The sequence below is a fragment of the Coregonus lavaretus genome, assembly GCF_964263955.1.
Source record: "Coregonus lavaretus genome assembly, chromosome: 25".
Lineage (NCBI taxonomy): Eukaryota > Metazoa > Chordata > Actinopteri > Salmoniformes > Salmonidae > Coregonus > Coregonus lavaretus.
In genome coordinates this window covers 8772872-8903692 of record NC_140012.1, presented here as the reverse complement: position 1 = coordinate 8903692, position 130821 = coordinate 8772872, and the positions used below count along the sequence as shown (strand labels likewise).

The following is a 130821-nucleotide window of genomic DNA, read 5'->3' as shown; positions in this document are numbered from 1 at the left end:
ATACTCTGAATAAATAAATACAATGTAAAAAAAAAGTTGCATACAGTTAAGTTAAGCGGAAGTAGAGAGGTGCGGGGGGCTGCCTTAATCGACATCCATGTCATCAGCGCCCGGGGAACAGTGGGTGAACTCGTAACTGCCTTGCTCAGGGGCAGTACGACAGATTTTTACATTGTCAGCTCAGGGATTCGATCCAGCAATCTTTCGGTTACTGGTCCAACGCTCCTACCCGCCAGGCTACCTGCCGCCCCCATTGTAATGATTGCTCCATGTTTGACCTACAGATAAGTGTGTGCTAATAGAGTGGCAGGAGGAGCCACCCAAATTTGATATTGTACCTTACAAAAAAAGACTCATAGAGGAGTTCCACCTGGGGGAAATAGTGGATGTTGTGTGAGAGGACGAGTATTCTCCTGCCAAAGTGATTGAAACAAGTGGTAGGTTTCGTTCTGTCTGTAACTTATGTGACATCAGTTCTCTCTCACATGTCTGTCTGGCTGGTTGTCCTTCTATGTCTGTCTCTAATGTTTGCATGGATATGTTAAACTGGTGTCTCTTATACACTGCTCAAAAAAATAAAGGCAACACAGACTACAAAAGGAAGCACAGCCGCGAGCTGCCCAGTGACACAAGCCTACCAGACGAGCTAAACCACTTCTATGCTCGCTTCGAGGCAAGCAACACTGAAGCATGCATGAGAGCACCAGCTGTTCCGGATGACTATGTGATCACGCTCTCCGTAGCCGATGTGAGTAAGACTTTTAAGCAGGTCAACATTCACAAGGCCGCAGGGCCAGACGGATTACCAGGACGTGTACTCCGAGCATGTGCTGACCAACTGGCAAGTGTCTTCATTGACATATTCAACATGTCCCTGACTGAGTCTGTAATACCAACATGTTTCAAGCAGACCACCATAGTCCCCGTGCCCAAGGACTCTAAGATAACCTGCCTAAATGACTACCGACCCGTAGCACTGATGTCTGTAGCCATGAAGTGCTTTGAAAGGCTGGTCATGGCTCACATCAACAGCATTATCCCTGAAACCCTAGACCCACTCCAAGTTGCATACCGCCCCAACAGATCCACAGATGATGCAATCTCTATTGCACTCCACACTGCCCTTTCCCACCTGGACAAGAGGAACACCTACGTGAGAATGCTATTCATTGACTACAGCTCAGCATTCAACACCATAGTGCCATCTAAGCTCATCACTAAGCTAAGGATCCTGGGACTAAACACCTCCCTCTGCAACTGGATCCTGGACTTCCTGACGGGCCGCCCCCAGGTGGTAAGGGTAGGTAACAACACATCTGCCACACTGATCCTCAACACGGGGGCCCCTCAGGGGTGCGTGCTCAGTCCCCTCCTGTACTCTCTGTTCACCCATGACTGCATGTCCAGGCACGACTCCAACACCATCATTAAGTTTGCCGACGACACAACAGTGGTAGGCCTGATCACAGACAACGATGAGACAGCCTATAGGGAGGAGGTCAGAGACCTGGCCGTGTGGTGCCAGGACAACAACCTCTCCCTCAACGTGACCAAGACAAAGGAGATGATTGTGGACTACAGGAAAAAAAAGAGGACTGAGCACGCCCCCATTCTCATCGATGGGGCTGTAGTGGAACAGGTTGAGAGCTTCAAGTTCCTTGGTGTCCACATCACCAACGAACTATCATGGTCCAAACACACCAAGACAGTCGTGAAGAGGGCACGACAAAGCCTATTCCCCCTCAGGAGACTGAAAAGATTTGGCATGGGTCCTCAGATCCTAATTTTTTTTACAGCTGCACCATCGAGAGCATCCTGACTGGTTGCATCACCGCCTGGTATGGCAACTGCTTGGCCTCCGACCGCAAGGCACTACAGAGGGTAGTGCGTACGGCCCAGTACATCACTGGGGCCAAGCTTCCTGCCATCCAGGACCTCTATACCAGGCGGTGTCAGAGGAAGGCCCTCAAAATTGTCAAAGACTCCAGCCACCCTAGTCATAGACTGTTCTCTCTGCTACCGCACGGCAAGCGGTACCGGAGTGCCAAGTCTAGGTCCAAAAGACTTCTCAACAGCTTCTACCCCCAAGCCATAAGACTCCTGAACAGCTAATCATGGCTACCCGGACTATTTTCACTGCCCCCCCACCCCATCTTTTTACACTGCTGCTACTCTGTTAATTATTTATGCATAGTCACTTTAACTCTACCCACATGTACATATTACCTCAACTAGCCGGTGCCCCAGCACATTGACTCTGCAACGGTACCCCCCTGTATATATAGCCTCCCTACTGTTACTTTATTTTACTTCTGCTCTTTTTTTTCTCGACACTTTTTTTGTTGTTGGTTTATTTTTTACTTTTTTTGTTAAAAATAAATGCACTGTTGGTTAAGGGCTGTAAGTAAGCATTTCACTGTAATGTCTGCACCTGTTGTATTCGGCGCATGTGACCAATACAATTTGATTTGATTTAAACAACACATCCTAGATCTGAATGAATGAAATAATCTTATTAAATACTTTTTTCTTTACATAGTTGAATGGGCTGTCAACAAAATCACACAAAAATGATCAATGGAAATCAAATGTATCAACCCATGGAGGTCTGGATTTGGAGTCACCCTCAAAATTAAAGTGGAAAACCACACTACAGGCTGATCCAACTTTGATGTAATGTCCTTAAAACAAGTCAAAATGAGGCTCGGTAGTGTGTGTGGCCTCCACGTGCCTGTATGACCTCCCTACAATGCCTGGGCATGCTCCTGATGAGGTGGCGGATGGTCTCCTGAGGGATCTCCTCCCAGACCTGGACTAAAGCATCCGCCAACTCCTGGACAGTCTGTGGTGCAACGTGGCGTTGGTGGATGGAGCGAGACATGATGTCCCAGATGTGCTCAATTGGATTCAGGTCTGGGGAACGGGCGGGCCAGTCCATAGCATCAATGCCTTCCTCTTGCAGGAACTGCTGACACACTCCAGCCACATGAGGTCTAGCATTGTCTTGCATTAGGAGGAACCCAGGGCCAACCGCACCAGCATATGGTCTCACAAGGGGTCTGAGGATCTCATCTCGGTACCTAATGGCAGTCAGGCTACCTCTGGCGAGCACATGGAGGGCTGTACGGCCCCCCAAAGAAATGCCAACCCACACCATGACTGACCCACCGCCAAACCGGTCATGCTGGAGGATGTTGCAGGCAGCAGAACGTTCTCCACGGTGTCTCCAGACTCTGTCACGTCTGTCACATGTGCTCAGTGTGAACCTGCTTTCATCTGTGAAGAGCACAGGGCGCCAGTGGCGAATTTGCCAATCTTGGTGTTCTCTGGCAAATGCCAAACGTCCTGCACGGTGTTGGGCTGTAAGCACAACCCCCACGTGTGGACGTCGGACCCTCATACCACCCTCATGGAGTCTGTTTCTGACCGTTTGAGCAGACACATGCACATTTGTGGCCTGCTGGAGGTCATTTTGCAGGGCTCTGGCAGTGCTCCTCCTGCTCCTCCTTGCACAAAGGCGGAGGTAGCGGTCCTGCTGCTGGGTTGTTGCCCTCCTACGGCCTCCTCCACGTCTCCTGATGTACTGGCCTGTCTCCTGGTAGCGCCTCCATGCTCTGGACACTACGCTGACAGACACAGCAAACCTTCTTGCCACAGCTCGCATTGATGTGCCATCCTGGATGAGCTGCATTACCTGAGCCACTTGTGTGGGTTGTAGACTCCGTCTCATGCTACCACTAGAGTGAAAGCACCGCCAGCATTCAAAAGTGACCAAAACATCAGCCAGGAAGCATAGGAACTGAGAAGTTGTCTGTGGTCACCACCTGCAGAACCACTTCTTTATTGGGGGTGTCTTGCTAATTGCCTATAATTTCCACCTGTTGTCTATTCCATTTGCACAACAGCATGTGAAATGTATTGTCAATCAGTGTTGCTTCCTAAGTGGACAGTTTGATTTCACAGAAGTGTGATTGACTTGGAGTTACATTGTGTTGTTTAAGTGTTTTTTTGAGCAGTGTATTATTGCCATGCTTAGGTAATGTTTGCCTAATTGTTGCTGTCTATCAACTCACACTTTTATAGAGCACAAAGACAAATTGATGAGGAAATTACTCAAACTAGAGGCACCTAAGAGGACAAGGATCCCAAACGCAAAAGACAAACGCAGACCAAGCGCCCATACACTCCCCCCAGCACTGAAACCAATCCAGCAAAGAAGACGAGAAAGGTAGGCCCAATAGTTTTTATTCTTATGCAGACACATAAATGTATTCATTCAATTGCTCTCTCAATTTCTAGGAGCTCCTATTTTCTCACATTAAACTTTTGACTGATTAGGTTGCTGACTGGACAAAGGATCTTCTCCTTATGGAGAAGATCACAGAAGGGGGGAAATAATGCTAAGGAAGAGGAGAAAGAGGAGATTAAGGCTCTTAAAGAGGTGAAACAGTTGAAGGTCCAAAACCAGGAACTGACAACCCTGCACGTCTCTGCAGAGAGGTATGTATTGCTATAGGCATGTTTGTATTGTTATTAAGGAATCCTCTGAATGTCTCTCTCTTCGGTCTGTCTCTCACTCTTTTCAAACGATTGAATTGAAAACAGGTTTATTTGTTTCTGTTTTTCAATCTCATGAATAGCCTTGCTTCTAAAACTTGAAGCTGTGCCCCAGCCTCTCGGGTCACTGCCCAAAGGTAAGTGCTTCATTAGCCATTCAAAAAGTGTATTTGTCTTTTTTTTTTACGTTGCACAGTGCTAAGATATTAGTGTATGATTTTGTTAACATTTATACAGCCAGGACCATCGGCAGAGGGGATTACCCCTTTGGGCATAAGTAATGCGACGCTGCAAGCCTGCGGTAGAGTTGGCACCTCCAGCACAGCCATGGTTAAAGACCTGGCTGTGGCTGTGTTTGGGAGGGAGGTGATTGCTACCCATGGATTATCTGGAAAAACTGGAAATGCCAATAAAGGGACTTCAGCAAAGCCGGGCCCTTGATGAGGGAAAAGACAAACTAATAATTGGTAAGGGAAACATTTAGATCCTAATGCAGCACTAAAAAGTTATTTCCAGTGGCAAAACCCATTTATTAACTCATACAATGTTTTACTTTGACCCGATTTGGATTTGTAGAAACTGTGCAAGACAAGTTTCCAGATATACCCCCCAAAGTTGTTTTTTTGTAACATGTTTAATAGTACAACATTACATAGGCTAATCATTACCCATGTGACTGAGTTGACAGCCTATTAGTAATACCGCATATATGGGCTTAATAACGATGTTTAACAACGATCAAGTTTGTTTCTGTTCCAAGTACGACCCCTTTCATTGAGTTGGATTTATGATAGTAAGTATGACCTGTTACTTGTTATTTCCTTTACCACTGTTCCTCATGTAACAAACACACACACACACACACACACAGAGTAGTTTCTGCTGTGACATCCTGTGAACTCTGCCCCTCTCATCTCTCTCCTGTCCTCCCAGTTAAGACAGGGCCTGTAAACAACAGTGAGCCTGACTACCACAGAAGGCAGAACTGGACAGCCATGCAGGCGAAGGTAACACCACACAGTTTCAGCCTCTCATTTCTCCCTTTAAAACAGAGCCTAACACGCATGCATACTCACAGATGTTATTGGTGTACCAGCCATATTAAAACCAACTATCACCAAGTTGACCTTTGCAGACATTCATTTCCCTTCACACCAATACACATAAGCTGTTCATGTGATGTCACCATTACTCTCACTCTTGTTACAAAATATGCTTTCACCATATTTATTCAATCTCATTTTTTGTTCCCCCTAGGAATCATATTTTATGCAGTGCTGGTGAAATGGACAATCAAACATGTCAGCGGTTGCTTCATTGGATAATAAAATGTCCATGCATTCTTATATCTTGTGCAATCTGTCCATTCTTTTGAAAGAATGTGGATTGTCCTACATGACATTCTCTGAAGGATGAGGAAGGGATCCAGCAGGTTGTCCTAGAGGAAAATGGCCCTGGAAATCTTGTGGAATTACCTGCAGGACTCTTACCTACAGGATATCCCACAGGATTGTGGGGCCATTTTGGTGTAGGACAATTTCTACAGGTAGTCCTTCAGGAAACAATCCTGCAGGATTTATTTGAGGACTATCTGCAGGATTCCTGCAGGATTGTTTTTCCTGAAGGACTACCTGCATGATTCCTACAGGAAAGTGGCCCCGAAAATCCTGTGGGATATCCTGCAGGACTTCCTATTCCTGCAGTATATACAGTATATTCTGCAGGATTCCTGCAGGAATTGTCTTACAGGAAATTGCCCCCGAAAATCCTGTGGGAAATCCTGCAGGACTTCCTGTAGAATCTTTCATGCAGGATTCCTGTAGGACTTTTTTTGTAAGGGGCTGCACATTCTATTAGAGCAATTTAAAAGTAAATGCTGCCTACAGCCCACACTTCTATGCAAAAGACAAATTGTTGTTTAATATTTGTTTAATCAATATCCTACATTATTGTGTTTCTATCTCCTGCCTTGGTATAGGCTCCGAGATTAAATAGGTATGATGTCGCGCTCCTATCGCACAGCAATACTGTAGCCTACCCATACTGTCAAATATTTGTAATATCTACAGGTCTATTTACTTTCGAGCATGGTTGGCAATTGAATGTTAAGACAGTATGCATTTTTCCCTGGTTTTTTAGTCCGGCCCCCCATTAAATCAAGTTAAGGAGGAAACCGATGCCTTTGCAGCCTGAATGGAGGATGTTTTTATGTACGAACTGGACGCGGGGGGTTAGGAGTGTATTGCCGGCTACGCACAAGGCCAGACGACGTAAATCTTGACGGAACCGTTGGGTTTGGCGGAACCGTTGGGGCTAGTAGACAGCTGTACAAAACACAAGTTACACACACATTTTAAAACACAGAGACACATTTTATGATTAAAAACCAGACAGGATTTAGTTAAAAATGTTACATTTAAAGAAACTGCGTTGGTAGACAAAATTCCAAAATATAAAATAAATAAAAAGCAAAAGGACAATCAGACAAAAAGTTGTTTCAGTTTCCAAAGTTCTCCAGTCTCCATTGACAATAATCACATTTGACATTAATACTGTTGATAAATTAATACATTTAAAATAACTGTTAATAGTTGACATTTTCAGTACGTCTAAATGTGGGTAGCCTACACGTGTGTATGTTTATAAATGCATGCAGGTGTTACAGATTAACTATTCAAATGATCCGCTCTTCATTTTGCATGTAGAGTTTTAGTTTGAGTTGATACTAAATCCAAGGTTGGTGTCTGCAGTTTTGTTCAGTTTTCATTAGAGACTTAGAGTGTATGTTAATTTGAGGTTAACTTTAAGCTAGTCATTTTTTTTGCTAGGCCTACTGTTAAATTGACATGACAGGATACAAAAACATAAAAACTAAACATGATTAGAGAATACTTCTAGTTGCAGACCCACTGTTCCACACAATAAATCTACAGCTAACACAGAGCCATGACTTCCCTCTGCTCTCCAACCATATACACATTGCACTAACACAGAGGTCAGACAAATTCCAGTACACAACATAATCTCTAGTACAATGCATGCTCTCATATTTTTACGTGCCAGAATGAGAGTATTATTTTGCAGATTTTTTAAAAATTGCACAAATATCTGAATAGTGCAGTGATAGGAGAACACTTTCTTTTTTTGCAATGATCGTTTTTATCTGAATAAAAAGTTCATTTTCAAAATCAGATGAATCAAGTATAAACAAATAAATGTCAAAATGAGACATTTGGGTTCACTGAAAGTAAAAATAAGTGCTTCAAAAGTGAATGCAAACAATACAATAAAACAACTGTCAGTATAATTATCATGGGATCAAAATACACAGCATCAATTGCCTTAAACATGCAATTCAAGAGAGAAAGCCAAATAAACGTGGCTTATGCAGTCTTGCCGTTTTTCCAAAAGAAAAGTGCACTGCTGGTTTTTACTAAGATATACTGGGTCACTGCTTTGACTACAATTACTGTCTCCTTTTTTTCTGCATCGGTTGTGGGATAAACTTACAAAGCCAACCACACCCACAGTCTACACACATTTCAGGAAAGAAAACCGGAGGAATGCAGCGACAAACAAGCAGGCAAAGGTTCAGGAGCTACAGGGGTCAATAAGGGAGGCTTGGTTCAAAAGTATTGCACTACACATGAACAAACAGGCCCTAGTCTTGATGACAGAATAGACTCGGGTAAGGTCTATTCCAGGGGGCTTTTTCCTCTCACTGACTAATAATGGGAGATTGAACCAACCGAGGACCACACAACACGGGTCCCTCTGTGTCTCGTAGCTTTTCGTTTCCGATACGAGCCTCATAAGCCACAGGGGGAGGGGGGGGGGGGGGGACAACTGTGCACAACACAGGTCAAAGGCACAACACTGGACACGACAAAGGGAAATAGAACAACCTCTGGGAGCTTGAAAAAGGCCCAAAGAGGAGAAAAAGTGTCTATCAGACAGTCAAGTCAGGCATTCTTCTAGCAGCACAGTCTGTGCACTACTGCACTTTTGTCCCAGTTTAGTAGTAGAATTGCACAACATACACTCCAAGAGGAAAAAGAAAAGTCACCGCAACATAGTCAGAGCTCTAGTGCATGATAAAACAGTCATGGAGCATGACAACAGCACAGTAATTATTTGTGTGTGTTTTTAAGCCGAAAGCATTCTTAATCATGCTGATATAACAAATATTCATTATACACAGGAAAAGGTGTATAGATTTTGTGACGCCAGTGAAATAAAAATTGTGTGATATTGGTTACCTATGGGTTACTTATTTTAAGTACACAGTCAGATTGACAGAATAAATTGAACTTTTCAGAAGTATTACAAATGGGGTAATACCAGGATTTACTCCTGGGACAATGATATGTGTATAATAAGAGAAGTATACTCCAGACAAGCTCGTACCCATCACTGTTGGTTGGCACAAAGAGATGTGAAACTGTGAGAAACAAAGTATAATTTCCTTATTTTCCCCCAAATGTTAAAGTCAAAAAGCTGAAGTCACATCCATGCGGCACTTTCAATACCCAATGTTCCTGTGGTTATGTCTACTCTATAAAAAGATCAAAAGTATGTATTTAAAATATTCATTTCAGCAAAGCTGTTACCTGAACATACACCAAGGTATGTAGCAGGCAAATGCAGAGTGAGTGACAATTGGTATGAAAATGAAAGGACGCCAGAGGGAAAAGGGGCTCTAGGCAACATACAGATGGATACAGGTCCAACAGTGTCACAGGACCACTGCAGTGGACACATACCATATTTTGATGTCAAATAAAAGCTTTTTCAATAACCCGTCTCTTTTATCTCTGATTACAATTCTAAGATATGCAAGAGAACATAATAGTATATCTGCGAGAGGGATCATTTGAAAGGGTTATAAGTAACAAAAAATATACTTAGAAGTTGTGTCATTGAAAAACTGGGTCGCTGATCATAATTTCAATCATTGATGAATAGCAGAGGCCCTACATACACGAACTTACACCTTTGTCATTGGAGGAAACACCTCAGTAAAACTGGATTAGAGGAGTGATATTTCCTCCCCCAATGGAATAGAACTCACCATACTACACAAATATATGACAACTATGAAACATAAATTAATAACTACATCATTTGCATTCATTTTGTTCTCCATATAATTTCATTATATATAGATTTATATTCCTCACATGCCTGACAATTGTGTACGTGTGTGTGGTTTAGTCTTTTAAGTTGTGTGTTTTCTTTTGCACTGAAACATCCTTAGTACGGCTGTAAGAAAAGATGTGCCCTCCTGGTGACAAAGGACTTTGGCCCAAGCCAAAAAGAAAACGTGTGTGATGGATGCTCAGCAGTGGAAGTCACTGATGAACTATGGTGGGGTGGAGCCTCTGTTAGACAAGGGTCTGTCTCTTCCCACTATCGTCTGGTCTTATTAGGCAAGAGTTGCTGTGAGAGCAGGACTGACTGCACAAGAAGACCAAAAGAGAGATGCTATAGAACAGGGGTATTCAAATTTTACCCAACGAGGTCCGGACTACTGCTGGCTTTCTGTTCTACCTGATAATTAATTGCACCCACCTGGTGTCCCAGGTTTAAAATCAGTCCCTGATTAGAGGGGAATAATTTATTTTAAAAGCAGTGGAACTGGCTTTGAGGTCCAGATTTGAATTTGAGGGCTGTAGAAGATTCCTGTGACTTCTCTGTCCTTAGCCCCACCTCTCAGCTTTCAGCCTCCCAAGCGACTATGAACTGCCTTAGCGCTCCAGCTGTGGAGATGTAAGGACTAGGAGTGGAGGTCAGAGGGTGGGCTATGTTGCTAACAGCATCCTCTCACCCCATAGGTGAATTTTCAGGGTTGTAGGAGGGGCAGGTCACAGTCAGTAGATTTTTCTGCATTCTTTTTTTGTCCTTTGAAAGTCCTGAGGAGATGATCACAGATTTCTGCCGAGTCGTCATAGCCAGAAAAGGAAACGGCTCCCCATTAACTGTGTGATCACCTGAATGAGGACGGTGACAATGATTTAGCTCTGTGTAAAGGTACTATGGGCAAGATGAGGGCTAAGATCAGGGACAAAACCTGAATCTTCAAAATCCAACTTATGACAACAGGTATTACATTTCCTAATACTCTATTGTCATCTCTTCAGAATCCCTCAAATGTTCACGAATATAACTGAGAATAAGAAATGACGATGGGGTTATGTTGCAGCACTGTAGGTGAGGAGGATGGAAGCCCCCCACTGTGGAAAGGCACACCCAGAGGAGGGGGAGGTGAAGGGGGATGTGGGGTTGGTGGTGGAAGGGGTGAAGATATGGACCATGGCTGAGGTGGTGCAGGAGACATCAGGAAATGTTCACATGAGCTGAGAAGGGTGAGCTCAGGCCTGGGAGTCTCTTCACATCCGTGAACCTCTCTCCTGGAGGATCTGGAGGGAGAGAAAATGTGTCAGTCTAGATCCAGCAACAGTATATGCCTCAATCCAAAATGAGTGGGAGAGATAGGCACTGGCTAATCTCTCGTGGGCAGACGTACGTAATATAAATGGTATCGTAGCATCTGTCAACAGACTGTGGGATGCGACGACTAACGAGGAACTTTGTTCCGGTGCTCAGGTGTTTGTCACTGATCATTTGGACAAATCACAATTTCGCAGGTGTTTGCATCTTTCTAATTTAGAAAGGAGACGTGCTCATAGACTTGCAGAGGGGGGTGGAGCTACGGGTCTGCTTCCATTCCTTGTTCTTGTATATTTTTCTAACACATCTGCCCCCAGAACCTAATCGAGCATCTGACATAATTACGCAAGACTTTAGTTCTGGGTTTCCGAGATTAAGCACCGGCTAATTTCATGATTTTATTCAGGGCCTACCTTTCCCATTCATTTAAAGTTGAAGGAAACAGTAAAGCTCAACCTACACATTAGACCACTTTTGAAGTCTGAAATGCCTGACAAACTTTGATGTTGCAGTAAACTATCCCTACAAGCGAGAATCTTCTGACTTCATGCCTAGCACATGAGTGACAGACACTCTCAACTGCTGATCTCACCTTGGCCTTCTCAGTGGGCTCGATAACAATGCCGTTAGTGGAGTTGTTGAGCTCCCGGGAAACCACACACAGGAATTCAGCCTGGTCCTCGTTGCCATAGTTATAGGATGAGCCAATGCTTATGAGCTGTGAGGGGAAATGGGAAAAGGTAGGTGGGATTGTAAATGAGCTTAAAAGTAATCTTCACATGAAATTTTAGGCATAGTTTGAAATTTCAAAATAACATTTTAAGGCATTGGAAAAAGGGAGGCACATTACCAGATTTACCACCAATGACCTATGGATTTCAAGACAAGTGTGACATGAGGACTATTAGGCCCACCTGCTCAAACTTCCAGCCGTCTGACATGGTGGACACCATCTGGGTGAGCTCCTCCTCCTGGCACTGCAGCACCCGGTACACATGCTTCACTGGGCCCTGAGAGAAAAACAGATACTACAATAAAAGCCCCTGTACACATTTGGGTTAACTTGCCAGTAAATGTTTTGCTTTTGAACAGTGCCATGTGTTCCAGTATACACACTAACAGACTTGTAAACACACTCATCCTCTGACATTGTAGTGTTTGGTTTAGCATGTGTTATTTCACAACATCAATGTCATCATCCATCCCGGTCCAAGGCCCTTCCATTCATCATGTCTGCGTTTCCCTGACATACCTGAGATGTCCTGTTCTCGTTGTCCCGTATCCTCTCCTTGACCAGCCTTACTAGTGACACAATATTGTAGAACTCCGCCTCTTCAAGGACACCTGAGAGAGCCAACCAATAGTTTAGTCACATGATACTAACCATAGGGCAACGGCCTGTATCACACATCTGCAGAATCCCATTGCTTCTAAATAAAGCATGATGTGTGATAGGGGTTGTATTTTACACTTTGGGGACCATTTGTACAGTCTTACCTTCCTCTGCCAGGTTCTTGTCCATGATCAGTTTCCCATGCCGCAGGTAATTCAGAATGGGGCCAAAGTATGTGGGGTCCCTGTCGATCAGGTAAGCGCCTGTCTCATCCTAGGAGATTTATAAAAGTGTGAAAATGCAAATCGCATGTCTGCTATTTGAGTGTCAGATAAAGGTTTCTCTGGTGCTTCATAAAATAATGCATTACTCTAAAATGGCTGAGCATTAAGCTTTGATGAGTGTTACAATTTTCTAACATTTTAGCTAGGCATTTTAAAGTGTTTGGGTGTCATCTCGTGCATGATGACAGTGGCAGTGCATTATGAATGTTACATTGATGCACCCTTGATTGATGGTAGAACGTTATACCAAAAATTATTATAGATTATGTTACCTTATCAGAGTCCAAATCTGGATCTTCTTGACACAATCGGTACAGGAACGATTTGGGGTCCCTGCACAATGTCTGTTTGGTTGTGACAAAGTAGGTTCCACCAACATTTAGGCAAACCCAGCGGGATTCTGGCTTCTCGGCTGGCTCTGACGGGGAACTGAGGTTGCTCTTCATTGGAAAGCCAAACACTGCTCTGCTAGTACTCGATACCCCAGGACTGATGGGCAAGCTACTCCGCGGTGAAACCATGATAGTCGGCGAAGCAGCCAGCCGAACAGAGCCTCGGACATCACGGTGCTCGGTTTGTTCTATAGTGCTAGTACCACTCTGCTCCACAACGTGCAATTCAGCCATATTTTCTTCGTCAAAAACCACCACTAGTATTACACTGCAGGGTAACAATAATGCTTACCGATTTGTAAACACAAAGGGGCTCTTTTTCCCAACAAGGTGGCTGACATTAGGGCGTTGCTACACACACTCGATCATTTCCACACCTAAACGCTCTAAACAAGACATCGATATTTCTTAGTTTAAATATACTATATTTTTTTGACACATCGCTTGCAATCTTTTCCTAAAACAAATTGGTCATTCTTGTTTATTCAAACGTTAATCAGAAGAGGGCAATCCTTCCGGGTTGTAACGTCATTACTGTATACTTCCGCTGTCGTTTTCCCCTCCAAAATAAGAGTTAATGACTAAATATAATTGTTATTCTGTTTGCTGTCGGTCATACAATAGAGATTTAAAATGAAAAATGTGTTCTCTGTTAGTTATGTTGTAAATCTCCTTATATGAAGTACTTTTTATTAAAGGATTTTATATCTAAACTTTTATTGTGAAAAATCTGAGTACATGTTGTGTTGTTAGTTGGCGTGGCAGTAACTGCTTGTAGTCAACAGAGTCTTCAGGTAATGTGCTACACAGCTAGCTAGCGATCAATGTTGCATGCTTTTAATCATGCTGCCTTTGCTAAGATTCCGTGTATTAGCTAACCATGGAGCTAGATAGTTAACAGCTCTATTTTCAGACCCTACTTTAACTTAGCTAGCTAGCTAACGTTAGCTTGCTTGCTAACATTGGCTGGCTAGTTAACTAGCTCTGCCAAATTGTGCCAATTTGAAGACCAGCAATAAACTAGATTCATAGCTAGTTATGGAAATTGCCATTATTCCCGAGAGCATTATAAAGCTAACTAGCAATGTGGCCTAGACAGTGTTTCCCAACCTTTTTCGGTTTCTGTACCACCAACTGAATTTTTCTCAGCCCGGCCGTAGTACCCCTGAAGTACCCCAACATGTGCATTTTACCAGTATTCCTGTGGTCTCATGAGTCTTCTCAAGTGCCCCCTGCGGTTAGGCCACGTACCCACAGGGGTCCTAGTACCCCTAGTTGGGAACCACTGTACTAGGGCACCCACTAGAACCTGAAACAACACCAGTTTTTGACCCTCTTGTCCCTATGCAGCCAGAGAAGTTGCAACATCAGGACCATAGTGGTAGATAGCAATTTACATTTGCATGCTTTAACTTTGAACTGCCCATTATGACATTATTAAACTGATTGGCTATTAGAGAGTTGGTTAACTTGAGAGGTTTGATTATTGACTATCACCACCTTTCTCATTTCAGCTGCCTGAGCCATGAGTGAGTTTCGGATACACCATGATGTCAACGAGCTGCTCAGTCTGCTTCATGTGCGAGGAGGTGATGGCGCAGAAGTGTTTATTGATCTGCTGCAGAAGAACAGGACACCTTACGTCACCACAACAGTGTCTGCACACAGTGCAAAGGTGTTTAATGGGGAAGTTATTGGCAAATGTTTTATAGGTTTATGTTCTTCCTATGCGTTTCCTACAGATAACATTGATTAATTAAACTTTCATTCCCAGGTCAAAATAGCAGAGTATTCAAAGACGCCAGAGGACTTCCTAAGGAAATATGATGAGCTCAAGTCAAAAAATGTCCGCAACCTGGACCCACTGGTCTACCTCCTATCAAAGCTTAGTGAGGATAAAGAGGTAATCACTTACATTTCATATCTAATGTTGTTCAGATGCTGACAATAACTGCACTGTTCAAATGTCAAGTACAGTAGAGTATTGTGTTATGTCCCAATAACATTGTGTTGTGTGTTGATCTTCTCCAGATGCTCCAATGTCTGCAACAGAATGCCAAAGAAAGGTCTGAAGCATCTGCTAATGCGACAACAAGTACAACCTTTGCTATCCCTCCAACCAGCACCAAGATATCAATGCAGGAACTCGAAGAGCTGCGCAAGAAGCTGGGGAACGTCACTGCCAGCTCCAGTGTGCCCCAGGTGTGTACTCGCGTCATTTTAAGGTTACTTTTGATTAGGTTCAGGATATTTTCTTCCTGACCAGGAAAGGCCTGATGCCCTATTATAGTCTATTACATATGTTTTACTATTGCTCGAGTCTGGAGTTTTTCCTGGTCAAGTCATGTATTTAGGAAAACTCCTGGCCCGCGTATGACTACCTCAAGTGGGCCGGACCAAATTGTTTTGAAAAGGCTAGAGTTGAATACATCTCTAAGTAATACTACTTTTCCCCCATGTTTGCAGTCTGCTGAAGTCACACGAAAGATGCTGAGGGATAGACACAACAAAAAGAACCCCACTCAGCCCAACCCGGTGTTTCCCAACTGGGTGTATGACCGGCCTGCTCTGATTGGGGACTTCATCACCGGTGCCACACCAGCAGGAGGAGACCCAGCAGTGGCCATTGGTATGAATGCTCCTCATATCTCACTTTGACACATTTTGATAAACTTAATGAAATTCCTGCATAGTTTCACAGACTGAGTGGCTGCTCATTTTTATTTAATAACAAAATGTGTGAAAATGTACCTGGTATGTTTAGTGGTTATGAGGATGAGCATCCCTCAAATAATCTCTATGGTGTTTTATGATCAGGTACAATGCCCCTGCCAGCCCAGGAGCAGGCGTTGGTTGATGATCTGCTGTTTGTGCTGGTCGGTGTGGATGGCAGAGACATCACGGCCCAGCCTGTCCTCGGGAGGCAGAATCGCTCCTTCATCGTTGACCCCACCCTTGACATCTCCATCAAGGAGCTGGTCAATAGGATACTACCAGTCGCCTCATACTACTCTACTATAACACGGTGAGTGAACTTTAAAAGGGGAATATTTGGTATTTTTATATTTTATTAGTATCCCCATTAGCTGTTGCTAAAGCAGCAGCTACTCTTCCTGGGATCCACACAAAACACGAAACATGACATAATACAGAACATTAGACAAGAGCAGCTCAAGGACAGAACTACATACTTTTTTCTTTTAAAGGCACACATAGCCTACTTAACAATACATACACACAAACTATCTAGGTCAAATAGGGGAGAGGTGTTGTGCCGTGAGGTGTTGCTTTATCTGTTTTTTTAAACCAGGTTTGCTGTTTATTTGAGCAATATGAGATGAAACGGAGTTCCATGCAATATTGGCTATATATAATACTATACATTTTCTTGAATTTGTTCTGGATTTGGGGACTGTGAAAAGACCCCTGGTGGCATGTTTCCTATAAAAATAAGAAGTGATGCAGTCAATCTCTCCTCAACTCTTAGCCAAGAGAGACTGGCATGCATAGTATTTATATCAGCCCTCTGATTACAATGAAGAGCAAGATGTGCCGCTCTGTTCTGGGCCAGCTGTAGCTTAACTAGGTCTTTCCTTGTAGCACTCGACCACACGACTGGACAATAATCAAGATTAGACAAAACTAGAGCCTGCAGAACTTGCTTTTTGGAGTGTGGTGTCAAAAAAGCAGACAGACCTCTCCCCATCTTTACAACCATTGAATCTATGTTTTGACCATGACAGTTTACAATCAAAGGTAACGGCAAGTAATTTAGTCTCCTCAACTTGTTCAATAGCCACACCATTCATTACCAGATTCAGCTGAGGTCTAGAACTTAGGGAATGATTTGTACCAAATACAATGCTCTTAGTTTTAGAGGTGTTCAGGACCAGTTTATAACTGGCCACCCATTCCAAAACAGACTGCAACTCTTTGTTAAGGGTTTCAGTGACTTCATTAGCTGTGGTTGCTGATGCGTATATGGTTGAATCATCAGTATACATGGACACACATGCTTTGTTTAATGCCAGTGGCAGGTCATTGGTAAAAATAGAAAAGAGTAGAGGGCCTAGAGAGCTGCCCTGCGGTACACCACACTTTACATGTTTGACATTAGAGAAGCTTCCATTAAAGAAAACCCTTTGAGTTCTATTAGATAGATAGCTCTGAATCCACGATATGGCAGAGGTTGAAAGGCCATAACACATAAATTTTTTCAACAACAGGTTATGGTCAATAATATCAAAGGCTGCACTGAAATCTAACAGTACAGCTCCCACAATCTTCTTATTATAAATTTATTTCAACCAATCAACAGTCATTTGTGTCAGTGCAGTACATGTTGAGTGCCCTTCTCTATAAGCATGCTGAAAGTCTGTTAATTTGTTTACAGAGAAATAGCATTGTATTTGGTCAAACAATTTTTTTCCCAACAGTTTGCTAAGAGCTGGCAGCAAGCTTATAGGTCTGCTGTTAGAACCAGTAAAGGCCGCTTTACCACTCTTGGGTAGCGGAATTACTTTGGCTTCCCTCCAGGCCTGAGGACCAAGACCTTCCTCTAGGCTCAGATTAAAGATGTGACAGATAGGAGTGGCTAAAGAGTCAGCTACCATCCTCAGTAGCTTTCCATCTAAGTTGTCAATGCCAGGAGGTTTGTCATTATTGATTGATAACAATAATTTTCCCACCTCTCCCACACTAACTTTACAAAATTCAAACTTGAAATGTTTTTCTTTGATTATTCGTTTTTTTTATGCATGAATACGATGACTCACTGTTCGTTGTTGCCATTTCCTGCCTATGTTTGCCCACTTTGCCAAAGAAGTAATCATTAAAATAATTGGCAACATCAAATGGTTTAGTGATGAATAAGCCATCTGATTCAATGAAAGATGGAGTTGAATTAGTCTTTCTGCCCATAATTTCATTTAAAGTACTCCAAACTTTATATCATTGATCTTGGCTTCATAATACAGTTTCTTCTTCTTTTTGTTGAGTTTAGTCATAATTTCTCAATTTGCAGTAAGTCAGCCAGTCAGATGTGCAGCCAGATTTATTAGCCACTCCCTTTGCCCCATCTCTTTCAAGCATACAGTTTTTCAATTCCTCATCAATCCATGGAGCCTTAACAGTTCTAACAGTCAGTTTCTTAACAGGTGCATGTTTATCAATAATTGGAAGAAGCAATTTCATAAATTCATCAAGTGCAGCATCTGGATGCTCCTTATTAATCACATCAGACCAACAAATATTTGTAACATCATTCACATAAGTCACAGCAAAATCTTTTGTATGATCTCTTATATACTAAGAGATCATACAAAGAGCTCAGTTGGTAGAACATGGCGCTTGCAACGCCAGGGTTGTGGGTTCGTTTCCCACGGGGGGCCAGTATGAGAATGTATGCACTCACTAACTGTAAGTCGCTCTGGATAAGAGCGTCTGCTAAATGACTTAAAATGTAAAAAGAAAAATACTATTTTAGGCCCAGCTGTTGGAACTTTGGCTTTCCTGGATATAGCCACTATATTGTGATCACTGCATCCAATGGGTACAGATACAGCTTTAGAACAAAGTTCTACAGTATTAGTAGAAATGTGATTGATACATGTGGATGATTTTGTTCCTGTAGTGTTTGTAAACACCCTGGTAGGTTGATTACACCATTGAACCAGATTACAGGCACTGGTTACAGTAAGAAGCTTCCTCTTGAGAGGACAGCTTGATGAAAACCAATCAATATTCAGCTCCCCAAGAAACTAGACCTCTCTGTTTACATCACATACACTATCAAGCATTTCACACATATTATTTAGATACTGACTGTTCGCACTTGGTGGCCTATAGCAACACCTCAAAAGAAAAGGCTGAGATGTGCCAAGTGAACCTGCAACCACAAGACTTCAATAACACTTGAAATAAGATATGCTCTAAGCATTACAGGGATTTGGCTCTGAATATATATATATATATATATATATATATATATATATATATATATATATATATATATATATATATATATATATATATATATATAGTTTACATAGTTGAATGTGCTGACAACAAAATCACACAAAAATGATCAATGGAAATCAAATGTATCAACCCATGGAGGTCTGGATTTGGAGTCACCCTCAAAATTAAAGTGGAAAACCACACTACAGGCTGATCCAACTTTGATGTAATGTCCTTAAAACAAGTCAAAATGAGGCTCAGTACTGTGTGTAGCCTCCACGTGCCTGTATGACCTCCCTACAACGCCTGGGCATGCTCCTGATGAGGTGGCGGATGGTCTCCTGAGGGATCTCCTCCCAGACCTGGACTAAAGCATCCGCCAACTCCTGGACAGTCTGTGGTGCAACGTGGCGTTGGTGGATGGAGCGAGACATGATGTCCCAGATGTGCTCAATTGGATTCAGGTCTGGGGAACGGGCGGTCCATAGCATCAATGCCTTCCTCTTGCAGGAACTGCTGACACACTCCAGCCACATGAGGTCTAGCATTGTCTTGCATTAGGAGGAACCCAGGGCCAACGCACCAGCATACGGTCTCACAAGGGGTCTGAGGATCTCATCTCGGTACCTAATGGCAGTCAGGCTACCTCTGGCGAGCACATGGAGGGCTGTGCGGCCCCCCAAAGAAATGCCAACCCACACCATGACTGACCCACCACCAAACCGGTCATGCTGGAGGATGTTGCAGGCAGCAGAACGTTCTCCACGGCGTCTCCAGACTCTGTCACGTCTGTCACATGTGCTCAGTGTGAACCTGCTTTCATCTGTGAAGAGCACAGGGCGCCAGTGGCGAATTTGCCAATCTTGGTGTTTTCTGGCAAATGCCAAACGTCCTGCACGGTGTTGGGCTGTAAGCACAACCCCCACCTGTGGACATCGGGCCCTCATACCACCCTCATGGAGTCTGTTTCTGACCGTTTGAGCAGACACATGCACATTTGTGGCCTGCTGGAGGTCATTTTGCAGGGCTCTGGCAGTGCTCCTCCTGCTCCTCCTTGCACAAAGGCGGTGGTAGCGGTCCTGCTGCTGGGTTGTTGCCCTCCTACGGCCTCCTCCACGTCTCCTGATGTACTGGCCTGTCTCCTGGTAGCGCCTCCATGCTCTGGACACTACGCTGACAGACACAGCAAACCTTCTTGCCACAGCTCGCATTGATGTGCCATCCTGGATGAGCTGCACTACCTAAGCCACTTGTGTGGGTTGTAGACTCCGTCTCATGCTACCACTAGAGTGAAAGCACCGCCAGCATTCAAAAGTGACCAAAACATCAGCCAGGAAGCATAGGAACTGAGAAGTGGTCTGTGGTCACCACCTGCAAAACCCCTCCTTTATTGGGGGTGTCCATTTGCACAACAGCATGTGAAATTTATTGTCAATCAGTGTTGCTTCCTAAGTGGACAGTTTGATTTCACAGAAGTGTGATTGACTTGGAGTTACATTGTGTTGTTTAAGTGTTCCCTTTATTTTTTTGAGCAGTGTATATTAATATGGGCTATTTTCAGCCCTTTCCTGGGTAGCTTACCAGAGATAGACATAATACTGATAAGAGCAAACAAAGCAAGAGAAAAAAATGTACATTCAGCAGTCCATTAATCAGTTGGTGTGTGTGCGCTGCGGGGTTGAAGCTACTAACCCATAGGCTTTGCCCTCTCATCCCTTCCAAGCTTCTGGGAGTGAGGATAGACAATGAGCCTGTCATAGCGGATGTAAGCAATGTCCCCACGCGCTCTGGTAGCTTTCATGGCTGGGATAAGTTCTTTCCTCTTCTGGCGCACAGCTTCAGTATAGTCCTTGTTGAGGAAGATGTATGTTCCTCTCAAGTTCTTGGCTCTTTCCAGAACAGCTACCTTGTCCTTGAACCTCAGGAACTTGACCACTATTGGCCTGGGCCTGTCACCTGGGCTGGTGGTGGGTTTTCCAGTCCTGTGGGCTTGCTCCACCTCAATCTTCCTGTGGTCCATCTTACATTTCTCAGATCTTTTCCCTCACTTTGTCCTCAGACTCCTTCCAGGTCTCATGTGGAGATTCTGCAATTCCGTCCACAACCATGTTGTTCCGTCTTGATTGTCCCTCTGATTTATCCGTCATTGTTATCATGGATTCACACACACAACTGATGTCCTCTCTCAATGACTTACAGATTGCGTTCATCTTGCCGTTCTCCTGTTTCAACTCATCGAGCTGACCCTGGGAGAACTGCAAACTATTCTTCAGGTCCTGGACCTCTCTGGTCAGATCGTCCATTCTTTTATTAGTTGAATCCACCAGTATTTGGACAAAACATTTGAAGCTATTTTCTTGATGTTGTAGCAACTGCTTGTAGAACAATTTTTTTGTTAGTTTTAAAATCCTTCACGTGTGGTAGAGAGACACCACTGTCCTCAATGGTACTCCCACCGGCTTTGGTCTTTGTCATGGTAGCTAGGAACGTAGGTTATGCTGTTACTCCTCGCAGTTCCAGACAGGGCAGGCCACAGGGAAGATTGAAAACATCAAACAACAGGGATCTAGACAGCTGCTTAACTTAGTTTTTTCTCATTCGCTAGACTCAAATGTAGATCCTTACACCATCTGGAGATGTATCAAAGGAAAATGTGCATTGTGTTGTCAAATATTTTGGTTTGTGTTTTGTCTGGCATAACAGTTTGGCTGTGTTATGTCTGGCAGCTTCACTGAGGAGAAGTCGTCTTTTGAGTACGGCCAGGTGAACCACGCCCTGACGGCAGCCATGAGGACCCTGATGAAGGAGTACCTGATCCTGGTGACCCAGCTGGAGCACCTCCACAGGCAGGGCATGCTCTCCCTGCAGAAGCTCTGGTTCTACATCCAGCCCACCATGAGGACCATGGAGATCCTAGCCTCCATTGGTAAAGCCTTCATGATCATACAATAAAACATCTATATATGATCCATATGCATCATATATTCGATCATACAATATACTGTGGTTGGTAGATATATATATATGCATTGGACATTGTACTTTTTGCACTTTTGGACACACTTGGACATTCAATTGAATTATGCTTAGACTGACCTGTCAGTGGTGTTATGCCGGTCTTGTCTTGTGGTCTATGATGATTTGATGATGATGTGTGTGGTATGGTCATTAAGGTATGTTGTCGTTGTTGCAGACTGCCCAAAGTTAAAAGTACTCATAGTATATAAAAAAAAATCTAAAGGTTATTGATGTCTATTTAATCAGTGGGTTGCATGTTCTGTTTTCAAAGCCTCCTCTGTGGACAAAGGAGACTGCATGGGTGGGTCGACATTGAGCCTCCTTCACGATCGTACCTTCAACTACACTGGAGACAGTCAGGCCCAGGAACTGTGCCTCTACCTCACGAAAGCAGCTAGTGTCCCTTACTTTGAGATACTGGAGAAATGGATCTATAGAGGCATCATCAAGGACCCTTACAGGTACAGTATTTTGTCGCTCAACTCATTTACCACATTTCTTACTTTGAATCACATCAGTACTTTTCTATTGGGTCACAGGCTTGGACATGACTTATGACACAATTTAGATTTTCAGACAATGAGTTAGTTGAGCAAATATTTTGTTAATTATTTTGTCTTCATAGTGAATTCATGGTTGAAGAGCATGAGTTACAGAAAGAGAAGATCCAGGAGGACTACAACGACAAGTATTGGGATCAGCGGTACACAATCGTACAGCACAGAATTCCATCCTTTCTTCAGAAAATGGCAGACAAAATTTTGAGTACAGGTAAGACACATCATACTATTTGGATCAGATTTGTTCAGATCACTTTTTTTGTGCATCCTGACAATGGCCAGTGCAAGTCACTGTGTTCCATATAGTGTAGAAAACCAATAGTATCAATGTCCTGATCATTTGCTGTGGAGTTTTTGTTTTTGAATAATTTTTTCTTCTCATCCTGTTCTATAGGTAAATATCTCAACGTGGTGAGAGAGTGTGGGCGGGACGTGACTTGTCCCGACGCTAAGGAGGTCCTTTACACTCTCAAGGAGAGAGCCTACGTGGAGCAGATAGAAAAATCCTACTACTATGCCAGTAAGGTCCTTCTGGACTTCCTGATGGAGGAGAAGGAGCTGGTCGCACGCCTTAGGTAAATAACAACAAAACTATAAATAGGTCAATAATGTCTGATGGGGTATTTCGAATTTGGTATGTTCTGTTGTATGCTAAGAGATGTATTCTTCCTAGGTCAATCAAGCACTACTTCTTGATGGACAAGGGAGATTTCTTTGTCCATTTCATGGACCTGACGGAAGAGGAGCTCAAAAAGCCAGTGGATGACATTGTCCCTCCCAGACTGGAGGCCTTGCTAGAGCTGGCTCTGAGGATGAGTACTGCTAACACAGACCCATTCAAAGATGACCTGAAGGTAAATATGCTAGAGAACCAGTCTGTAATTAATGCTATTTTGAATACAACACCACCATCTAGTGGTTATAAAGGAGAGGAGCCTAATTCCTTATTCGTTCAGATGTATAAATGGTTTAGTACAAATACTATGTTTTGTACACAGTATGTTTTGAAATATTATTTCATGCATGCATTATGATGAATGAATAGGCTCAAGTAACCTTTGCAAAATAAGTACTTGAAGAAAGTTCTCTTTGTCTGAGCATGTAGCTTACAGTACTTGAAGAAAGTTTGAGAGACTGACGGTCTGGGTTTGGTAGCGCTCTAGTTCGCCCTGTCATAATAAGCAACAGAGGACATGGAAATCGTATTACAGTATATCCCAGAGAAATATAAGTGCAGTCAATGTAAGTAACCTAATGTATGTTTCTTTAACTGTTAACTCGGAGTGTATTGTCAGCAATAATCACATGCCCATAGAATTGATTTCTACTGTTTGCACTGAAACTGTCTGCCTTAGGAAGAAGCAGTGGCGGTTCTAGACACATTTTACTAGGGGGGCCAAGGAGGGGCCAGTGTTTAATCAGGGGGGCACACATAAAAAAACTGGCAACACATGATATTCAAAGATTATAAACTTTATTTTACTTTAAAATCATATGACATTTATTATAACACGTATTTTGTACAAGAGTGCAGATGCAAGAGAGATAGTGCCATAAAAATGAAAAAATCAATAAAAAAATAAAATAAAAAAAGTACAGGGTACAAATACAGGGTTCATATTCAATGTGAACAAAACTCCAGGATACAACAAAGGGTACAACAATGTGCCATTTCCTATTTATGGAAGCCCCACTACTGTGGACAGTTGATTCCACATTTTGTTTTAAGAAAGAAAACTTTCTGAGTGATTTATAAACAAAACACACTACCCTGTATCCATTTAGGTAAAATAAACCAAATCAGAAAAGAAATTCAATTCAAAGAGGCTTTACTAGCATGACCATATTGACATACAGTATTGCTAAAGCACATAAACAGGGAAACGTGTTACACATTAACATCCAGTAGTCCAATAGGATGCAGACAATAAACATTAAGTTAACATTCGTTTAAAAGCAACAATCATGTCAACACAATGTAGCAATATGAACAACACTGATGGATATCAGCAACAACATGAAAACAAGAATATTACAGGTGTCTGTGTGTGTGTGTCTGTGTCTTTGTGTACTTCACTGTCAGTTGATGAGCAAGTGTACAAAAAAAGGCTTTACAACATATATGGGCAAGTCCATTTAGGACAGCACATTTCCACCATAGTTCACATTAGGAAAAAATGACAGCATGAATGCTCACTAAACAAACATATACTACATATACCTTTTTATACACATTTTTTTTCAGTAATTTTTTAAGAGTGAAAGGGAAGTAAGCAATCGCTCATCATAGGATCATACATATTTCAGTTACAATATTAGTTACAATATTAGTGTTAGTTAGATCATCATGTCAAAGCTGGACCTGCAAAGTCTGAACGACACAAGTGTGCAATGATTGGAGTGATTTTGTTTCTTTTTTTTCTTGCTTTGCTTGTTTTCAAAAGGAAAAATCATAGTTGGTAAAAAATTAAATAAACTTTCGTTGAAAGGTATCACACTGTATAATTTACAAATATCTAAAGAGGTTTAGTGGATGCCATAAAACATCTGTGGAGCTTGAAGATTTGTAGTACATAGATGTTTGGCAGAGATAATTCAAAAGAATAAAATCATAAACTCTATCTATAGAGAGAGAGAGAGAGAGCGAGAGAGCGAGAGAGCGAGAGAGCGAGAGAGCGAGAGAGCGAGAGAGAGAGAGAGAGAAGTGTTTCCTTAGAGCAGTACATGCAGCAATCACTTAATGGAGTGATGTCATAATGGGCCACAAAACTTTGGGGATGTGGATGGAAAGTTACAGGCAGGAGAGGGGAACCAACAGAAGCAGGTCTTGAGACATGAGTTTGCCCCTTTTTGAAAACCTCTTGAGAGAGGATTGGTGGGATATATATACATACATACAAACATACATACACTCTAGTAGTGTGTGGAACTACTGGTACTGTGAGGAAAAAAAGATAGATGATGTAAAATGAAAAATAAAACAAGCTTCAGCTTCTTAAGACACGGTGGGTTCATCTAAGTAGACACATGTAACTTCATGTGGACACCAGACTGTCTTTGTCTACACATCTAACTTCATATGGACCCCAGACCGTCTCTGTTTACACATGTAACTTCATATGGACACCAGACTCTTTGTCTACACATGTAACTTCATATGGGCACCAGACTGTCTCTGTCTACACATGTAACTTCATATGGACACCAGACTGTCTTTGTTTACACATTTAACTTCATATGGGCACCAGACTGTCTCTGTCTACACATGTAACTTCATATGGACACCAGACTGTCTTTGTTTACACATTTAACTTCATATGGGCACCAGACTGTCTCTGTCTACACATGTAACTTCATATGGACACCAGACTGTCTCTGTCTACACATGTAACTTCATATGGACACCAGACTCTTTGTCTACACACGTAACTTCATGTGGACACCAGACTAACTCCATTCATTTTACCGGTGGTATTGAGAACAGATAAACCCACCGTGTCTTAAGAAGCTCAAGCTTGTTGTTTTATTGTTCATTATATCTCTTTTTCCTCACAGCGGCACTCATACGCTACTAGCGTATATATCATATAGATACACTACAGCAACAGGATACGGCGGTTGTGCTGTCTGGCAAAACGGTCCACAAATACATCAAGATCCAGAGGCTTGGCCCTTCTGGACTCTATGCTCAGGACACCAAGATCACTGAGTCTCTCATCACTAGTGGTGGACCGCAGGAAGGTTTTTATCAGTTTCAGTGTGGAGAAACTGCGTTCGCAAGAGGCTGAGCTTACAGGAAGGGTTACAGCAATCTTGCACAGTCTAAAGAGCTCAAAGAAAACTTCCCTGTATGGCTCAATAAAACAAACCAGCTCAACTGTACTGCATGGCTTTTTGACTTCACCACTCTGTATTTTTCTGTCCAAAACTCTCTTAAATTGATGGAGCTCATGCCCTAAATCATCAATGTCTGCATTATACAAACGGCCAAATGAAAAAACATTGCTCTCCTTTAAAAAGGTATCACTCTGGGGACTGAGAGACTGTATGCTTCTCATGAGCTCACAGTTTGTATTGGAGAAACGTCTGTTCAACTCATTGAGCATGCTGTCAATTACAGGATAGAAAAATGATGTGAGAAACATATCTTTGTCACGTTCTACCTCCCTCTGACCAACAGTGCTTAGCGTGCAGTAGCCACTGAGTCTAGAGCTCAGCATTTTCTGACGTTTCGCCACTGACCTTGTTGCAGAATCACACTGCTCACAAATATTCAATGCTTCATCCCACAACTCATCAAAGAAAGACTCCTGCCTGTGGTCTTTCAATGTCAGGACTAAAGCATTTACTAAGTCAACAGCACTTGACAGATCAACAGTTTGTGACTGTAACATGTCAGACAATAGCTTTGTCTCCCCAAACAACTTACGCAGAGTAACAAGATGCACAACAAATTCTAGGTCAATTTGAGCAAGAAGACCTCGGGCCTCAACAGTTCTTTCACCATGACGTTCTTGAGCAATCTCTTGCAGTAGTCGTTTAAGGGCAGGTAGAGTGTCCATGATATTACGTAGGGCTAGAAATCGGCATGACCAACGTGTGTCGCTTAAACGTTGCAGCTCTCTGGTTCTGCCATACATTTCTCTTTGGAGAGACAGCCATTTTGGGTGCACATATGAGGAAGAAGTAAACATATAAAGACTCTGTAACAAAGAAAAAAACTCCTCCGTTTCTGGGACACTTTTGACTACATCAACTAACACTAAATTCAGACAATGAGCACTACAATGGACGTAGAAGGCAAATTTAGCCTGTTCTTTGATCCTTGCCTGAACCCCTGAATGCTTACCGCTCATAACGGCAGCGCCATCGTACGCTTGGCCTACGAGGTTATTTTTGTAGTCCAGGCCATAACGTTCCAGTAAGTGTACTATTTTACCAGTAAGCCCTGCTGCATCTAACCTCTCTGCAGATTCAAAATGGAGAAAACTCTCCTTAATGGCCCCATTGTAATAGTACCTGAGTGTGAAGGACATCTGTTCTTTTTTTGAAATATCCTTTGTTTCATCTGCCATGACGCTAAAAACCTCACTTTTCTTCACTTCTTCTATGATTTCAGACCGAACCATTTCTGCCAAACAACCCAAAACCTCATTCTGGATGATCTTGCTTGTGTACTTTGCATTGTGAATGGAAGTTAATCTTCTCTTAACAAGTTGGTCGTGGTTAGCAACTGTGTTAAGAATTTCCCTAAAGTTTCCTTTGTTAGTGGACCCTTCAGATTCATCATGTCCTCTTTGTGCTATGTTTTGTGTAGCTGTAAGCAACAGCACTTCCCCAACTGTTTTAATGTATGCAATCAATCAATCAATCAATCAATTTTATTTTATATAGCCCTTCTTACATCAGCTAATATCTCGAAGTGCTGTACAGAAACCCAGCCTAAAACCCCAAACAGCTAGTAATGCAGGTGTAGAAGCACGGTGGCTAGGAAAAACTCCCTAGAAAGGCGAAAACCTAGGAAGAAACCTAGAGAGGAACCAGGCTATGAGGGGTGGCCAGTCCTCTTCTGGCTGTGCCGGGTGGAGATTATGACAGAACCATGCCAAGATGTTCAAAAATGTTCATAAGTGACAAGCATGGTCAAATAATAATCAGGAATAAATCTCAGTTGGCTTTTCATAGCCGATCATTAAGAGTTTGAAAACAGCAGGTCTGGGACAGGTAGGGGTTCCATAACCGCAGGCAGAACAGTTTAAACTGGAATAGCAGCAAGGCCAGGCGGACTGGGGACAGCAAGGAGTCACCACGGCCGGTAGTCCCGACGTATGGTCCTAGGGCTCAGGTCTCTCAGTTGGCTTTTCATAGCCGATCATTAAGAGTTGAAAACAGCAGGTCTGGGACAGGTAGGGGTTTCGTAGCCGCAGGCAGAACAGTTGAAACTGGAATAGCAGCAAGGCCAGGCGGACTGGGGACAGCAAGGTGTCATCATGCCCGGTAGTCCTGACGTATGGTCCTAGGGCTCAGGTTCTCAGAGAGAAAGAGAGAACGAGAGAATTAGAGAGAGCATACTTAAATTCACACAGGACACTGGATAAGACAGGAGAAGTACTCCAGGTATAACCAACTAACCCCAGCCCCCCGACACATAAACTACTGCAGCATAAATACTGGAGGCTGAGACAGGAGCGGTCCGGAGACACTGTGGCCCCATCCGAAGAAACCCCCGGACAGGGCCAAACAGGAAGGATATAACCCCACCCACTCCGCCAAAGCACAGCCCCCGCACCACTAGAGGGATATCCCCAACCACCAACTTACAATCCTGAGACAAGGCCGAGTATAGCCCACAGAGGTCTCCACCACAGCACAAACCAAGGGGGGGGGCGCCAACCCAGACAGGAAGATCACGTCAGTAACTCAACCCACTCAAGTGACGCACCCCTCCCAGGGACGGCATGAAAGAGCACCAGCAAGCCAGTGACTCAGCCCCTGCAACAGGGTTAGAGGCAGAGAACCCCAGCGGAGAGGGGAACCGGCCTGGCAGAGACAGCAAGGGCTGTTCGTTGCTCCAGCCTTTCCGTTCACCTTCACACTCCTGGGCCAGACTACACTCAATCATATGACCTACTGAAGAGATAAGTCTTCAGTAAAGACTTAAAGGTTGAGACTGAGTCTGCGTCTCTCACATGGGTAGGCAGACTGTTCCATAAAAATGGAGATCTATAGGAGAAAGCCCTGCCTCCCGCTGTTTGCTTAGAAATTCTAGGGACAATTAGGAGGCCTGCGTCTTGTGACCGTAGCGTACGTATTGGTATGTACGGCAGGACCAACTCGGAAAGATAGGTAGGAGCAAGCCCATGTAACGCTTTATAGGTTAACAGTAAAACCTTGAAATCAGCCCTTGCCTTAACAGGAAGCCAGTGTAGGGAAGCTAGCACTGGAGTAATATGATCAAATTTCTTGGTTCTAGTCAGGATTCTAGCAGCCGTATTTAGCACTAACTGAAGTTTATTTAGTGCTTTATCCGGGTAGCCGGAAAATAGAGCATTGCAGTAGTCTAACCTAGAAGTAACAAATGCATGGATTAATTTTTCTGCATCATTTTTGGACAGAAAATGTCTGATTTTTGCAATGTTACGTAGATGGAAAAAAGCTGTCCTTGAAACAGTCTTGATATGTTCGTCAAAAGAGAGATCAGGGTCAAGAGTATGCCTGATTTTCTTGTACTTGTTTAGTGTGTTCTTTGTCAAGGAGATCTGTTAGTGTTGCGTCAGTTCTAACAGCTCTTTGATAATCCCTCCATGCGATCATTGCACACTTGTGTCGTTCAGACTTTGCATGTAGTGAAAACCCTGCATTTCTCATAGTTGCCTTTTTCCAGTTTGTAAAACCAGGTGTTGAAACAAAAACGGTGTCTGGGGCATTTGGTGTGCTAAAATGTCTACATGCATAGCAACATGTAGAGTCCGTCATTACAGAATACTCAAGCCATGGATGAGTAGTGTACCAGTTTGGTCTGAAGCTTCGTCTTCTGTCCCCCATCAGTGTGGTTGGGAATATCTTCAAGTTCGGCTGTACTGGTACGTTATACTTAGACTTGCTGATATCTGAAGAAGATGGACAGTAAACATAGGGCACAACTACAACATTTATTTACTGTATATCTGCATGTATTTCAAAATGTAGGCAAAGTATTTACTTAAAAAAAAAAACAGAGCCATATTGACACAAAAAAGAATTAACAGCAGAAAGCAGCATTTTAAGGACACCCAGCAGGCCTACCATTACATTGTAATTGCATTGCTTTGCAAATAGTAAGAAACTTCCTCATCACAAACCTGATGGTGCAGTACTTGATCCACATGGATCCACTTGCTGTCCCTCTGGCTGTTCATCTCTCTGTCCCTGTATGCTTTCTTCTTCATGCTTCTCACCCTCTTCTTCATTCTCCTCGCCCTCTTCTTCATTCTCCTCACCCTCTTCTTCATCCTCCTCACCCTCTTCTTCATCCTCCTCACCCTCTGGAATTTCCCTCTCTTTGTCAGACCCCTCACTTTCATCACATGCTGGCTCTCCCTCTTCCTCAACTTTCTCAAAACCTCGATTTGTTTCTCTCACTTTTTTGTTTGCTGGGGCAAAAAATGACTATGTCCCTTCCTCGTTTCATGATAACTATTAGAAGAAGAAAAAACGTAGGGGCATGCATTACATTTTGTTACCTAACCATCCCTCCCTACTTAACACTGGCAGATAACCTGTTGATTACTTTACTAAAAATGTATTTGTTATCGCGATGCAACAGCCAAGACGGATGAAGTTACGTGGTTAACATCACAACATTGTGTAGACCTAGCAAGGATAGCCTACTAACATTTGGATATTTGCTTCTGCTTCGATGAGTTTGCTTAGATATGATTACATTTCTAAACAAATCGAGACCAGACATTTAAAAACTTGATTTGATTTATGTGTGAGGAACAAAAGGAACATGTAGGCTATGTGCAAGAACAACAAGTCACTTATGATATTAAATCTTTTTCTTACCTTCGACTCCTGCAAATCGTAGCTCCTCTCGCAAATAGTAGTTGCTGAGCTCTCATTCACCGAAGCAGCACCACATGTGGCAGGCAGGCAGATGGCAGGATACAGTTTTTGGGTGCGCCACTCTAATTTACCCGTGTAGAACGTTGCCGTGTAGAGCGTTGCATTAGTTCCGCTTTTGGCGCTCGCGTGTAAAATAGTTATAAATTCATAATTTTTTATTTGGTCAGCACGGGGGGGCCACAGGGGTGGCCAGGGACATTTCCAGGGAGGCACGGGCCTCCCCCGGCCTCCGTGTAAAACCGCCACTGGGAAGAAGCCCACTGTGGGCAGCCCACTCAGCACGATTGGCTCAAATGTGAATGTCACTGACATGTCTACCTCGGATCTGCCTCTCAGAATAACACTAAAAACAAACAAGCAACCTACCTACATGTGCATATTACCTCAATTACCTCTACTAACCTGTACCCCCACCCATTGACTCGCTACCGGTACCACCTGTATATAGCCTCGTTATTGTTTTTTTATTGTATTAATGTCTTTAGCAAATATTTTCTTACTTTTAAAAAACCCTGCATTGTTGGTTAAGGGCTTGTAAGTAAGCATTTCACGGTAAGGTCCACACCTGTTGTATTTGGCGCATGTGACAAATCAAATTTGATTTGATTTGAAAAGGACAAAAAATTGCCCATGTTAACATATGTTTTGATGACAGCTTTGCACACTCTTGGCATTCTCTCAACCAGCTTCACCTGGAATGCTTTTGCAACAATCTTGAAGGAGTTCCCACATATGCTGAGCACTTGTTGGCTGCTTTTCCTTCACTCTGCCATCCGACTCATCCCAAGCCATCTCAATTGGGTTGAGGTCGGGGGATTGTGGAGGCCAGGTCATCTGATGCAGCACTCCATCACTCTCCTTCTTGGTAAAATAGCCCTTACACAGCCTGTAGGTGTGTTGGGTCATTGTCCTGTTGAAAAACAAATGATAGTCCCACTAAGCCCAAACCAGATGGGATGGCGTATCGCTGCAGAATGCTGTGGTAGCCATGCTGGTTAAGTGTGCCTTGAATTCTAAATAAATCACAGACAATGTCACCAGCAAAGCACCCCCACACCATAACACCTCGTCCTCCATGCTTTACGGTGGGAACTACACATGCGGAGATCATCCGTTCACCCACACCGCGTCTCACAAAGACACGGCGGTTGGAACCAAAAATCTTCCATTTGGACTCCAGACCAAAGGACACATTTCCACCGGTCTAATGTCCATTGCTAATGTTTCTTGGCCCAAGCAGGTCTCTTCTTCTCATTGGTGTCCTTTAGTAGTGGTTTATTTGCACTGAACAGTTGATGTTGAGATGCGTCTGTGACTTGAACTCTGTGAAGCATTTATTTGGGCTGCAATTTCTGAGGCTGGTAACTAATGAACTTATCGTCTGCAGCAGAGGTAACTCTGGGTCTTCCATTCCTGTGGCGGTCCTCATGAGAGCCAGTTTCATCATAGTGCTTGAAGTAATGATGGACTGTCGTTTCTCTTTGCTTATTTGAGCTGTTCTTGCCATAATATGGACTTGGTCTTTTTCCAAATAGGGCTATTACATTTTAGTCATTTAGCAGACGCTCTTATCCAGAGCGACTTACAGTTAGTGAATGCATACATTTTCATACTGGCCCCACGTGAGAAACGAACCCACAACCCTGGCTTTGCAAGCGCCATGCCCTACCAACTGAGCTACAGGGGACTACAGGGGCTATCTTCTATATACCCCCTCTACCTTGTCACAACACAACTGATTGGCTCAAACGCATTAAGACAACCAGTCTTAACTTTTAGAAAGCGCACCTGTTGATTGAAATGCATTCCAGGTTACTTACCTCATGAAGCTGGTTGAGAGAATTCCAAGAGTGTGCAAAGCTGTCATCAAGGCAAAGGGTGGCTATTTGTAGAATCTCAAATATAAAATACATTTTTATTTCTTTAATACTTTTTTGGTTACTACATGATTCCACGTGTTATTTCATAGTTTCATCTCTTCACTATTATTCTACAATGTAAAAAATAGTACAAATAAAGAAAAACCCTTGAATGAGTAGGTGTGTACAAACTTTTGACTGGTAGTGTATGTCCAGAGTCATATGTGACCCGTTTCAGGAAACTAGGCGTATGTCGCAAGTCACGACTTCACAGGAGAGCCATTTGAATTTTTTTTATCAAAATGCTTTTTTTGACAGAAATGCCTTCTGGAACATATTAACTTTCATGTGCCTTAATAACAAACTTGTATGCCATCTGTAAATACGAATACAATTGTTAAATTACGAGCCTTGTTGGTTAAGCCACAGAAAAAGACAGCAACCTTCCCTCTAGCCATGATTGGCTGAGATAATGAGTGGGCTGGACATGCCGAGAGAAGCCTTCTGTCTATTTGAGCCGGTCAATCTGTGGTTGTAATCCTGTCGAACGTGGCTTTTTGAAAATTGTATCGTGTAGTGGAGCTGCATACAGTGCTGTGAAAAAGTATTTGCCCCCTTTCTAATTTTCTCTACTTTTGCATATTTGTGATACTGAATGTTATCAGATCTTCAACCAAAACATAATATTAGATAAAGGGAACATAAGTGAACAAATAACACAACAATTACATATTTCATTTATTTCATAAACAAAGTTATGCAACACCCAATTCCCCTGTTTGAAAAAGTAATTGCCCCCTTACACTCAATAACTGGTTGTGCCACCTTTAGCTGCAATGACTCCAACCAAATGCTTCCTGTAGTTGTTGATCAGTCTCTCACATCACTGTGGAGGAATTTTGGCCCACTCTTCCATGCAGAACTGCTTTAACTCTGTGACGTGTGGGTTTTCAAGCATGAACTGCTCGTTTCAAGTCCTGCCACAACATCTCAATTGGGATTAGGTCTGGACTTTGACTAGGCCATTCCAAAACTTCCAATTTGTTGCTTTTTAGCAATTTTCATGTAGACTTGATTGTGTGTTTTGGATCATTGTCTTGCTGCATGACCCAGCTGCGCTTCAGCTTCAGCTCACAGACAGATGGTCTGACATTCTCCTGTAGAATTCTCTGATACAGAGCAGAATTCATGGTTCCTTCTATTAAGGCAAGTCGTCCAGGTCCTGAGGCAGCAAAGCATTCCCAAACCATCACACCACCATGCTTGACCTTTGGTATGATGTTCTTACTGTGGAATGCAGAGTTTGGTTTTTGCCAGACATTACTGGAACCATGTCGTCTAGCTAGCTACATTTTCAGATATTACAGGTTTCTAATCTTGACAGAAAGTGGTTTCATTTCAAGCTAAAGTGTACTGTTAGCTAGCTATCTAATGTTAGCTGGCTGGCTCCCTAGCTAACGTTACGTGTATGACATTATTATTCATTGTTGTTTAACTAGCTAACGTTAGTTGGCTGGCTCCTTAGCTAACGTTACGTGACGGGTGTGATTTTACACGTTGTTTACCTAGCTAGGTTCATTGTTTACCTAGCTAGCTACATGTCTTAAGCTAAAGTGTACTGTTAGCTAGCTAGCTAACGTTGGCTGGCTGGCTCCCTAGCTAACATTACGTGTATGACGTTATTATTCGTATCGCAGATTGTTAGAAATTGCGTAATTCAAATCTGGTATTGGAATAAGAATCAAGAGCTCTTCAATCCAAGCTAAATTTATTATATGCAAAATGTATGTATGATAAGTATGAAGGTTCGTATATACGGGTCCACTGAAATACCTCGCAGGGCACTCAGAGAACTGAATCCATTGTTACCGGTTCTTCCTCAAATACTCTGACAGAGAGAGAGAGAGAGTTCCCACCTCTCTGCTGACCAATCAGAGTAGACTGAGCATGGTTTAGACTTACTCAGCCAATCCGTTGGCGCACGGGTTGGTCCCAACCCCTCGGCGCTCCATTTGTTGCACACTGTTGCCAGGCATAAGTTTATCATAACAACCTGTGGAGTTAGCACTTTTTTTGCAGTACCCATGTCCTTGGAAGGTTCACAGATCACAAAGAAGCAGTGTTCGTATCTGTGAGAAATACAAGTCTTATCTATAAGAAATACAAGTTCTATCTCATCCTAGCCCCTAACGTTCCTCACATGAATCACAGCCTGTTATGTGAAACAATTTATATCAGTATAGTTCAAACCTATGCTCCTCATTAATGCATTCCTTCTAAGCTATTCATCACTTCAATCCAATTATTAGAAAATAGAACCTCACAAGATCCATTTGATTTGCTAGTTAGAGCCTAATGTTAGCTAGCTAACATTGAACCTGGCTGGTTAGCTCCCAGCAGATTCACGCAGGGTAGTAACGACATGATTTGGCACTATGTTCATTGTTGTTTAACTAGCTAACATTAGCTGGCTGGCTCGTTAGCTAACGTTATGTGTGTGATCTTACACGTTGTTTACCTAGCTAGCTACATGTCTTAAGCTAATGTGTACAACACCCGTTGAATATGGCTGGTGTCAGTAAACGTCGGCAAAAAAGTTTAATGAAATTGTTGCCAGCAGATCTGGTTAGGCTGTTTTCATGTGATCCAGAGGTAAACAAATCATTGGCCAGAGCGTCAAGTGTGCTCTCTGAACGCTCTGAGAGCGAAACTTGATGGGTGGGGCTAAAGCTTAAGAGGGTGTAAACGATGCTGAATGGGTGTAGACAAAGAGGAGCTCTTCACTAGATACCAAAACATTCAAATGCCATTTTATCAAAAGTGAGTTTACAAGTTTATCAACTTTCAAAGCAGAATTACTTTCCCATTGTTCCTAAAAAGTGTTTTGCAGTGTATGATATACCATTTTGTAGCTCTGAGTCTGTACTTTTATCCAATGTAAAAAAAAAAAACAGCATTTCAAATTTTGCTACACAAGACCAAATCCAGGTGGTGAGTCACATATTCCTGTTAGGCTGAGAGAGGAGCACATGTCAGATGATGTAGAAGTAATATGGCTACAGGTTCATCTGCCTCCTATTCTCATAGGAAGTTGCTATAGACCACAGAGTACAAAAAAGTCAGTATTTAAACTATATGTTTAAAATGCTCGATAATATATGTGAAATCAACAGGTATATTTTCTGGGTGACCTAAATATTGACTGGTTGTCTTCAAGCTGTCAACTCAAAAAGAAGCTTCAAGCTGTAACCAATGCTAGAAATCTGGTTCAGTTTATCAGTCAACCTACCAGGGTATTTACAAACAGAATAGGAACTAAATCATCCACTGATAGATTAATTATTAATGACTAATTATTACACCCTGAAACTGTGTATAATGTGTTAGAAATGTGTGAGTGTAGGACCAGTAAAGGCTATGGCATTGAGCCACTATTTAGCAATGTGAGTAAGAGTTAGGCCAGACAACAAAGACAACTGAGAAACTAAGATAAAGAGGCCTCCCAATTTAGGGAGGGGAGAAACTGTTATGAAAACATGGTGCAGAATATTGTGAGAACGGCAATAACTGAGTAATGCAGGGCGTAGGATATGTGTGTGTGTGTGTGTGTATGTATGTGTGTATGCATGTGTGTATATGTGTGTGTGAACTGAAGGTCACTAGAGCAGTTTTAGAGTGGAAAACTACAGCCCGCCTACAGAGGGGAGGGATTTCTTTTTGTATGACGTATGAGTATAAAAGATGGACTCTGAAATTGTGATGGCAGAATTCTCAATGAATAAATATCTCTGACTATGCAGACCGGGACTCTGGCCGTTACTTAAATCCCAAAAGACTTACAACCTTTTGGGAGACGCACAGAGACACTAAAATAGTTTGTTAAATAATTCACTTAACATCCACGTGTATTGATCAGATCTTTACTAATGCTGCAGAAATCTGCTCTAAAGCAGTATCCACACCCATCAGATGTAGTGATCATAATAGAATAGCCATATCTATAAAAACCAAAGTTCCAAAAACTGAACCTAAAATTGTATAAGCGATCATACTAGAGGTTTTGCAATGATTCCTATGTCGAAGATGTGAAAAAGATTTGTTGGTATGATGCCACACAGGCATGCGCCCATCAAGAAACTGTTAGAACTGCCAAATCCACATTCATACCGTGCATTCGGAAAGTGTTCAGACCCCTTGACTTTTCCTACATTTTGTTACGTTACAGCGTTATTCTAAAATAGATTAAATTGTTTTTTCCCCTCATCAATCTACACACAATACCCAATAATGACAAAGCTAAAACAGGTTTTAGACATTTTTGCAAAAATAAAAAACGGAAATATTACATTTACATAAGTATTCAGACCCTTTACTCAGTACTTTGTTGAAGCACCTTTGGCAGCGATTACAGCCTCGAGTCTTCTTGGGTATGACACTACAAGCTTGGCACACCTGTATTTGGGGAGTTTCTCCCATTCTTCTTTGCAGATCCTTTCTAGCTCTGTCAGGTTGGATGGGGAGCGTCGCTGCACAGCTATTTTCAGGTCTCTCCAGAGATGTTCGATCAGGTTCAAGTCCGGGCTCTGGGTGGGTCAGTCAAGGACATTCAGAGACTTGTCCCGATGCCACTCCTGCGTTGTCTTGGCTGTGTGCTTAGGGTCGTTGTCCTGTTGGAAGGTGAACCTTCACCCAAGTCTGAGGTCCTGAGCGCTCTGGAGCAGGTTTTCATCAAGGATCTCTCTGTACTTTGCTCCGTTCATCTTGCCCTCGATCCTGACTAGTCTCCCAGTCCCTGCCACTGAAAAACATCCCCACAGCATGATGCTGCCACCACCATGCTTCACCGTAGGGATGGTGCCAGGTTTCCTCCAGACGTGATGCTTGGCATTCAGGCCAAAGAGTTCAATCTTGGTTTCATCTAACCAGTGAATCTTGTAGTCCTTTAGGTGCCTTTTGGCAAACTCCAAGCGGGCTGTCATGTGCATTTTACTGAGAAGTGGCTTCCATCTGGCCACTCTACCATAAAGGCCTGATTTGGTGGTGATGCAGAGATGGTTGTCCTTCTGGTCACCTCCCTGACCAAGGCCCTTCTCACCACTTCTCATTTTTTGGTACCCTTCCCCAGATCTGTGCCTCAACACAATCCTGTCTCGGAGCTCTACGGACAACTCCTTCAACCTCATTGCTTGGTTTTTGCTCTGACATGCACTCTCAACTATGGGACGTTATATAGACAGGTGTGTGCCTTTCCAATCAATTGAATTTACCACAGGTGGACTCCAATCAAGTTGTAGAAACATCTCAAGGATGATCAATGGAAACAAACTCAATTTCGAGTCTCATATCAAAGGGTCTAAATACTTATGTAAATGTGATATTTCAGTTTTTTATTTTTAAAACATTTGCGAAAATAGTTTTTTTTGTGACATTTTTGCATTGTCATTATAGGGTATTGTGGGTAGATTGATGAGGGGGGGGGGGGGAATAATAAAATCAATTTTAGGATAAGGCTGTAACGTAACAATGTGGAAAAAGTCAATGGGTCTGAATACTTTCCGAATGCACTGTAGATGATGAATTGAAAAACTGTATAGCTGAGAGGGATGAGGCAAAGGGAATAGCAAATAAGTCTGACAACACAGCAGACTGGCAAACATACAGTAAATTGAGAAATCACTTAACTAAACAAAAATAAGAAACTATACTATGGATCAAATATACGTTTTTTACATTTACAGTTTAGTCATTTAGCAGACGCTCTTATCCAGAGCGACTTAGAGTTAGTGAGTGCACACATTATTCATACTGGCCCTCGTGGGAATCGAACCTACAACCCTGGCGTTGCAAGCACCTTGCTCTACCAACTGAGCTACAGGAGGCCTGTAAATGATATAAAGAATGATAGTAAAAAGCTCTGGAGTACCTTAAATGAAATTCTAGGTAAAAAAGCAAACTCTGCTCCATCATTCATCAGGCAGGCGCCTTCATTGAGGCAGATGGCTTGTTCATAACAAAACCATATGATATTGCCAACCTTTTTAATAATGTTTTTGTTGAGAAGATTAGCAAACTTAGGTATGACATGCAAATATCAAACGCTGAGCCTTCATATTCATACATAATGGACCAAATAATGAAAGACAAGCACTGTAGTTTTGAGTTCCGCAAAGTGGGAGTGGAAGAGGTGAAAAAATTGTTGCTATCTATAAATAAGGACAAGCCACCTGGTACCAACATCCTGGATGGTAAATTGCTGAGGTTGGTAGCGGAATACATTGCGACTCCTGTTTGCCTCATCTTCACTGTAAGCTTAGAAGATGGTGTGTGCCCTCAGGCCTGGAGGGAGGCAAACGTCATTCCGCTGCCCAAGAATAGCAGAGCACCGGATCAAACAGCCGACCAATCAGCCTGTTACCGACACATAGCAAACGTTTGAAAAAAATTATGTTTGACCAAATACAAAGTTATTTTAACAACAGACATTCAGCATGCTTATAGGGAAGGGCACTCAACATGCTCAGGACTGACACAAATAATTGGCTGAAAGAAATTGATAGATTGTGGGAGCTGTTTTGTTAGACTTCAGTGCAGCTTTTGAGATCATTGATCATAACCTATTGCTGAAAAAACGTAGGTGTTATGGATTTGTATCCTTTCACTTATCATGGATTGAGAGTTACCTATCTAATAGGACACATTCGGTTGAGTGTGGTGTACCGCAGGGCAGCCGGCTTGGGCCATTATTGTTTTCCGTTTTTACTAATGACCTTCCACTGACCTTGAATAAAGTCTGTGTGTCAGTCTATGTACGCTGACGACTCAACGGTATATATGTCGGCTATTACACTAAAATAAATCAATGAACCCTTAACATCCAGTCAGTTTTAAATGGGTAACTAGCAATAGGCTGGTGCTGAATATTAAAAAAAAAACTAAAGGCATCGTTTTTGGGACAAATCACTCGTTCAACCCTAAACCTCATCTAGCTCTATTATTGAATAATGTGGCGATTGAGCAAGTTCAGGAGACTAAACTGCTGGGTGTAACCCTAGATAGCAAGCGGTCATGGTCAAAACATATAGACTCAATGGTTGCTAAAATCGGAAGAGGTCTGTCCATGATAAGGCGTTGCTCTGCTTTCTTGACATCTCAGTCGACCAGACAGGTCATACAGGCCCTAGTTTTGTTGCACCTGGACTACTGCCCAGTTGTGTGGTCATGTGGCAAAGAGAGACATAGGTAAATTGCAGTTGGTCCAGAACAGAGTAGCACATACTGCACTTAATGTACAGGGAGGGTGAATGTCAGTAACATGCATGTCAATCTCTCCTGGCTCAAAGTTGAGGAGAGATTGACAGCATCGCTATTGGTCTTTGTGTGAGGTGTTGATGTGTTGAAGGTACCGAACTGTCTGTTCAAGCAGTTGGCGCAGTGTTATGTGTATATAATGTTATTCTATTATGTATTTTATTTGTTGTGTTGGCTAATTGGGGATCCCAATGAAGAATACTAAATAATACAGCAGCTGGGGGCACTGTTGACTACTTTAAAGTGAACCTAAAGTAATTTCTGATCTTCTTATTCAAATGGTGTCATTGCTGTTTACTGCATTAGACCATTTCTTATAGCTGCACTTTAGCACAGTAATATAAAATTGCTGAAGGGCAGAATCACAATTGTCTATAGGCTATACATATAAAAGACTAAGTTAAACAACCAGTATGTAATGTGACTGTTTTGGGAGGGGCTTTACACTGAACTCATCCACCCACCCTCTGTTCCTGTTTCCCAGATTGACCTAATGCCTCATGACGTGATCACCCAGCTGCTGCGGGTGCTGGCCATCGAGACCAAGCAGGAGAAGGCCATCATCAATGCCGACCCCACTGAGGTGGCCCTCAGCGGCCTGGAGGCCTTCTCCTTCGACTACATCGTCAAGTGGCCGCTGTCGCTCATCATCAACAGGTAGGTATACTGGCTATATCCAAGGACAGGTCTCCCTTGGGAAAGAGGTCTTCTGACCTCAGTATGACCTGGTTAAAGGAAGGCTAAAGGCTCTTTTTTTTTTTTTTTTTTTTTTTTTTTTTTTTCTTCTTCTTCAGAAAAGCGCTGACGAGATACCAGATGCTCTTCCGACACATATTTTACTGCAAACATGTCGAGAGGCTGTTGTGCAACGTCTGGATCAGCAACAAAACAGCCAAGCAGTACGCCTTGCACAGGGCCAAGTGGTGAGTTGACAAAACTCCTTCAGTTAACTTCCTTGTTTGTTTCTCTAGTACCAGCTTCCTAATATCAAGTTCTGATATGAGCTATCTGGTTTCCTCCTCCCTCTAGGTTTGCAACAGCGTTTGCCTTGAGACAGCGCATGCTGAACTTTGTTCAGAACATCCAGTACTACATGATGTTTGAAGTCATGGAGCCCACCTGGCACATCATGGAGAAGAACTTGAAATCTGTAAGTGGAATGTAACCAAGGCTGCTTTTCACCTTGATAGCATTCAGTGCTATCTTGTATTAGCCTATAGCTGCTTCTAACATAATTGTTCTGTGCATATTGTAGTAGTGGCATTCATTACAAATGTCAGCCATGAGGCTTTACTTTGCTTTGACCCAAGATTGTTGTGGTCAAACAGTTTTTCCAGTCCCAATTAAATGTACTTTCATGTACATTACTAATTACTGCATGCTGCGGTTTAGTGCACACTGTCGTAACAGTCCCAAGCCCTGCATTGATCAGGAATGTCATAATAGAGTCCATATTGTCTTCCTCAGGCCTCCAACATAGACGACGTGCTGTGTCATCACACCAGCTTCCTGGACAACTGCCTGAAGGACTGCATGCTGACCAACCCAGAGCTGCTCAAGATCTTCTCCAAGCTCATGTCCGTGTGTGTCATGTTCACCAACTGCATGCAGGTTAGTGGATGTGGAACGCAAACTACAAAACCGGGACTGTCATGGCAGCTTGTTGTAGCTTACATGTAACGTTTATTGACATGCAACTCGTGCACATTAGATAATCTGACTGCAGTATTATGATATGTAGGCTTCTTTCCCCCCCAGTGTGCCGTGTATGACTGACTATACAGTGTCTCTCACTGCTGATCCTTATTAAATGTGTCTACAGTGCATTCGGAAAGTATTCAGACCCCTTGACTTTTTCCACATTTTGTTACGTTACAGCCTTATTCTAAAATTGATTAAATTAATTGTTTTCCTCATCAATCTACACACAATACCCCATAATGACAAAGCGAAAACAGGTTTTTAGAAATGTTTGCTAATTTATAAAAAATAAAAAATAAATACCTTGTTTACATAAGTATTCAGACCCTTTGCTATGAGATTCGAAATTGAGCTCAAGTGCATCCTGTTTCCATTGATCATCCTTGATGTATCTACAACTTGATTGGAAGCCACCTGTGGTAAATTCAATTGATTGGACATGATTTGGAAAGGCACACACCTGTCTATATAAGGTCCGACAGTTGACAGTGCATGTCAGAGCAAAAACCAAGCCATGAGGTTGAAGGAATTGTCCGTAAAGCTCCGACATAGGATTGTGTCGAGGCACAGATCTGGGGAATTTTACCAAAAAATGTATGCAGCATTGAAAGTCCCCAAGGACACAGTGGCCTCCATCATTCTTAAATGGAAGAAGTTTGGAACCTCCAAGACTCTTCCTAGAGCTGGCCGCCCGGCCAAAGCAATCGGTGGAGAAGGGCCTTGGTCAGGGAGGTGACCAAGAAACCGATGGTCACTGACAGAGCTCCAGAGTTCCTCTGTGGAGATGGGAGAACCTTCCAGAAGGACAACCATCTCTGCAGCACTCCACCAATCAGTCCTTTATGGTAGAGTGGCCAGATGGAAGCCACTTCTCAGTAAAAGGTACATGACAGCCTGCTTGGAGTTTTCCAAGAGGCACCTAAAGGACTCTCAGACCATGAGAAACCAGATGATCTTGTCTGATGTAACTAAGATTGAACTCTTTGGCCTGAATCCCAAGCATCACGTCTGGAGGAAACCTGGAACCATCCCTACGGTGAAGCATGGTGGTGGCAGCATCATGCTGTGGGTATGTTTTTCTGCGGCAGGGACTGGGAGACTAGTCAGGATCGAGGGAAAGATTTAACGGAGCAAAGTACAGAGAGATCCTTGATGAAAACCTGCTCCAGAGCGCTCAGGACCTAAGACTGGGGTGAAGGTTCACCTTCCAACAGGACAACGACCCTAAGCACACAGCCAAGACAACGCAGGAGTGGCTTCGGTACAAGTATCTGAATGTCCTTGAGTGGCCCAGCCAGAGCCCGGACTTGAACCCAATCGAACATCTCTGGAGAGACCTGAAAATAGCTGTGCAGCGACGCTCCCCATCCAACCTGACAGAGCTTGAGAGGATCTGCAGAGAAGAATGGGAGAAACTCCCCAAATACAGGTGTGCCAAGCTTGTAGCGTTATACCCAAGAAGACTCGGGCTGTAATGGCTGCCAAAGGTGCTTCAACAAAGTACTGAGTAAAGGGTCTGAATACTTATGTAAATGTGATATTTCAGTTTTATATTGTTAGTAAATTGGCAAACATTTAAAAAAAACTGTTTTTGCTTTGTCATTATGGGGTATTGTGTGTAGATTTATGAGGGAAAAATTAATAATTGAATCCATTTTAGAATAAGGCTGTAACAAAATGTGGAAAAGGTCAAGGGGTCTGAATACTTTCCGAATGCACTGTATTTCCTGGTGTAGCGCTTCACCCAGAGCATGAAGCTGGACCGGGAGATGAACCGTCTGTCTCTGGAGCATGGCACCATGGAGGGTCCTCCCACCCAGAGCGAACGCACCGAGGAGCAAGAGAAGAAGAGGCTCACCTCCAAGGTAACTATACACATACTCACTCATATACAGAAGATACTCACTACTCTAAACAACTTGTAGCAGTGCTTTCAAAGGTAAAAACCTGTATTACAATAGGTGTTTTACCTGAGTATGTTATATAGAACAACAACCAAATACAGTGGAATTGTAATGATGGCAATTAGCATTTGTATTCTGTCTCAAATACTATCTATCAAATATAGCATGATTGATGATGTGATATGCTATTCCCCAATCAGCAAGTGTCTTACCTATGTCGTTTCCCACGTCGTCAGTTCCTAGCGGAGCACGTGGATGCCCTGCAGTCAGACGCAGGCTTCGAAGCCACCATCAGCAAGTTCGACAGCAACTTCAGTACACTGCTACTGGACCTTCTTGACAAGCTCAGCATCTACAGCACCAATGACTGTGAGCACAGCATGATTAACATAATCTACAGGTGGGTGTACTACTGCACAGGGCCCGGTTTCCCGATAGCGATGGAACTTAGACTTACAAGTATTTTAGCATTGCATCGTCCCTACAACGGCCGAAGAGGTAACGTGTGTTTCCCAAAAACACCACGCAGAAAGAACTTTCACTAAGTGCGTCGTTGGAGCATGTGTCGATACTGGTGGGATCGAAAGAAAGGCAGCGCTGCGCTCAGATCAGCTTTCTCCATTCACATCTTACCTTAACATTGTAATTATTCCACGCTGCTGACGACGGATCAGCTCCTAGAGATATGTTATCACCCATATGGCTGCAAATATTGAGGAAGCTTATTCGAATGCTTAGCCTACCCTATAATAATGCACTGAATCGTAGATTTGGCACATCATTGTGGACATGTTACACATCATGAAATACATTAAGGCAAAAATGACAGGCAGTAGCCTACAATTATGAATATGAAAATGATTTAAATATATAGGCCTATATAGCCTACTGTATTTATCTTTAAATGCAGTCATCTGTTTTCATTTTGAAGCATAATGTTATCCTTTGCTTGTTTGTAACAATTACAAAGACATTGGCAACTTCGTTCTGAAGTTGTCACAGAGAGACAGATTAATGACTTTCTGTGTATAAAGTGACGTGGAAGGGCAAAAAATTATCTAACGACAATTGCTGTTCTACGAGTGGTCTGAGGCAGTCGGTAAATAACGAGCGTTTTCAAGTGCAACTTTAGTAACGATGGTTTTGGGAAACACCTTGGAGATTTAACAATGCTCCTACAAAGGTTCTTACGATGAACTTAACCTTAAGATGCTTTTGGGAAACCGGGACAAGGTTTATCTCCAACTCTGGTACTGGAGAGATGATTCAACTGATCAAGGTCCAGACTGAAGACCGTAATAAGTTGGTTATTTGAAAAGGATGTGTTAGTGCTGGGCTGGAAAGAAATCCTGCAAACCCCATACCTCTTCAGGGCCTGGTTTCCTGATATTAATGGAACTTAGGCTTACGAGGGTTTTTAACAATGCATCTTTCCTACAACGGTTAAAGATGTAACATGCCCTTCCTAAAACACCATGCAGAGAGAACGGTCGCTAAGTGTGTTGTTGGAGCATGTGTCGATACTGATAGGATCGGAAAAAAAGGAAGTGCTGCTCTCGGATCAGCTTTCTCCATACAAATATTTCCTTAACATTATAATTATTTCACAATACTGACGACGGATCAGCTCCTAGAGAGATATTACCACCTACGGCTCCAAACATTCAGGCTGCTTATTCTAATGCTTACCCAATAAATATCACAGATTTGGCACATAATTGCGCACGTTAGGCTACACATCATGAAATATGTAGCCTACAAGTAGCACCATAGAACTCAATTGATTGAACATAGGCCTATAGCTTACTGTTTATATTTTAATGCAGTCATCTCAGTTTTCATTTCAAAATATACGTTGCTTGTTTGTATCAATTGCAAAGACGTTGGCAACTTTGTATTTGTAGTCAACTTTGTTCGGAAGTTATCAAGGTCACAGAGAGACTGATAAACCATGTGATTCTATGTTTAGTGGAGATCTTCTATGTGTAAAGTAACGTGGGAGGGCAAAAAAGCAACTAAGGACGCACTTAGCTGTTCTACGAGTGATCTGAAGTAGCCGTTAGATTACGAGCGTTTTCAAGTACAACAACTGCTATATGGTTTTGGGAAATAGCTCTGAGATTTAACGATGCTCATATGAAGGTTCTAACGATGAACCTAGCCTTAAAGGGACATTTCTAAATGTTTCAACTTCATATTCATCATCTCCAGCACCACCCCAACATCAGCATATGTGAAAATTGCAGGTTTCTAATTATGTTTTGTGGTTAAAAAAAAAGGTAGAGGAAGATAAGTGTTTCCAATGACCTCATCGGTGTGCATTGTGTGATTTTAACCAATTATGAGTAGGCATTGCCTACTAATTGTCTAATAATTGGTTGATGTCATTGGAAACACTTATTTTCACATATGTTGATGTTGGGGTGGTGCTGGGGATGATGAATATGAAGTGAAACATTTAGAAATCTCCCTTTAAGATGCTCTTGGGGAAAAAGGGCCCAGGACCTGAGTTGGGAACCCCTGGTCTATAGATCCTAGTTAGTTGCTTAAATGGATAGGCTAAGCTACAGTTACAATCCTAGTAAAAACTGCTTTGAACTTGATTCCATAGGTTGGATTTCAACGGGTTCTACACAGAGCGTCTTGAGAGGATGGCTATAGAGAGAAGTCAGAAGGCTGCTGCGTAGCATTTTTTTATGCGAGTGTGCATGATGGTCACCCACACTATATAAGTATTTATTTATCCTACTTGTGTCAATATAAAAATCAACTTCAAAGACGACATTCTTCTCCACATCAAACATAAAGCTGTCAGACATAAAGCTGTTTAGTGTTTGATTCAAGAAACTATCACCATAGATGTTGTTTTTAAAACGGCTATATGGTGTTTTCCCCTTTACCTTTTATAGGGGCATAGGATTAAATTACCATGAACTGTATGCATTTTTCTCAGAATAAGTAAAAAAAACCTGGACCTCTATATGGGTAACTTATGTTTTACCTCATTAAAAATGTTTTGGTGTTTTATTGTACAATAAAAAAAATATACGAAATGTCCCCCAAGCATTCTCTTTGTGAACTTTGCTTACATAATTTAACCATTCCTAGGTGACCGTAAACAGTATTAATAATCTGGACCGGTTTTCCGGTAATATGTGATGTCATGATTGCTACGCGGAACGTCTGCCCCTTGCTGATAACGTAGGCTACATAACTGAGAGGCGGGACTGGTAGTTTACAGAGCTGCTTAATTTCTGTGTTCAGTATCTGTGCAATACAGCACACTTGAGAAACTCAGGGATATTACGCTCCAGCCATGCGATACACTCTATATACATTCCTGTTATGCATCACGTATTGTGGTAAGTTAAACATATATAATTATGGTTTAATATTTACTATCTGAAGTTATTTATTATGAACAATTGAATGAAATACAAAAATGTGTATTTTGCTGTACATTACTGTATTTATAAGGACAGTTAGGCTACCTAATTAGCCCATCTGTTAGGCTAATAACGCATTTAGACATAACATTGCAATGTTTATAACTCGTATGATGCTCGTCGTATGATCAATGTCTAGACTTTAAATGAATAACAATTACTAAGAAATAGATTAGTGTTAAAATAGGTCTGGATGTCTGTTATTTTAGTTGTACTGGTCAAGGGCGCACGGACATTAGATCACGTGGAGCGCTACGATGTGGTCCGACCTCAGAGACTGACTGGTCGGGTCAAAAGAAACATTTTCTCAAACCAGGTGCTTACATCCCGTTATCTTTTCTCTATAAATATTTAATAGTGGTTCCTGTAAATTAGGGAAATACAGTATTTCAAATCCCCAATGAAGAGGGGGATGTTATAAAAAGCAGAACAGCTTTTCATTGTTGACAACTAATAAAATCTTCCCTAGGTTTATCCTGATGAGCTACAATATGTATTAACCATTTCTGGAGAGAACCACACAATTCATCTTGACAAAAATAGGTACATTATTTTTAACCATCCATTAATTAATATATGTGTTTTGGTAGCAAGTTTAGTAGCAGTTATATGACTTGTTCTGTTGTTCTTTTTATAGGCAATTAATTGGGAAGCATTACACTGAAACACACTATTCAGAAGATGGAAACCGGGTGACAACATTTCCAAATTATGAGGTATCTAAGCCTTTAAATATAATAGCCTAAATTTGTCACTTTGTGCAGATTTGTGTACAGTATTTCAAGATAAGCTCTAAACCAATACTTTTACTAATTTCAACTTCCTTTAGGACCACTGCTATTATCATGGTCATATTAAAGGCATTGAGGATTCATCCGTTAGTGTTGGAATCTGTTCTGGCATTAGGTAAGTGAGATTTCAGCATATTCCTGTTTTCTATCAGCAGTTTCTGAACTTTCTGAACTAGTTGGCAATCAATACATTTCTCAGGAAATCCAACTTCTCATTTGAGAAATTCAACATTGCTACATTTCAACAGATGTGTAATACGAATAACTGAGAAATTTGTGGTTGAAATCATTTTGAAAGCGGTCTTACATATTTAGAAATGTACCTGTCTTTTAATGGCATAGCCTCTGGTGACATTTCACCTACAAGACAATGATTAGAGTTGCTATACTGAATAGCTTACTGCCTTTTGATGTTGATTATTCATACTATATCATATAATTGGAGGAACAATGCTATTTTAATTGGGGAGAAACTAATTGTCCGTGCTTTGCAATGCAACACTCAGAAAACCGCTCGCTGATGTGTTTTTCCAGTGGCTTTGTGAGGGCTGAGCAGAAGGTCTACCTGATCGAGCCTTTAGGAGACTCTGCCGATGGGGAGCATGCTCTGTACAGGCAGGAGCACCTCAGAGCCAACAAGACCAGCTGTGGTCACTCCAACGACAGCACTGTCTATGACCACGACCAGGACCCGGCCCCCAGACTCTCAGGCCTCTTCAAGTCCAAAGGCTGGGTATGCAGTTTCTTACTACTGCTTCCTTTTATTACTTAGTTGCAACAATACACATCCAAAGATAGGGTTAATGTTTTCTACCAGTTGTATTTATCGTGTAAGGAGAGTCCAATGTTTTCTTATCTCACTTTTTTTCTTTTTTTAGAAAAGTAAACCCATCACTGGGCCTCAAAGATTTGTGGAGATGTATCTGGTGGCTGACTACACAGAGGTATGTTATGTATCAACATATACATTTTATAGTGTCTTTCTTATGTATCAACAGATTTATGGTTTATTATTTGTTTCAATGTATCAACAGATTTATGGTTTATTATTTCCTTAGATGAGCTGTAACTCAGTGAAATTGTTGCATGTTGCATTTATATTTTTGTTCAGTATATGTGTGTTGTTTTTTCAGTACAAAACATATGGAAGCGAAACCAAAGCTCGGATGCTGGAAATTGCCAATCATGTTGATAAGGTACCTTTTCAAGGAAGTAATCTACTTGTGTGTCATGTTGTATGTGAATGGCTGTATAAGCATAGTTAGGGCCAGGAGATTTTCCTGACCAGGTCCAGGCTTTAGTTATAGGTTCTTAAGATGCTATATTGAATCGCTTACTGTTATAATCAGGGCTTAGGGCCAGGAGTTTTCTCCCCTAGCTCTAGTACGTATATCTTATATTCATGAAGGAGTTATTGAAAAGACCTCTGTCTCTGCTTCCTAGTTGTATCGGCCATTGAACATCCGGATCATGCTGGTGGGGTTGGAGATGTGGACTACTAGGGATCACATTGACGTCACAGCCAGTCCTGAGAATACCCTGGATAGGTTTCTCAAGTGGCGTCAAGACGACCTTCTAAAGAGGGGAAAGCATGACAATGCCCAGTTCGTCACGTGAGTAATTAGCCTTATCTTTATTGTTCGTGTTGAGATGAAAGGAACTGGATTGCAATGAATCAAAACATTTCCATTACATTATTGTTTGGTATTACGTGCTGTAAAATGTTTCAATATAAAATGTTGTTTTTAATGCATAATATTGGAATGATGGACAAATGTCTACTTTTGTGTGGTTTGCAAAGCTAATCACGGTTCTAAAGCTTTTCCCAAACATTTTGTTGTTGTTTTCAACAGTGGTAAAGATTTCTTGGGCGATACTGTCGGACTGGCAAATAAACTTGCCATGTGCACTGGAAGTTCAGGTGCAGTCAACCAGGACCACAACAGGAACCCAATTGGCATTGCCTCGACCATCGCTCATGAAATGGGCCACAACCTGGGCATGTCCCATGATATTTCAGGCTGCACCTGTGGGACATCGCTGTACAACGACAACTGTGTCATGGCAGATCGGCTCAGGTAAATACAAAAATACATTACACATTCACTCACACATTGAGGCATTTCCTATGTTATTATGTTAGTCATTCTAAAGTGAGCCAACATTCCCACACTTTCAGGTCAGTGTACCCAGAGCTGTTCAGTGGCTGCAGTCAGGAGCAGCTGAGTGACTTCCTGGAGAGAGCCAATCCCAGCTGTCTGCTGGACACACCTGGCTCTGACAGGCTGTATGTGGGGCCTGCCTGTGGCAATGCCTTCCTGGACCCTGGAGAGGAGTGCGACTGTGGAACTGTGGAGGTAAGTCAGGCTCCGCATAGGTGCACTGGCATTGATTATATTGTCTTACAATATTCCTCTGACTCAATCAAAAGTTTGGCTTTGTTATAAGGATGACAAAACTTTGCAAAAGCTTATGAAAGGGAGACAAAATATACACATGCATGAATGCTTTGCACCGTAAATGAAATTTTATGGATGACTGACTTTTATACATTTTTCATTTGACTGGTAAGATGGAATAGTTATTTTATATTTTGTCTCGGACTGGTGTGTCTTTTGTCCCTCCCAGGAGTGTAAGAATCCCTGCTGTGACCCCTCTACCTGTCGCCTCACTGAGGGATCAAGCTGTGCTCATGGAAAATGCTGCGAAAACTGCCAAGTGCGTGCATTTTTAAATCTGGGTGCTTTATTAAACGTATGATTGAATGAGTCAGACCAGCTGGTAACATCCATCTCTGATCTCTCTCAGCTCACCAACACTCAGACAGACACACCCAACCAACTGCAACTAATAACCACCAGCAATAAATAATAACATAGCCAAAAGAGAAGTAGGGCTTGGCTCCATAAAGAACAGATGGGTGGATTGAGAAACCAGGGTTTGGATACTAGCAATAAAACCAGGAAACAGACTGATGCTCTTGTGTTTCCCTGTACTGTACTGTCCATATCTTTCCTCAATATGACAGTCGGGACTGTAAGAAGCGGGCCTAGTCAGTCATCAAATAAAATATGTACTGTATGAACCAAACTTGGCATCTAACCAATAATCATACACTTTGCTATAGTAGTAGTATCAGATTTCTAGCATACATTTTAGTTAGCGCTTTGAGCATAATGTTTGAAAAAGCACTGTACAAATAATGTAATTATTCTGATTTATTAGTTATTCATCTGTTATGAAGTTACTTACTCAACAACTGAACTATTTGTTCTCCATTCAACTTTCAGCTTAAACAGGCAGCCAGTTTGTGTAGAACAGCTTCCAGTGATTGTGATCTGGCAGAGTATTGCACTGGAACTTCAGAGCATTGCCCAGAAGATACCTTTAAGATGAACGGGAAACCTTGCAACTCTGGTCAGGGCTACTGCTACAATGGGCAATGCCCAACACTTCAGCAACACTGCAAGAGACTGTGGGGACCAGGTACTTTACTGTTTTAAATACATAGCCAATTATGTTTCTTACACTCATAGAATGAAAAACTGGATCTGTAAATTATGTATTAATTTACACTACACTAGTTATGACACAGCGTAACCATCCATAACCGTATGACGTTATTTCATTAACACAAAGCAGAACCCTTCCAGAAAATAACTACATTTACATTTTAGTCATTTAGCAGACGCTCTTATCCAGAGCAACTTACAGTTAGTGAGTGCATACATTTTTTTTCTTTTCATACTAGGCCTAGATATAATCTCATTCAGTTAGTGGAGGTTGAATGTCATATTGTGAATTGTGCAATGATGACAATCTGCAGTAAGGATCCCTGTCATATCCTGTGGAACCCAAAAGTAATATCTAATCTCTTTCTTATCTTCTAGCGGCACAAGTAGGCACGGATTCCTGCTTTAATCTAAACCTGGATGGCATTGAAGGAGCCCACTGCGGAAGGACCAAATACGGCTTTGCGCGCTGCACACCACAGTATGTCCACTCCCATCTGTCACACTGACTTCCTGTGTTTTTGACGTTTCCATTTCCTGACATTTCCCATCACAATATGACCACAATGTCCCTCCCAAGGCAATTTACAAATAATAGAAAACAGCTATTACAAGACTTCCATAAGTTTGTGTTAAGAAACACGTTGCCATAGTTTGACGTCAAATACTAAGTCATTTTATTTTCTTCTCCTAGGAATATAAAATGTGGAACGCTATTTTGCTCGGGAGGAGATGAGTATCCCATCACTGGGCAGAAGGCCATCTATACAATGAGGGGAACATGCAACATAGCAGTGGACCAGGATAAGATAAGAGCCCTCGACATGGTCCCAACAGGAACCAAATGTGGAATGAATAAGGTAAGACTGTTTCTGAATTCCAAATCATCCCTCAGGAGGGCCTATAGGAATTCATGGAATTCATATGAGTGGGCGAATGAAGTGAACAGTTCCTCTTTGTTTCCACAGGTTTGCTATGATCACAAATGCCAAGATGTCAAAGTCTATGGTCAAATGGAGGACTGTTCATCAAAATGCCACGACAATGGGGTGAGTGCATTGATTGTCGATTTTGAGTTGTTAGTAAACTTCCGCTAGAATTGTATGGACTTAGTCATCACAATCATCACTCTCTTTTGTTAGGTGTGCAACAACAAGGGACAGTGCCACTGTAGCTCAGGTTGGGCTCCACCTTACTGTGACGTCAAGTATTCAGACTTTCCTCAAGGTATGCCTCATTCACTCTGTTGTGACATGCATTGTTGTTTATGTATTTCATATGATATGTGTTACATTTTGTAAAGGTAAACCTGAACAGTTTCTAAAAATGAACATGTTAATGATTGGTTCTGTTTTGGTTTTGCAGACCAGTTTGGGGTGTTAGCTGGTGTCTCAGCAGCAATAGCTGTATTGTTGCTGCTCACTTTCCTGGTTGCAGGACTGATGTGCCGCAAGAAGGACAAGAGAGAGAACTACATTTCCAAAAGGTGAGTTTTTTTTCACCAACATTGTTTTGTGAATGCCTCTTCAGTTGTCATTTGGAATGATTTGGTACACAATCAACATATTGATGTGTTATGTATGATCTGTATTTTGAAGGAAAGTCCATTCTACCCCGGGACAGTTGAACCCAATGTTCCGGGAGAGGAGTGTGAAGGGCAATCCTCTCAGCAAGCCCCTCCAAATCAGCCAACCTACCTTCATTGAGTCATCTGCAACACAAGCCTGCACCCCTCTGTTTGTCACTGTGGTCCCTTCCAGGCCCCCTCCACAGGTGAGCTACATTACCACAACATTATCTCAACATTACCACTACTCCAGGCTGATTGATAAAGGCCTATTATGTGAAGTTACTAGTAGTATCATGCATGTTGTATGTAGTTACTATGTTACACATAACATACATACAGTTGAAGTCGGAAGTTTACATACACTTAGGTTGGAGTCATTAAAACTATTTTTTCAACCACTCCACAAATTTCTTGTTAACAAACTATCGTTTTTGCAAGTCGGTTAGGACCTCTACTTTGTGCATGACACAAGTAATTTTTCCAACAATTGTTTACAGACAGATTATTTCACTTATAATTCACTGTATCACAATTCCAGTCAGTCAGAAGTTTACATACACTAAGTTGACTGTGCCTTTAAACAGCTTGGAAAATTCCAGAAAATTATGTAATGTCTTTAGGAGCTTCTGATAGGCTAATTGACATCATTTGTGTCAATTGGGGATGTAGCTGTGGATATATTTCAAGGCCTACCTTCAAACTCAGTGCCTCTTTGCTTGACATCATGGGAAAATCAAAAGAAATCAGCCAAGACCTCAGAATAAATTTGTTAGACCTCCACAAGTCTGGTTCATCCTTGGGAACAAAATGCCTGAAAATACCACATTCATCTGTACAAACAATAGTACGCAAGTATAAACACCATGGGACCATGCAGCCACCATACCGCTCATGAAGGAGACGCGTTCTGTCTCCTAGAGATGAACGTACTTTGGTGCAAAAAGTGCAAATCAATCCCAGAACAACAGCAAAGGACCTTGTGAAGATGCTGGAAGAAACGGGTACAAAAGTATCTATATCCACAGTAAAACGAGTCCTATATCGACATAACCTGAATGGCCGCTCAGCAAGGAAGAAGCCACTGCTCCAAAACTGCCATAAAAAAGCCAGACTACGGTTTGCAACTGCACATGGAGACAAAGATTGTACTTTTTGGAGAAATATCCTCTGGTATGATGAAACAACAATAGAACTGTTTGGCCATAATGACCATCGTTATGTCAAGGAAAAAGGGGTTGGCTTGCAAGCCGAAGAACACCAATCCCAACCGTGAAGCACGGGGGTGGCAGCATCATGCTGTGGGGGTGCTTTGCTGCAGGAGAGACTGGTGCACTTCACAAAATAGATGGCATCATGAGGAAGGAAATTATGTGGATATATTGAAGCAACATCTCAAGACATCAGTCAGGAAGTTAAAGCTTGGTCGCAAATGGGTCTTCCAAATGGACAATGACCCCAAGCATACTTCCAAAGTTGTGGAAAAATGGCTTAAGGACAACAAAGTCAAGGTATTGGAGTGCCCATCACAAAGCCCTGACGTCAATCCTATAGAAAATGTGTGGGCAGAACTGAAAAGGCATGTGCGAGCAAGGAGGCCTACAAACCTGACTCAGTTACACCAGCTCCGTCAGGAGGAATGGGCCAAAATTCACCCAACTTATTGTGGGAAGCTTGTGGAAGGCTACCTGAAACGTTTGACCCAAGTTAAACAATTTAAAGGCAATGCTACCAAATACTAATTGAGTGTATGTAAACTTCTGACCCACTGGGAATGTGATGAAAGAAATAAAAGCTGAAATAAATAATTCTCTCTACTATTATTCTGACATTTCACATTCTCAAAATACATTTGTGATCCTAACTCAAATCAAATTTTATTTGCCACATGCGCCGAATACAACAGGTGTAGACATTACCGTGAAATGCTTACTTACAGCCCTTAACCAACAATGCATTTATTTTTTAATAAAAAAGTAAAATAAAACAACAACAAAAAAGTGTTTAGAAAAAAAGTAAAAGAAAATAACAGTAGGGAGGCTATATACAGGGACCTAAGACAGGTAATTTTTACTAGGTTAAATGTCAGGAATTGTGAAAAACTGAGTTTAAATGTATTTGGCTAAGGTGTATGTAAACTTCCGACTTCAACTGTATATAGTTCCTATGTGATATATATATATATATAATAATAACATGTGTGAAACGGCTGCTGAACTTGTAGAGATAGCCTGCCTAAAGTAAAATGGGTATGTTTTGGATAGACTAAGAATATTTGGAAAGAAAAATAAATGGCAACTAAATGGAGAGCAATATTTTGTCTTACAGACACCAAAGAGCTTGCCTGCAGTGCTGCCACAGTCTCGCATTGAACTGGTGAGCTATGCCAATTGAAATACTGAAACATATCATGTTACTAAACTCAGGAATCTTAGAAACGTACCTAACTTATACAAACATCTTCTTTATGCGATTTTTCATCAGACTAAACCTCTACCTCCATCAAAGCCTTTGCCGACTCTGAGTAGCAAACCGGTGAGTCATTCCAGCCATTACAATTAATAACATGTTGACATGGTATAACAACTGTAAAACAATTAACTACATGGTCACTAACAGAGTCTAATCATGAACTCATTATCAATTGGTTTATATTGTTCTGTTAGAAAATCAGGCATGTTGTTCCAGTGCCACCAGTGAAGCCCAATCCTCCCTCAGTGCCTCCAGTCAAGGCCAAAGCACCAAATGTACCCATCAAATACCCACAAGTAAGTGTTCATTTAACACACTTATTGTAGTCATGACTTGCAAATTCTTCATAGCGGTAAGATGTACTTTTTTGTCTCGTGAAAACATTGCATAGCAGGAAAGTAAAAGTAACAACAACAAAACTTTGTGTTGGTAATTCCTTAAGAAACCAGAATTGAAGGGCATGTTTCAAGATGGCCGTCTAACTGATCCCTGTGTGTTCAGCAGACCTCAGGAGGAGCAAGCCATAAGATTGCACTAAAGCCTCCCCCCATGCCACGTCGATGATGGCTGATGCATGGAGCAGTATGGTGACTCATAGGAAGACAGGCCTTTGAGGAGCCCAGTCCTTGTTTCAGACTCTAGGAGGTCCTGGATGACCGAGCCTAAAGTAAACTGTGGAGAATGTCTTTGAAGACTCAACATCAACTTGGTGATGTCTCAGAATGTGCTTCTCAACCACTGTGGAAAAGTGGTTTGGAAAATGCTGGCACATAATTGCAGATGTATTTATCATGCAGTGTTATTTTTTTCTTCAATTATTGTATGTAAAAAAAATATGTTACAGTAGACCATTCCCTTTGACATGAACCTAGCAGTTGCACTTGTTTTTATAGGTTGCCTCTGTTTGCACTTTTTATGAAGGGGAGAGCCTAAATTCTGCCTTGGAATTCTTGTACTTATGAATGTTAATTGAATGTTTCATGATCTCAAGCCAGTGTGCCTTTAAAAAAAATTGATATAAATTCTTTTTTAAAGCTATTACAAATGAATGGTACAAGTGAGAGGTACAGTGCCTTCAGAAAGTATTCACACCCCTTGACTTTTTCCACATATTGTTGTTACAAAATGTGATAAAATTTGATTTAATTTTCATTTTGTCAACAATCTACACAAATATTTTGTCAAAGTGGAAGATAAATTCTTTTTTTTTAAATTAATTTTTTATCTTGATTAGATAAGTATTCAACCTCTTGAGTCAATACATGTTAGAATCACCTTTTGCAGCGATTACATCTGTGAGTCTTTCTGGGTAATTCTAAGGGCCAGATTCCGACCAGAGTTAAGCACGTAAATAGAACGTAATTCTTTTTTCTGCACTTTTCTCTATGCGTATTCTGACCTTGAACATAAGCATGAGAATAGTGTGCTATTCATTTTGGGTAGAGATCGAGTAAATGAAGGTGTGGCAGAGGTGTGTCTACAGATATGCCGTATTCTGACCTTGACTTAATTCTCTAATAATGCCACCATCTTTACGTGCGAGGAAACATGAATAAGGTCTAGCAAACCTACCGGTTCCAAGTGGAAAAAGTATCTACTTTATTTTTTCAGATGGAAATAACACTATTCTCCATGCACTGTAATTTACAACTTGATAAGAGCTATTGATAAGCGCTAGGTAAATGAGTCATCTGTTTGGATAAGAGAATTGTAAAAACAAAAATATAAATGCAACATGCAACAATTTCAAAGATTTTACTGAGTTACAGTTCATATAAGGAAATCAGTCAATTGAAATAAATTCATTAGGCCTTAATCTATGGAACTGGAACACGCTGTTGTACACATCGATCCAGAGCATCCGAAACATGCTCAATGGGTGATATGTCTGGTGAGTATGCAGGCCATGGAAGAACTGGGACATTTTCAGCTTCCAGGAATTGTGTACAGATCCTTGCGACATGGGGCCGTGCATTATCATGCTGAAACATGAGGTGATGGCGGCAGATGAATGGCACGACAATGGGCCTCAGGATCTCATCCCGGTTCTCTGTGCATTCAAATTTCCATTGATAAAATGCAATTGTGTTCATTGTCCTTAGCTTATGCCTTCCCATACCATAACCCCAATGTCACCAAGGGGCACTCTGTTTACAATGTTGAAATCAGCAAACCGCTCACCCACACGATTTTGGGATATTTTTTTTCAGCTCATGAAACATGGGACCAACACTTTACATGTTGAGTTTATATTACACCCTACTATTTATTGTACACTGTTCTCCCTATTAATTTTATGTACACTAATCTTCCAACATTACCATGGGTTAAAGAAATGAAGTGGCAATTTTCAGAATCAAACCATCGTTTTCTTTTTTTGTGTGTGTAAAGGCTCTCCAATAGTTTTTTTTTATGATGCATACATAATTTCCTAACCCTAAATAAACTAGAATATCAGAGTATTAATTCTACCAATTGGTGCTGAAACGGAGACCAATATGCATAGATTTAGATGGCTTTCTTTCATTGATCCCTAATATTCTGAACCTGGTGTCTATATATATATATATATATATTCTATTGAGTCTGTCAACAAAATTCAAACTAAAAGGAACACCTTATTTAAAGGGATAGCTTAAGATAAATGTACTGACAACCCTACTGAATGAAAACTCCACAAGAAAATATGTTGGCCAGCAAGTGGGAGGGATTTCAGCGGTTGAATTACATTTATTCAGAGCCCGCAATGGACCAGGCCTGCAAAGCCGTTACGCACTTTCATAAGGTAAGTCTGAATACCAACTCCTGAGAAGTGCATAGGAAAGGCGTGCGTAAGAAAGGCTTAATATCCTAATACGGAATCGGGCCCGAAGAACCTTGCACACCTGGATTGTATAATATCTGCCCATTATTCTTTTTAAAAAATCTTCAAGCTGTGTCAAGTTGGTTGTTGGTCATTCCTTGACAGCCATTTTCAAGTCTTGCCATAGATTTTCAAGCCGATTTAAGTCAAAACTGTAACTAGGCCACTGAGGAACATTCAATGTCATTTTGGTAAGCAACTCTAGTGTATATTGTCCTTTTGAAAGGTGAATTTGTCTCCCAGTGTCTGTTGGAAAGCAGACTGAACCAAATTTTCCTCTAGGATTTAGCCTGTGCTTAGCTCTATTCTGTTTATTTTATCCTAAATAAAACTCCCTAGTCCTTGCTGATGACAATAATACCCATAACATGATGCAGCCACCACCATGCTTGAAAATATGAAGACTAGTACTCAGTGATGTTGCCCCAAACAACGCTTTGTATTCAGGACATAAAGTTCAATTCTTTGCCAAATTTCTTGCATTACTTTAGTGCCTTATTGCAAACAGGATGCATGTTTTGGAATATTTTTTATTCTGTACAGGCTTCCTTTTCGCTCTGTCATTTATGTTAGTATTGTGGAGTAACTACAATATCTACTATCACAGCAAAGGAGGTTGGTTGCACCTTAATTAGGTAGGATGGGCTCGTGGTAACGGCTGGAGCAGAATAAGTGGAATGGTATCAAATACAGTGGCTTGCAAAAGTATTCACTCCCCTTGGCATTTTACCTATTTAGTTGCCTTACTACCTGGAATTAAAATGGATTTTGGGGGGGTTTGTATAATTTGATTTACACAACATGCCTACCACTTTGAAGAAATAAGACAAAACAGAAAACTAGAGCGTGCATAACTATTCACCCCCCCCCCCCCCCCTCGCCAAAGTCAATACTTTGTAGAGCCAGCTTTTGCAGCAATTACAGCTGCAAGTCTTTTGGGGTATGTCTCTATAAGCTTGGCATATCTAGCCACTGGGATTTTTGCCCATTCTTCAAGGCAAAACTGCTCCAGCTCCTTCAAGTTGGATGGGTTCCGCTGGTGTACAGCAATCTTTTAGTCATACCACAGATTCTCAATTGGATTGAGGTCTGGGCCATTCCAAGACATTTAAATGTTTCCCCTTAAACCACTCGAGTGTTGCTTTAGCAGTATGCTTAGGGTCATTGTCCTGCTGGAAGGTGAACCTCCGTCCCAGTCTCAAATCTCTGGAAGAGTGAAACAGGTTTCCCTCAAGAATTTCCTTGTATTTAGCGCCATCCATCATTCCTTCAATTCTGACCAGTTTCCCAGTCCCTGCCGATGAAGAACATGATGGGATGGTGTCCTTGGGGTGAGGAGAGGTGTTGGGTTTACGCCAGACATAGCGTTTTCCTTGATGGCCAAAAAGCTCAATTTTAGTCTCATCTGACCAGAGTAACTTCTTCTATATGTTTGGGGAGTCTCTCACATGCCTTTTGGCAAACACCAAATGTGTTTGCTTATTTTGTTCTTTAAGCAATGGCTTTTTTCTGGCCACTCTTCCGTAAAGCCCAGTTCTGTGGCGTGTACGGCTTAAAGTGGTCCTCCAATCTCCGCTGTGGAGCTTTGCAGCACCTTCAGGGTTATCTTTGGTATTTTTGTTGCCTCTCTAATTAATGCCCTCCTTGCCTGGTCTGTGAGTTTTGGTGGGCACGGCCCTCTCTTGGCAGGTTTGTTGTGGTGCCATATTCTTTCCATTTAATTTAATAATGGATTTAATGATGCTCCGTGGGATGTTCTAAGTTTCTGATAATTTTTTATAACCCAACCCTGATCTGTACTTCTCCACAACTTTGTCCCTGACCTGTTTGGAGAGCTCCTTGGTCTTCATGGTGCCGCTTGCTTGGTGGTGCCCCTTGCTTAGTGGTGTTGCAGACTATGGGGCCTTTCAGAACAGGTGTATATATACTGAGATCATGTGACACTTAGATTGCACACAGGTGGACTTTATTTACATTTTACATTTTAGTCATTTAGCAGACGCTCTTATCCAGAGCGACTTACAGTTAGTGCATACATTATTCTTTTTTTTTTTTTTCATACTGGCCCCCCGTGGGAATCGAACCCACAACCCTGGCGTTGCAAACGCCATGCTCTACCAACTGAGCTACATCCCTGCCGGCCATTCCCTCCCCTACCCTGGACCAATTGTGCGCCGCCCCATGGGTCTCCCGGTCGGCTACGACAGAGCCTGGATTCAAACCAGGATCTCTAGTGGCACAGCTAGCACTGCAATGCAGTGCCTTAGACCACTGCGCCACTCGGGAGTTATACAAAATAGTCCAGTTTTTAACTAATTATGTGACTTCTGAAGGTAATTGGTTGTACCAGATCTTTATTTAGGGGCTTCATAGCAAAGGGGGTGAATAGATATGCATGCACCACCTTTCCATTATTTATTTTTTAGAATTCTTTGAAACAAGTATTTTTTTTAATTTCACTTCACCAATTTGGACTATTTTGTGTATGTCCATTACATGAATACAAATACAAATCCAGTTGTAATGCAACAAAATAGGAAAAACGCCAAGGGGGATGAATACTTTTGCAAGGCACTGTACATCAAACACATGGTTTCCATGTGTTTGATGCCATTCCATTTGCTCCGTTCCAACCATTATTATTAGCCGTCCTCTCCTCAGCAGCCTCCAATGTATCTTTTACCCATCTACCAATATGTGCCCTTCTTTGCGAACCATTGGAAAACATCACTGGTCTTTGTGGTTGAAACTGCTTGAAATTCACTGTTCAACTGAGGGACCTTACAGATAATTGTATGTGTGGGGTACAGAGCTGGGGTAGTCATTTAAAAATCATGCTAACCTCATAAGGATCAGACCCTTTTTTTCAATTTTCGCCTAAAATGACATACCCAAATCTAACTGCCTGTAGCTCGGGACCTGAAGCAAGGGTATGCATATTATTGATACCATTTGAAAGGAAACACTTTGAAGTTTGTGGACATATGAAATTAATGTAGAAGAATATAACACATTAGATCTGGTAAAAGATAATACAAACAAAAAAACGTGTTTTCTATTTATTATTTTTTTCCATCTTTGAAATGCAAGAGAAAGGCCACAATATAATATTGCAGTTTAGGCGCACTAGATGGAAGCAGTGTGTGTGCAGAGTTTCAGATTGATCCAGCGAAGCATTGCAATACTGGACTATTTTGTATCAAGTCTGCCCAAATGTGCCGAATTGGTCAATTGATACACTTTCAAGTACATAACTATAGAGAACATACAAAAATTATATGGTAATACAAAATGTAAGTTTACACACTCCCAGGAATGTCATACATGATGGATCATTAGCTTATACACTAACTTTCACACATCTAGATCGCCGGGCGGGGTGGGTGTGGAGCCAGAGACAGCAAGGGTTCAAACTGTAGAACCCAGTTCCTACATTTGAATATAAAAATGGGGATTTTATCAAACAAAACTATGCTACATTTTATCTCTGGGACCCTCAGGATGACAAATCAGAGCAAGATTACTGAATGTACGGAGGACGCACGGCTCTCAACCTTCGCCTCTCCCGAGTCCGTACGGGAGTTGCAGCGATGGGACAAGACTTTGGATACCACGAAATTGGGGAGAAAAAGCCCCCCCCCAAAAAAAATAAAATAGGTTACTGAATGTAAGTACATTATTTACCTTCAGAGGTGAATGTATCAAACCAGTTGCCGTGATAAGTTTGTTGTTGTTGTGCACTCTCCTCAAACAATAGCATGGTATTTTTTCACTGTAATAGCTGCTGTAAATTGGACAGTGCAGTTAGATTAACAAGAATGTAAGCTTTCTGCCCATATAAGACATGTCTATGTCCTGGAAAGTTTGTACTTACAACAGTCATGCTAATCACATTAGCGCACGTTAGCTCAACTGTCCCGTATATGGGACACCGATCCCGTAGAGGTTAAACACTTATTGCACATAGAGCGTAGAAAATGCTCTCATTTTCTCACACTTTTTAGTTAACAAAAAAGGGAAATTAAAAGGGAAAGTTAACTGTTCCTTTAATTGCTTAGCTGTAGAGATGTATAGAGATCCCAACATATCAGTCTTCAATGGCGCTGCCCATGTTAGACAGGCTTTTGGGTACTAGAGATCTCTATACATCTCTATGCTCTGAGCGCACCTGCAACCCATTCACTTGTTAAATACCTGAGTTCCTTTGTTTTTCAGTTCAGTACCAAACAATCCAGGCAGTTGTAAAGAACCTCTCCAGTATTATCCATTTTATTTCTGTTATCTGTGCATGTGTAACACAAACTATTTTTAACATTCTACTTTCTTTTTCGTGTGTGTATAGATGCACATTTTAAGATGTACTGTGTATAGTTAGTGGTATAAGGTTTGACAAGTGATATATTTATGATCCAAGATAAGATAATGTGAATTCTTTATGTAACATTTCCTAATGCAGATATATTTTACTTTCTATTTCCTGTTTATCATTTAGCACACATACACAAGTCAATGGAAATTACGATGGAATATGTTTGATTGGAGAAAATCAACGGGAGCATAGACCCTCTAAAACGCAACCTCAAGTCTCTCTCCCTATCCTTGTCCTCTAACTGGGACACCTGCACCTGTATCAGCTCCTATCTCACCCAGTGCATTCAAAATAGGAAACCTCCCGCCGGATATGGAGCGGAACACCGGCGTTCCCATGGATGGGGACCTCAATTCCTCCACCCTCAATGGCCAACCTGGGCCTGGCACATGTGAGATGCAAGCAAATGGAACCTTCACTGTCTCAGGAGGGGCTTACAGGAGTAGGCAAAGCACCACAACCTGTCATGTTGTTATTCTCCTCTGCCAGTGAGTCAGAGGGGGAGTCACAGGTTCAAGATCCGGATCAGGAGGAGATGCCGGTTCAAGATGAGGAGTCAGAGAAGTGTGAGGTTCAAGATCCAGCTGGATCACATGATCAGTTACCATCACCCCGACCTCATTCACCATCACTTTATCGGCCTCTTCCTACACCCGGCCCAAAACCACCTCCTCGTCCACAGACTAGTGGGGTTCAAACACCACCCTCTCCTGCGCCACGCCCGGCTCCAAAACCTCCTCAGCCACCGCAGACCATTGGGGTCCAAAGTCAAACCCCACCTCTACCATTACCTCCCAGCAAATTTCCGAACCAACCTCAGCCGACTAGCCGTGGGGTCCAAACCCCACCTCAACCGGTGCTTCCAAGCAGGGTTCTGGACTCACTTCCAATGATAAATTGGTGAGCTACCCCAGCCTTCCCTGCTTTCCTGGGTTCCAAACCCACCTAAACCTTCTGGGCCACGCCCACCAGAAGAATGCCAGGGGGCCCAGTCTGGCCTTGGCTCTGATCCACCAGCACAGCTATCCTCCCGGCCTTCCACTCAGCAACTGACAGGGGTGGAGCACCCTAGCCCCTTTCTCTCACTATCGCTACCACAGCCAGACAATGGGGCCAACATGATGGAGCTCCTTGTGGTATACCCAGACCTAAGCTGCCTTACTTCAAACATTGGAAAGGGAGTGCTTTCATCCTCTTGAAGATGGCGCTAGACAGGCTCCTAGGTAACCATGGTCACCTCTCAAAGCAGTACAAGTTTCAAGTGCTCCTGGATCGTCTGAAACTTCCTAGTGCACAGAAACGTTGAGAACTGCTTGACTTGTGGTATCTTAAGAGATGGAGTAGGCCAAACCTATACCCTCCAGAACCTGTCTGACTGGTTGCAGGTGAAAGCAAGGGCCAAAAGACGATCCCAGACAGCTTCTGTTCTCTACCAGGACAAGAGGGAGGTTAACTGGAAATAACCACGGCCCCCTGGGTACCACCAACATGTTCCTGACCAGTGAACGTGACAAATAAGCCAGTTACAGCTCTCCTTGTGGTAAGCAGCATCAATCAAACCAGAACAAGCCCAATAATTAAATTATATTGTCCTTACTGTGAAGGGGAAGAACACTTCCTAGACTCATGTCCTGAGTTCAAGCAGCTCTCGAGGGAGAAGGTCAGGGATTGGTCTCAGTTAAAGGCCTCTGCTGGAGGTGTGCCCCCCCCCCCCACCCCACCCCCATGTAACACCTGCAAGGAGTTACACCTCACCTTGCTACATGAGGTCATACCTCTTACCGCAAGAGCACAGGAGCGTCCTTATGGTCAGCACCAACAAAGCGGAGTCAGGGGTCTTCAACCTTGACCACCCAAACCGCTCACCACGAGTGACGTTAAAAGTGGTCACTCATCCTACATGGTGAGGAGGCGATGGAGACATATGCCATTCTTGATGATAGCTCTGAACGTTCCATTCTCCCTGCTGCTGCCTATTGCCTTGGGTTACAGTAGAGGGTGAACCAGAGGTACTGAGCCTTCGAACTATACATCAAGATGTATGCCAAGTAAGCAGAACTTCTGTGGCAGTCACCATATCCCCTGAAAGAGACAGCGGCACCCGGTATCAAGTCCAAAATGCTTTCACAGTGGACAGTCTCAGCCTAGCTGAGCACACCTCCCCCTCTGACATGCTTCAGAGGAGGTACCCACACCTGAAGGCCTTGCCACTTCCACAGGGAACAGTCTCTATTGCTCATAGGTTCTGACCATCCACACCTGCTGGTCCCCATCAAGCCAGTCCATATTGGCCCTCTGGGAGGCCCTGTCGCTGTCCACCTTGCTTGGTTTGGTTGTGCAGGGCCCGGTAAGCATGATGCCACACACAGAAGTCCAGCAATGCCTATTCACTACCATTGCTTCCCCAGCCACTGAACTCCTGAAGAATGTAGAGAAGCTATGGCAAGTGGACACATTCCTCCATCAAGATGAAAAGGAAGTCATACGTTCCAAACAAGATCAGTGTACCTTGAATCTCCTGGAGGAAAAGACCACAAGAATCTTGGTGGATGGGATCCAGAGATATGCAACGCCTCTACTCAGGGCCCCCAAGAGCCCACAGCTTCATACTACAAAACGAGCAGTGATGCCTTCCCTTCGTGGCATTGCGCGTTGGTTGCTAAAGAACCCAAGGCTGGCCGACGTCCACAATCAGGAGATCTAGAAGCTCCTGATTGCTGAGGAAGGATCCCTGGAATCCTGGTACCTGCCACACCACCTTGTTGACCAACACAGTGGCAAATGCAGACTAGTGTTCAACTGCTCCTATCAGCACAACGGTAAGATCCTGAACGAATGCCAACCACCAGGACCAACACTTGGCTGTTCCCTGCTCGGAGTGCTCCTCAGGTTTGGGCAACACACAGTGGCTATAAGTGGCGATGTCAAAGGCATGTTGCACCAGGTGCGCCTTCTCCCCTCTGACAAGTCACTCCTCAGGTTCATTTGGAGGGATTTGGACTGAAAAGCAGAGCCCAGCACCTATGAATGGCAGGTCCAACCCTTCGGAACGGCATGTAGTCCTTGCTGTGCCATCTATGCCCTCCAGAAACATGCTCGGGACCACCATGATGGCAACACTGATGTTCAGGAGTTGGTCGAGCAGGCCTTCTATGTTGACAACTGTCTCAAGTCTACCCACAGAGACAGAGGGAAAGTCGTTGGCGGACAGGCTGCTGCCTCTTAGTCGGGGGCGTTTCGAGTTCAGGCAATGGGCCAGTAATATACCCTCTTTTGTGGAACCCCTTCCTCCAGAAGCGAGGTCTGAGAGCAGTGAGCTATGGCTCTCCTAGACCACCATCGATCCACAAGAACCAACTCTGGGACTGCGCTGGAGCTGTCAGCCAGACACCCTCGGCTACAAACATCAACCTGTCAGAGGAGAAGAGGAACCAACCCTGAGGGTCATTTACACAATGCTGGCCAGCCAATATGATCCCTGAGGCTACATCCTCTTTCACAACCCAGGGGAAGGTTCTTGTACAGGACCTCTGGTGCAGCAAGAGGGGCTGGGACGACCCCATACAGCCTGACTTCCTGATGGACAGATGGAAGACATGGGAAAGTGAGCTCTCAGACCTCTCCAACATAACCATGCCCTGATGCTATGTGCCCCCAAGGGCAGACAACGAGATGGTAGAATGTGAACTGCACACTTTCTGTGACTCATCAGAGCGAGTGTATGGGACTGTAACTTCTCTCCGTACCCAGGACTCCCAAGGCCACATCCGTCTCCAAACAGTCATCTCACTCTCTCACCTGAGTTCAACCTGGCTCCTGGTGAAGAGGACCCTCCAAGGCCCCTTCCTGTGGTGTGCAGGCCAACTCCACCTTATCCTCCAGTGACGGGGGTCAGATCCTCAGTGTTCCGATAGATGGAAAACCATACCTCCTTCCTCCAATTGCCATTCAGGCACGCCGCCCTCCTCCAGAACCACCACCTATGGTGCTCCATGGGGCGACAGTACCACTCCCCTTCATCATCCTCCTGCCTGATCAGACCCAGTCACTCCCAACTTGCTCCTCTTGAGGCGGCACAACAGTTCTCTGCCTCAAGCTATCTATCCTGACAGTAGCCAAGTCCTGGCTGAACACTTCTGGGAAAATATCAAAATGTACCTCAGACCGGTGGCCCATATGATTCCCTTGCCTGAGGTCAAGGATGACCCAGATTAAAGCAGGCTGCTTGGAGAGCGTTTCAGCAGCAAGAGCAAAACCAGTAGAGACCGTTTTTGGGGGCGGCTGTAGAAAAGGCTCTTATTTTTCTCACTTTTTAGTTAACTGCCCATTTGAATTTCACTTTTTGGTTAAATGTTCCTTTTAATTGCTGGCGCCTCTGAGCCATGGAGATCTATAGAGATCCCAATGTATCATTCTAACATGGCGCTGCCCATGTTATACAGGCTTTTGGGCACTAGAGATCTCTATGCTCTGAGCACACCTGCAACCTATTCACTTGTTAAATACTTGAGGTTTATTAGTTCAGTGCCAAACAATCCGAGAGAGGTCCAGTTGCGACATCATCTCTCAGAGCAGTCATCTCTCAGGGTCTCTATGCTGTCACCTACTGATATGTCATCTCTCAGTGTAGTGCATCTCTCAGGAAAAGTAGAGGGTTTTGAAGGGTGCCACTCAAGACGTCGTTTGGGTTATCGGACGTTAGTCATGGTCTGCAGAGATGACAATAAGGAATTTCAGTTACGTAAAAAAAAAAATCCCTCACTGTGGGCTGTGCCTTTGTACATTACCTACCGGTAGCCATATATGTAACGTTCAGTTTTTCGTAAATGCTAGCTAACGTTAGCTACCTTAACTTATAAAAAATGCATTAATTTTACAATGTATTATTGAATATTTGAAATAATAATAATTGAAATATCAAGTCACAGCGGTTCTAGTAGCTATGGAATTCCAGCGCTACTAGTGTTGACTCCTTTCGAAATCCCCACTTCTCCTTATGTGGTTCCTTTCGAAACGCCCACTCCTTTCAACACCCCGCACTTTCCCTGAGGGATGACTGCACTGAGAGATGACATCAGTACGTGGCAGCATAGAGACCCTGAGGGATGACTGCTCTGATAGATGACATCAGTAAGTGGCAGCATAGAGACCCTGAGAGATGACATCAGTAAGTGGCAGCATAGAGACCCTGAGGGATGACTGCTCTGAGAGATGACATCAGTAAGTGGCAGCATAGAGACCCTGAGGGATGACTGCTCTGAGAGATGACATCAGTAAGTGGCAGCATAGAGACCCTGAGGGATGACTGCTCTGAGAGATGACATCAGTACGTGGCAGCATAGAGACCCTGAGGGATGACTGCTCTGAGAGATGACATCAGTAAGTGGCAGCATAGAGGCCCTGAGGGATGACTGCTCTGAGAGATGACATCAGTAAGTGGCAGCATAGAGACCCTGAGGGATGACTGCTCTGAGAGATGACATCAGTACGTGGCAGCATAGAGACCCTGAGGGATGACTGCTCTGAGAGATGACATCAGCAAGTGGCAGCATAGAGACCCTGAGGGATGACTGCTCTGAGAGATGACATCAGTACGTGGCAGCATAGAGACCCTGAGGGATGACTGCTCTGAGAGATGACACCAGTACGTGGCAGCATAGAGACCCTGAGGGATGACTGCTCTGAGAGATGACACCAGTACGTGGCAGCATAGAGACCCTGAGGGATGACTGCTCTGAGAGATGACATCAGTAAGTGGCAGCATAGAGACCCTGAGGGATGACTGCTCTGAGAGATGACATCAGTACGTGGCAGCATAGAGACCCTGAGGGATGACTGCTCTGAGAGATGACATCAGTACGTGGCAGCATAGAGACCCTGAGGGATGACTGCTCTGAGAGATGACATCAGTACGTGGCAGCATAGAGACCCTGAGGGATGACTGCTCTGAGAGCTGACATCAGTAAGTGGCAGCATAGAGACCCTGAGAGATGACTGCTCTGAGAGATGACACTCTATTGAACAATCCAGGCAGTTGTAAATAACCTCCAGCATTATCCATTTGATTTTGGTTATCTGTGTCCAATACCCAAACGTGAGTGACCCAAAGTTTGTATAGATGCACATGTTAAGATGCGCTGTGTATAATTAGTGGTGAAAAGTTATATGTTTATGATCCAAGATATGATCATGTGAATTCTTTATGTAACATTTCCTAATGCAGATATGTTTTGCTTTCTATTTATCATTTAGCATGGACACACACCTCAATGGAAATTAGGATGGAATGTTTGATTTGAGAAAATAAATGGGAGGGTAGACTCCACATCGTCTCTCCCTCTATTCTTATTTTAGTACTTTTTATCCCCAAGTCTTGTCCCATCGCTGTAACTTCCCTACGGACTCGGGAGAGGTGAAGGTCGAGAGCCATGCGTCCTCCGAAACACGACCCTACCATGCCACACTGCTTCTTGACACATTGCTCGCTTAACCCGGTAGCCAGCCGCATCAATGTGTCAGAGGAAACACCGTCCAGCTGGCGACCGAAGTCAGCTTGCAGGCGCCCGGCCCGCTAGAGCGCGGTGGGATAAGGAAATCCCGGCTGGCCAAACCCTCCCCTAACCCGGACGACGCTGGACCAATTGTGCGCCGCCTCATTGGTCTCCCGGTCACAGCCTGGGATCGAACCCGGTTCTGTAGTGACGCCTCAAGCACTGCGATGCAATGCCTTAGACCACTGCGCCACTCGGGAGGCCCCTCTCGCCCTATTGTTGAACTCTAACTGGGACACCTGCACCTATATCATTCCTACCTCACCCAGTGCATTCAAAATAGGCAACCTCACTTAACATAGAGTCCATGCAACTTATTATGTGACTTGTTAAGCACATTTTTACTCCTGAACTTATTTAGGCTTGCCATAACAAAAGGGTTAAAGTTGCAATATGCAGAAATCGCTCTGCCTTTGCCTAAATTCTAATTTCAGTTTCTGACAAAACAAGCAATGTATAGACTCATTGTACCATCTAAACCGCTGTGAAATATATTTTCAATAACCAAAAATATTGTATTTTCAGCTGTTTGAAGCTGGCGTACAAAACCGAAAGTAATGAGAATGACAGATCTATAACTCACATTTCTATGTGAATTTGGTCAGGTCACCCCAAAAGTTACATATTGCAGCCCTAAATACTTTGAGTCAAGACATTTCAGCTTTTCATATTACCTTAATATGTAAACACTTCTAAAAAACATTCCACTTCGACATGACTCCGAGTGGCGCAGTGGTCTAAGGAACTGCATCACAGCGCTAGCTGTGCCACTAGAGATCCTGGTTCGTATCCAGTCTCTGTCGTAGCCAGCTGCGACCGGGAGACCCATGGGGCGGCGCACAATTGGCCCAGCGTCCTCCAGGGTAGGGGAGGGAATGGCCGGCAGGGATGTAGCTCAGTTGGTAGAGCATGGCGTTTGCAACGCCAGGGTTGTGGTTTCGATTCCCACGGGGGGCCAGTATATAAAAATTAAATAACGTATGCACTCACTAACTGTAAGTCGCTCTGGATAAGAGCGTCTGCAAAAAAAATGACAAAAAAAATAAATAAATGGGGTATTGCTGTGTAGATCAGGCTGTAACAACAATGTGGAAAAAGTCCAGGGGTGTGAATACTTTCTGAAGGCACTATAGGCGTAATACTGTACTGTATTCTATGTGCTTATTTTGATGTGTGCAATGCAATGCATCTTTGCTCTTTAAATAGCCTAGGAAACTGTTGGTTGTAATACAAATAAAATGTGCCTAAATGAATCCATAGTTGTTTCTTAGCTTTATCAGACACCGTGGTCCAACTAAACAACTCATCTCAGCCCAGCAGTATTACAGAGAAAAAGAGGAGCATACTCTTTGTATTAAAGCAAATAGATGTTTACATAAACTCAGCAAAAAAAGAAACGTCCCTTTTTCAAGGCCCTTTCTTTCAAAGATAATTAGTACAAATCCAAATAACCTCACATATCTTCATTGTAAAGGGTTTAAACACTGTTTCCCATGCTTTTCAACCAACCATAAACAATTAATGAACATGCACCTGTGGAACGGTCGTTAAGACACTAACAGCTTAAGGACGGTAGGCAATTAAGGTCACAGTTATGAAAACTTAGTACACCAAAGAGGCCTTTCTACTGACTCTGAAAAACACAAAAATAAAGTTGCCCAGGGTCCCTGCTCATCTGCATGAACGTGCCTTAGGCATGCTGCAAGGAGGCATGAAGACTGCAGATGTGGCCAGGGCAATAAATTGCAATGTCCGTACTGTGAGACTTATAAGACAGCGCTACAGGGAGACAGGACGGACAGCTGATCGTCCTCGCAGTGGCAGACCACGTGCAATCCAATTGAGCACATCTGGGACCTGTTGGATCGGAGGGTGAGGGCAAGGGCCATTCTCCCCAGAAATGTCCGGGAACTTGCAGGTGCCTTGGTGGAAGAGTGGGGTAACATCTCACAGCAAGAACTGGCAAATCTGGTGCAGTCCATAAGGAGGAGATGCACTGCAGTACTTAATGCAACTGGTGGCCACACCAGATACTGACTGTTACTTTTGATTTTGACCCCCCCCCCCCTTTGTTCAGGGACACATTATTCAATTTATGTTAGTCACGTCTGTGAAACTTGTTCAGTTTATGTCTCAGTTGTTGAATCTTGTTATGTTCATACAAATATTTACACATGTTAAGTTTGCTGAAAATAAACGCAGTTGACAGTGAGAGGACGTTTCTTTTTTTGCTGAGTTTATTCTGTGCAGTACTTCTAACAGAAGTGCATTTTAATGATAGGCTAATGCTGGACTGGAACTGAAGTTCACTGCATGATAAGACAAAAGCATAAAGGCTCAATAGCTAAGAGCCTTAGCTCCATAGTACTTCATGGTCTCATTATATATCTCTTGCCGTCAGGTCCTTGGGGCTGATGTTTTTGTTAACATGCTGCACCACCAATCTGTGTCAAGCGCGGCAGTCATGGGGTGCACTCGTCTGTGGGGAAACAAGCTGAGGAGCACAGAGGATTTCATAATATGCTCAATGAATAGTGAATCAGTCATGTCAAAGTGGTCTGGAGGTTGACAATATAGTATGTATCTCACTAGTACAATAAGGTATTCACTAACCAGTTGTGTTTGTTGCAACCAACAGGACAAAATCTGTCCTCAGTTGCCCCAGGAGGAAGCTAGACCAAAGTATGATTAAATCTCTACACAGTGTATTCAGACCCCTTGACCTTTTCCACATTTTGTTACGTTACAGCCTTATTCTAAAATGGATTAAATAACATTTTTCCCTCAATCTACACACTACCCCATAATGACAAAGAAAAAACAGGTTTTAAGAAATTTTTGCAAATGTATTAAAAATAGAAAACAGAAATACCTTATTTACATATGTCTTCAGACCATTTGCTATGAGACTCGAAATTGAGCTCAGGTGCATCCTGTTTCTACAACTTGATTGGAGTCCACCTGTGGTAAATTCAATTGATTGGACATGATTTGGAAAGGCACACATGTCTATATAAGGTCCCACAGTTGACAGTACATGTCAGAGCAAAAACCAAGCCATGAGGTCGAAGAAATTGTCCGTAGAGCTCTGAGACAGGATTGTGTTGAGGCACAGCTCTGGGGAAGAGTACTGTTATGTAGGGTACGATGTGCTGTACATCGTACTGTACGTTGTTATGGTTTACGACAGTGTGCTGCTTTACATATGAATGGGTTGTCAGAATGAGTGGCACGTGATGTACAGTGTGAAACCGTGCAGATGTGCGTTCTTCTACAGCTAAGATAGATATTACATTGGAGACGAAGATGGCTGAATTCAACTTACCACCGCCAGCACCATTCCTCGCTGTGCCTGGTGAACCTCCAGTCCTGTGGAATAACTGGCTTAAAAGTTTTAACACATCTCGAAGCTATGGACTTTTCGACAATCTCCGTCACTGCCTCGGTACAGAGGGACAGAGGATTTTCAGAGTGCTTGGATCGGCTCCTACATTCACCGCTGCAGTCAGCCTCCTACGGAACTACTTTGCCAGGAAAGAGTGACGCTACCGGCTACGGAAAAGACACCAACGGCCTGGCTATGTGGCAAATCTGGGGGATTTGGCTAGCTCTTGTAACTACGGGACACTTCAGGACGAGATCAGCTGATAGAGGGGACGTTAAGTGAAAAGACAAGGGAGAAACTGCTTTTGGAATTTGATAATTTACAACTTGATGGAGCTATTTAAATAGCACTCCAGGTTTGAGCGGCTTTGGAATGCTCTACTATGCTAACAGACAGCTCTGCAGCATACACTCGGCCCCCAGCCATTCTCACACAGCAGCTTCAGCCCGAGCAGGCGCACTACAACTATCACCCACTGCGCAAGCCCTCCCACGTCGATAGCTGCATAGACACAGACACCAGCATGCCGGTGCAGCAGGCACACAGACAAACAAACAGAAGTAGCTGTGGCAACTGTGGGGCTAGCTCTCACAATTCAAGGGCTGCCCAGCCCGTGGAAAAATATGCAAGAACTGTTCAAAATACAATCACTTTGCAAAAGTGTGTTGTTCTGCCCCAGCTACTAGCTCCACCCAGAACAGGCCCTTATTTTCATCTCGAAATCCGAACCGTCTCCACCAACCATGTGTCATTCAAGACATGCACTGTGCAGCTGGGCGAGGTAGGTTTGCCTTTGCTACTGGATACTGGCGCTGCGGTGTTGTTGCTCAACCTTGCCACTTACTACAAGTTTTTCAGTCACCTACCGCTCCAACAGCCCTCCACTGCCCTGTGTGGGTATGGTAGCTCCAAGATAGACATTGCAGGCACCCTCCAGGTCCCAGTGCACTACAGCGCCAAGCATCTGCCATCATTCACATTTCACGTTGGAAAGCGGGGTGCCAACCTCCTGGGCCTCGACCTCTTCACAGGCTTTGGGTTCACACTGAGAGATGACAGTGGGTCAGCTATCCACCAGGTTACTGGCCAGCTCTGTTTGATGGACTGGGCTGCCTCACTTCCTTGCAGGCCTTTAGTGAACCCGGATGTGCAGCCCCCCTGCGGCGCATTCCCATTGCACTGCGTGATGTCACAAAAGATTTCCAGTCACAGTTGGAGGCAGACATCATTGAGCCAGTCAACGCTGTCCCCTGGTTTTCAACCTTGGTCATTGCAACCAAAAAGTCAGGTGGAATCCGAACCTATGTGGATCTCTGTGCTGTGAACAAGGCCGTTGTCCTGGATAAGGACCCCTTGCCTACAGCTGAGGAGCTGACCGCACAATTTCATGGCTCCAGGGTCTTCACGAAGATCGACCTGCGTCAGGGTTATCTTCAGGTGCCCCTCCACCCAGCCAGCAGAGACCTCACGGCCTTCGTCACACACGCTGGTGTGTTCAGATACACACGCATGTTTTGGACTTAGCTCTGCCCCCAGCCGATTCCAGAAGGTGATGAGCACCATCCTTGCTGGAATACCCGGGGTGGCAGTCTATCTGGACGACATCGTGGTCCACGGCCCTGACCTCCACATCCATGTCCATCGACTCCACAGAGTACTCAGTGCTTTACTGCGGAACAACCTGACCCTGAAGGCAAAAAGTGTTCCTTTGCAGCTCCAGCCATCAAGTTTGTGGGGTTCCGCTTCTCGGCCAAAGACATTGCCCCACTCATGTCGAACATTGAAGCCGTCCACCGCATCCTGGAACCTACCTCAGCCTTTCAGGTGGCCTCATTCTTGGGCATGACAGCCTACTACCTCCAGTTTCTGCCAAACTACTCTCAGACCACAGCGCCTCTTCGCCAGCTCCTCAAGAAAGATGAGCCATGGGCCTGAACTGCGGCCTGCTCAGAAACCATCCGCTCGCTGAAGAGCCAGTTCACCACAGCCCCAGTCTTGGCTCACTTTGACCCCGTCTGACCCACCATTGTCACCTGTGACACCTCAGCTGGAGCAATAGGAGCTGTCCTCTCACAGCTGCAGAATGGCATTAAAGGGCCCGTCGCCTTCGCCTCAAGGGCCCTGAGCCCCACTGAGCAACGGTGCTCTGTGGTCGAACGAGAAGCACTGGCCGTGTCTGGGCGTGTGAAAGGTGGCACCTCTACCGATACGGCCGGCTGTTCAAGCATCCGAACCGACCACCAGTCCCTCACGACGCTACTGTCAGCCGACCGCCTCAGACAGTATGACTATCAGCTGAAGTTCACTCCGGGGAGGGATAACGTGGTTGCAGACCTCCTCTCACGCTCCATTGCCGCTCCTACTCCGACCGTCTTGCCAGACGACAACAAAACAGAGCTCGTACAAATGCTCTATGTTCCCCTTCAGCCAACCGTCTCACTGGAGGAGCTGAAGCAAGCATCGGAACAGGACCCCAAAACTGTCTACCCTGCGCACCTACATACGCACTGGATGGCCAGCACGTGTGCCGGAAGAGCTGGCGCATTTCGCCAGGGTGAAGCACAAACTTTCTTGCTGGGAAGACATCTGGTCTCTCGAGGCTTTCGCACTGTGGTCCCGAGTGGCCTGCGTGCGCGTGTTCTATCCATGGCGCACGAATGTCACTTGGGCATAGTGAAGGTCAAGCAGCGATGTTGAGACCTTGTGTGGTGGCCAGGCATCGACCACGACATTGAAGCCCTGGTCAGGGATTGTGCTGCATGCCTCCTTAGTGGGAAAAGGAAAGTCCGTCCCACCACCCCTGCAGCCTCTCGCATGGCCGTCCCGCCCCTGAGAACACACCCAGCTGGACATCTGTGGCGAGATCCATGGGCACAAAGTCCCTCACCATCAGCACTTCCTGGTGGTGGGTCTACAGAGCAAGCAAACACACAACACAGGTCTCCCCGGCATCTCTTATGCTAGGTCATGAGATGGAACTGCCATTGGACAGACTCAGAACACAGAGCGTGGCAGCACCGGCGACTAGGCGCACCCAAGCAAAGCAGGCAGTGACCAGGCACCAAAGAGCAATGAAACAGCGTTTTGACAAGGCACACAGGGTGAAGAAGCCGATCATCCAAGTGTCAGACTAGGTCCGAGCCCGACGACCTCAGCGGTGCAAAAAAATGGCCTCATTCTGATCATACCCCTTGCAGGTCTTTCGACAACTGGGGCCCGCCACCTTCAAGCTGAGCAATGGATCACGCAGGCACGCCAACCGCCTCAAAAAATTCCCTGCCCCTCAAGGAATACAAATGCCCACAAAACGGACATACAGGACAGAGACACCACCTGATGGACCTCCTCCACTACTACCACCTGAGCCCCAGCCTCTGTGGGCTCCCGCAGGGCCAGACCCACAAGCGGTGGCTGCTGAAGAATGGCCTATGTGGGCACAAACTTGCCCTGCTCATCCGGAGGACTACTTAACCTCCTTTCATTCTTATGCTCCGTTAGGTGTCTTAGCCAACCTCCAGGTTAATGGACTGAACAGTCTAGTTTGGAGAGTCGTTGTTTACCTCTTCTGTATAAGGGTTAATGTTTCTATCTTACGGGTATCACTCTAGGTTCTTGCCATATGGACATTTTTATATATGGTACCAGTCCCTGGTTTTGGAAAGGGTGGGGGGGAATGTTATGTATGATACGACGTTCTGTACGTTGTACTGTATGTTGTTATGGTTTACGACAGTGCGGTGCTTTACGTACGAATGGGTTGTCAGAATGAGTGGCACGTCATAAAACGTCAGAGTGATGTACAATTTGAAACTGTGCAGATGTGCGTTCTTCTACAGCTAAGCTAGATATAACAGGTACCAAAAAATGTCTGCAGCATTGAAGGTCCCCAAGAACACAGTGGCCTCCATCATTCTTAATTGGAAGAAGTTTGGAACCACCAAGACTCTTCCTAGAGCTGAACACCCGGCCAAACTGAGCAATCGGGGGAGAAGGGCCTTGGTCAGGGAGGTGACCAAGAACCTGAACCTGGCACCATCCCTATGGTGAAGCATGTTGGTGGCAGCATCATGCTGTGGGTATGTTTTTCAGCGGCAGGGACTGGGAGACTAGTCAGGATCGATGGAAAGATGAACGGAGCAAAGTACAAAGAGATCCTTGATGAAAACCTGCTCCAGAGCACTCAGGATCTCAGACTGTGGCGAAGGTTCACCTTCCAACAGGACAACGACCCTAAGCACACAGCCAAGACAACGCAGGAGTGTCTGAGGGACAAGTCTCTGAATGTCCTTGAGTGGCCCAGCCAGAGCCCGGACTTGAACCCGATCGAACATCTCTGGTGAGACCTGAAAATAGCTGTGCAGCGATGCTCCCCATCCAACCTGACAGAGCTTGAGAGGATCTGCAGAGAAGAATGGGAGAAACGACCCAAATACAGGTGTGTCAAGCTTGTAGCGTCATACCCAAGAAGACTCTAGGCTGTAATCGCTGCCAAAGGGGCTTCAACAAAGTACTGAGTAAAGGGTTTGAATACTTATGTAAATGTGATATTTCAGTGTTTTTATTTGTAATGAATTGTCATTATGGGGTATAGTGTGGCGATTGATGAGGGGAAAAAAACAATTTTATCAATTTTAGAATAAGGCTGTAACATAACAAAACGTGTAAAAAGTAAAGGGGTCTGAATACTTTCTGAATGGACTGTATTGGATGATCGATTGCACAATCTCTACATCTAGGAGAACAAAAACAGCTCTGTGACAAATTCACATTTGATTCTGTGAATGTCTAATCCAATGGCAAAAGTTCTAAAGGAAAAATGTGCATTAAAGCCACAATCTGTAAGATTTCTTGTTTTGCTTCATGACAATATTGGCAACAAATATAAATTAACAATCTTAGAGCAGTCCGGGCATGTCTTCAATTAAAATTTTATCGCCCTTGTGTTTCATTATGATATGTTAGATTAAAGAATAAAGACCAACACAAATGTCAAGCTCAATCGCCGTGTTCAAGTATTGTACAAGTCCCTACATACAGGGTATGGGGAACAGCCCAGCTAGTCGATTACCTATCAACTAGACTCCATAACAACATCATTTTCAATAGAAAGTACAAAAGTAACAGCACAACATTAAGTTCTTAACAGTCAAGTCATAACAAATGAAAATGCATTAAATTATTTTCACTTCAGTTTTCTTCCTTTAAAAATATATATTTTTTATAACAAGAGGACAGTTTAACACAGTCCCTTGCTTACAGAGTAAGCCTGTCCGGTGGCTTCCACAGCCGACCCACCCGTGAGTAAGTGTGGGCTCTGACAGGGGTAGGGCCACGAGTTGGTGAGCTTGGTGGGGGAGAAGCTTCAGCCTCAGTTGGCTCATGTCTCAATTGTGCGCCCCTTGCCCTTAGGCCTGGACTGTGATCCAGCTCATCTACATTTACATTTACATTTACATTTTAGTCATTTAGCAGACGCTCTTATCCAGAGCGACTTACAGGAGCAATTAGGGTTAAGTGCCTTGCTCAAGGGCACATTTACGTCATTTAGCAGACTCACAAATTGGTGCATTCACCCTATAGCCAGTGGGATAACCACTTTACAATTTTTTTTTTTTGGGGGGGGGGGGGGGTAGAAGGATTACTTTATCCTATCCCAGGTATTCCTTAAAGAGGTGGGGTTTCAAATGTCTCCGGAAGGTGGTGAGTGACTCCGCTGTCCTGGCGTCGTGAGGGAGCTTGTTCCACCATTGGGGTGCCAGAGCAGCGAACAGTTTTGACTGGGCTGAGCGGGAACTATGCTTCCGCAGAGGAAGGGGAGCCAGCAGGCCAGAGGTGGATGAACGCAATGCCCTCATTTGGGTGTAGGGACTGATCAGAGCCCGAAGGTACAGAGGTGCCGTTCCCCTCACTGCTCCATAGGCAAGCACCATGGTCTTGTAACGGATGCGAGCTTCAACTGGAAGCCAGTGGAGTGTGCGGAGGAGGGGGGTGACGTGAGAGAACTTGGGAAGGTTGAACACCAGACGGGCTGCGGCGTTCTGGATGAGTTGTAGGGGTTTAATGGCACAGGCAGGGAGGCCAGCCAACAGCGAGTTGCAGTAATCCAGACGGGAGATGACAAGTGCCTGGATTAGGACCTGTGCCGCTTCCTGTGTAAGGCAGGGTCGTACTCTCCGAATGTTGTAGAGCATGAACCTGCAGGAGCGGGTCACCGCCTTGATGTTAGCGGAGAACGACAGGGTGTTGTCCAGGGTCACGCCAAGGCTCTTCGCACTCTGGGAGGAGGACACAACGGAGTTGTCAACCGTGATGGCGAGATCATGGAACGGGCAGTCCTTCCCCGGGAGGAAGAGCAGCTCCGTCTTGCCAGGGTTCAGCTTGAGGTGGTGATCCGTCATCCATACTGATATGTCTGCCAGACATGCAGAGATGCGATTCGCCACCTGGTTATCAGAAGGGGGAAAGGAGAAGATTAGTTGTGTATCGTCAGCGTAGCAATGATAGGAGAGGCCATGTGAGGATATGACAGAGCCAAGTGACTTGGTGTATAGGGAGAAAAGGAGAGGGCCTAGAACTGAGCCCTGGGGGACACCAGTGGTGAGAGCACGTGGTGCGGAGACAGCTTCTCGCCACGCCACTTGGTAGGAGCGACCGGTCAGGTAGGACGCAATCCAGGTGTGAGCCGCGCCGGAGATGCCCAGCTCGGAGAGGGTGGAGAGGAGGATCTGATGGTTCACAGTATCAAAGGCAGCAGACAGGTCTAGAAGGACAAGAGCAGAGGAGAGAGAGTTAGCTTTAGCAGTGCGGAGAGCCTCCGTGACACAGAGAAGAGCAGTCTCAGTTGAATGACCAGTCCTGAAACCTGACTGGTTTGGATCAAGAAGGTCATTCTGAGAGAGATAGCAAGAGAGTTGGCTAAAGACGGCCCGCTCAATAGTTTTGGAAAGAAAAGAAAGAAGGGATACTGGTCTGTAGTTGTTGACATCAGTGGGATCGAGTGTTGGTTTTTTGAGAAGGGGAGCAACTCTCGCTCTCTTGAAGACGGAAGGGACATGGCCAGCGGTCAAGGATGAGTTGATCAGCGAGGTGAGGTAGGGGAGAAGGTCACCGGAGATGGTCTGGAGAAGAGAGGAGGGGATGGGGTCAAGCGGGCAGGTTGTTGGGCGGCCTGCAGTCACAAGTCGCAGGATTTTATCTGGAGAGAGAGGGGAGAAAGAAGTCAAAGCATAGGGTAGGGCAGTGTGAGTAGGACCAGCAGTGTCATTAGACTTAACAAACGAGGATCGGATGTCGTCAACCTTCTTTTCAAAGTGGTTGACGAAGTCATCCACAGAGAGAGAGGAGGGGGGGAGGATTCAGGAGGGAGGAAAATGTGGCAAAGAGCTTCCTAGGGTTAGAGGCAGATGCTTGGAATTTAGAGTGGTAGAAAGTGGCCTTAGCAGCAGAAACAGATGAAGAAAATGTAGAGAGGAGGGAGTGAAAAGATGCCAGGTCGGCAGGGAGTTTAGTTTTCTTCCATTTCCGCTCCGCTGCCCGGAGCTCTGTTCTGTGAGCTCGCAATGAGTCATCGAGCCACGGAGCTGGAGGGGAGGACCGAGCCGGCCGGGAGGATAGGGGACACAGAGAGTCAAAGGATGCAGAAAGGGAGGAGAGGAGGGTTGAGGAGGCAGAATCAGGAGATTGGAGGGAGAAGGATTGAGCAGAGGGAAGAGATGATAGGATGGAAGAGGAGAGAGTAGTGGGAGAGAGAGAGCGAAGGTTGCGGCGGCGCATTACCATCTGTGTAGGGGCAGAGTGAGTAGTGTTGGAGGAGAGCGAGAGAGAAAAGGAAACAAAGTAGTGGTCGGAGACATGGAGGGGAGTTGCAGTGAGATTAGTAGAAGAGCAGCATCTAGTAAAGATGAGGTCAAGCGTATTGCCTGCCTTGTGAGTAGGGGGGGACGGTGAGAGGGTGAGGTCAAAAGAGGAGAGGAGTGGAAAGAAGGAGGCAGAGAGAAATGAGTCAAATGTGGACATAGGGAGGTTGAAATCCCCCAAAACTGTGAGGGGTGAGCCATCCTCAGGAAAGGAACTTATCAAGGCGTCAAGCTCATTGATGAACTCTCCAAGGGAACCTGGAGGGCGATAGATGACAAGGATATTAAGCTTAAATGGGCTAGTGACTGTGACAGCATGGAATTCAAATGAGGAGATAGACAGGTGGGTTAGGGGAAAAATTGAGAATGTCCACTTGGGAGAGATGAGGATTCCTGTGCCACCACCCCTCTGACCAGATGCTCTCGGGGTATGCGAGAACACATGGTCAGACGAGGAGAGAGCAGTAGGAGTAGCAGTGTTTTCAGTGGTAATCCATGTTTCCGTCAGCGCCAGGAAGTCGAGGGACTGGAGGTTAGCATAGGCTGGGATGAAGTCAGCTTTGTTGGCAGCAGACTGCTCGTGAGTGAGTGTATGGTGTGTTCTGGTTTGTTGTCTGCTCTGTTATGCGCAGATCCACCCGATTGCGACGATAGACGCACCGACATCCACCAGGTAAGAACATGGTGCTACTCTGTAGGCACGTGCCCAGGCTCCAAAGTCCTGTGTGGTCTACCGGCAGCGGTCTCATCCTTATTGTTTCACCCACCTCCAGCTTTGGTAGGTCTCGAGCAGTCCGGTCGTAGAAGCACTTAGCAAGCTGCTTTCTGTGGCGCAGTTTGTCCATGACGCCAACCATGATGCAGGGCTCAAGTAGCTTGTTGGCTAAGGGGGTGGTAGTCTTCAGACGTCTGGACAGAAGGCGTTGCGCTGGGCTGCTGGCCATGTTTTCGGTGGGTGTGTTCCGCCACTGTAAAATGGCTTTCCAGGGGTCGTTGCTGTCATTCAAGGCCTTGCGTAACAGGTTTTTGATAGCTGACTCTGCCTTGCTCTTTTCCTTTGGGTGCCTTGGAGAGGAGGTCACGTGGTCAAACTCCCATTCTGAGGGGAAATGCTTGAACTGTGCAGTGAATTGTGGGCCATTGTCCGTGATGACCTTGTCAGGCTGGCCTTGCAAACTGTGCCTTGCAGCGCTTTATGCATGTCTCTGCAGACAAGTCAGGGAGCGGTTCAATTTCCCAAAAGTCAGAGTAGTGATCAACAATGAGAAGATAGTATTTTTGTCTGTGGCTGAATAAGTCCACGCTGAGGATTTGCCAGGCCCTTGTGGGCAGTTTGTTCGACATCATGGTTTCCTTTTGCTGTTCATGAGCATAAGCGCTGCATGCAGTACAGCTGCTGACAGTCTTTAATTTCTGCCTGCATGTTTGGCCAGTATAATGTTTTGCGTGCCTGGCAGTAGCATGCGTCACCTCCAACGTGGGTAAGCATTTCTGGACATAGTGATTTGGGGATAATGACATTCTGACCAAGATGCCATTTTGCACGCTGATCTCATCTCGAAAGGTCCAGTATTCTCTCACTGTGACAGGTGTCTCCTCTTTCAGGTACGGCCAAGCTGTGAGAACCATTTACTTCAGTGACTGTAAGTATTCATCCTTGTCAGTGTGTTGCCTATCTGGGCTAGGCAGTGATCTGTGACGTTCAAGTAGTCTGCCTGATTGATCTGTTGAACATCTTGTTGTTCCTGCTGTAGCGAGCAGATGGCATGCCGCTGATAGGCAGTGCCTCTGCCTGTACATTGAAGCCTATTGGGCGCGTTGAGGAGAGGTTTACTGAATATGCCACAAAAACCCATGGTTCTCACAGGGGAATGGAATACTAACTGGGACAACTTCAGGGAGGAATTTGAGGACTATGCGCTTGCGACCGGTCTACATGGAAAAACTCAACGAGGTCCAAGCGGCAACACTGAGGAACTTAATGGTCAGCGAATGCAGGCATATCTACCGGCACAATCTCACCCTCACAGCACGACAACAAGTTGATGCAAAGGTCATACTGGATGCATTGGAGAATTACTTCAACCCCACCAGGAACGTCATTTACGAGCAGTTCGTTTTTGGAAGCTGCAAACAGGAAGAGAGTGAGTTGGTACACAACTTTGTAACCCGTTTGAGAGAAAGATCTGTTACTTGTGAATACAAAAGATGAACTGATTTGTGACAAAATAGTACTGGGAATTGCAAATGAGGACATGCGCCGGCGTCTATTAAGAGAGAGAGACTTAACATTAGTAACTGCCATTGAAATGTGCAGCACTGCCGAAGTCACTGACATGAGAGCAATGGAAATAAAAAACCCATGCACGGACACTGATACTGTTCATGCTGTTGCCAGGCAAACATTCAGACAAAACCAATTGAGGCAGACTAATTCACCACAAACGGCGGACACAGACAGCCCCATAGCATGCAAATACTGTGGAAATGCACACGCAAGAGGCAAAGAGCACTGCCCTGCCTACGGCAAACCATGCAAAGCTTATGGAACTAATAATCACTTTGCAAAAGTGTGTCTCAAAAGCAAAAGAAGGGCGAGTGACGGCAAGCTTCACTGTGTTGATGATGTCACTCAGTGTTCAGAACAGTGAAAGGGACATTTACATGCATGAATCCATTGCGGCTGTACACAAGAGGGAAGAAATGGTTTGTGACACTACGATTACACAACAAGCTGCAACAATGCCAACTGGATTCCGGTGCTACGTGCAACATAATGAGCTACGAAGACAAAATCAATCTGGGACCCGACATACATCTCTTGTCCAGCGATACTAAAGCTGTACTCAGGAGGGCTAATGAGCTCTATGGGCATCTTTGAGACCAAATATGTTATTCAGGGACACAAACACAAGCTGGAGTTTGAGATTGTGAAAACCAGTACCACCTTGCCATCTCTGGAAGGTGTTGATAGCCATTTTCACATGTTGACACTGGTATTGTGTTGAGATAATGAAAATGAGGTTGAAAAGTGGTGGAGTTGCCCTTTAATGAATACAGGCCCAGGAATGTAGCATTAAGTAGGGGGTTGGTCTCCTGCATGCTGGGGCCTCCGATGACTGTGTGATTCACTGAGTATCAACATATTAAAACACTGCTGGTTTTTATAGAAGGGGGGATGGGATAGCAGCGTCTGTGCTTGTTTTATTTGTTTAGTACTTGGTTCACTAACATCGAAACAAGGATACCGTTGTCTTGTTTTGTACTTAAGAGTTTACTAACAACGAAACAATGAGTTGTGTGTCTGCACTTATTGTTCACTCATATTGAAACAATGGTAAATGGGTTGGAGGGATGATCAATGAGTTGGAATTCTAAGAAAATAGTTAACAATAACAGCAGTTATTGTGGTCTTGTATAAAGGAATGTTCATATTGTAAAATGCTAAATGAAAACTGTCAGACAAAACCACTTTCCCTTACTGGACTTTAGGGCAACCAGACCACAAGTTCATTTTTTTAGCACTGCTACAGTGGCAGTTGTTACTTACAAGCAGTCGCTATTTATATTGCAGTTTGCCAGGCCACATCAAATGCTGAATAGTATTCCTTTTCCGCCATCACTGCAAAGAGAATAAGGCAGAAACCACTTAGCTCAGATTCGTAATAAGTGATGACACCCACTAGAGAATGACTGACTATTGGCCTATAATTAAATGATGCCCTGTGAGCAAAGAAATATGAGAAGTTCCACAGAATCATCGATGAGGATTAAGATATCATCTTTGGCACAAACAAGCAACTTAAAGGGAAACACTTTTGGTATTTTTTTTTCATTAGTCCGTTGTTGATATGTTCCGAAAATGTTTTCAACGTCAGCAATCAAGTTAAGATATCCCACTTTTTAAATACAGAAATACAGCCAGTACCAGCTCTATTTCTGTATTTTGAAAGTTATACATCTTGAAAACTTGATTTTGAAAAATTGACTAAATTAGCAATGGACTAATGGGTTGAGTTTTCCTTTAAGTTTAACTGCTATGTGAAGAGATGACTAACCGCCTCTTGATGAAGGGAATGCAAACATATTCATCTGACAAATGCATTGATAACATGTCTGAAGGGAGGACAAATAGACCTACTCTTCCATTCATGCAACAACAAAAAAAAAGATCTACAAAGGGGAGTTACTACATTTCTCTGCCGGACATGACCTGACAAGCTCCACAGACACTCACCTCACAGCTCCTAAATCATTTCCTGACATCTGCAGTAAAACAAACATGTCACCTAGCCAGCTGAGTGACTCTTTTCAATGGAAACAAAGAAATATGTGTCATTATGACATGGTGGAAAAAGTGCAAGAAGACCAGCATATCCTTTGGACAGTGAGTCATGTATTGAATCAGTGACTGACTCTTAGTATGAAGGGAAAGAACAGATTTTAAACTTCCTTCATGTTAATCTCAGTGGACAGAAATCACCAGTTTGATATTAAATTCCTGAAGAAAAAAAAAAACTAGGCCTAACTGATTGCAACCGCATATTTAAATCAGAATAATTATATAATCTGTTTGCCAAGTATATGTTACAAAGGTTTCCCTGAACACAAGCAACATGTAAACCAAAGACACAGCTTGTGTTTGCGGACAGGTTTCTTCTTTACACACATTCCTCAGGCTCCAGCAAGCATATTAAAATCCACCTTTGGAATTTGGTAAAGCAGAAATATGGACATAGTAACCACCACTGTCAGAAATAGGGAGTACCACAAACACAGTGAAGTAGGGCTACATTTTCTCAACCCACAGCAGTCAGTGGACAATATAGTTTAGTAGCTTCTTCAGAAGCTAAGTAAGGAATACAAATTCATGCCAAAGTGATTTTTTATTGTAATACCAATACGTTTTTTTATCTATACAATACAATTACTATAAAGTAAACATTCATAGACAGGTTAAAACCATCAGATGGAGCCAAACCTTGAAGAAAACTGACATCGCATGTCACTTAACTACATAAATACAACTTATAGATTTAACATCTTTCTGGAGCAAAGCATCCGCTTTATCTTTGTTACAGTCAACACTTAAGTTACACCTCTAGGGTTGTAACTACAGTACATTCAATAATTTACCATGTCCCGCCATTTGTTTACATACATTGAGCATCCAGTGAAAAGAATGCACACTAAAAAAATGACAGTGCACCTGACAAACTGAATTGAACTCTGGTGGCAAGTATTCTATTTTCAGGTTTAAACAGATCAACATTTCCAACATATGGACAAACAGACTAGCATCCTTGGTCACAAAGTAACTGCAGGATTTCCATATTTCCTCCCTTCCATGTAAAGTGTGTATAGTCATGATAGAATACTTTTCTTAAATCAAAATAAGATTCACATATGATCAAAATCCTATCACCTTGATCGATGCTTGAATTTATTTTAAATACAGTTTATACATTTCCTGTCCCATTGGATGATTGAAATGACAGCTGCGTCACTAGAGGAGACTCATAAACAGGATTCTAGAGGGCATCCAGGCCCCCAGATGTCTGACTACTTCCTCTGTACAGAAGGGAACCAAGATACTTGGGAGTGTCAAAGTGCTGTTGCTTGATTGCAATTTCCTTATCCCCCTCCATCTTTTGTGGTTTTCCTTGTGTTGCGTCACATGCCATGAGACATGATGAACAGGCTCAATACAAATGTGCATGCATTTCAAGCTCTTATCAGTCCCATTTCCATAGCCCAAACATTCTGTAGCTATACTCCGTCATTACAAAACTTTGACTCACAATCAGATGGTACAGTTCACCTGATTTAACAGTTTAGATACTTTGATATGATATTAAAAGTTAATTATGGATTTTGATGAATAGTGCACAATAATCAGTGAGGCAAAGGAAAAGGTGACATTTGCTTGAAGAGCAAAGGACGACTGACGTCTTGTGTTCTGATAATCTGTTTTTTTGTTGATTAAAAACCATGCTACATCATTCACCTTTCCCACCAAATAGCTGAGAAAATGGAGAAGAGAACCATTGAGCATGTGTATTTTTTATCAGTCTTAAAAAAACAAAAAAACTTTGGCTCAGGCTAGCCGTTAAAGTGAATGACCAAGTCCACACATCAAAATGTACAACAACATAACCGTGACTCCATTTTGTTAACGACATTCAGTCCTTAGTGTTACTTGGTTTGAGGGCAGGCAGGGATTAGCTGGACGGTGCCTTGTTTGTTGTTGACATCACAGATGGCAGGTGGCACCTTAATTGGGGAGGACGGGCTCATAGCAATGGCTGGAACAGCATGAATGGTATCCAACACATGGTTTCCATGTGTTTGATGCCATTCCATACACTCCATTCCAGCCATTATTATGAGCCGTCCTCCCCTCAGCAGTCTCCTGTGGTTGACGTATTCACACATTTCGTTTTTGCAGTTTCGTAGACAACGTTTCATATTTAGTCCAGCTCCAATCTTGGTCCTACAAAGACAAACCAAGAGATTATGACATGAAACCTGACCTGTCACAAACAAAGGGGTAACTGTGGAGTGGCGTTTGAATTGTGGTTTAGATATCAATCTCCGTACCCTCCAGCAAGGCAGCCAACCTCCTATTTACATTTGAGTAATTTAGCAGACGCTCTTATCCAAAGCGACTTAGAGGAATTAGGGTTAAGTGCCTTGCTCAAGAGCACATCGACAGATTTAGCACTTAGTCAGCTCAGGGATTCGAACGAGCGACCTTTCGGTTACTGGCCCAACTTTCTTAACCACTACGCTACCTGCCCAGACTTGTTTTAAATGGATCAGAGTCTAAATGCAAACTCAGTTAGCCTTAAGGAAATGTCCAAGTACACTTAACAAGGTCAGATAAGCGACATTCTGAAGGCCAAATGAGAGGAAAGAACTCAGACCCTCATCAACCTCCTGACCTGGGATACCTAATCCCATCATGATAGGGAGTCGACCCACATAAGAGAGTGCTGGGTAAATTACGCACACCAGTGGTACCAACTAAAGAAGAAAGAATGTGTTTCAGGTGTGAATCACATATTATAAATGTGTGTGTGTTAAGACTTAAAGGCGGGCTGAACTTTCTGATTTGGCATCGTTTTTCAGCTTGGTCATTAAGAAATGCAGCGGCCATGACTGAAGCAAAACAAGTTGTCTTGTGCGGGTAGTTTAATGTGTGTCTCCCCTGTGTGTGTGTTCACACGTGGCAAGTGTTTGTACATTAATTCTGCCAAAACAGTACACAGTCACTCACCCTTCTAGATAACTTGAAACAGTCTACCAGGGCTTCTGTCACAATGTAAATGTGACAATATTTTCATGTTGCACATCTTTTAGTTGTCTCATTAAATGCTTTCAATATTTGTATATTAATTTCTACAATTTATTTGGATTGACGGTTTGAAGTCTTTGAAATATGAAGCTATTGAAATTGTCCCAATATTTTATTCCTTGTGTAATGTACTGATGGTCCCCAACTAGCCCCATAGGGATATCGAATGTCAAACCAAATTGATCTTGAGCATTACTATCGGGTCACGTGCAGCTGCGCTGCGATTGATGATTACTTGGTTGCTGCCAGCTGTGGGTAGGATTGAAATAAACCAAACCCAAGGAAAACTGTTAAGATACCCTTCATTATGTGACAGTCTCTCTTTAACACACTGAAGAAAATGTGGTGATGTGCAACAGTGAAATATAAGACACTGCATTGACAGAATACCAGGAAACAGGATTACATTGCAAGTCTAGCTAGCTTTGAGAAAAATGGCCCAACTCACCACTACGCTTTTGGACTGCTCGTCAGCAGCTTCCTGCATTAGGCTGGTCAGCTGACTGAGGTACTTCTGGTTCTCTTGAAGCAGTCGTGGGGCAGCATCACTGGATGGGGGTGGGGAGGAGAGAGAATAAGTCACATACTGTACGAAGGACATTCTTTTCAGTCCGCTACATAAAACATAAACCCCTCCTGTCTGCTGTATAGACCAGTACCTGTCATTGGGTCCAGGTAGGGAGGTGAGTGGGTGAGGGGCGCTGATGGGCTGGGCAGACTGGGCCCACTGGGACACCTGCAGGGGGTTGGACGACTCTGGGCTGGCTGCTATCGAGTTCCTTGTCGAGTTCTGAGCCTGGGAGAAGACAAATGCCATTACTTATATAGAACACATGTTCACATTATGACCTAGCTAAGTGAATTCTAAAGAAAATGTACCCTTTGCTAAGTCAAGGCTAAGGCAGGTAGCTTAGTGGGTAAGAGCGTTGTGCCAGTAACCGCAAGGTCCCTGGTTCTAATCCCAGAGCCGACAAGGTGAAAAATCTGTCGATGTGCCCTTAAGCAAGGCACTTAACCCTAATTGCTCCTGTAAGTCGCTCTGGATAAGAGCATCTGCTAAATGACTAAACATTTTTAAAAATGTTACTGTTGCAACCTCAGACATTTTCCTGGGAAGCCCAATTCTCCAAACTAGTGGAGAAAGTCCCTCACAATGATCTCAAACTGTGTTTTTAATACACAAATTAAGCACAGACTGTCCCTTGCTAATCAGGAGACCCCCTGGTATGTTGTGGTGGACTGTCATAAGAATTGCTTCACAGGAACATGGTAAAATTAAGTTTTTAGTGTGGCTAGACACTGGATGGTTCTGAATAAACTGTCAGCATGCAGTTAAAGATACTAACCACTCTTGGAGCTAATTAGTGCCCTCAGATCGTATCATATGATGTCGATAATAGGAGTTAAATTCATAATATAGCTAGCTTAACTAGCTAAAATATATATATAGAAAACAAGTTATTTTAAAGTGGCAATGTAACGTTTTGGTCGACCTGACCAAATTCACATAGAAATGTGAGTTATAGATCTATCATTCTACTTGAAAACAAGGCTAAGAAGTGGTAGATCTGTTCTATGTGCGTTATTTCTATGCTTCACGTTCTTAAGTTTCGTTTATGCGTCTTATTTTCGGTTTTGTACACCAGCTTTAACCAGCTGAAACAATAGTTTTGGTTATGGAAAATATATTTAGCAACGGTTTAGATGGTACAATGATTCTCTATACCATCTTATTTTGTCACATAAATTGAAATTAGGCGAACTATTAGAGTTTTAGCAACGAGGAAATGGGCAGAGCGATTTCTGCATAGTGCAACTTTAATGGATAGCTAGCTAGCATTTTCAATGGAGGCTAGTGCTAGTGTAGCTAGTTACCCAGCTAGCAAACAATGGAACAAAAGTTATGGAACAAAAGTATAATTTCAGACTCGGAAGAATACCCCAACGGTCTCTGCATTTTAGGAATCACAGTCGCAAGTACCCCTGGTGCACTGTTAAATTATTTAGCCATTTAAACAATTTTTTGATAAACTCTGTTTTTGCCATTGCCATCATTGGCTTCCATGCATTTAAAACTATTCGAGGCTGGTCGGACACGATCAAGATTAGCTTGTGTCCAACCAACGATTGGTTGCCCATAAATCTGGGGCGTGGCATAGCAAAGGGTCAATTGCACATTACTTAAAATAACCCAAGTTATTTGACTTCATGATCTTATGACTAACATTACTGAAGTTCTATAGATAAAACCTTTCAATCACTCACACAGGCAATCTTCAATAGGTGCCAGAACTCTCTCTGTCTCTTAATCTGCATCTGCATCACTGTGTTGTCGGCATCCTTGATGTTCTCCAGTGTCTTCTCGATGCGCGGGAACAGGTCAATGATCTTCTGCTTGCTCAATAAGATCTTACTGCATGGGGAAACAGAAGGTAAACAGTGTTTTCCACTTAAATTAAATAGGCTACTTTTCAATTCGCTAGTCAGAAAAGTCTGCCGAGCCCTCTCCCGCTAGAATGAATGATATGCTTCTTCTAGCGATCTTTCGATAGGTCAGGCACCTGTCAGTCACAAAGTGAGCGATGATAGTGAAACACTGCTGGTTTGACGGTCTGCTGTCTGTCCCGCCTCTCGGTACCTGGGTGTATGCGTTGAGTGTGCCGTGGTTGCAGTCGAGGGAGAGAGCATGAATTTGCACATCCCATATAATGTGAGTGAATTTGCACTTCCCATATAATGTGGTAACAATGAGTGGAAATCCACTTAGCCTACTGTTTTCTGGCATATTCATTTATTTTCTTTTGCGTGCAGGGTCCGACATTAACGATGGCCCGGGGCCAATAGAAACATGTTAGGACAGTAACGTTTCAGCGCATTTTGGCATTCCAGTTCAACATTTACCTGCTCTGTCGCTACCATTGAAGACACACAGAAAACGCACACAAAGCTCTCCCCTCGCCCTCCATTTGGCAAATCTGACCATAACTCTGTCCTCCTGATTCCTGCTTACAAGCAAAAACTCAAAACAGGAAGTACCAGTGACACGCTCAACGTGGAAGTGGTCCGATGAAGCGGATGCTAAGCTACAGGACTGTTTCACTAGCACAGACTGGAATATGTTCAGCGATTCATCCGATAACATTGAGGAGTACGAACTCAGTCACCAGCTTCATTAATAAGTGCATCGACCATGTCGTCCCCACAGTGACCCTACGTACATATCCCAACCAGAAGCCATGATTTACAGGCAACATCTGCACTGAGCTAAAGGCTGGAGCTGCCGCTTTAAGGAGCGGGACACTAATCCGGACGCTTATAAGAAATCCCCCTATGATCTCCGACGAGCCATCAAACAGTCAAAACAGGACCAAAATGGAATCCTACTACGCCGGCTCTGATGCTTGTCGGATGTGGTAGGGCTTGCAAACTATCACGGATTACAAAAGGGAAACCCAGCCGTGAGCTGCCCAGTGACACAAGCCTACCTGACGAGCTAAATTCCTTCTATGCTTACTTTGAGGCAAGCAACAGTGAACCATGCATGTGAGCACCAACTGTTCCGGACGACTGTGTCATCTCGCTCTCCATAGACGATGAGTAAGAGCTTTAAACAGGTTAACATTCACAAGGCGTATTACCAGGCAGAGTATGTGAGCGGAGTGGAGCGGTCGGAAATCCCGCTCATCGGGACTCTACGTCCTTTCCAACCGCTCCACTAAAAACCGTTCCTTGCTCACAGGGGGAAAAAACCTGCAGCTCCAAATTCGCTCCATTCTTTAAAAATCATAATTTAACCAACACCCATCTATTTTTGTGACTACCTTGACCTACCATTTGGTTTAGAAGTATTGAAACCAAACTATATGATTTGAATGAAAAGTATTTTAATAAACATGAAAAGGTGACTGTAAGAAGCGCTCATCATTTCAAATAGGCTACATGTCATATTAAACAGCATATAAACACTAAATAGGTCAGGACCCAGAGAGGGAGCCTAAGAAGGAACGAAAATGAATTATTTAGGCTATATTATTTCAAGGCTATAGCCTACAAATAAATACATTGTGATGCATTTGAGAGTGCGACACTCTAGGCTGGCAGGGACATTAAGCGCTCAGCATTTAAACAACATTTTGTTGTATTAAATCATTAGTGTCTAAATTGCGCATATAGGTTTTGACTTACTTAGAATTAAATACAATTAAACAAAAAAATTCCTTGTTAGGCTCAGTGCCTTCAAATTCATTTTTAGAAACACGAGTTTGGACAGAGTCTGTGGCTTGAGGCTCATGCGATGGTGCCTGGGGAGCAGGCCAGCAGCGGAGAAACCGAATACTCCTTCAAAGAGGTAATATACCAGGCCTATTGGGCCAAAATCATTGGTGGCCTATTGCATAGATAACAGAACGAAAATGAACAAAACTTTTAAGAGATCTGATTTTTAGTCTATAAATACTTTGCTACAATGGCTTAGCTACCCACCTCTTTCCTTTCTGTTAGCATGTGCATGTAGTAAGTACACCATCATGCGTTCGGGATACGTGTATTTTCAGATTCCACAATGATTTCCTTAGTTGTGAACACTACATCACCACACTCCCTTTCTTGCTCTTGGTCCTCCTCATCTTTGTAAGTCACCTTGATTTTGCACCTGTGTGTTTTATCAGTTTCTTTATGAAAATATTTTGCAAACTCCATGACAGTAGCTAAAGCAAAGGGCTATAGCAGAACACAAGTAGACTGCAAATGCATGCTGGGCCGGGCATGCCCTGAGCTCATGACGTGAGCACTACTTGGAGCGCTACTGAAGCGAAATTGGAGAGTGCAAGAAGGTCGATGCTCCAGCCTTTGGGAAACTTGCTCTGCTCTCCAATAAAATGTGGCACGATCCTCGCTCCGCTCACATACTCTGTTACCAGGACGTGTACTCAGAGCATTCGTTGACCAGCTGGCAAGTGCATTTTAAAACTTTACCCTGACACAGTCTGTAATACCTACATGTTTCATACAGACCACCATAGTCCCTGTGCCCAAGAATACAAAGGTCACCTGTCTAAATGACTATTGCCCGTAGCACTCACATCTGTAGCCATGAAATTCTTTGAAAGTCTGATCATGCTCACATCAACACATTATCCCAGACACCCTCGACCCACTCCAAGGGGTGCATGCTTAGTCCCCTCCTTTAATCCCTGTTCACGTACGACTCCAACACCATCCTTAAAGTTTGTTGACGATAGACGGCAGTTGGCCTGATCACCAATGACGAGACAGACTATAGGGAGGAGGTCAGTGACCTGGCAGTTTGGTGCAAGGACAACATTCTCTCCCTCAATGTCAGCAAAACAAAGAGGGTGATAGTGGATTATAGGAAACGGAGGACCGAGCACGCCCCCATCCACTTCGACGGGGCTGTAGTGGAGCGGTCGAGAGCTTCAAGTTCCTCGGTGTCCACATCATTAAGGAATTATCATGGTCCACACACACAACAGTCGTGAAGAAGGCACGACAACGCCTCTTCCCTCTCAGGTAGCTGAAAAGATTTGGCATGGGCCCGCAGATCCTTATAAAGTCACACAGCTGCACCATTGAAAGCATCTTGACTGGCTGCATCACTACTTCGTATGGCAACTGCTTGGCATTCGACCACAAGGCGCTACAGAGGATAGTGCATACGGCACAGTACATCACTGGGGCCGAGCTACCTGCCATCCATACGTAAAAATGTATGCACACATGACTGTAAGTCACTTTGGATAAAAGCGTCTGCTAAATGGCATATTATTATTATATTATTATCCAGGACCTCTATACTAGGCAGTGTCAGAGGAAGGCCCTAAAACTTGTCAAAGACACCAGCCAGCCAAGTCATAGACTGTTCTCTCTGCTACCGCATGGCAAGCGGTACCGATGCACCAAGTCCGGAACCAACAGGACCCTGAACAGCTTCTACCCCAAGCCATAAGACTGCTAAATAGTTAGTTAAATAGTTAACCAAATACCTATCAGGACTATCTGCATTGAACCTTTTTGCACTAACTCTTGACTCATCAGATACGCTGCTGCTACTACTACTGTCTATTATCTATCATGTTGCCTAGTCACTTTATCCCTACCTATATGTACATACTGTATCTACCTCAATTACCTTGTAACTCTACTCATCGACTCGGTACCCTGTGTATATAGCCATGTTATCGTTATTCATTGTGTATTTATTCCTCGTGTTATTATTTTTCAATTATATCTCTGCATTGTTGGGAAAGGCCCGTAAGTAAGCATATTTCACTGTTAGTCTACACTGGTTGTTCATGAAGCATGTGACAAATAAAAATAGATTTGAAGACTACAATGTCATGCTATTTGTACGCTGAACAAAAATATAAAACAGAGTTTTACTGAGTTACAGTTTATATAAGGAAATCAGTCAATTGAAATAAATTCATTAGGCCCTAATCTATGGATTTCACATGACTGGGAATACAGATATGCATCGGTTGGTCACAGATACCTTAAAATAAAGTTAGGGGCGTGGATCAGAAAACCAGTCAGTATCTGGTGTGACCACCATTTACCTCATGCAGCACGACATCTCCTTCGCATAGAGTTGATCAGGCTATTGATTGTGGTCTGTGGAATGTTGTCCCACTCCTTCAATGGCTGTGCGAAGTTGCTGGATATTGGCGTGAACTGGAATACGCTTTCGTACATGTCGATCCAGAGCATCCCAAACATGCTCAATGGGTGACATGTCTGGTGTGTATGCAGGACATGGAAGAACTGGGAAATTTTCAGCATCCAGAAATTGTGTACAGATCCTTAAATCCTTGTGACATAGGGGCGTGCATTATCATGCTAAAACATGAGGTGATGGCGGCGGATGAATGGCACGACAATGGGCCTCAGGATCTCGTCATGGTATCTCTGTGCATTCAAACTGCCATCGATAAAATGCAATCGTGTTCGTTGTCCGTAGCTTGCCTGCCAATACCATAACCCCACCGCCACCGTGGGGCACTCTGTTCACAACGTTGACATCAGCAAACCGCTCACCCACACGTCGCCATACACACAGTCTGCCATCTGCCCGGTAAAGTTGAAACCGGGACTCATCCGTGAAGAGCACACTTCTCCAGCGTACCAGTGGCCATCGAAGGTGAGCATTTGCACCCTGAAGTTGGTTACGATGCCGAACTGCAGTCAGGTCAAGACCCTGGTGAGGACGACGAGCACGCAGATGAGCTTCCCTGAGACGGTTTCTGACAGTTTGTACAGAAATTCTTCAGTTGTGCAAACCCACAGTTTCATCAGCTGGTTTCAGATGATCCCGCAGGTGAAGAAGCCGGATGTGGAGGTCCTGGGCTGGCGTGGCTACACGTGGTCTGTGGTTGTGAGGCTGGTTGGACGTACTGCCAAATTCTCTAAAACGACATTGGAGGCGGCTTAAGCCAGAGAAACGAACATTAAATTATCTGGCAACAGCTCTGGTGGACATTCCTGCAGTCAGAATGCCAATTGCACACTCCCCCAAAACTTGAGACATCTGTGGCATTGTGTTGTATGACAAAACGGCACATTTTAGAGTGGCCTTTTATTGTCCCCAGCCCAAGGTGCACCTGTGTAATGACCATGCTGTTTAATCAGCTTCTTGACATGCCACACCTGGATTATCTTGGCAAAAGATAAATGCTCACTAACAGGGATGTAAAACAAATTCTGGTGCATATGGAACATTTCTGGGATATTTGAAACATGGCACCAACACTTTACATGTTGTGTTTATATTTGACGACTCACACCAACTTCTTCTGCTGCTGCTCTGTCATTTGCTACATATTTTAGTCAGAGTGCCATCATTGAAGTCGTTTGTGGTGACGAGGGGCGTTGTACAAAACAAAGATGTCAACGATTGGATCGAAGCCATTTTCAAACCACCGCTTTATCCACGTGTGGCTCAACCCATCGGTTTCTGGACCAATCAGACAGCCCCGAATGTGTTCTGGCTCAACCCATCGGTTTCTGGACCAATCAGACAGCCCCGAATGTGTTCTGGCTCAACCCATCGGTTTCTGGACCAATCAGACAGCCCCGAATGTGTTCGCATTCAGTGAAGGGTCGGGAGATACTCAGATCCAGACTCATTGCGGAGAGAAACTAACATCTATGGGCGTGGCGAAGCGTTTGGCTGGAGCAACGAGTTTGGCTAGCCAGGCAACCCGCGAGTCAACTTCAAGCAGTACATGAGTTGCCTTCACACCGCACATGCGAGCTGTCTTGAGCAAAAAGAAACACCCATCAATCTACTCGCTGAGCTTATTTATTTTAGGGAAAGTGATTTACAAAAGTAAACCTTAAATAGTGAACATACTAGCAATATGCTGGCTACTGTTGATAGTCTGCAAAAAGAAAGTAACAAAAAGACACCTAGCATTCGTCTTGGCTAGCCTACTGTAGCCATGTCAATATCTCTTTTGGAATGTTTGTCAGAGGCAGCGGCCCATTTTCATATCTTCTCAAAATGACATACTGTACTTTAGAAACAAATGTATGCAATTAATACAATGCAATTCTAAAGAAGAGTAATGACTGGCATTACTAAATTATATTACCCAGCTTTTTAATCCATAATAACCAAATGTAGCCTATTAATAGCTGAATATAGAGAGAAAGCATGGCCCTGCATGACCCCAAGCTAATTTCCTGCAATGCTACACATTTTGCCATAGGCAGAGAGGAGACCTTGCAGTTTTAGAGATTACTTTACAGTGCATTTATGTTCAAAAACAACATTTTGGGGGAATACAAGTAGTACTGTGGATACCAATATCCCTGTGAGCCTCCCAGGACCATGTTGCCCAGGGTTAAGAACATACTGTAGATTAATATTACATAGTATTGCATTACACCCTCAACTTATTTTAGAAATCCCTTGGCCAAAATTGGTTTAATCTGTTGTTAGCAATATTCATGAAAAAAAAATGTATATATTTATTTTGAGATCTGGCCGCGTACCCCCTGCTGGACCTTCTGCCGTGTACCCCAGTTTGGGAACCTCTGCAGTAAGGCACATTGTTGCAGAACGTTTAGAATGAGATAAAAAATATATTGCATAGAACAGACGCATGCCTCTCTAACAGAGTTAAGAATCAGGTCAGCTTTATTAAGTGCATTTCTATCTGCAACGTTCTGTTGGTGACATGACAGTCCACTGAACAGTCCCAGACCCTGCTTACCCGAGGTGTGTGTAGAGGTCTCTCAGGACCTTGTCCTGGTTCTGGACAGTCTGTATAATGGCTTTAACCATCTCGGAGCTGTCACTGCTCACATCAGGGTCAGGCGCTAAGGGAAGAACAGCACACAGGTGTCAGAAAGTGGTAGTGTTTATACAACTACAGTCGTATGATTACAGATTTTATTCAATATCCAAAAGTACTACTGTGCCTTATTGAAATTTAAAAACAGCTGCAATGCAGTGACTGTATTTATTGGACAAAAGTGGCTTACTTCTGCATTTAATTTTTTGTTGTTTGTAGAGTTCAATCGCCTTCTCCTCCCTGAAATCAATGAATAAACGATAAATTCTCTTAGAACATTCATTTAAATCTTGTTTGAGGCTTTCAGAATGATACTCTTCTTAAAAGTGCATTTGAGTACTCTAGGTGTATATGACTGGCAATGCAAATGAAAAACAACATCAGGTCAGCTACTAGCCAAATCAGAAGCCAAACATTTCAATGAGGCTCCATCTACTTCCACAACTTCCTGGCACTTCCTAGACCCTTGATGTGTTTAATTCAGTAGAGACAGACAGCCTGTCATTCCTGCCTAGTGTAGAACACTCACAGCTGCTCCATGACGTCTCCTTGGCGACGAGCGTAGGGACTCCTTTGCAGCTCCACGATCTCCGAGTGTAACGACATGATTTCCTCGTCCAGGTGGCTCACCTCTGCCACCTAGTGGACATAACATACGAGTAGGTAGGGATACCCCGATGATTAGGATTGGTGGGGTAATCTGATCCAAGATTTGTGGTTAACTTCTACTTCACGCCATTTGATGCACCTGTAATGCATGCAACAAGGTTCCTAGATGTGTCCCCATCCCAGCCAGTACCTGTGCATATGCAGCCGCCTTCTCCTCATTCTCCTGCCACGCTTTCAGCATCTTCTCTGAGGCTGTGGGAGAGAACCAACCAAATCTCCTGAAAATAACCAACACTATCTTTTCATAATATAAAAGCATGGTTGATTCTAAAATGGCACTATTCCCTACTTTGCGCCCTGGTTAAAAGCAGTGCTCTATATAAAGGAATAGGGTACCATTTCAGCTGAAGGCCATGTGGGTGACTATTCCTGGCACTACCAATCATAAGCCAGCCAACACTCACAGATCCCATAGTGCATCTGGTCGCTGTACTTCTCCAAGTCGTACTGGATGCTGCTCTTGAAGAAGTCCAGCTTGGCCTTCAGCTGCTGGGAAAAGGCAAACATGCCATTCTTGCACCGGGTCAGGTTGGTGTTGTAGCGCAGGAGGCTCAGCCTGGACAAACACACAGAATATAATGACTTTGTCTGTTAAAAAACTAAAAATGTACATCAAGATAACAAGACCACACACGCCATAGATGAAAAAGCAAAGAGCTGATTCTTCCAAAGCAAGTCTGGAAACTTCTTTCAGTCATTCCAGTTTGAGACATTACCACATTCAAAAGAAAGAATCTTGCTTCCTTTTACTTCACTTCAGATGATTTGGTGTCTAGTAAAGCAGGCTTACTCACATGGCAGCCCTCTGGCCCTGGAACAGTCTGCTGTAGTCGTCCTTCAGTCCACAGATGTAGCTCACCGCCTCGCCCCACACCTTCTTCAGCACCACCAGGGGCAGCTGGGACTTAGCCTCCCGCACTGGGAAAAAGGACGACAATCTCCTACATAAGGCTTGGTACATATGATGGAAGAACATATGACTGAAGACATCTTTGAACCAAACCATGGAAGGAGCACGAGTTTAACTGAATGCTCAATTCTGTTTTTGCCATCCAAGAATAAAAACACCCTACCGCTATTTAATTGCATGAGCCATGTATTTCCATCTAAATATTTATCAGCAGGCAGAGAAGGCAGTACTCACCAATAGTGTTGACTTTATCAGGCAGCTGTCTAGCACTGAAGGGACCAGAGTACTTGGTGAGGCTCTTGTCAAACAAATAGATTATGTAACTGTCCCAGCCACGCTGCACAACACACAAAAAAACAAGCACTTTACATGGGGGTCAATTGCTAAAGATGTTCATGCTAAACAGGCGAGTAAGATTTCCAGTGTGTTGTATCAAAACTACATTCTAACAAATGACAACACACGAAGTAGCAAAGTGGAACCAAAGTCTTTACCACCCCGTCGAGGACACACTGGGCTGCAGGCTTCCTGGGGTCCAGCGACACCCCCGTCTCCTGCAGCAGCTCCTGGTTGACCAACTCAATCTTGGTCTCCGTCTCGATGCGGCGCTGCAGGCTATGGAGGCTCTCGTCTGGGGCCAGCTGGAAGGAGTGGACCTGGGCCGTGGTCATGTTCAGGATGTGGACAACCTGCCAATGGGAGAAATTATATGTGTAAAATAAAGGAAGCCGATTGGCTAGCAGACTGAGTCAATCCAAAATATCAAGCACTAACAGGCTTAAAAAGTATGTTATGTGCACATTGACACACTATGGGAAAATTAAGCGTTCATTGAATCTTGTCCATGAGACAATCAAATAAAAGAGCCCAGCCTTGACAGAGAAACTTGAAAAGACTATTGTTAGCTCAAGAGATACAGTATGATACGTTACAGTACTAACCTTCATGCATAATATCTGTTCCAGCACTTCAAAGCACAGGGGTTTCTTGCTGTCAGCGTTGGTCTTGCCTCCCCTCTGGACAGGGTCCCATTTCAGCATTAGCTGCAGCAGCATCTCCATGGGCTCCAGCAGTGTCCTGAACGAGTGTAATGCAAATTAACATCCCCCCGATGGAGGGGAAACAAATTCAATCTATACAGGTCATGGTCGTTTCCCTCGAGTTACAGTCTTGGTTTTCGACTTATGCTACTCAATGAGGTGAAACGTTCAGAATGTGGCCATAAATTGAGCTGACACGATTCACTGTTCTACTTGACAATCATATTTGTTCTCCACAATATAATTGTTTTTTATCTCAATGTTCTGTTACTTGGTACCCTACTGAACAGTCTGTGGCTAAAAGATAAAGATGAAAACCAGCATTCTCATCCCTCGAGGTCCAGAGCTGGGCACCCCTGCTATACATAGACAGGATAGGACAGCTGGTTACAGTGCCTTCAGAAAGTATTCATACCCTTTGACTTATTCCACATTGCTGTGTTACAGCCCGAATTCAAATTGTGAAAAAAGATCCTCACCCATCTACACACAATACCCCATAATGGCAAAGTGAAAACATGTTTTTAGAAATTGTCGCAAATGTATTGAAAAGGAAATACAGAAATCGAATTTACATAAGTATTCACACCCGAGTCAATACTTTGTAGAAACTTTGGCAGCGATTACAGATTTGAGTCGTCTTGGGTATGTATGTATCAGTTTTGCATATCTGGATTTGGGGATTTTCTCCCATTCGTCCTTGCAGATTTTCTCAAGCGCTGTTAAGTTAGATGGGGAGCAGAGGTGAACAGCAATCTTCAAGTCTTTCCATAGATTTTCAATGGGATTCATGTCTGGGCTTTGGCTGGGCCACTCAAAGGCTTTCACATTCTTGTTCTGAAGCCATTCTAGCATTGCTTTGGCTGTATGCTTGGGGTCATTGTCCTGTTGAAAAGTACATCTTCACCCCAGTCTAAGGTCGTTTGCACGCTGGTTCTCATCAAGGATTTGCCTGTATTTGGCTCCATTCATTGTATCCTCTATCCTTACCAGTCTCCCAGTCCCTGCCGCTGACAAGCATCCCCATAGCACGATGCTGCCACCACCATGCTTCACTGTAAGGATGGTGTTAGATGGGTGATGAGCTGTACCTGGTTTCAGGCCAAAGAGGTAAAAATAATTCTCATCAGACCACAATCTTTTGCCTTATGTTTTCACGTGCCTTTTTGTAAACTCCAGGCATGCGGTCATGTGCCTTTTTCTCAGGAGTAGCTTCTGTCTGGCCACTATCCCATAAGGCCCAGATTGGCGAAGTGCCGTAGAGACTGTTGTCCTTCTGAACGCTGTAGTTCTGAGTGGTCATTGTGTTCTTGGTCACCTCCCTGACCAAGGTCCTTCTTGCCCGGTTCCTCAGTTTGGTCGGACAGCCAGCGTCTGGGTAGAACAATATTTTTTCAATTTCCCAATGATGGAGCTCTCTGTGCTCTTGGAACCTTTCAACACTAGAAATGGTTTTATACCCTTCCCCAGATATATGCCTCATCACAATTCTATCTCGGAGCTCAACGACAGTTCCTTGGACTTCATGGTATAGTTTCTGTTCTGACATGCACTATCAACTATGGGACCTTATACTTCACGTGTGTTTATTTCTAAAACATGGCCAAACAATTGAATTGGCCAAAGGTGGACTCCAATCAAGTTGTAGTGACATCTCAAGGATGATCAAAGGAAATTGGATGGACTTGAGCTCAATTTGGAGTGTCATAGAAAATGCTTATGTAAATTTGATTTCCGCATTTCATTTTCAATACATTTCCTTAAATTTCTAAAAACATGTTTTCACTGTCATTATGGGGTATTGTACGTATATGGGTGAGAGAAAAACATATGTTTAATCCATTTTGAATTCAGGCTGTAACAACAACATGTAGAATAAGTCAAGGGGTATGAATACTTTCTGAAGGCACTGTAATAATGACATTAGAATAGAGTATGTGATGGTGTCTGACCTGCTCAGATTGTTGGGGTATGGTAGATGTGTGGAGAATCTGACTTCCCCATTCAATTCCTCCACAGCCATGATGTCTTTGGGACCTTTGTTCCGCACTTTGCTGGCCCTGAGGAATAACATTGAAAAAGGCATTTAGGATGGTTACCTCCTAGTGCCCATTGGAGGATCACTTAGAATTAAAACTAGCACTTGAAAACTGTGTTAATGTAACTCAAATGCAGAGGGACAACTACCATTGGACAGGCTGAAGATTGTGCAGAAAAGGCCGGATCCCACAACTGCATTCAAATATCATTGTGCCAAAACTCCAGTAGTCCACTGTGACAGTGTAAGGCTTATTCTCAAATAGCTCAGGGGCCTGGGGAAAAGATATGCAAGTATCAATTTGTAAGTCCGGTTTTAATCAATCGTGACTAACAAACAAAGACAATGACGTAGCGTTGAATCTACAGGAATCTAGGAGTGCTTGCAGGATCGATAATATGCTCACCAGGTATTGCAGTGTTCCCACAAATGAGGTGCACAGACTCCCCTGGTCCAAGTCTTTGGCATAGCCCAAGTCTATGATTTTGTGAACCAACTGAACAAGGAAAACATTTAGACATATTACCATTGCAAGATGAACAGTAGTGTTTAAAAATAACAAACAATAGACAATGTCACACCTTAGAACACCAATTGCACAAAAATGTAGACAGTTATAAACAGAGCATGATGACAGTGTGTGTGCTGGCCCATACATATTGGGTTACCTTTCCATTGACATCCTGCAGCACTACGTTTTCTGGTTTAAGGTCTCTGTGTATGATCTTGTTTTCATGCAAATACTGGATGCCTGAACCTGTTATATAAAGACCATTCAGAAATCAGTTCTATGCAGACCCACAATTGATACAATTATAAGCAATACAATGGTATGGTACAGTACATACCAACATCATTGAGCAGGGAAAGTACTTCACTTTCTTTCAGTCCACAGCAATTTTCAGGCTTGCTCAGCATCTGTCAAATTCAACCATAAACATATTGTTGGACAAATGCCTGCTAACATGAAGAATGCTATACTTCAGACCTCATGACAGAACCATTTTTTGTCACTGTGCCCTTCTGTGAGGCATTTAACCCCTAACTGCTCCAGGGGCACTGCAACGTGGCTGACTCCACTCAGGACTGTGTATATGTCAAGGGGGTTTATAGCAAATAAAAAGAGAATTGTCGACTAAGGAAAATGGACAATAAAATATTAATCTTCAGCTGCTCCACCTTTCTGAGGTCTCCCTTGGAGCAGTACTCCATGGCCAGCAGTGGAAGGTCGTTTAAGGCAATGTGCTTCATCTCCTCTGGCACGTCTCTCGCTGTCACTACATTGAGATTATTCAACCTGAATAGACAAGAAAAACATTGTACTTGATACATACAAGAAGCAAATGCCAATATTTCAATCATTGAAAAAGTAGAAGTCACCCAGTTCAAATGTGTGTGGCATTCAATGATGTACATAGGATAATACGATGAAGACAAACTTTTTCATGATCTGGATCTCTCTGCTCCATCTGTCTTTATTTCTTGCGGTCAACTCCAGGCGACACATTTTCACCGCAATTTTTTCTGATGTGTCCTTAGAAACGAGGAAAAAAACAGTAAAGTCTCATCTATTATCTTGATTGAACCTGTAGAACGGCTGGTCAACTCAACAGATGTGCACTTATGAATTCACAGCGATAAGAATACAAAACAGTAAGGTATTTTTAAGCTACAGGGTGTTTCTCTCAAGTGGTGGCCATTTGACCTTTGCCAGAAGATACCGACCTTACCGTTACACTTGTTTACAATGAGCTGCTCCGTGGAGCAGGCGCGAGATATGGGTCGGAAAATGTACATCAATGCAGCGATGGGATGTGCCACTGTACTCAAAAATTGTACCTTTATTCACACTGCTCCATCTAGAAGACTTAAATACTGCTAGTTTTCCCGGAAAACTGCAATTTTCATGCTAGCTAGTAGGACCAGGACGATACCAGTATCGCAATATTTTTTTAATGCCAAACATTTGAACACGAAGCAGACCAAACTCTATTGGTCCTTTAAAAAAGTATATTGTGTGCTTTAGCTTGGAAAATAAATACATTTGACTCTGGCTGACAACATAATTGTGTTTGTTTCCAACATTAAGCCTGTTTTACTAAAGAAGTTAAATCCGCTTGTGTTGTGTTTCCATACCACGATACAAACGAGTATCGCGATACAGTATCGTCCCAGCCCTATTAGCTAGTAGTAGCCACTGCAGCCATTTTGGAATGGCAGTGTTAGCCAATCAGCTCCTTTGTTGTTCAACGTGATGTGCAATTCCATAATGGCTGCTGTGTCTACTGCAAATTAGCATGAGGACAAAAAGGGCAGTTTTTCAGGAAAACTAGCAGTATTCCATCATTCTCGATGAAGCATTGTGGATAAAGGAGCAATTTGGAAAACAGTGGCATATCCCATCCCTGCATTGAGGTGCGTTTTCCGACCCATATCTGACCCCGGCTCCACGGTGTGTTAATGTATCATGATTGCATTCCCACCCCAGTGCAGCTCAGTGTAAACAAGTGTAACAGTAGGGTCGGTATCTTCTGGCAAATCTGACCTGTGATATCTGTCACCCAGTCAAGCTTACTGTTCACATCTAGGAAGTGGTTGACATCCTTTCACCTACATGTAAACATATATCCAAGTCCAACACTGATTTGGCAGGATGTTGAGCTACCTTGATTCAAGTCTGGAATCAGGAACAGTTTAGAGTACTAGGGGTTACTTATAAAAATGTTGCTATTAACTAGTTAAATACTTACATGATGTTGATACAGGTAGACATGGGCAAAACTGCCCATGCCCAATCTCTCTTTCAATTCCCAGTTTCCGCAGTTTTGGTTTTGTCTGAAAGGAGGTTTATCCATTGCTGTAACGTCAATAACATGGAAGATTAATGTTATATTTGGCTATGCAAATTGTCAACATTTCTAACTAGCCACATAACGCGGTAAATCAAGCATTTACTAGCTATGTTAGCTTGATAGCTACTGTTTACAGCTAGTGCTAGCTATCGTTCGCTATTTAGCTAAACAACTCTCAAGTTTGCCTTACCTTCGTTAGTGTTGCTAACTAACGTTAGCTATTAATTTAGCTCCCCTGTCAGATGTCCGTACACAAAATGTATCAATGGGCAATATGAAGAGACGTTTAAACTTTACAATCCCTCATATTTGCCTTGCAGGGTTGTACCCGTGACTGATCAACAAAGACGAAAGTAAACATAGTTAGCTAGATAGCACGGTTAGCTCGATGGACAGCCAGCTAACGCTACTGGCTATTCGCTTGAAAATTACGAATGTAGCTGGTTATTAGCGAAATCTTGGTGTAATAATCTAATCTAAACTAATTATTACGTAACATTGATATTTCATAAAAGAGTCAGCGGCCGTTTTTTCAGAAAAATGAAGATGATCTTCTTGTGTCCGACCACTGCACCTTCACAGGATTGTGTACTTTCCTAGATGTGACGTCGCCCAAAAACCCGGCTGCTTTTCTGAAGTGAAAAAAATTAGAGGGTCATAAAGAGGCGTCATGCCATAGGGGGCACAAGGGCACGTTCCCACTCATATTTTTGTAAAAAAACAAACAAATCAGATGTTAAAATCATTATTAAGCCCACGTTTTATCATAAATATTTATTTAAAAAAAGTACTGTCAGTTGTATTTTGTCAGTTGTATTTCTCCCATGTGCTGTAAGTGGTCCCTTACCTTAACCCAGTGGTGACATGTCATTCAGGGCAGGTGGGACCTGTTTTGAGCACCATCTGTTTAGCAAAAAAATTATATACAATACCAGTCAAACGTTTGGACACACCTACTCATACAAGGTTTTTTATTTTTTTTCAAAATGAAATAACACATATGGAATCCTGTAGTTACCAAAAAAGTGTCAAACACTCAGCGGTCCAACTCATGCCAAACCATCTCTCAGACTGGCCAATAAAAAGCAAAGATTAAGATGGGCAGTCTGAGATATGGCTTTTTCTTTGCAACTCTGCCTAGAAGGTCAGCATCCCGGAGTCGCCTCTTCACTGTTGACGTTGAGACTGGTGTTTTGCGGGTACTATTTAATGAAGCTGCCAGTTGAGGACCTGTGAGGCGTCTGTTTCTCAAACTAGACACTCTAATGTATTTGTCCTCTTGCTCAGTTGTGTACCGGGGCCTCCCACGCCTCTTTCTATTCTGGTTAGAGCCAGTTTGCGCTGTTCTGTGAAGGGAGTAGTACACAGCGTTGTACGAGATCTTCAGTTTCTTGGCAATTTCTCGCATGGAATAGCCTTAATTTCTCAGAACAAGAATAGACTGATGAGTTTCAGAAGAAAGTTATTTGTTTCTGGCCATTTTGAGCCTGTAATCAAACCCACAATTGCTGATGCTCCAGATACTCAACTAGTCTCAAGAAGGCCAATTTTATTGCTTCTTTAATCAGAACAACAGTTTTCAGCTGTGCTAACATAATTGCAAAAGGGTTTTCTTATGATGAATTAGCCTTTTAAAATGATAAACTTGGATTAGTAAACACAACGTGCCATTGGAACACAGGACTGATGGTTGCTGATAATGGGCCTCTGTATGCCTATGTAGATATTCCATAAAAAATCAGCCGTTTCCAGCTACAATAGCCATTTACAACATTAACAATGTCTACACTGTATTTCTGATCAATTTGATGTTATTTCAATGGACAAAAAAATTGCTTTTCTTTCGAAAACAAGCACATTTCTAAGTGACCCCAAACTTTTGAACGGTAGTGTATATATATATATATATATATATATAATTATTATTATTATATATATATTTTTAAAGTGGCCTGTTTTGCATGTTATTTTGGCATTAATAAGTGTCACATATCAGTTTGCAAACAATGTAAAAAATAATAATAATTTAGTTAATAAAGCTGCATACAAACATGGTCTCTTTTTTGCTTTCTTGAGTAAGGCAGTTCCAAAATGCAGGTGTTTCAGCCTAGCTCAGTGCTTTCTGTGGTGGTAGGGCAGCCAGCGGAAAATACGGAGCATAGGGGTTGGTAATGTTCTCTAGATGTGCCGTGATTGGATCAGTGTTCTGTCACTCATGAGAACACTACGTCACCCCAGAATCTATGGGGAGAGCTCGAAAATTCAAGCCACTTGGGTACTGCCATAAAGTTACATTAGAAGTTTATTTATTTTTTATTTTATTTTATTTTATTTCACCTTTATTTAACCAGGTAAACCAGTTGAGAACAAGTTCTCATTTACAACTGCGACCTGGCCAAGATAAAGCAAAGCAGTGCGATAAAAACAACAACACAGAGTTACATATGGGGTAAAACAAAACAAAGTCAAAAATACAACAGAAATACATATAATATACAGTGTGTGCAAATTTAGCAAGTTATGGAGGTAAGGCAATAAAATAGGCTATAGTGCAAAATAATTACAATTAGTATTAACACTGGAATGATAGATGTGCAAGAGATGATGTGCAAATAGAGATACTGGGGTACAAATGAGCAAAATAAATAACAATATAGGGATGAGGTAGTTGGGCGGGCTAATTTCAGATGGGCTGTGTACAGGTGCAGTGATCGGTAGGTGCTCTGACAACTGATGCTTAAAGTTAGTGAGGGAGATAAGTGTCTCCAGCTTCAGAGATTTTTGCAATTTGTTCCAGTCATTGGCAGCAGAGAACTGGAAGGAATTGCGGCCAAAGGAGGTGTTGGCTTTGGGGATGACCAGTGAGATATACCCGCTGGAGTGCAGACTACGGGTGGGTGCTGCTATGGTGACCAATGAGCTAAGATAAGGCGGGGATTTGCCTAGCAGTGATTTATAGATGGCCTGGAGCCAGTGGGTTTGGCGACGAATATGTAGTGAGGACCAGCCAACAAGAGCGTACGAAGTGCCCATCCAAGAAGTCTCAAAGTCATTGGCCACAGATAATATGACGTCAAACCACATTATATCTACAGTAGCTTTGATTGTACTGATCATGTCAACATCATTCTTTCAAAATCTTAGCTAGCAAGCTAGCTGTCATCATCATGAATCAAGTTGACAATCAACTGGCAAATCATTTTCAATCCTTGTCATATGAAGAGAAATTATGAAGAGAAATTATAGATAAAACATATCGGTGCTCATTGGCCATTGGACATAAACATTACACAACAAGTTGGAAATCGCAAATTCAACAATGAGTGGTTTGGAAGGAATCAGTGACTAACTGCAAGAATCGCAAAGCAATCACTAGCCTGCTATTCAGTGGAGTGGATGTGTGGTCCAAGTCTGGGTTTAAGGGTGTCTTTTCCAAGCTTAACACTATAAACATTCAACATTGGCCGTGCTGTCAATCCAGCATGACTTCTGCCGCTTTAAAAACAACTGGAAACTCGGAACAGGGAAATCTCACACTTCAGTGAGTTCAAGACAACTGGGAATCCGGAAAAATAACCAGCTCCTACTGGGAAATAAGTTTTGAGCGGTCATCCAACTCGGAATTCCAAATCGGGAACTTGGGCCTCTTTCTAGAGCTCCAACCTGAAGATCACTAGCGTCATGAGTCAACCTTGTTTTTCTCAGAGTTCCCAGTTGTCTTGAAAGCACCATAAATCCAGAGAATGCCAGACTTTGATGACAAAGTTTGATGACAAAATTTGTCCACGAAGGACCGCCGTGCCACCTTCCTGTTCAAGTGAGCATGACAAGGTGAGTCCAAAAATGTATTGTATTCTGCTGCATAAATGATATAATATGCCAGAGAGATATGTATACTGTAGCTAAGAAAGTAATACTAAGCGTATGTTGTGTAGTAAGCTGTTAGTAGCCAATGTGCCTCACCCTAATAATTTGGTCCCTTTTCCCCTCATAATATAGCCTACTGTTCTGATTTGGTGGTGCACATGTAGCCTATAGCCTATTTTAGAGAAATGCCATCATATCATTGAATATTGTAAGAGCTTTCATTGTCTGCTTATCTGCCCCCTTTATTTATCCTACGGTTCTGACTTGGTGTACAGGGAGAATACTATAAGAATGGCCCATGTTCTGAATTCTGTTGCTGTACATTTCAAAAGTGCTGAACAAATAGTTATATTGACTACGTCCGTCTTAGCTCGCTCATTAATGTCTTAATCAAAATTACAGATTGCCCCTTATCTGCTCGTCGTCCCCTTATGCCATAGTTTGTACATCTCAATTGTCAGTAGAAACCACATTTGTTTAAGCATGTCAGGGTGTCAAATGTGCAGCGGTAGGACGGAGTCAGGCGCAGGACACAGAACTGAGTACACAACGTACTTTACTTGGAAAAACAAACACTAATTTCCACACAGGGAAAACACACCAGCTCATAAAAGCGTATGACACAACACAACGAACAAACACGCACAAAACCATGTGGGAACCAGAGGGTTGAATAGGGAAATAATCATCATACAATGGGAACCAGGTGTGTACAAACAAGATGGAAAAAACAAATGGAAAAAACAGAAACGTAGATCGGTGGCAGCTAGAAAGCCGGTGACGACGACCGCTGATAGCCGCCCACACAAGGAGAGGCACCAACTTCGGCGGTAGTCATGACAGTACCCCCACCTTGACGCCCGGCTCCAGTAGCGCGCCGACACCGGCCTCGGGGACGACCCGGAGGACGAGGCGCAGGACGATCCGGGTGGAGACGGTGAAATTCCTGCAGTAAGGAAGGGTCCAGGATGTCCTCCACCGGCATCTCTCCTCCGGACCGTACCCCTCCCACTCCACGAGGTACTGAAGGCCCCTCGCCCGATGTCTTGAGTCCATGATGGCTCGTACAGTATACGCCGGGGCCCCCTCGATGTCCAGAGGGGGCGGAGGAACCACCCGCACCTCAGACTGCTGGAGCGGACCTGCTACCACCGGCCTGAGGAGAGACACATGACATAAGGGGTTAATACGGTAATCAGGGGGGAGCTGTAACCTATAACATACCTCGTCTCCTCAGGACTTTAAATGGCCCCACAAACCGCGGACCCAGCTTCCGGCAGGGCAGGCGAAGGGGCAGGTTTCAGGTCGAGAGCCAGACCCGGTCCGCCGGTGCATACACCGGGGCCTCACTGCGGTGGCGGTCGGCGATCGCCTTCTGTCGCCTGATGGCCCGTTGCAGGCGCACATGGGCAGCGTCCCAGGTCACCTCAGAGCGCCTAAACCATTCATCCACCGCAGGTGCCTCGATCTGGCTCTGATGCCATGGTGCCAGGACCGGCTGATAACCTAGTACACACTGAAACGGAGACATATTAGTGGAGGAATGGCGGAGGGAGTTTTGGGCCATCTCTGCCCAGGGGATGAAAGCCGCCCAATCCCCCGGCCGGTCCTGGCAACAGGACCGCAGAAACCTACCCACATCCTGGTTAACTCTCTCCACCTGCCCATTACTCTTGGGGTGAAAACCTGAGGTCAGGCTGACCGAGACCCCCAGACGTTCCATGAATGCCCTCCAGACCCTCGATGTGAACTGGGGACCCCGATCAGACACTATATCCTCAGGCACCCCGTAGTGCTGGAAGACGTGGGTAAACAGAGCCTCCGCCGTCTGTAGGGCCGTAGGGAGACCGGGCAAAGGAAGGAGACGGCAGGATCGTGGTGTTACCTTGTGACGGAGGAAGATCCGTCACAAAGTCCACCGATAGGTGTGACCACGACCGTTGTGGAACGGGTAGGGTTTGTAATTTCCCTCTGGGCAGGTGTCTAAGTGCCTTGCACTGGGCGCACACCAAGCAGGAGGAAACATAAACCCTCATGTCCTTAGCTAAATTGGGCCACCAGTACTTCCCACTAAGACAGCGCACTGTCCGACCGATGCCAGGATGACCAGAGGAGGGTGAAGTGTGGGCCCAACAGATCAATCGATCGCGGACATCAACTGGAACGTACAGACGCCCAACTGGACACTGGGTGGGAGTGGGCTCCGTACGTAACGCCCGCTCGATGTCCGCGTCAACCTTCCATACCACCGGTTCCACCAGGCAAGAAGCGAGAAGTATGGGAGTGGGATCCGTGGACCGCTACGCTGGGTCATACATCCGGGACAGTGCATCTGCCTTAGCGTTCTGGGAACCTGGTCTGTAGGATAGGGTGAAAACAAAACGGGTGAAAAACATGGCCCACCTTGCCTGGCGAGGGTTCTGTCTCCTCGCCGCCCAGATGTACTCCAGATTGCGGTGGTCAGTCCAAATGAGGAAAGGGTGTTTAGCCCCCTCAAGCCAATGCCTCCACGCCTTCAGAGCCCTGACAACAGCTAACAGCTCCCGGTCCCCCACATCATAGTTTCGCTCCGCCGGGCTGAGCTTCTTCGAAAAGAAAGCACAGGGGCGGAGCTTGGGTGGCGCACCCGAGCGCTGAGAAAGCACAGCTCCTATCCCAGCCTCGGATGCGTCCACCTCTACTATGAATGCCAAGGAGGGATCAGGATGAGCCAGCACAGGAGCCGAGGTAAACAGAGCCTTCACGTGACCAAAAGCCCTCTCCGCCCCAGCTGACCACTGCAGTCGCACCGGTCCCCCCTTCAGCAAGGAGGTAATGGGAGCCGCTACCTGACCAAAGCCCCGGATAAACCTCTGGTAGTAGTTGGCAAACCCTAAGAACCGCTGCACCTCCTTTACCGTGGTTGGAGTCGGCCAATTACGCATGGCTGAAATGCGGTCATTCTCCATCTCCACCTCTGACGCGGACAGGCGCTACCCTAGGAAGGAGACGGACTGTTGGAAGAACAGACATTTCACAGCCTTGACGTACAGGTCATGCTCCAACAGTCGACCAAACACCTTGCGCACCAGGGACACATGCTCGGCGCGTGTAGCGGAGTATATTAGAATGTCATCTATATACACCACTACACCTCCCTGAAAATCTTGTCTACGAAGGATTGGAAGACTGATGGAGCATTCATCAACCTGTACGGCATGACGAGGTACTCATAGTGCCCAGAGGTGGTACTAAATGCCGTCTTCCACTCATCCCCCTCCCGAATACGCACCAGGTTGTAAGCACTCCTGAGATCCAATTTGGTGAAGAAGCGCGCTCCGTGCAATCACTCTGTCACACTGGCTATGAGAGGCAGTGGGTAACTGTACTTCACAGTGATCTGATTTAGCCCACGAAAGTCAATGCACGGGCGTAACCCTCCATCCTTCTTCTTCACAAAAAAGAAACTTGAGGAGGCAGATGAAGTGGAAGGCTGAATGTATCCCTGTCCCACAGATTCAGAGACATATGTTTCCATAGCCGCCGTCTCCTCCTGAGACAGAGGATACACGTGACTCCTGGGAAGTGCTGCGCCTACCTGGAGATTTATCGCACAATCCCCCTGTCGATGGGGTGGTAGTTGAGTCGCCATCTTTTTACAGAAGGCAAGAGCCAAATCGGCATATTCGGGGGCAATGTGCGTAGTTGAGACCTGGTTTGGACTCTCCACCGTAGTTGCACCTATGGAAACACCTACACACCTCCCTGAGCACTGACGTGACCATCCCTTGAGAGCCCTCTGTTGCCACGAAAAAGTGGAGTCATGAGAGGCCAACCAGGGAAGTCCAACACCACAGGAAACGCAGGAGAATCGATCAGGAAGAGACTAATTCTCTCCTCATGACCCTCCTGCGTTTTCATACATAGTGGAGCTGTGACCTCCCTAATCAGGCCCAACCCTAAAATACGAATATCTAAGGCATGTACAGGGAAGGGCACATCAACAGGAACAATAGGGATCCCTAATCTACGTGCAAATTAACTGTCAATAAAGTTCCCAGCTGCGCCTGAATCGACTAGCGCCTTATGCTGGGAATGCGGGGAAAACTCAGGAAATTCTATACAAACATACATGTGCGCAACAGGGAGCTCTGGGTAAGTCAGGTGCCTACTCACCTGGGAACCTCCCCAGCACCGACCAGCAGTGTGCCCTCTGCGGCCACACTTGGTGCAGGAACCGGCCCCCCCCTCCGGTCACCCTAGGAGCAGCACCTCCGAGCTCCATAGGGGTAGGGTCGGAGGTGCTGGGGGATGGAAGAGACAGACCCTGATCCGGACGTCCGCGGGTGGCCAACAGGTTATCCAGCCATATAGATACAGTGGGGAAAAAAAGTAATTAGTCAGCCACCAATTGTGCAAGTTCTCCCACTTAAAAAGATGAGAGAGGCCTGTAATTTTCATCATAGGTACACGTCAACTATGACAGACAAAATGAGAAAAACATTTCCAGAATTTAATTAATTTATTAGAAAATTATGGTGAAAAATAAGTATTTGGTCAATAACAAAAGTTTCTCAATACTTTGTTACATACCCTTTGTTGGCAATGACACAGGTCAAACGTTTTCTGTAAGTCTTCACAAGGTTTTCACACACTGTTGCTGGTATTTTGGCCCATTCCTCCATGCAGATCTCCTCTAGAGCAGTGATGTTTTGGGGCTGTCGCTGGGCAACACAGACTTTCAACTCCCTCCAAAGATTTTCTATGGGGTTGAGATCTGGAGACTGGCTAGGCCACTCCAGGACCTTGAAATGCTTCTTACGAAGCCACTCCTTCGTTGCCCGGGCGGTGTGTTTGGGATCATTGTCATGCTGAAAGACCCAGCCACGTTTCATCTTCAATGCCCTTGCTGATGGAAGGAGGTTTTCACTCAAAATCTCACGATACATGGCCCCATTCATTCTTTCCTTTACACGGATCAGTCGTCCTGGTCCCTTTGCAGAAAAACAGCCCCAAAGCATGATGTTTCCACCCCCATGCTTCACAGTAGGTATGGTGTTCTTTGGATGCAACTCAGCATTCTTTGTCCTCCAAACACGACAAGTTGAGTTTTTACCAAAAAGTTATATTTTGGTTTCATCTGACCATATGACATTCTCCCAATCCTCTTCTGGATCATCCAAATGCACTCTAGCAAACTTCAGACGGGCCTGGACATGTACTGGCTTAAGCAGGGGGACACGTCTGGCACTGCAGGATTTGAGTCCCCGGCGGCGTAGTGTGTTACTGATGGTAGGCTTTGTTACTTTGGTCCCAGCTCTCTGCAGGTCATTCACTAGGTCCCCCCGTGTGGTTCTGGGATTTCTGCTCACCGTTCTTGTGATCATTTTGACCCCACGGGGTGAGATCTTGCGTGGAGCCCCAGATCGAGGGAGATTATCAGTGGTCTTGTATGTCTTCCATTTCCTAATAATTGCTCCCACAGTTGATTTCTTCAAACCAAGCTGCTTACCTATTGCAGATTCAGTCTTCCCAGCCTGGTGCAGGTCTACAATTTTGTTTCTGGTGTCCTTTGACAGCTCTTTGGTCTTGGCCATAGTGGAGTTTGGAGTGTGACTGTTTGAGGTTGTGGACAGGTGTCTTTTATACTGATAACAAGTTCAAACAGGTGCCATTAATACAGGTAACTAGTGGAGGACAGAGGAGCCTCTTAAAGAAGAAGTTACAGGTCTGTGAGAGCCAGAAATCTTGCTTGTTTGTAGGTGACCAAATACTTATTTTCCACCATAATTTGCAAATAAATTCATAAAAAATCCTACAATGTGATTTTCTGGAATTTTTTTCTCAGTTTGTCTGTCATAGTTGACGTGTACCTATGATGAAAATTACAGGCCTCTCTCATCTTTTTAAGTGGGAGAACTTGGGAAGCGGCGGGTGAAATCCTCATAGCAAACCAACGCTGCGTCTACGCAGCGGACACACTCTCGTATCCCGAGGGAGCCGGGTGGATGGTCGCCAGGTAGAGCTCCACCTGGAGCAGCAACCCCTGGCACCCGGCAGCCGTCCCATCATATGCCCTCGGGAGCGAGAGCCGAATCCCACTGGGTCCAGGGATGGACATCGGTGTGGGTTGACCTGAAGTTGCTGGGGTTGTGGGAAAACCCCTCTCTCCCATCGCTCCATGGTCTGCAACACGCGATCCATCGCAGTGCCCAGATTCTGGAGCATCGTCGCGTGCTGCTGGACGCGCTCCGCCACGGGTACCGGAGGACTGGCTGCACCTGCTGACTCCATATTAGGTGCATGTTTTTGTCAGGTTGTCAAATGTGCAGCGGTAGGACGGAGTCAGGCGCAGGACACAGAACTGAGTACACATCGTACTTTACTCGGAAAAACAAACACTAATTTCCACGCAGGGAAAACACACCAGCTCACAAAAGTGTATGACACAACACAACGAACAAACACGCACAAAACCATGAGGGAACCAGAGGGTTAAATAGGGAAATAATCATCATACAATGGGAACCAGGTGGGTACAAACAAGACAAAACAAATGGAAAACAGAAAAGTAGATCGGTGGCAGCTAGAAAGCCGGTGACGACGACCGCCGATAGCCGCCCGCACAAGGAGAGGCACCAACTTCGGCGGGAGTCGTGACAAAGCAAGTCAGCCATATCAGCTATGTTTTTTTAAAAGGCAGTAAATGAGGCTGAATGAACTGTTTTGCTGCCAGACAAGGCTCCGCTGATAGCCAGGTGTAACAGTGGTAAGGTGTTGGGACTGCTGTTGGGACTCTGCTGTTGGGACAGCTTTATGTAGGCCCTAACAGTTTGCGGGCACCGTTTGTCACCGTTATAGTCCAATGAATGTACTCTTTAGTGTTGTGTTGTGTAGTGGCTTTGCTGGCACGCTTCTAAAAAAAATTGGGGGAGTTTGCCCCACCAAGATTTACATGCCAAAATCACCACTGCCTTAACCCTATCCTTAACCAAACCCTTAACCAATAATATAATAATAATATGCCATTTAGCAGACGCTTTTATCCAAAGCGACTTACAGTCATGTGTGCATACATTTTTACGTATGGGTGGTCCCGGGGAATCGAACCCACTACCCTGGCGTTACAAGCGCCATGCTCTACCAATTGAGCTACAGAGGACCACAAAATATTTCCTCTAAGCACGGGCGCAGCTCACCTCAGACTGCCGAGCAGAATAAATATCAGCCTGCACAAAGAAGCACAAGATTGAACTTCACTCAACTTTCTAGAGTTTTCCCCTTTAGTTAACACTATCAACGTTTCGCTCTACTGTGGCAATTGTGATCGAATCAACGCAATATTAGCCACTTTCAATGAAATATACCGAAACAAAACGAACTATGCAAGATTTAGTATGCAAAACTAACTGTGCAAGAGATGTTCTTGTAGGCAGAGCGCATTGGAGTAGGACTCTATTGCAATGACAGGCACGACTCATCAAACAACATTTTCATTCACCTCCTTGTCTGAAGGACAAGTGGATAAACAGGTTCATGTCAAGCACTGCATGTTTTTTTTCTTCAAAAGTCTAATGGAATGTCGGCATTGAACACCACTCATTGGCTGCTACCTTAGGCTGAATGATAGAACAGCTATTTCTGTGTTAAAATGTTATGGGATGCATTTTTCTACATTATTTTTTATGGTAGGCCACTCTGGTAGGCCTTCATTATGATCAAATAGCCACAGTAGCGCACTGTTAAAACTGTAACTTAAAGCAGGTACAGCCTCAGTGTTCACAGTAAACGTGCCGGAAGTTATACAGAATTTTCACAACGTTCAAGTTTGCGCTCAGCAGACCTGAAATTTGCTCAGTGCCGAAAACATTCTGAGGGAACATTTCCCTTAAACCGAACCTAATTTTAATAAATTCTGAAATGAAATATTGGTTTGGCCGACAGGACATTAGATAGCCTACTTTAGTGCCTGCAGACAGTATTGTCAGTGGAGGATGAGAAAGAATGTCAAGTGACACACAGCATTTTATTTGATTTTAGCTGCCGGTGATGGGAAGGACTCGCTCAAAAACCCGTCTGCTGTTCTGAAGGGAAAATAAAATGAAATGGGTGTGTCCGAAAGGGGCGTCATGCCCATAGGGCGCACAAGGGCACGTGCCCCCTCAGATGCAAATTTTTTTTGGGTATATATTTTTTTTTAGCAAGTGTATGTTTGTAAATTAATGTGATCAAGCTATGTAGGCTATTGATTCCTTCTTGATGAATAAATAAGACAAAAATTGTCTTTCTGTGTGGCCCAGTTGGTAGAGCACCTTAATTGCGGAGGACGGGCTCGTGGTAATGGCTGGAGCAGAATCAGGGGAATGGTAAGAAATACATCAAACAGATGGTTTCCATGTGTTTGATGCGATTCTATTGCTCTGTTCCAGCCATTATTTTGTGCCGTCCTTCCCTCAGCAGCCTCCTATGCAGAAGAAGAAAAAAAGAATTATATATATACACAGTGCATTCGGAAAGTATTCAGACCCCTTGACTCAATTGAATTTACCACAGGTGGAGTCCAATCAAGTTGCAGAAACATCTCAAGGATGATCAATGGAATCAGGATGCACCTGAGCTCAATTTCGTGTCTCATAGCAAATGGTCTGAATACTTATGTAAGTAAGGTATTTCGGATTGTTATTTTTTATACATTTACAAAATATTCACTTTGTGATTATGGGGTATTGTGTGTAGACTGATGAGGATAAAATTGTTTAAATCAATTTTAGAATAAGACTGTAATGTAAAAAAGGGAATTACCAGTCAAAAGTTTGGACACACCTACTCATTCAAGGGTTTTTCTTTATTTTTACTAGTTTCTACATTGTAGAATAATAGTGAAGACATCAAAACTATGAAATAACATATATGGAATCATGTAGTAACCAAAAAAGTGTTAAAGAAATCAAAATATATTTTATATTTGAGATTCTTCAAAGTAGTCACCCTTTGCCTTGATGACAGCTTTGCACACTCTTGGCATTCTCTCAACCAGCTTCATGAGGAATGCATTTCAATTAACAGGTATGCCTTGTTAAAAGTTAATTTGTGGAATTTCTATCCTTCTTAATGCGTTTGAGCCAATCAGTTGTGTTGTGACAAGGTAGGGTTGGTATACAGAAGATAGCCCTATTTGGTAAAAGACCAAGTCCATATTATGACAAGAACAGCTCAAATAAGCAACTAGAAACGACAGTCCATCATTACTTTAAGACATGAAGGTCAGTCAATCCAGAACATTTCAAGAACTTTGAAGGTTTCTTCAAGTGCAGTCGCAAAAACTATCAAGCGCTATGATGAAACTGGCTCTCATGAGGACTGACATAGGAAAGGAAGACCCAGAGTTACCTCTGCTGCAGAGGATACATTCATTAGAGTTAACTGCACCTCAGATTGCAGCCCAAATAAATGCTTCACAGAGTTCAAGTAACAGACACATCTTAACATCAACTGTTCAGAGGAGACTGCGTGAATCAGGCCTTCATGGTCGAATTGCTGCAAAGAAACCACTACTAAAGGACACCAATAAGAAGAAGAGACTTGCTTGGACCAATAAACACGAGCAATGGACATTAGACCGGTGAAAATCTGTCCTTTGGTCTGATGAGTCCAAATTTGAGATTTTTGGTTCCAACCGCCGTGTCTTTGTGAGACGCAGAGTAGGTGAACGGATGATCTCTGCATGTGTGGTTCCCACCGTGAAGCATAGAGGAGGAGGTGTGATGATGCTTTGCTGGTGACACTGTCTGTGATTTATTTAGAATTCAAGGCACACTTAACCAGCTATCCCATCTGTTTTGCGCTTAGTGGGACTATCATTTGTTTTTCAACAGGACAATGACCCAAAACACACCTCCAGGCTTTGTAAGGGCTATTTGACCAAGAAGGAGAGTGATGGAGTGCTGCATCAGATGACCTGGCCTCCACAATCACCCGACCTCAACCCAATTGAGATGGTTTGGGATGAGTTGGACCGCAGAGTGAAGGAAAAGCAGCCAACAAGTGCTCAGCATATGTGGGAACTCCTTCAAGACTGTTGGAAAAGCATTCCTCATGAAGCTGGTTGAGAGAATGCCAAGCGTGTGCAAAGCTGTCATCAAGGCAAAGGGTTGCTACTTTGAAGAATCTAAAATCTAAAATATATTTTGATTTGTTTAACACTTTTTTGGTTACTACATGATTCCATGTGTGTTATTTCATAGTTTTGATGTCTTCGCTACTAATATATTATTTTATGTAGTTTGACTTTGATATTTGACAAAAGAAAGTCATGCACAGACATGAGTCCCTTTTTGAAACACTTTTATTTTTCCTCTATGCTTCCCCAAAAGAAAAGCTCATATAAAAACAACATGTTCTTACAGAGGTGAGGTTTTATCAGGTGGTCGACACGTGTACAGCTAAAATGAGTAAAACAATCCAAATTAAAACATTTTAAATGTCTCTCATTGGCAGCAGTCTAAGAAAACTGAAATGAGTCAGAACCCCACTGTAGTGCATTATATCACAGTTTTGAATGTGTTGGCGTGGTGTGGTGTCTACAACACATCAGCATAAAACAGCATTAAATACAATGACTTTTCCTTTATTCAGCTTTATAATACAAAAAACATGACAATGAACTGAAGGACCAAAATGTTGTTCTATATATTAACCTTTCATTAAATACACTAAACATAACACAAAGGAAAGCAGACCATAATAATATTATCTCATGCTGTTTATATATATATATGCACATGTCACATTCAGAAGTGCTGGCTGGGAATGGGTTGAACATACAGTAACACCTAGGCTTTCATTTCAGTATCATGGAGCCAACACTTGGAGGGAACTAGCGGTTTCCATGCAAACCAGTGCCATGGAGACCCTGCAGCTGCTCTGTGATGATGTCAGAGGTGGCAGAGTTGGCATAGAGAGCTCGCTGAGGTTGAAGCTGAGGCTAGTCCTGACTATCATACTGCTTTATAACACATTGTATACCATATTAAACTGTCTGTGCCTCTCTCCCTCATGGTTAGTGCCTGGGACACAGGAAACAGGGCATGTATTGCATAGACCCTATGATATGAACAAATAGTTTGTGAGAGATGAGATCTTCAGTTGTTCACCTGTTGATTGAACTACACAACGTCACCTTTGTATGTAAAGGGCCCCCAGTCCTTACCCTGTTCCCTCCAATGTCCGAGGGGACATGTAATTCTGTGGTAGACTACCCTGGCTACATATGCCACCAGTGTCAAACACTATCAATACATTCAAGTACCAAGCAGTAATATCACAGCTGTAACATCGTTACAATACAATTAAATGTATATATCATAAATTATAATAACAATATACACCTACAGTTAACTGATAAAGGCAGCTTCCTAAAATATGAAAGTGATAGCAGTGAGATGATGACAGAGACAGAGGGCAGAGCAAACTGACAATGTCATTGACAGAGGGAAAATGAAGTGATGCGAGAGAGGAGGAGGAGTGGAGGGGAGAATAGAGGGCAAGAAAGCGTGAGCAGAGGAGAATGGAGTGGGGAAGAGATAACGGAAAAGGAAGGAGAAGAAGTTGAGGTGAGATAGGAAAAGACGAGGCAAAATACACCATGCTAAACTTAGACCTAACATTCAATTATCTGTACTACAATTGTACAAAAAAACATTTCCAGCAAGGTAACTAAAGGTAATGGACACAGCTGGATAAGCCGTTCCTGCTTTAAAACATCACATGAATGCGCTGGCTAGAACATTCTCCTCAGCCACATTCCTTAAATAGGCTCCTTAGTAGAACAGTAGGTCAGCCAGGTCGCAGCATACTGCATTCAATGACATTCACAAACCTACAGCAGAACAGAAACACATCTCCTCAGATGTACACACACACACACACACACACACACACACACACACACACAAATAACTATCTGTCACCGATCACACATAGCTAAGCAGTACTCCATATCGAGAGACTGCAAATGGGCCACCCTAAAAAGTTTGTGCAGTGCAGGGGGATTAATGTTATGGTTGAAAGGTAACTGAATGTTCTGCTAAACAGCTCTCTCTGCTGGTATGATGCTGGGCTTACAGCTGTTCAAGGCGACATTTGAAAGCCTGAGTAGAAAATGGCTTTCCTTCAAACATATTAGGCAACTTTATGACATTCTCCACTGAATGTTTGAAACTGAAGGTATGTCATGAAATAGCTATGTTGATTATTTTTCTTTACATTGATTGGGATATGGTATGGATATGCTTCCATACATGTTCTGTCAGTAAATGTCTTTCTGCTTTCCCCCTTCTATTAGCCTACAAGGCCCTCCTCTCGCATTTCACATGTTACACATACACCCATTACATTATTCCATATGTCTGTTTTTCATGTAGCAACCTGTTGATTGAACTACACAACGTCCCTTTGTATGTAAAGGGCCCCCAGTCCTTACCCTGTTCCCTCCAATGTCCGAGGGGACATGTCATTCTGTGGTAGACTACCCTTGCTACATATGCCACCAGTGTCAAACACTATCAATACATACAAGTACCAAGCAGTAATATCACTACCCTGGCCACAGTGTCAAACATTATGGCAAAACATTACTCTGTGACAACATCAACAAATACCTTCAAAGTGAATCATGCTATCAATTTAAAGAAGAATGCCCCTCTCACTCTCTTCAGAATACTTCAGGCCAGGGAGTTGAAATAATGATGGGAATTTGATTATGGTATTGTCCCACCTCGCTAGATCTCCTTTCTCAATCTCATCATTGTTTGATAGATACATAGGCATTTTGATAATACTCAAGATTGTGCTGGTGCCTTTGTTGACCCTTTCCATACAGAATACTCTGCAAAAACACATGATTATCATAGATCACTTTCAGGACATTTAAATACAGGGAATGTATAATATTCGTTTATTTTATGCATATTCACCAGGATATATTGTAAAACTACATATATAATGTATCATACAATATAAGCATAATAATATAGTAGTTGGCTGGTTATTATAAAACATATGCCATAGGTTTACTATAATAACACTTGTGTATAATGACACTTATAACAGTACACAGGAGGAGGGGGAGAATGTCCAACATCAACAGATTATTGTAAAATGCTGTAAAAATGTTGAAAAAACAAGTACATTCAGGGTCTGCCTGGTGAATGTCTTACAAGGTCTTATAAACGATGGCCTATAAGTATACACATAAGATTACACAGGGAGTAACAGGGAAGACATGTCAATACGACAGCATTAGTACAAAGACAACATAAACCAAACACTTTTTTTTCCCCAAGAAGAAGAGAAAGGCAGAGCTCGATGCAGGCATGCTGAGAAAACAACATTCAGCACAGAGTAGTAAAGAGAAGCCTGCTGTAAGACAAAGCTAAAGCAACTGGCTAGGTAGGAGGAGTAACAACTGTTATTAAAGGGGCAATCTGCTGTTTGAACAATAACATAGCGGTCATCCTACCACTGATTTGGTAAACAGCTGAGGGATGGGGCTGGAGTTTTGAGACTATGTCATGTTTGTTTACAATTACATTGTTTACAAACAAAGTTTAAACAAGTTTATATTTTGGGTTGAACTAAGCTCATGAGGAATCTATAGTTTTATTCTTCAAGAATCAATGGGTATATATATTAATCGCAGATTGCCCCTTTAAGGAAAAGGAATTAAGTAAACATGGGCCTCTCTTGCTGAGACATTTTTACTCACTTTAAAAAAAAATGTATTGAGCAGACGCTATTATCCAGAGCGACTTACAGTTAGTGAGTGCATACATTTAATTGTTTTCATACTGGCCCCCTGTGGGAAACAAACCCACAACCCTGGCGTTGCAAGCGCCATGCTCTACCAACTGAGCTACAGGGGACTATACTTGTGTGTAGCTGTACAGTAGTGGCCTACTGTGGCTGAAATGACATCCACCACTCTGACAACCCATTTGGGATAGATGACAGAGAGGTGAGCCACAGTTACCCCCCTCTCTAAGACAGAGAACGTGAGAACAGGGGAGCAGAGAGCGAGGGGGCAGAGAGTGGAGCGGTCTGATGTCATGAGAGCACAGTCTCTCGCCCTGACTCGGGCCAGGAGGGAGGGCTGCAACTGAGCCTTCATTGCGGATCCGGATGCGTAGTGCACTGCCATTCTGATCCACTAGAGCCACCTTGTTGCCATCATATTTGCCTCAAAGAAGAGTTCAGGAGCTGCAAGTACCCTCGTAATTAGGCTCCCTCATGGAATGTGGACACACCCTGATGTTGTGGAAAAAAAGGGAACTGCAATGAGTCTAGGATCTAGCTCCTGTTACTATAGAATTACAGTACTGTAACACATGTTCAAATCAACAGCACAGTCATCTAAGACTTAATGTGTCAAACGTGTAAACATGTTTAGTCCCAAATCAGAGGAAAAAATGTCAAGAAAAAATGTTGGAGGAGGGGTTTGTGGGAGAGGTGCCCTGAAAGAAAAGGAAATAAAAAGATGCTGGATGGGGACTCCCTGTACGGCGGCGTTACTGCTTACGGGTGGACCCTCTGTCTTACCATAAAGCCTTCTCTGGAATACCTCCTCTCCAATGCTCCTCCCTCCTGCCCCAACGCACCGCTGGCATTGGCCAGTCATAGGATCTGCACTGCTGCACCTCCCCTATTGGCCGAGGAGATCAGGGGTGCCGGGTGGGGGGCGCCATGGGGCGTGGTGTATACAGTACACTCTCACCCCTCTCCTTTTCAAGCTCCTATAAGCCCCCTCCCCTGGATCTCAAATAAAAACCTGCGCAGGGAGACAAGCCTGCCACGTCATCACCACCCGGCGCCCCGCCCTGCCTCACTTCTTGACGGCCTGGCGGTAGCTGTATCTCTGGCCCTCCGTGCGCTTGGAGCCTTTTCCTATGCCGCTGCAGCCCACCGGCTCCTTGGTGCTGCTGCCCTGGGAGGCCTGGCTGGCCTGGCTGGAGTCCTGCAGCGTGGGGCTGGAGTGGGCGCGCTGCAGCCCGTTGTCCTCCAGGATCTGGGCCTCGAATACGGACAGGTCATCCTCGCCGCAGCGGATCTTGGCCCGCAGCAGCATGGCGTAGGTACCGTAGCGCGTTTTCTACATTACAGAAGAGGGTGGGGATGGAGGCAGAGGGGGACAGAGGGAGAGGAGGGAAGGTAGAGGGAGATTGAGAAAGGTGGTGAGAAAGCACAGGAGACGGGGAGAGAGAGGGAGAGCGAGAGAAGGCAAGAAACGGAGAGAGGGGAAGCAGAGGAAGTGAATGAGACAGAAATGCAGTGCTGCATAATTGCTTAACGCTCGACTGAATTCCCATTTCTTTCTTTTCCTTTCTGTTGCCTTTCAAAAGTTCACACACTGTCGCCTCGGGCTCACCTCAAACTCCAGGTACTCGTCCCGCTGGCGGTACTCCTCCAGCTCGCGGCCTTTGACCTTTCGGTCTGGAGGATACGAGCGCAGCTCGGCCAGTTCAGTGGAGATGGCCCGGAACCGAGCCTCTTGGGACTGGACCTGATCCTCCTGTAAGAACATATACTCAGAGTTCAGAGTTCACCACCCAGGTTACCTGACCAGGGTGATGGAAAGATAGACAGCCATGTATTTTCTCCCAGCACATCATCATCACTCATGTCAACTCTGTAGGCCTGACAGAGTTTTGTACTTGTGGACCTTTAAAATAATCGCATTTACTCATTCATTTTAAAGAGTGATTTTTTAAAATCATGGTGGTGATATGGTATGGTCAATTTGATTGGTGATATGATGATATGGTGTGAAGGAGGGTACCTGTGACAGTTTGGAGGTGGAGCATGGCAGCAGCGGTCGGGCGAATTTCTTCTGTGAACCAATGGCTGCAGGGAAAGGTGGCGCCGAGAACATGGCTGATACCGTATTGATGCGCGTGATCCACGACTGCATCTGCTCCGTGTTTCTATGACGGACAAACCAAACACACACACAGTGAGTTTGTGAGATCTTGTTGCACAAACACATACCAAAGATGGACTTGCACGCACATACACCCCCCCCCCCCCCTCACCCCACACACACATATCAATCCCCACCGCACAGAGCTAACTAAGACATCATAGTGATTTTCATCACAGCTACTGAATTGAGAAACGCCGCTTTGCTTTTGGCAAAGGAATAATTGAGGGGCCAATTAATAGATGAGAAAAATTGGTGTTATCTACTAAGGGCCATTAGAGAGTAATCCGATTGAGTCAGAGAGCTTTGTCACAACTCCCTGGACACTGGCTGAGAAAGGAGAGAGAGGAAGAAAAAGGGGAGGGAGGGGGAGACAGAAGAGAGAAAGGGAGGGAGAGTGAGAGAGAGAGGGAGAGAGAAAGAAAGGGAGAGAGAGAGGGAGAGAGAGAGGAAGGTATCTGGGACAAATGCAGGCTGCAACTGGAGCAGAGCCGGTCCTCCTGGGTGACTGGAACATGTGGCCACATCATGTGCCTCTGCATCCTGAATTTACACCCCCCACTGCCCTCCTCCTCCCAAACACAAGCACGCACACACACACACACACACACAGCAGGAGGTAGCAACAGCCATTATTTGGCTGGTGAGAAGGGGAGAGACTGGGGGCGAGACAGCTAGTGGTCAAACAAGGAGACAAGAGGAGGAGGGTGACCTTGCTAAGTCAAGCTCAGGTTTATTGACCGAGGTGGATGTGTGCTGTGCAATTAAGAATAAGTTGCAGGATATGGCTCCAAGCCAAAGAACGAACCATCTCGCATTCAATTGAAAGTGTGTAACCCCAACTCGTAAAAACGAGGGATGGCTCGATCTTACAGGAGTGTGAGAAAGCAAGGTATAAGTCAGTCTTTGAGGTGTGTTAAGAATGGATGAGACAAGAACAGTGTAGTGAGGGATGGGACTCACGGTGCCTGGAAGAGGTAGACCCTCCAGTCGGCGGTGCGGAGGTAGAACACATTGGGTCTCTTGCTGTAGTCGGCAGCCCTCATGGCCAGAGAGTGGTGGATGGACACAGCGTTCTTCAGATCTTCGTCCGTCAGCTGCTTATCTGGCCGGTACTCTCCCTCCACGGTCAAACAATGACAATCATCATAAAGTGTGAATACATCATTTTGATCATTATTGACCATTGCAGTAGTTCTTCTGACCACAGGGTAGTGTATGCAATGCCCAGATGGTTCTTTGAGTACCGATAATCTAATTGAGTTTTAATGTGTGAATGTCAAGCATCAGTAAGTTAGCATTGGATGTTATGGTGTGAAATGTCATCAATCATAAAACACAGCAATTGATTTTAACTGCACTGTTGATGATTGAATCAGGACACTCTAGTAGATAACTGTGTCCAGACCTCTCTTTCTGCAGGATGACTTGTTGTTGGGATGTTACAAAACAAACCATACTAAGGAAAAGGGTATTTTTGACACCCCAGTAAAGGGCCTTGCTTCTCCCCAAAGCAGACATGAGTGTTGGACTAGAGAGCACTGCCCATAGACATACAGTACATAAATCATTGGCACAGCTGCATCGCAATGATAACATCTCTGGATGGGACCCTTGCTTCCGTTCAGTTAGCAGAACACAATCCCAAGAAGCTGGCAGGGCTGGCTGTAGCAAAGGCCAGGACCACTGGTCTATATGGGCATAGAGGGCAGTGCCAGGTCCGAGGACTGTAGTATGAAGGCACTGATCCAAGGACTCAACCTTTGTGAATTATCTCATTCTGATAATATCAACACTCATCAGGATATGAAAATCCATCCGCATGGTTGGAGAGTGGATCTATATGAGTGGTTTTAGTATTTCAGTGTATGTCAATCAAATATTGGTATACGTATATCACACATGTTATTGTATATGAGTATGTAACTTAGCAGTCTTTTGGGGGGTTTTCTATGGTGCAGAAACGTATATACTGTATCGTTACTGAATACGAGTACGTAGACTTTTAGATGTTCTTTGGCAATGTTCTGTGGTGCGGAACAGTAAATGTCTCGTGAGTTCATAAAGTGAGACAGAAGTGACAGGAGTTTTGTCACACCTGCTCCCATCGGCAGGAGCTGCTCACCTTCTGCAGGTAGAGAACCAGCCCCTTCAGAATGCCATAGAACGTCTTCCATCCTCTTTTACCACGCGGTGCTGTGATCAGGAGAATAGTTCGGTCAAAACACAGGTCACCTTCACATGTCCATACTAACATCACACCTTTATATACTCAATACATTGCTTCCTACTAAGTGGTAGGCTAGTATGGATGTTGGAACAGAGCCAAAACACTCTCATTGTTACAATGAGAATCATACGATTTACTGTATGTGGACCACAAGAAGTATACTGTAGCTGCTGCTAAAGTAACAGTGAAAGACTAAATGAGTAGGATTAACGAATAAACAGCGATGAGGATATGGAGAGGATAGGGGTTTGACACATACTATGAGGACTTATAGGGGGTCAATAGGGGGTTTGGACCAATGAGCTATACATGTACAGTACCAGTCAAAAGTTTCGACACACCTACTCATTCAAGGGTTTTTCTTTAGTTTTACTATTTTCTACATTGTAGAATAATAGTGAAGACATCAAAACTATGAAATAACACATATGGAATCATGTAGTAACCCATCTGGTTTAGGCTTAGTGGGACTATCATTTGTTTTTCAACAGGACAATGACCCAACACACCTCCAGGCTGTGCAAGGGCTATTTTACCAAGAAGGACAGTAATGGAGTGCTGCATCAGATGACCTGGCCTCCACAATCCCCCGACCTCAACCCAATTGAGATGGTTTGGGATGAGTCGGACTGCAGAGTGAAGGAAAAGCAGCCAACAGGTGCTCAGCATATGTGGGAACTCCTTCAAGACTGTTGGAAAAGCATTCCAGGTGAAGCTGGTTGAGAGAATGCCAAGAGTGTGCAAAGCTGTCATCAAGGCAAAGGGTGGCTATTAGAAGAATCTCAAATATAAAATATATTTTGATTTGTTTAACACTTTTCTGGTTACTACATGATTCCATATGTGTTATTTCATAGTTTTGATGTCTTCACTATTATTCTACAATGTAAAAAATACTAAAAATAAAGAAAAACCCTTGAATGAGTAGGTGTGTCCAAACTTTTGACTGGTAGTGTATGTATATGGTTTTGGCACGTACTTCTCTTGCCGTCTGAGTCGGCGTGCACCTTGCGCACCAGGAAGCCGTTCTTGTACAGCAGGGCTCCCGAGGGCTGGGCCATGGCCACTAGGGGTTTCCCGCCGCTGGCCATGCTCTTCATTTGTTTAGAGGTGGAGTCTGCCTGGCTGGTGTCCCCCAGCTCTGAGAAAGACTTCCGCATCTCCTCCTCATCGCTATGGCCACAAGAAACAGAAAGATGAGAAACCTGGTTACTATTTTACTTCGCCTCATTGGCAACAACGTCAACCAATCACGTTCAACCAATCACTTTCCATCCATCTCACTCTGTGACCGTTCATTATAAGATAGGATGAGAGAGAAGATAGGATGAGAGAGAGTCGTTTCAATGGCAGAACACATAGGCCTATTCAAACTCCCGCTTCAGGTTATAATGTGCTTTTTGTCATCTACCAACATTTCTAAAGTGAAGTGTGTGGGCATATCCTTGGTTATATAACATATTTACAAAGCACAATTCTACCTAGGGGGAAGCTGAGTGAATGATAGTGTTTCTTCTTCTTCAAAGCCTTAATTTGCTGTCTTCCCCTCCTCCCTCCCTCCTTCCCTTCCCTACCTCTACCATTCTTTGTGATTTCCTCTTGGTCTCCAGAGAACCAGTCCACTCTCCTTGATCAAAACACACCACAGCAGGAGAGCGACATGATCGATCGCATGGCAGCTTTGAGGTGAAAAAGGAGGGCATTCTGTTCCACTAGGGACTTCCTATCCCTGAGATACATTTCAGACTTGACACTGACTTTTTCAGTTGCGTGTTTCCCCATTGTTCATGAGAGGAACCACTCCAGGACTGTGAAAAGTTGTACTTTCCCAAATGCGCAACTAGCTCAAACAGAACAAATAAATGGGCTGCAATTGATGTGTTATTACAAAACTATAAAATGTCTGTGGTTATCAGTGCATGATGAAAATATAACTGTATCTGTATCTTAGTATACAGTTGATTGTCATCCCTATACCAGTGGAGGCTGGTGGAGGGAGGGTGGCTTATTGCAATGGTTGAAACAGAATGATTGGAAAGGTATCAAACACATCAATCACATGGTTTCCATTCCAATTGGTTTCCATGTGTTTGATGCCATTCCATGTGTTTAATATCATTCCATTCATTCCATTCCAGCCATTACAAAGAGCATGTCCTCCGATTTAAGTGACACCTCCACTGGTCTATACTGTACATAGACCCAGGAGGTTTTCCTGATCACATGGCCTGACAGGAAAAACTATGTTCGTAGTTATACATAGGCTATAATTATAGGGCCCAGAGTTTTTTATCTTCATGTCACAAGGTCAGGAAAAACTGCTGGCACTGCCTACTAAATGTATTCAGTCCTTGGCTTCCTACTGTGTCTAGGATTTGGAGATAGTTTCAGCTCTCTGTTGCGTACCTCATCAGAGCAGCCATGAGGAGCGATTTCTCTTAACGAGAGCTTAATTAGCTGCTGAGGATCAGCTCTCTCAACTCTCGAACTGAGTGTTATTATAGAGGAGTTAGTCCAACGATGTCACGTTAGGTCCCACTTGGCACAGACGTCAGTTCAACATCTAGTGTTGAGTTGTCAACTAATGTGAATTCAACGTGAAATCAACAAAACATTTCACCATTTCATTGGATTTAAGTTAAAGTTGGGTGAAAAAAGTTGGGTGACTTTTTGCAAATCCAATTAGTTTTCCACAGTGATTCAACGTTGTCACATTGATTTATTGGGTTGAAATTACGTGGAAATAATGTTGATTCGACCAGTTTTTGCCCAGTGGGGTGCCACAAACTCTCACAATTATCACACCAAATGGAAAGCTAGCTGTCTGTCTGTCTGTCTGTCTGCCTTGACCATTGACTGAATTGAAATATACACTCACAGGACAGTTTATTCAAGAAAATGGATCGCTCCTACAGACAGTGAGTCATGTGGCCGACAGGCATCGAGGCATTCAGTTACTGTTTGATTGAATGTTAGAAAGGGCAAAACGAGTGACCTAAGCGACTTTGAGCGTGGTATGATCGTCGGTGCCAGGCACGCAGGATACAGTATCTCAGAAACGGCTGCCGTCCTGGGCTTCTCACGCACAACAGTGTCTAGGGTTTCCCGAGAATGGTGCGACAAACAAAAAACATTCAGTCAGCGGCAGCCCTGTGAGCGAAAACAGCGTGTTGATGAGAGAGGTCGAAGGAGAATGGCAAGAATCGTGCACGCTAACAGATGGGCCACAAAGAGACAAATAACGGCGCAGTACAACAGTGGTGTGAAGAACGGCACAACTCGTCGATCCTTGTCAAGGATGGGCTATTGCAGCAGACGACCACACTGAGTTCCACTCTTATCAGCTAAAAGCAAGAAGAAGTGGCTCTAGTGGGCACGCGATCACCAACACTGGACAATTGAGAATTGGAAAAACATTGCCTGGTCCGACGAATCCCGGTTCCTGTTGCGTCATGCTGATGGCAGAGTCAGGATTTGGTGTAAGTAGCATGAGTCCATGGACCCATCCTGCTTGGTGTCAACGGTACAGGCTGGTGGCGGTGGTGTACCACCGTCCTATCTGCAGCAACTGCGTGATGCCATCGCGTCAGCATGGACCAACATCCCTGTGGAACGTTTCTGACTTATAGAATTCAGGCTGTTCTGGAGGCAAAGGGACCCAATACTAGATAAACTGGCCGGTGAGTGTAGTTTGGAATTTTGAGGCAGGTTCAAATAATCATCACGCTAGTCCCACTCAAAATGAAGATACTGTACTTAGTATAAACCATTTACACCACATCCCCCCTTATTGATATCATAATACTACAAACATGGTTGGGGTGTTGCTAACATCTTTTTACATGTGGG

General features: G+C 43.7%; 4 protein-coding genes across 8 annotated transcripts; 2 read left to right on the top strand and 2 right to left on the bottom strand.

The window, feature by feature from the left end:
• Positions 1-9133: 9133 nt before the first annotated feature.
• Positions 9134-13530, bottom strand: LOC311100724 (BTB/POZ domain-containing protein KCTD5-like). The gene is made up of 6 exons (XM_084141684.1): positions 12897-13530; positions 12505-12613; positions 12260-12351; positions 11922-12017; positions 11600-11725; positions 9134-10976 (listed from the first exon to the last, which is right to left on the bottom strand). Exons 1-6 carry the CDS (start codon positions 13248-13250, stop codon positions 10947-10949), a joined length of 807 nt encoding a protein of 268 aa, XP_083997810.1. The 5' UTR covers positions 13251-13530; the 3' UTR covers positions 9134-10946.
• Positions 13531-13750: 220 nt separating this feature from the next.
• LOC311100666 (gamma-tubulin complex component 2-like) lies at positions 13751-46988 on the top strand. Of its 2 annotated transcripts, none has more exons than XM_084141600.1 (18): positions 13751-13810; positions 14531-14691; positions 14791-14919; positions 15048-15218; positions 15483-15645; positions 15834-16041; positions 21701-21900; positions 22264-22453; positions 22618-22763; positions 22947-23127; positions 23226-23406; positions 40811-40983; positions 41121-41249; positions 41356-41476; positions 41794-41937; positions 43764-43892; positions 44168-44300; positions 46543-46988. In XM_084141600.1, the coding sequence occupies exons 2-18, from the start codon at positions 14542-14544 to the stop codon at positions 46590-46592; spliced, it is 2598 nt and encodes an 865-aa protein (XP_083997726.1). In that variant the 5' UTR covers positions 13751-13810; positions 14531-14541; the 3' UTR covers positions 46593-46988. The 2 variants fall into 2 exon arrangements, with proteins under 2 accessions (XP_083997726.1, XP_083997725.1); XM_084141599.1 differs by having other exon boundaries at positions 44168-44331.
• Positions 46989-47168: 180 nt separating this feature from the next.
• LOC311101058 (zinc metalloproteinase-disintegrin-like batroxstatin-2) lies at positions 47169-56998 on the top strand. 4 transcript variants are annotated; one of them, XM_084142095.1, is made up of 23 exons: positions 47169-47293; positions 47587-47693; positions 47847-47920; positions 48015-48093; positions 48207-48283; positions 48703-48901; positions 49047-49112; positions 49302-49364; positions 49612-49781; positions 50022-50246; positions 50348-50525; positions 50797-50886; positions 51459-51654; positions 52059-52161; positions 52375-52540; positions 52649-52729; positions 52823-52907; positions 53046-53166; positions 53279-53453; positions 55576-55623; positions 55732-55782; positions 55914-56015; positions 56224-56998. In XM_084142095.1, exons 1-23 carry the CDS (start codon positions 47248-47250, stop codon positions 56281-56283), a joined length of 2562 nt encoding a protein of 853 aa, XP_083998221.1. In that variant the 5' UTR covers positions 47169-47247; the 3' UTR covers positions 56284-56998. The 4 variants fall into 4 exon arrangements, with proteins under 4 accessions (XP_083998221.1, XP_083998223.1, XP_083998222.1 ...); XM_084142097.1 differs by having other exon boundaries at positions 48675-48901; XM_084142096.1 differs by having other exon boundaries at positions 48675-48901; positions 56221-56998.
• A 28612-nt stretch (positions 56999-85610) lies between these two features.
• LOC311101095 (inhibitor of nuclear factor kappa-B kinase subunit alpha-like) lies at positions 85611-105527 on the bottom strand. Its single transcript, XM_084142150.1, has 22 exons — positions 105114-105527; positions 104822-104928; positions 103511-103605; positions 103251-103368; positions 102920-102989; positions 102740-102828; positions 102478-102567; positions 102221-102345; positions 101986-102093; positions 99935-100070; positions 99488-99682; positions 99228-99330; positions 98878-99001; positions 98488-98639; positions 98214-98275; positions 97944-98053; positions 97605-97654; positions 97334-97439; positions 90366-90513; positions 88760-88896; positions 88549-88648; positions 85611-87236 (listed from the first exon to the last, which is right to left on the bottom strand). The coding sequence occupies exons 2-22, from the start codon at positions 104924-104926 to the stop codon at positions 87171-87173; spliced, it is 2289 nt and encodes a 762-aa protein (XP_083998276.1). The 5' UTR covers positions 104927-104928; positions 105114-105527; the 3' UTR covers positions 85611-87170.
• Between the last annotated feature and the right edge of the window lie 25294 nt (positions 105528-130821).

What these genes read in the sequence shown, in the direction of transcription:
- LOC311101095 (XM_084142150.1), bottom strand. Translation starts at nt 104,926, where the DNA reads ATGGATAAACCTCCTTTCAGACAAAACCAAAACTGCGGAAACTGGGAA. An exon ending in GGAGACGTCATGGAGCAGCT is followed by an intron (nt 97,655 to 97,943) that starts GTGAGTGTTCTA and finishes CATTGATTTCAG; the next exon opens with GGAGGAGAAGGCGATTGAAC. An exon ending in AGCAGTCCAAAAGCGTAGTG is followed by an intron (nt 87,237 to 88,548) that starts GTGAGTTGGGCC and finishes TTGTCTTTGTAG; the next exon opens with GACCAAGATTGGAGCTGGAC.
- LOC311100724 (XM_084141684.1), bottom strand. Translation starts at nt 13,250, where the DNA reads ATGGCTGAATTGCACGTTGTGGAGCAGAGTGGTACTAGCACTATAGAA. An exon ending in ACGAGAACAGGACATCTCAG is followed by an intron (nt 12,018 to 12,259) that starts GTATGTCAGGGA and finishes TTTTTCTCTCAG; the next exon opens with GGCCCAGTGAAGCATGTGTA. An exon ending in AGCCCACTGAGAAGGCCAAG is followed by an intron (nt 10,977 to 11,599) that starts GTGAGATCAGCA and finishes CTCTCCCTCCAG; the next exon opens with ATCCTCCAGGAGAGAGGTTC.
- LOC311101058 (XM_084142094.1), top strand. Translation starts at nt 47,248, where the DNA reads ATGCGATACACTCTATATACATTCCTGTTATGCATCACGTATTGTG. An exon ending in AATGCTGCGAAAACTGCCAA is followed by an intron (nt 50,887 to 51,458) that starts GTGCGTGCATTT and finishes TTCAACTTTCAG; the next exon opens with CTTAAACAGGCAGCCAGTTT. An exon ending in TTTGCGCGCTGCACACCACA is followed by an intron (nt 52,162 to 52,374) that starts GTATGTCCACTC and finishes TTCTTCTCCTAG; the next exon opens with GAATATAAAATGTGGAACGC.
- LOC311100666 (XM_084141599.1), top strand. Translation starts at nt 14,542, where the DNA reads ATGAGTGAGTTTCGGATACACCATGATGTCAACGAGCTGCTCAGTCTG. An exon ending in AGACCCAGCAGTGGCCATTG is followed by an intron (nt 15,646 to 15,833) that starts GTATGAATGCTC and finishes TTTTATGATCAG; the next exon opens with GTACAATGCCCCTGCCAGCC. An exon ending in GGAGATCCTAGCCTCCATTG is followed by an intron (nt 21,901 to 22,263) that starts GTAAAGCCTTCA and finishes CTGTTTTCAAAG; the next exon opens with CCTCCTCTGTGGACAAAGGA.